The sequence below is a fragment of the Poecilia reticulata genome, chromosome 2 (genome assembly GCF_904066995.2).
Source record: "Poecilia reticulata chromosome 2, P_reticulata-male-v2, whole genome shotgun sequence".
NCBI classification, from domain to species: Eukaryota; Metazoa; Chordata; class Actinopteri; order Cyprinodontiformes; family Poeciliidae; genus Poecilia; species Poecilia reticulata.
Genome location: NC_088831.1, coordinates 11265224 through 11406977, shown reverse-complemented (window position 1 = coordinate 11406977; position 141754 = coordinate 11265224). Strand labels below are relative to the sequence as shown.

General features: G+C 39.0%; 8 protein-coding genes across 17 annotated transcripts; 3 read left to right on the top strand and 5 right to left on the bottom strand.

The window, feature by feature from the left end:
- The first annotated feature begins 21084 nt into the window (after positions 1–21084).
- Positions 21085–24693, top strand: LOC103476728 (uncharacterized). 2 transcript variants are annotated; one of them, XM_081597463.1, is made up of 5 exons: positions 21085–21186; positions 22234–22496; positions 23460–23726; positions 24033–24185; positions 24257–24693. In XM_081597463.1, the coding sequence occupies exons 2-5, from the start codon at positions 22247–22249 to the stop codon at positions 24418–24420; spliced, it is 834 nt and encodes a 277-aa protein (XP_081453589.1). In that variant the 5' UTR covers positions 21085–21186; positions 22234–22246; the 3' UTR covers positions 24421–24693. The 2 variants fall into 2 exon arrangements, with proteins under 2 accessions (XP_081453589.1, XP_008427481.2); XM_008429259.3 differs by lacking the exon at positions 21085–21186 and adding an exon at positions 21997–22149.
- Positions 24694–26051: 1358 nt separating this feature from the next.
- Positions 26052–32520, top strand: gart (phosphoribosylglycinamide formyltransferase). 2 transcript variants are annotated; one of them, XM_081597461.1, is made up of 23 exons: positions 26052–26252; positions 26362–26410; positions 26840–26908; positions 26977–27126; positions 27316–27411; positions 27485–27659; positions 27740–27851; positions 27936–28004; positions 28083–28208; positions 28287–28374; positions 28502–28756; positions 28834–29065; positions 29347–29441; positions 29509–29618; positions 29700–29898; positions 29975–30226; positions 30309–30461; positions 30547–30750; positions 30821–30961; positions 31026–31156; positions 31221–31362; positions 31440–31555; positions 31632–32520. In XM_081597461.1, exons 4-23 carry the CDS (start codon positions 26982–26984, stop codon positions 31821–31823), a joined length of 3033 nt encoding a protein of 1010 aa, XP_081453587.1. In that variant the 5' UTR covers positions 26052–26252; positions 26362–26410; positions 26840–26908; positions 26977–26981; the 3' UTR covers positions 31824–32520. The 2 variants fall into 2 exon arrangements, with proteins under 2 accessions (XP_081453587.1, XP_008427458.1); XM_008429236.3 differs by having other exon boundaries at positions 26053–26252; positions 26362–26452.
- hemk2 (HemK methyltransferase 2, ETF1 glutamine and histone H4 lysine) lies at positions 30490–34215 on the bottom strand. The gene is made up of 7 exons (XM_008429247.3): positions 33944–34215; positions 33776–33862; positions 32634–32724; positions 32351–32434; positions 32145–32286; positions 31950–32074; positions 30490–30747 (listed from the first exon to the last, which is right to left on the bottom strand). Exons 1-6 carry the CDS (start codon positions 34078–34080, stop codon positions 31959–31961), a joined length of 657 nt encoding a protein of 218 aa, XP_008427469.1. The 5' UTR covers positions 34081–34215; the 3' UTR covers positions 30490–30747; positions 31950–31958.
- Positions 34216–35727: 1512 nt separating this feature from the next.
- LOC103476707 (ATP-binding cassette sub-family C member 4-like) lies at positions 35728–60462 on the bottom strand. Of its 2 annotated transcripts, XM_008429221.3 has the most exons (31): positions 59824–60405; positions 58228–58338; positions 54160–54280; positions 52997–53221; positions 52830–52919; positions 52588–52751; positions 52126–52251; positions 50089–50338; positions 48729–48836; positions 48555–48644; positions 47196–47387; positions 46870–46964; positions 46548–46634; positions 46094–46190; positions 45009–45197; positions 44508–44645; positions 43652–43689; positions 43460–43569; positions 43253–43399; positions 42934–43013; positions 42419–42569; positions 42219–42338; positions 42035–42145; positions 41598–41698; positions 40593–40784; positions 40205–40360; positions 38219–38308; positions 37970–38142; positions 37781–37886; positions 36948–37082; positions 35728–36870 (listed from the first exon to the last, which is right to left on the bottom strand). In XM_008429221.3, the coding sequence occupies exons 1-31, from the start codon at positions 59898–59900 to the stop codon at positions 36793–36795; spliced, it is 3948 nt and encodes a 1315-aa protein (XP_008427443.2). In that variant the 5' UTR covers positions 59901–60405; the 3' UTR covers positions 35728–36792. The 2 variants fall into 2 exon arrangements, with proteins under 2 accessions (XP_008427443.2, XP_081453577.1); XM_081597451.1 differs by lacking the exons at positions 35728–36870; positions 36948–37082; positions 37781–37886; positions 37970–38142 and having other exon boundaries at positions 38219–38331; positions 59824–60462.
- Positions 60463–70827: 10365 nt separating this feature from the next.
- Positions 70828–77848, bottom strand: timmdc1 (translocase of inner mitochondrial membrane domain containing 1). Its single transcript, XM_008429177.2, has 8 exons — positions 77599–77848; positions 75783–76081; positions 74688–74853; positions 74367–74455; positions 73940–74007; positions 73715–73793; positions 71376–71486; positions 70828–71248 (listed from the first exon to the last, which is right to left on the bottom strand). The coding sequence occupies exons 2-8, from the start codon at positions 76028–76030 to the stop codon at positions 71098–71100; spliced, it is 912 nt and encodes a 303-aa protein (XP_008427399.2). The 5' UTR covers positions 76031–76081; positions 77599–77848; the 3' UTR covers positions 70828–71097.
- poglut1 (protein O-glucosyltransferase 1) lies at positions 77706–83000 on the bottom strand. Of its 3 annotated transcripts, XM_008429197.2 has the most exons (12): positions 82856–83000; positions 82050–82140; positions 81808–81951; positions 81580–81715; positions 81386–81507; positions 80463–80522; positions 80180–80279; positions 80043–80101; positions 79795–79962; positions 79647–79703; positions 79361–79563; positions 77706–77948 (listed from the first exon to the last, which is right to left on the bottom strand). In XM_008429197.2, the coding sequence occupies exons 1-11, from the start codon at positions 82917–82919 to the stop codon at positions 79407–79409; spliced, it is 1158 nt and encodes a 385-aa protein (XP_008427419.1). In that variant the 5' UTR covers positions 82920–83000; the 3' UTR covers positions 77706–77948; positions 79361–79406. The 3 variants fall into 3 exon arrangements, with proteins under 3 accessions (XP_008427419.1, XP_008427410.1, XP_008427434.1); XM_008429188.2 differs by lacking the exon at positions 77706–77948 and having other exon boundaries at positions 78583–79563; XM_008429212.2 differs by lacking the exon at positions 77706–77948 and having other exon boundaries at positions 78583–79563; positions 82817–82936.
- Positions 83001–83739: 739 nt separating this feature from the next.
- On the top strand, positions 83740–90345 carry LOC103476675 (calsequestrin-2-like). Its single transcript, XM_008429165.3, has 11 exons — positions 83740–84108; positions 85123–85207; positions 85290–85390; positions 85937–86045; positions 87406–87479; positions 87953–88083; positions 88148–88193; positions 88287–88341; positions 89611–89711; positions 89802–89876; positions 89947–90345. Exons 1-11 carry the CDS (start codon positions 83761–83763, stop codon positions 90154–90156), a joined length of 1335 nt encoding a protein of 444 aa, XP_008427387.2. The 5' UTR covers positions 83740–83760; the 3' UTR covers positions 90157–90345.
- A 5165-nt stretch (positions 90346–95510) lies between these two features.
- LOC103476653 (vang-like protein 1) lies at positions 95511–135312 on the bottom strand. 5 transcript variants are annotated; one of them, XM_008429130.3, is made up of 9 exons: positions 134970–135312; positions 126157–126427; positions 118864–118990; positions 105376–105807; positions 104891–105066; positions 99957–100090; positions 98257–98404; positions 97527–97761; positions 95511–97365 (listed from the first exon to the last, which is right to left on the bottom strand). In XM_008429130.3, exons 2-9 carry the CDS (start codon positions 126225–126227, stop codon positions 97105–97107), a joined length of 1584 nt encoding a protein of 527 aa, XP_008427352.2. In that variant the 5' UTR covers positions 126228–126427; positions 134970–135312; the 3' UTR covers positions 95511–97104. The 5 variants fall into 5 exon arrangements, with proteins under 5 accessions (XP_008427352.2, XP_017163412.2, XP_008427376.2 ...); XM_017307923.2 differs by lacking the exon at positions 134970–135312 and adding an exon at positions 132830–133145; XM_008429154.3 differs by lacking the exons at positions 118864–118990; positions 126157–126427; positions 134970–135312 and adding an exon at positions 118411–118834.
- Positions 135313–141754: the final 6442 nt, after the last annotated feature.

Genomic DNA, 141754 nt, shown 5'->3' with positions numbered 1-141754 from the left:
ACCCCCAGCTGCAGCAGGCAACGCCATCAGAGCAACACTGCAGAAACGCACGACAGGTGTAGCACCCAAAAACTAACCATGATCTCAGCCACGGATAGCAAAACTGCCACTTATGATCGCAGACGAGGTGACCAAACCCACAAGCCAACATGTAGCCGCAGACCGTAGCAACAGTGGGAGAAACGAAGACGCACGCACCCTGCAGCAGCCCGCCCAACTATAAAGCCATTCCCCCTGCCTACCAATCAACGGTGCCCGGTGCACAGAGTGGGGGAGGGTGGAACACCATCCCACCACATTCACAAAACATTTAGATGAGTAAAGTGGGCAGAAAGGAAACATTTCTGACCTTCACTACAGCTGCTACTTATGAAATAAAACATTTCCTATTCACTTTCTCAGCAGAGTTTTGCAGGTTAGTCCTTGATTGTCCTGGTTTTCTAACAAACATAAAAGGAATGAATAGAGTGGAAATATAGGTGGAAACAAATACTTTGTGATTTATTTTAAATCCTTGAAACGTCCTTGAAACCTGTAGAGAATCATGAAAATAAATTCCAAAAACAACCCCAACTGTAAGCTTTAAATCTGTTACTGGTTTTCTTTTGCCAATGGAAAATAACGGTTTAAAAACAGTAGGTGAAAAAAATAATGTATCATTCTCAGTGAGCCACCCACACATCCACGTCCGCAGACTGTGAGCGAAGCCTGGAGATTGATAGTTGACTTAATATAGTGTGCTTTAGACAAAGACGGATGGAGTTCAAATTGGAGACGGATGTTCAGTCTGAGCCAAAATCAATAATAAAGACTTTCATTTTCAAACAAGATGAGGCACCTGCAGTTGATGTACAGACCTGGAGGTGATGTACAGACCTGGACCTCAAACGTCCATCAGAAAGACGGCGAACCTGACCTGCCGACAACACATGATGAATGGCTGGCAAGGCCAATGCTACACTGAGGCCATTCTGCTAATCGGATCACAGCCAAGGGAGAGCAGGAGTAAACAAATAGTCTGCAGCAGACATGGTTTCTGATGGTGTTCTGGATAAATGTTTAACTAACCTTCATTGTGTAATTCCTGCAGGAAAACTTTTCAAATTGCAGACATTGTGCATTAAAAAGTTGATCAATGGTCATTTTAGACACTTTGTCAATTAAAACTTCAGCAACAAGGTAGTTCAATGTGCTTTACATCATGAAAATCTAAAAATAAAAACACAATACAGTCAACAACTATGAAAACCAAAGGTTGATACAACAGATCCTCAAGTTGTTCAGTGATTTATAAACCAACAACATATTTTAAACTCTATTCTCTGAGTGTATGAACTTTGTTCTCTAGCTTCCTGGTTTTAGTCAGGACACCAGCAGCAGCGTACTGGATCTGATTGATTTTTTTTAGGGAGACCTGTTGCAATAATTTATGCAACTCAAGATAAACTCATGAATGAGTTTATCTAGATCTTGCCGAGACAAGATTTAATCCTGGAAATGTTCTTCAGGTGATAGAAGACCAACTTTGTAACTGTCTTTATGTAACTGTGAAGGTTCAGGTCTGATTTTTGGCCTGATTGCTAGTTTCTAGCTGTAATGACTAGATTGTTTAATTTTTTGGTCCAAAGATAATAACTTCAGTTTTGTTTCTGTTTAGCTGGAAAAAGTTTTGACACACACACAGTTGAGTGGTTGGATTCAGGTTCAGCTTAAGGAATTTCAAACTATATAATTAGTGTTGGACATGTTAAATGTTGGAGTCGTAAAGGAATTTATTTGGTGACAAGACATTTCACTGTTGTGCCTCTGGTTGCTTGTATTGTTAGCATCATTAACCAACTCTTGTTGCCTGATTGTTGGAGTCCTGGTTGGTGTTTTTGCATGTTCTCTGTCATATTTGCTCTTTCTTGATAACATGTAGCTCTTTGTCGTTTTTCAGCTGTTGGTGACTTTTGGTTTGTTATTACTGTTCAGCAACTGATCAAAAATACTCACAAATATACGGTGCAATTGTCCATAGAGGTTGGATCTGTTATTTGTACCACTGTGCTCCTCCTTCACTATAACTTAACATTAATTTTCCCCTTTATCTAATTCCAAAAACATTAAAAAGTACTTCTCCTTCATCAGACTGCCCTCCCCTGGGTACTGTCTGAACCGGGATGTTTATGGGAGCAGAAACAATCACGTCTGGCCTCTTCTGTGTGTTGTCTCTTCGTCTCGAGGGAAGCTTTACGCAGAGGAATTACATCCTGGATTGTTCTCCAGAATGAAGCTGTCACTGCCATTAAGGCTTAACCAGACTCAGATGTGAAGGCAGAGATCTGTTCAGTCGAACTTTGACCGTGCAGCCTGGCAGAAAATTGGTGCGATGAACAATATCGACATGTTTACATCTCTAAAATACAAGATGTCTGAATTCCATAATGTAAACATTTCCAATCAATACATTGTTTGCTGGCAGAAAGACTCTGACCATATGCTGTTGTGTTACTTACTCGACCCAGAAGACCGGCGGTCTTTATTAACTACAGCTGTTTGTCTCACTGGTGTTTTTGATTATATTTTTGATCATAAATTGTTGGGTATTCTATTTTCTCCACCGTTTGTTTAATTAATCCACTAATAAATATCAATACATTCAAAAACACGATTAAATGCTGTGACACACAATCATAGTCACACAGTTGCCTAAAAGCAAAGGAATTAATAGCTCTTACCGTCACTTTTATTGTTATCACCATAGAAACACAAAATACCTGGATGAAATTTGAAGTCCATGTCGTCCATCTTCACTTCTAGTTTCAAAAAAATTACATGAAGGGAAAAATATCCCAAACAACACCAGGCCAAATAAAACTCCTTTTTTTGGAGACAAATTTGTCTCCATTTGCAAACGGACCAAGTGGACATATTTGATTGGCAACAGACTAAATTTATTGAACATTGGAAGTGGTGAACTGCCTCAGTAAAGGTCAAAGTTCATAACTCAGCAATAAAAGAGAAACTGAGCCTCCATGTCAGAACTAATCATAATCAGAAAGAAAACAAACTCATGTTTTCAAAAAAGCTGTAATTTCTGGTCTTACCAAAGGTTTGTGAGTGGCCTAATCAAAGTATAGAGCTTAAACAAACCGTTTATGCATGAAAACATTTGAATATGATTGAATTAAAATCCCCCTAGTGTCATCAACTATTTATATCCATTTCATTGCAGTGCTTGATGGCAACCAGTTGTTACGTTTAAGGAGGAATTACTTTCATCCCATTGGACCAGGATGCTTTGGGTGGATTTTTCCTATTAATAATAAAACAAAAAATTTAAAAACATTTTTTTTATTCTGTTATGAAAATGTGTTATCTGAAATATTAAAAGGATCCAACTACTTATTCACAGCTCTGTAAATCTTTGTTAAAAGATGCATGCTGGTGAAACTCAGTATAATTGCAGAGCCACGTTGGGTTTTGTCCACAGTTAAACCAGATTAATGAGATAATGTCTGATTCAGGTCAAATTTAATGAATGTGCAAAGCTCTGACCTCAGGATCTGCAACCTCTACCATCCCTAACCACACTGGGCCCTTGAATTAGATTTTAGAGCCTGCTTTAATTTTCTGTACAGGAAATTGGACTCCAGTTCATGCATACATTCATACAAATTCAGCTGCAACCTGTGACCTTCATTTTTTGCAGGCATTTAGTTTAATAACCTCTTTATTCGTTGTTGTTTTTTTTTTACCGCTGGGGTTTGTTGTTTGAATTTTAACATGCAGAGGTTAAAAGATAAACACAAGTTTTAATATTTATTTTAAAAAAAGGAAAATGTTGTATTAGAGCGTTTACAAATCAGATTATTGAGCTGCACATTTTATTATGTTGTATTCACACCAGCCCAGTTTAGTCCGCTTTAATCAAACTCCAGTTTTCTTTACATTTTGTGAAGCAGAAAGTTGCCGTGGTCTTCTTCAGAGGTTTATGTCGATTCCTTTGGTGCAGCGCCCCCACAGGCGAGGAGGGGAGCAGCTTTTTTCTGTTGGTTTGGATTGTTTGACACAATGCAGTGTGAATGTGAACCACAGCAGCTGAAAATGTAACAAATGTTGCAAGTTTGGTACCAGTCTGAAGTGTGAAAGCACCCTTAAACAGCACAAAGCAGACCCAGCTGTTCAGTTACTGAAGGTCCTCTTCAAAAATAACTAATTATCCACTCTAATTTATAAAATAAATTACTTGAGATCTGTTTTTATGAATCAGATGAGTCATCAAAGACTTGCTTTCACTAAAGAGGCAACCTTCTTGGTCCAAAGATTTTTTATTCATTTAATTCAGTATTTTCTCAACGAGTTCAGCATGTTGGCACCAAGCAACAAAAACTTTATAAAACAATTTTATGTAGAAATGAAGTGTCTGAATCAACTGTCGCAGCTGAAAAACAAAATTTATGCCATTCTTGAATTGTTGTTAGGGTTGTAATAGTCTGAAGGCCGAAGCTGTTTTGTGTCTGATCAAAAAGCGTCTCCATGTTTGTGGTTTGTTCCACCTCCACCCATCGTCCTGAGCACCTGGAGAGACGGAAAATTAGTTAAAATGATGAAAACTGTGTTCCAACATGATCCATTCTGTTGTGGGCTTGAATCCCTGCAGAGAAAATAAAACATCTTTTTATGTTTTGTAAGTCATTTACAATTTTGTGCATTTTGGGAAGCGACTCAGACAATCAGAAGTGGTTCAGTGGCGTCCTGCGGAGCAGAGAAATGGCACCTAGAGGACGTTTCTCTCTAATTGCAAAACGCTTTTTGCCAGCAGGCAGGTTAAGTGCTGCCAGCTGCATTTAACTACCGGCGGTGGCGGCAAATAGCTTCTTGAGGACGTTTCACACTTTTACGTGAATTACATATTTTGTGTTAAAGAGCTTCTCAAATCCAGAAACAGACGTTTGCGATGTGAAAACATCATTTTAGGAGAAATATTTCGGAATGATGACATTTCTAAAAAAGGGTTCATTTCAATTCATCACACACAAATGGATTAATATTTATAATAGTGGTTCACATGAGTGTTCTCTGCACTTGGAATATTATTTTAGGCCAGGTGAAAAAGTATTTGATGCAGTCAGTACTTGGTTTTCTCTCCTTTTGTATAAATTTCTGCATCAATGCAGTGTGTGAGGTTTTCAGGAAGCCCAGGTTGGTTTTGTCTGCTTTGGTTCTGGTGTCTCTCATGTTCTTCTTCTGTGGTGTTCAGTCAGGTTCGTGTGCAACTATGGTCATTAAACCTGGCATTTGCACTTATTTCCTGTTTGAAAATAAAATCAGCTTCTCCAAAAGGTTTGTGAGCAGAAAAGTTCCCTCTTTTTGCCATACTTCTTCCTTCCACTTTACTTTCTCTAGGTCTGTAGGTCATAACTTTCTGTTTTAAATAAAGTATTTCTTATTGCTCTTACATTATGTCCTTAAGGGTTTTCTCACCTGAAAGAGATAATCTGGAGTAAATGTATCTTGGTTTGCAGTAGATCTTTGGTAAAATACTTTATTTTTATATTATTTAAACTATCTGATGAACTCACATTTTTCCTCATGTTTCTTTTTTTTCTTTTTGTCACGTGATTAGGAGTAATCGACTTTAGACGTTGAAAGTCACTGCAGGGTTTTTGCAACCTGATAGTCTTGGTTCAGTTAGGGGGCAAAATTGCAACATTTGTTACATTTTCCACTGTGTCAAAAAAACCAAACCATTGGAAAAACCTTTTCTTCTCCTCGCCTGTGGGGGCGCTGCACCCAGAACTACAGAAGGAAACAACAAATAAAACCTCTGAAGAAGACGCTGAGCACAACTTTCTTTTTCACAAAATCAAAAATGGAGTGGCGTCAGATTGAAAGAGAGTCATTTCTCCTGCTAGCACTACATTAGCACGATTGTTTAGGTTGTATTTACCTAGAATTCCTTGCGCTGTAGTCCACTTCCTGCTTTTGAAGCTGTCTCCAGTCAACTTGCTGTTCACATATGGATTTGAACTGAACCAGAGTTCACTTCAACCGAACCGAGGCCTGTAGGTGAACCATTGTTTGCTTCTGTGGTTGCGTATCCACATCTGTCCAAACGAACTGGATTTTAGAGAAAAATGAACTAGATTGCACCCTAAAGGTTAACCAACACTTTAGATCCGACTAGAACTTTTTTCCATCCAACCTGATATAGCGTATTTTGTTCTTCAGACTGGAATTGGCTAAACTGGTTGTGCTCACAAAATATGCACTTAAACCTTTATTTGTAAAGTATTGAGGGGAAAAAGTGAATTTATTTAAGGTGAATAGTTTCCAGGAAGCCTCCATAATGCAGCCTAACGTGTTGGGCCTCTCATCCCTATACAGAAGCGCCGTCTCTCTCATATCAATCTGACCTCGGTGTAATAGAGTTCACCGTCGGCCTCTCTGGGCCAGCCGTTCCTCCCAACAAATCTCCTTAGCTGCATGTTTCCACGCTGTCCCCTCATGGCGAGTCACGGGCCAACGATGAAACTGTGAGTAAAACACGTTCCTCTCCTCCCTGGACTTCGCTCGTTCTCTGGCGCCCGGCGTTTCTTGGAGCGGTGTGGGGATTGTTGGAGCGCCGCCGAGTCGCCGACCTCCGTCTGCCTCATGCAGGGGTGAGTAACCAGGGCGTCCCGCTCTGATGTGTTTTACTTAGAGGGGACGGCGGTACTTCACCTCCACAGCTTCCTGTAATGACGGAGCTGCTAAACAAAGACCTGCAGGGAAACCATCAAGTCTATAGGGAGAGAAAATCTGATCCAAAGCACAAACCTTCTTTTTATTACAGGAGTACAACAGTTTAAAACAACGAATTCAAAATAAAATACAAAAATACTCAAAAAGTGAAGATTTAAACATTAAAAGCAATTTTAAACAGGTAAAGTTTAAAATTAACCAAAATTAAGTTTATGTTTAATATGGGAGCTGTTACCAAAGCAACTGATGTTGGAGCTGAAATACCATCTATGGAGTTGTTTTTGTTAAAGGATTCTCTGCAGGCTCGAGTTCAAATTGACCTGACTCCTTTCCTTCCATTTGTGTACAAAGTGCACGGATGGACTCGGAAGGAATGTGGTCTCGAGGGATAGCATTAACAAATTTGGCTGTTTGGTAGTTCTGAGAAGGAGCAGATGATTAGGTCTGTTGAAATCATGAGGTCTTATGTCCTTGTTTGGACTCGTATTAAAGGTCGCCCAACAAACACTGGAGGAAAGCAGCTGAGAGTCTGTTGGCAAAAACAACAACCTTTCTCCATTGGTTGAAACCTTCCAATGAACACTCATGGAGACGTGAGAGTATAAAAACTGTTGAATTTGAGACTTCGGGGAGATTTTTGTTGGAGAGATTTTGTTATGGATTTTACGTGTTGAACTGACGAAACTGATTCCGTGGGTGTAATAAATCTCCGGCTCGTCTATGGCCTAGCAGCAAGAACTACGTCTCTGTGTATTATTTCCTTACTTATATTTTTGAGAATAGTCACCCTTCAATTCCTCAATACTGAGTGATAGTGAAATAAAAAAAAAAAAGGACTAACAGATAATTTTACTTTATGTCAAACTTGGTTAATTTTATCTCAAATTGTTCAAGTTCAGAAGGTCTGACGAACTGACTGAAAGATTGCCAGAAAGTTGAGTGGAAGGAAGAACAGGGATGACAAATGTATAATAAAACAACAAATAATGCTGAAAAAAAATGTCCAAATCACTGTTACTCACAACCAGAGGACGGTAAAGTACCCAAACATTGTACTCAAGTATGAGTAGCACTACTATGATGCATTTTTACTCTAGTAAAAATAAAAAGCAGTGAAAATGTATTTGCTAAAAAGTCTACTCAAGCACTAAGTAACTGATTAAATAATCAATCATTTAATATTTAAAAATGCACCATCAGATGAACAAAAAATACAAAGTGAAAATTTTGGCACTTTAAAATGACAATAATTCATATAAGCAGGGTTTTATAAGCCTGGCGGGCCACCAGGCTTTAATTGTGCCCTCGCCAGGCTTAACATGGATTATTTTTGAAATCTTTTTAAAATGTTTGCATTTTTTAAGACTTTATTGTTGGTGTTTAGGTATTAATCTTCCAATCTTTCAACAACACATAATTATCAAGTGATATTTTCAGATTTCCTGTCAATTTTAAACATTTTTTAACTCAAAAACACGACAAACCGCTGGATGAATGACTGCACCCAACCACCAGGCTTAGCAAGTTTTCTAGGGGAAACCTTGCATAAGTAACAAAAAATAACAAAATCAAACAAAATAAATTGTTTTCCTTATAATAAACTGATGAAACTTTAACACAAACTGTCTGGTGAATATTTGGTTAAAATGTGTTTGTTTTTCATTCAGTACGTAAAAATATCTAAAAATTTACTCATAATAAAACTACTAAAGCATCATAAAAAAACTCCTAAAAGTAATTTTTTTCAAAACAGTTACTCAAATAAATATTAAAACCCAAGTCTGTTCATAAGGTTTTTGAAACCAGTTCTTAAAGATGCTACTGTATATAAATATTTACAATTTATTATGTAGGAAATCCCACTTTGTGCAGTAAAAATATTTTTCTAGCAGCATAATTTATTGAAGTAAATGTAACTATTTTCTGCCAAACTGTTTCTGTACAAATCTTGGATTATTTTCCATCAAAGCTAAAAATCACTCATGCTGGATAGAAGTAATAAAACATGTACGACTAAAACTCATCCATTTTTCAGCAGCGAATTGAAGCGTTTCAATTTTCCACAAATAAAAACTTCACATATTTCTTTGATTTGAAGGTTTCTCCAGCAACTAATTGAGGATGTTTTACTAGAAAGGTGAAATTTCATTAATTTTCTGCAGGAAGTTGGCTGCACAGCTCTGTGTTTGGAACAAATCCCTGCCAACACTCTTCCCTGTGTTTCTTTATCTCACTGCTCATGGCAAATAAAGCCTGTTTATCATTCTCTGTCTCACAAAGCCTCTCCTCTTATGAAGTAGCAGTCTCTTGGCAACTAGCACATTATTCTGCTCTATTTGAAGCTCTGGCTTTAATAATTACTGTGTTTAATCTGAAATATGACTAGTGTCCAATCCGGTTGCTGCTACTGTCGTCCTGCAGAGCATTTCAACTGCTGTCATTCCTTCTGTTTTTGTGTTTCACCTAATTGTTTCACGTCAGACAAATTTTAATTGCAGCATAAATACAAAAATCTGCTTTTGTAATATTCTTTTTATGTATTGAATGGGGAAAATGTATCCAAACCAACTTGTTCCTGGGTGAAAAAGTGGCTTTTTATGCCACACTTGGCTCACAAAACTGGCATCGACTTGTTGTGATAACTGGGAACTGGCTTTTTAAATCACTGTAAATGAATTTTTACCTTCTATTCTTTGCAGAATTGCTTTAATTTAGCATCACCGTCGGCCTCCGACAGTTTCCAAAACTGGTTAGTTTTGGAAACTAACAGCCCACTTAAAGTCATGAAATGCGTTTTTTGACTATCATGTTTTACTTTCTGGCTTCATGTGGATCATTGTTCTGGTCAGAAATAGATGGATATTTTCTGCTACAGAGTAAATCCTGATTAAAAAAAATATATATTTTGATATATCATGATATTTTTAAATAATCTCTACTGTTGTTCTAAGCAGCATGACATCATGGCCCCCTATCTCTGTGCTGGAGGGCAAAATCTGTTTGCTAACAATGTTGGCTTTAGCTGTTAAGTTGTCAACATAACACGCTAAATCTTAAATGACCACCTGATATATAAAAGAAACAAAGGGAAGCAACGCTTTGCTACTAATTGTCAACACAAGAACAATTAGATAACAAGGCCAGAAAAAAGTTTTAATTAAGAAAAAGCATAGCGGGAGGGAGAGGGGGAAGTAGCTCAGTTGTGCTAGCTTGACTTTGGCAAATGTAACATGTAGATGTGCTGTGGAATTCTGTTTTTGGTTCAGTTAGAAAATAAAAAAAGGCGACCTACACACCAACTCTGGTAGAATATCAGTAAAGCAGGTGATTAAATTAGCTAATCAGCCACCTCTGTGGTAGCTTAGCTATTAGCAAAATTGTTGTTCTTATTCTAAAGGTTGCAATAGAGCCATTTAAACCACATAAATAGAAAAACTTGGTATACATAGAGTATACTTGATACATCCATCCTGGTCGTTTACAAAACATTTTCCATAAGTTTTAAGAACATTTTTTGGTAAATTTGTTTTCTTTTTTAATCCATTTTGTCTCCTTCTTCCTGTTGAATCATGAACTCTGACCTTAACTGAGGAAACCTGCAGAGGTTTAGATGCTGTTCTGGTTTGGTTGTGACATTCTGGAAATTCTTCTGAATTTTCTCTTCAAACCATATTTTTGACCCAAAAACTGAGTAATTATGAGGTGAATAAAAAATAATCCATCAAATCAAAAGGTTAAGAACTGAACAGAACATCATTTGCAAATAACTTTTGGAAGAACATAAAGCATTTAATGAGCCAAATTAATTTATCAAATTTGGCTCAAAGAGAGAGCGACCTAAATCCTGATTTTATTGATCAAAATGGACTAAATTTGATTCTTTTTCCCAATTGATGGCTAAGAAAATTTATATTAGCAAAATTTGTCATTTTTAAAGTTTTGTATCTAGAATAATTTACGCTTCCCTTTCCAGCAACAAATCTGATTACTTTACTTGTTTAATTAAAACAATAAAAGCTTAGTTTATTGTTAAAGTATATATTTGCCAACTTTTAAATTGCATTAATGGTTTGGATTCTCATATTTAGAGGAATTAAAGTGGAGAAAATAGAGACAGAATGAAGAGATAAACACATTTTGGTGCTAATAAATGTTCAAAGTGCTTTATGTAAAGAAAGAAATTAATAATATATGAGCCCAATTCAGCTCTGTACTGTCCTCTTGTTGATTGAATATCAAAGATGAGGAGAAATTCACCTCCAGCTTTTGTTTTTTATTGATTGGAGCAAAGTCCATGTCAAAGGATTTGAAACATTAAATATGTATTTCATGGCAGCATGAACTGCAGACTCATAAATTAATTTAAAGCTTTAGAGACACAAAAAGAAAACATTCAAATTGAAGTTTCACACTTTTCCTCATGTAATTTATTTCCAGATTTTGATTATTCGTTTCTGTTGTAATTAATTTTTTACTTATATTCTTACTAACTTCCTTTGTGTGCAACTGAGAAGGATTATTTAAAAAACTCATAAAATATACAGTTGAAGCCATTTTTGTCTTTAGTTTTCAGTGCTCATGAGAAATATGAACACATTTTCTAAAATTGTACACCTTTAAAAACCATTTTCAGTAATTAATTTCAACATTTTTATATTAAATTAAATAGATCAATTAATTTTGTGCAAAGTTGTAAATTAGCTGCTAGGTTTCTTCAACACAAATTAAGCCGTGTTAGATGGAAACAATGAGTCAACTTGTGAATTGTTTCATGAATTTATTAATTATCGTCATACAACACAAATATTAATTGACTTTTTGATGTTGTATGCCCTTAAAATGCTAATTTAAGAGATTAAACCTTTTTTTTTCTTCATATATGTGCAAATTCAATTTTGAACATGTCAAAAAATTAACTTCAAGACTGATTATTGTTTTCATTTTTGTATTAAAAATGTTTCTCCCCCCAGATTAAAGATTTTCCCCAGAAAACTTGTTAAGCCACCGGGCTCAAACACCAGTTTGGGCGCTAGGGCAGTCATTCATCCAGCGGCTCGTCGTGTTTTTGAGATTTAAAAAAATCATGTTAAAATTGACAGGAAATTTGAAAATATCACTTCATAATTATATGATATTAAAAGATTGGAAGATTAACACCTGAACACCAACTGTAAAGTCTTAAAAATGCAAACATTTTAAAAAGACTTAAATTAGTAAGCAATGCTTAGCCTGGTGGGGGCACAAGTCAAGCCTGGTGGCCCACCAGGCTTATAATACACTGAGCGAAACTGCAGATTTGAATTGAAAATTGGTAATTTCCTGAAAAATAATTTATAAAACGGCACCAATGTGAAGCTTTGATGAGATTTGAACACAAATGAGTACAGGGTTTCCCTCGGTGTTTTATAAGCCTGGCGGGCCACCAGGCTTTACTTGTGCCTCCACCAGCGATAGCATTGCTTATTTAAAAGTTTTTAAAATGTTTGCATTAATCTTCCAATGACACATGATTATCAAGTGATATTTTCAAATTTCCTGTCAACTTTAAACATTTTTTAAACTCAAAAACACGACTGACCGCTGAATGAATGACTGCCTTAGCATCCAACTTAGCAAGTTTTCTGGGGGAAACCTTGGAACAGAATCTAATAACTAGATAAACACATTCTCACAAAATAATGCAAAATACTCAACTTTGACTATTTCGAGCATTTGCATCAACCCAGCCAATGTTATGCAAACAAAACTTAAAAACTGCAGCTGCCCAGGGACCTTGAGGGTTAAGCCTCTTACGTTTTAATAAGCTCATAATTAAAAGAGGCTGTAAATACTTTGCAGCATGGCAGCGTGTGTCGTTTGTTAAATGTGTCACCAAATCTCCTCTATAATTGTCTGAGAAAATCCAATCTGCCGGTTGAGGGCAGCTCAGGATGTGGGAGTAAAATTTGTGTTTGACGTGTCGCAGCACGTTTCACGCTTTGTTTTAACGCTCTGATGCTTCGTTTGCTAGTTTTTAGAAACAATAAATGAATTTTCTGTTCATCCGGGCACGACGACACTCCGATAATCGACCTTTTCTCCTCGTTAGTTCAGTCGGTTCGGCTGCAGTAAAGGTCAGCAGGATTACAGCTGAAAACCTTTACAGGTTGTCGGTTCAATCCCACGTCTGCCATAAAAAAATAAATTCAATTTTAATTACATGCATTTTCCTTGGAATAATTTAAATATGTTACAAAAAAATCTTTCTTTGTGCCTTAAATCCATTATTTCTTTCTTTCTTCTTGCTTCCTTCCTTCCTAGTGTCCTATCCCCATTCTTTCCTTGTCCTTTTCTTCATTCTTGTATCCTTCCTTCCCTCATGTCTTTTCTTTTTGTCTCCTTCCTCCCTTGTATCCTTGCATCCTTTCTTTTTTCATTCCTTATTTGTATCCTTCTTTCCGTTCTCAGTCGTCTGTCTCTCCTTATGCCTCCTTTAATTGTTTTTGTCATCCTTTGTGTCCTTCCTTGCATCCTTGTCTTCTTTCATTCCCTCATCTCTTCTGGCCTTGCGTAATTTTGTCCTACCTCCTTTCCTTCCTTTCTTCCTCCCGTATATGCTACCACTTTTTTCTGTCCTTTGTTCCTTCCTTGTCTTCTTTCCTTCTTTCCTTCTTTTCGCCCTTCTCTTTCCTTCTTTTCGCCCTTCTCTTTCATTCTTTTCGCCCTTCTCTTTCCTTCCTTCCTTCCTTCCTTCCTTCCTTCCTTCCTTCCTTCCTTCCTTCCTTCCTTCCTTCCTTCCTTCCTTCCTTCCTTCCTTCCTTCCTTCCTTCCTTCCTTCCTTCCTTCCTTCCTTCCTTCCTTCCTTCCTTCCTTCCTTCCTTTACCTTCCTTCTTTCTATTCTGTCTTGTTTTCATTTTTTCCTTCCTCTGATCATTGAAGAAATGCTGAAATCTAAACTTTACTTTATTCTGTAAATATGTTGTTTTAATATTAAACATGTTTTTTAGCTGCAGATTCGTGAGAACGATTTCCTCTGATTGTTTTTCTTCCGTCGTAATGAACCTCCTTTGGTTTCTCCTCTGGGGATCCGAGTTAGCAGGAATCAAATACGTCCTCCCCATTAAACATGTAATGTTAAAACTCTCAGCTTTCCTCACAGTAAATGTGTCCTTGTAAACACTTGAGCAGCCATTTTATTGGAGCAATCATCATTAAGACAGCGGCATTTAAACATCACATTGCAGCAGATTGTGTTGTGGAGCTGCAGTCGAAGTTGCTGGACATTAATAATGAACGGCGGCCCTGGATGGGGTTTCATGTAGGAAAGTGGCTCCAGAGCGCTGATCCGCTCCACGTTTCCCACAAAGCATCATAATTAGCTCCTCTTTGCGTTCAGATAAGCAGCGTTTCTACTGAAGGTGTGGCGGCGCTCAGGCTTTCATCAAGATGCGAGGCGGCTGCTGTTGATGCTGCCTTTGATGCCCGAGTCCTTCCAAGAACACAGGAAGTGAAATTAGGATCACTACGCTGCTTTAAAGTCAGAAACACGGATGAAGGACGCCGCTTACTGGCCAACACTTCATCTCTGTTAACTGTGTTGTTCTGTTATCAATAATTGAGTTTTCTCTTGCATGAAGAGGATCAACTGTCTTCAACTCCTAAAACAATAAATCTTACCAAGTATTTTTGGTCAAGTTTCTAGTGGAAATATTTTAATACACTTAGATTAAGACAAAACTAACTTTCAAGTAACTTCTCAGTAAGAAATAGAGGCTTGTTTTAAGTAAATAATTACTTAATATTGGTGAAATAGTTCTAGTTCTACTGCCGCCGTCACCTAGCAACCCCAGCCAAGGCAAGGCCGTCGACTAGCAACCCCACCCAAGCCCAGACCGTTACTTAGCAACCCAGTTTTAGTTCCACCGGCAGATTATTTCACTTGTAACAAAACATTTTTACATCTTTTAATTTATCTGCCAATAAAACAATTACTTTTTCATCAGTAATAAAGAAATATTTACTTAAAACAAGCCTCTATAACTTGCTAAAAAGTTCCTTTTGTCTTATTTCAAGTGTAGGAAGATATTCGCACTAGAAACTAGACCAAAATTACTTGATGAGATTCTGTTTTTGCAGTGTTTCCGTAACATAAAGGACTGATTTTCAATGCACATGAGAAATATGAACACATTTTCTTCAATTTTACACCTCTAAATACCATTTTCAGTAACTATGTTTAGAAAATGTAAACATTTTCATCTTAATTGGGCTAATTTTCTGGTCCTCTTTAACACAAATTAAGCTGTTAGATGAATTTTTTCATAAAAATCCACATCACAAATATTCATACATTTTCTTAAAGTGCAAATTTAAAATATTACACCTTTTCTTTCTTTTACTTGAGTAAAAATATGCTGAAGTAGTGCTAGTCCTGAGTACATTTTTTTGTGATTATAATTAATTTGAATCTAATCGTAAGTCGATTAATTGTTGATTGATTTCCAGGTGATGTTGTGTCAGTGGATGTCGTTGTCTGCAGCCTGACCGATGCTTCTGGGGTTTGATGCAGAGGCTGAGAAATATGAGCACCCAGCTTCCTGGCCCATCAGGTAAGAGGAACATTTTCCTGCAGCCACGCGATTACTTTTCCGACCCTTAAACCCACGCCGCCGGTGAACGACGGCATCTTGGTCCAAATCAAGTTGTAGGATTTGCATAGAAATTGGTTGGAGATCAGGAGATGCTCCTGTTCCTCTGAGGCCCAATCACTTGAAGACAATGAGTGAGAAGTCTGAGGGAATAAGATCTGAGGCAGTGATCTGGAAAACAGGACAGAAACTCTGCCTCTAATGGAATATGCTGTTACACTAAAACTTTACAATTAGCTCCCCTACGGTGTCTTTATGGGATTTAAATTCAAAAATACCTTATTTAACCCAAAGGGAAACTAAAAGTGTGTTCACAGATTCGTTGCGGACGGTGATGCTGTGTAGCAGTCAGTCTTGCAGCGAATTTGAGTAGGCCTCTGACTGAAGACTGTTGCTAAATGTCAATTGTGTACAAACTCTTTGCCATGAGAGTCAAAATTAAGTTGAAAGCACAAAAAATTCATATATTTTTAGAAAGTCTTTTAAAAAATAACTCTTTGTGCATTTTTTTTTTATTTTAGCTCTTCAATAATAAACTGAACTATTTCTGTTTCATTAAAATGAACAAAAGTCTGAGATTTTTGTAGGAAACTGATGTGTAAATCATTGTAGACATAAAACTTAAAAAGATTGTTGGCCAGCTCTGCTAATCCACCTCATTTCCTTTTGCCACTTTGACTTAATAAATCTCTTATCTGTCTGGATGACAGAAAATATGGCTTCTCTTTTTCCAACTCAGTTTTTTTCAGTTTGAGGGCCTAGAATTACCTAAAAAGTGCATTTTTTTTTCTTCAAAAAGTTAAGTCATGCAAGTGCAGCTCGTTTCTACGAGGATGAAGAGCGGAGTCTGAATTGAAGCCGCTCTGATCATCCGGGTGTCAGAAGCTGCTTTGGAGTCCAGTTTTGTGGAGAAACCTGATAAATGTCAGAGGTTTGGGACCAAAGTGCGGGCAGAGAGGCAACATAAATCAACAAGCTGTATTAGCAGAGGCCGTCTGGTGACAGCCGCCACAGCAGGCGTCATAATCTAATGCCAGGCTGTCTTGTGCGGCAAAAGAGCATCTTTCAGTCAAAGTCTCCTGTGAGAAAAGCCGCTCGCAAACGTCGGCATGCAGGTAAACAGATGGGAAGTTTTCTCGTCGCTCCGTGAATGTCATGTGCATGATTGGGAATGTCAGCGCAGCTATTTAGCGCTGACGGCTTCAGAAAAGTACTCATCACCTTTACAGCGTGATGTACGAGCACGGAGCAGAAATTATCCCCGCGTCGGAGACGCCTGACAAATGTCTCTGAGGGAGGGGAATCAGCAGGCTGCAGCAACTTGACGGAGCATTATCTGCCAAGGACGGGTTGTTTCCTGCCGTTAGCTGCCGATGTAGAGCATTTGTTTTCCTGGATCTGATCCTGCTTAGACTCGATAATAGGCTATAAAGCACCTTTTTCTGCCTAACAGTATCAGGCGCTCACAAAAAGAGCGTCTGCTTTTTTTGTTCGGAGAGACACGGTGTTCTGATGAAACATGTCACATCTGCGTTCGCCAGTTGTTCTCCTGAAGATCTTCTCTTAGATTTAATTGGAAGTGGCACACGCTTTTTGATTTGTATTCATGAACGAGACGTGCAGCTGTTGCGCAGCTCCTGGCAAGCTGTCGCTGTTGTTACTCATTCAAAGTTCATGCTAAGTGTGTGACCGGACAACAAGCGTGTCTGCAGGCAGCATATCTGAGGAGAGAAAGCAGCAGAGATCATCGGCTCCAGTAATAACTAGAGCTGATGAACACATCAGCCATGTTTGCTGACTTTAACCACAAGCTTAGCAGGACTTTATATGTAGTAAAACATAAAGTAGGGTATTCTAACCTTTGAACTTTTCACATTCAGTCCGTCTGTTACAATGTGGCTGAAAACATTTCTGAAACTGTTCTCATGTAGTCGCAGCCTGAGATGGCGCTCTGGTCAGATGAACTTGTTTGGCCTGCATGCAGAAGTCGACATTAATACAGTGAAGTACGGTGGAGGCAGCATCATGGTGTGTAGATCTTGTCTAGATCAGAACTTAAAACTTGATGTTTAGAGATGTTCTCCTGCAATCTGAGCTTCTTGGTAAAGAAGAATGAGTAAATGAATTATAGTGACGTTTAAAGCTGGTATGACAGATTTGAAGGTTTGAATATTTCTCCATGTTGACTCCAGATTCTGACTCTGCCTCCTGTCACTGATTCCTGCATATGTGCTTGTTGGTGTTCAGTCAAGTAAAGCATTAAAGGGGGGAAATATCCCAGGTTTTTGACTTCTCTCCATCATTTTAATTACCTGCAAATCAGGATTTATGTGACTGGGTAAAACCCTGCGGAGCTGCCACTTAAGTGTTTCCTGGAGTGCATAATCCAGCTCATGTCTGACAGAAGACAAAAGCTCTGTCCTCGCACAGACTCAATGTTCTCTCTTATTATTTATGCACCTGCCTTTTGGATTTCAGGAGGCTTTTACTGCGGGAAGAGAGTAAAAGCTGGACAGGTTTTCAGCTTTAATGGCCTATATAAAAGGAAGTGAGGAGTGGGGGGTGTTTTACAGTCGCTTGAAATGGAGAATGCAAGTCGGGCTTTGTGTGGACCTTTAAATTTTACTGCATATGAGGAGTCGTCTTTGGGTGAATCCCCTGCAGAATCCTCTGCAAACGAGCCAGCATCTATTGACGTTAGAGACGCCGCCGCTCACGCCGCTCCCTCCGGCACCATTCGCCGTTTGTCTCCGTGACCCAGAACTTCCTCCTGACAAAGCGCTACCTCATTTCAATGCTAATGCGCCGTTATGGGTGTTTTCTAAAGCGTTGCTGCTGTTTATAATGATTCAGCTTACCTCTGAGGCGCCGGTTAATCCCGCAGATCCCCGAGGAGCCGCCGTGCACCGAGAGGTCACGCAGATAGTGTTTAAATAGAGTCCTGCGTTATCCCGACGGGACGAGCGCGCCGCCTGCAAACAGCTGACAGGTTCATGAATTTCCCTGCCAGGTTGGGATTAACTAAAAATGCAGCTGCTCTGATTGTTGCGTCTTTATGAACCCTTGACCTCGAGGCGCACATCCAGATACGACCTTTTCTAGAAGGAAAAACACAAACCAAGGAGAAACGATCTCAAAGAACCTTCAGGTGTTTGTTTCACCTGCAGTCCAAAAACAAAGGAGCAGAACGGAGCATCGGCTTGAACATTAATGGTTCTTGCGTGCATGATCGACTTTTTTCACTTGCAGTATTTATAGCAATATCTGAGGTTTAGTATCAGCCGATACCGATCTGATACAGAAAGACTTAAAACTGTTATTTTTCAGCAAAATACAAAATATTACCACTTAATTTGATAAATCTGCACCAGTACAGCACACTTATAGCTTCACAAGTTTGGTCAAACATGTAAAAACAACTTTAATCTGTTCAGACAGTGCAATTAGGAGTATAATAGTCAATCTACAATAAATAATAAAGAAACTGAAACAGTCGATTCACCATTTTGCTCAAATATGTAAAAATAAACCAGAGCAAACCAGGGCAGCACTGATTCCTCCAATGACTCGAGTTCCTCGATTATTAAAAATCATTGAGGAAAATGTATCTACCTCGAAGCTTTGTAAGTTATATTTTATTAATTAGCTCACTGTGTTCCTGTCGGATCATTGTTTGCATTGCGCAACGCTCTCACTTCAGCCTCCGAGTTGTTTTCGAAAGCTAACTGTTAGCAGCATAACGTCCAATTTTTAAGTTTGATCACTGGGGATTTTTTTGATTGATGACAATGTCAGGATTTTTGTAGTTTTTCGGGGGATTAATAAGCGTCCTTAAAGTGACGGGAGCCTTTCTCCTCCTGGAGCTGCTGCCTGGTGGCCATTATTCAGAGCGAACGGCGGTGAAGAGCGCGGCGGGTGTCTTTACACAGGTGAGCGGACAAACTCAACGTGCAACGTATTTACGTGCAACTATAACAAACTTATCAGAAGTCCTTGTTAAGATGCTGCTGTACTGAAATGGGCTGAGAGGCCACAGAGTGAGGAAGAAGTCATTAAAAGCAACCTAAGGCCAGATTACTGTTTATTTACAGTAAATTTTCTCAGCCTCAGTCTTATGGGAAGTTATGGGGAAATCAAAAAGAGACAGAGGCTCAATAGCAAGATGTTAACTTACTAAGTTCAATTATTGAAGTCATATTTGATATATATTGCTTTTTTATTACAACTTTTGGTAACATTATGTTCCTGTAAAATACATAATACTGCTCCTTTAGAGGTGATTAAATCAAAAACTGAGGAAATTAGAAAAAAGCAATAATGTTCCCAAGTGACCTAAAGGAGGAAAAGTTTAATCTGATTCATTTCAACCTGAGAAAAAAAAAATATTTATGTCTTTTTTTCAACCTCCTGAAGTGTTTAGTTTAAGCTGCTGTTCCATAATTGAAAGCAACCTGCCGTAACTCTGCGTTTCTCTCTGCTTGATGTATTTCTAGGTGTTCTTTGACTCAGGCAGTTCTTTGTATTACAAATGCATCATTGTTCATCTGGCAACTTAATTACAAGCTCTAGATAATAGTTTCTCTTCAGATTTTCAGCCGGTGTGAATCTACACTGATGGTTTCGGATCAAAGCCGAGCCGATCGTGACTTATCGCATCTCAAGCAGCCATTGAACTCAAATTATTACTAAAAGAAGCACATAATCTGGTTTCTGCTGCTGAACCCTGAAGCTGCAGATGGTGAAAGGTGAAGCTGAGGTGAAGGCTGCTCTGTTTCTGTCTGTCGTCCCAGAGACACGAAGGTTTCCCCTCTTCCTCCTCTTCCTCAAACATCGCTGCAACCGAAGGGGAAACGCAGCAGGAGGTGAGAGGAATATCAACAGTACGAGGGATGAAAGCGTATTTGTGTCCTTTTTGCCAGCAGATTTCATTGAGGAACTCATTCAAGAAGTTTTAGAGACTCACGGATTTTCAGGAAGTTTTTTTGCTCAATTTTCCTCCGAGATAATTAGCACGTAAGAGCTGTCTCAATTTGGTGATTCACAGTTTTTCACTCCAAATTCTGGGTTGTTGTTTTTTTATTGGGAGGGAGATCTGCAAATATTTTTATCCACAGGAAATTGCTGATAAATATTTGGAAAGTAAAATTAGAGAAGAAAATCAGAGCGGAGCTTCAGCTTCTCCTTTCTGGATGGAGCTACAGCGACATCTGCTGGCCATAAAGGAAACTGCATCACTAATCTTCATGGAAAAGTGAAAAAAAAACAACTTTTCCTGAGTTCCTGCTATCAGACATAGTAAAATATGACTTGAAGTCCAAGTGAATTAATATGATTTTGTTCAATCGTTTTATAAAGTGAATTGGTGCTATATAAATAAACTGAAAACTGAACTTTGTAAGAATTTATTTGCAGCCTTGCTGAGCGGTAAGTATGCAAACCAACTCTAAAGAAGCTGCAGGATTTTCTGCTTCATATTGTTGTGATTTAGAAATGACACTATATAATTTTTTCTCCATATTGTTGCTGCAACAAGCATGAAAACATGCAAGTCTGGCTAAAATATCTGAGCATTATGATAGCTCATTTCTAAACAGTTTCTGGTTTTCGCTCAAAATCTTCTAGAGATTTTCCAAATCAACAAAAGGAATGACTTTATGAGAGAAATCAAAATTCCAGTCTGAAATTTCTCAGCAAAATAAATCGGCCAAAACTTGTAGTGTGTTAATGTTTTTACGCTTTCAGCAAGTGGAACGGCATGTCCTGTGTTGAGCATTGAGTAAGGTGAAGGATCCGGGATGCTGGGGGCTTGTTTTTGCTTCAGAGAACCAGGTGAGATTTTATAATATTAATGTGAAAATATGTTTTTAATTGGGTCTTTGAAGATCGTAATGAGGTAAAATGTCACAATATCAACTCAGATTTGATTTAAAATGTTAGTTGGCTCACCTACAACTAAGCATGTAGGTGAGCCAGGGTTTGATATAATTTAAAACAATCTGGATGCAATTAAGTAAATTTGGTAACACTTTATTTGAAGGAGTGTGCATAAAAATGACAAAGGACTATTTATAAATGGTGTCATTAAATGTCATTTTGTAAATATGACATTAAAAGTGTCAAATTTCTATACAAAGTTGACACTTTTAATTGGCTTTTTTTTAAGGTTTTGTTGGCTTTAGTGGCCTTTATTTGAATGTAGTTTGACAGGAAGGAGGGTCATGAAGGAGGGGGAAGACATGCGGCAAATGTCACCAGGATGGGACTCGAGCCTGTGGCCACCGGCATGGGGACTAGGGCCTCAGTGCATGGGTTGTGCTTTGTCCCTGCGCCACCACAGCACCCCTTTAATAGGCTTTTTATATAATGTTTAGTGTAACTGCATTAAAATGTTATATACTACAGAAAATACAAAGTTTACACTTTTAATGCTACTTACGTGTTTCATTAAAAGTGCAACACTTATTGCGTGAAATATTCAGCAAATATTATAAAACTGAATTTAGATCAAATATAACTTGGATTAAATTAATGAATGATGTATAAAATCACTATTGCTGGATTCCTGTAAGGATGCAGTTGTGACCTCTGACCACAAGAGGCGCTAGCGGCCGAGCTGTTTGTCTTCCGTCTTGGAATAGAAGCAGCGAACATGTTGCCGTGTACAGTGCGCATGCTCACTGAGCATTGTTGTTGGAGTCAGCTGGTGGTTGTCAGTCTGGCTGAAAGTGGAGAAAAATATCAAGTGAAACGGAGCAAAAGCCGAACGGATTGAAATATTTTACAGAAGCGACAGTAGGTGTCGCTGTTGTCGCTTTATAACTGATAGTGGCGCTGAATTTGATTTAAAATGAGAGCAAGCTGATCGTTTCTCCGCAGGTGGAGCTCTCGGATGGAGGCAGAGCCGGAGGACCAGGAGGAGGAAGAGGCGGCTGCTGCCATGCTGTGGTCCATCCAGGAGGCTCTGGAGAGGCAGACCCAGCAGATCGGAGCGTCGGCCTGCGGGGCCACAGCGGTGGTGGACGTCCTGAAGGCCCTCGGTGTGGATGTTTCGCCGGAAGAAGCTGACCGCTGCGTCCAGACCCGCCTGAGGAGGAACGAGTCTCCGCTGCCAGACTACCTGCTGTCCCGCAGCGAAGCTGGTGAGGTGCGGCCGTGTTTATATTATGGGATGTTGGTGGGTGAAGAATAGTTTTCCAACATGTTTGACAGCGAAATATGGTGCTGTTCATTTATATTCAGACTAGAACTGACAGCAGTGACGCATATAGGGGCGCTGGCCTAAAGGGGGCGCCAAAGTAAAGACAGAAAATCTATTTCTTGTCATGATTTTCTGTATTTAAAATATGTTAATTGTGTTAGAGTACAGAGAGTTGAATATAAATCTGCAGGTTATAATTTGTTAAGGATTTTAAGGGATCTGGATTAATAAAATTTAAGATTTGTTTCATATGACATCCAATTGTAATTGATTTTCTTGTTTTCTCGTCGGAAAAAGAAATTACAAATGACAGAAGATATTTATCTGGGAGTTGTACGATGAAGTGTTAGAGTCAGGCTACAAGAACTTTTGTTTAATTAATTATTTTTCTAAAAGTCGTGATAATATTATTAGAAAAAATTACAAATTTTACTAGATAAATATCTTAAAATTACGAGTAAAAGTCGTTTTAATGAGAAAAAAGGCTTCTAGTTATTAACATCTTATGTGTCTGTCGTTAAAACAAACTAAATAATTGTTTAGAGTTCTTCTAATGATGGGTTAAAAAAAACTATCTGTAAAACTTATAGCAATGTAAAACTTCACATTCCTCATTTAAACTTTTTAATTTTTATGTTGAAATTCTCTTGAAATTACAAGTTAATTCTTGTAATAGAAAAAAACTCACATCTTGACCCAAATATTTCATTGTAGATCTGAATTCAAAGTAAAAAAAAAAGATGGCCGCCCTGACATCATTCTGAATTTAGTAAACACAAGGAGTGAATTAGTTAAAAATAATCTAGATTTTCCTTGAGTTAAATCTTTCAAAATGGATAAAATCTCTAGTGTGAATCGTTTTTCTTGTTGCCGTTGGCGACCGGTGATGTTTACCTTCGTCCAGGTGCGACTCACGCTCAGCTGATCCGAGGCGCTCAGGAGGCCAGCGGCGGGAAGGCCGTCGGCCGCTTCTTCCACCTTTATCCCCGGCGGCGCGTCAGGTTGGTCCCGTGGCTCGCACGCTGGATCAGGAAGGGCGCCGTTCCCGTGGCGACCATGAACATGCAGCTGGCCGTGCCCGACGGCGAGGAGGTGCCCGACGCTTGGCACCATCAGCTCATATTTGGAGTCGCACCCAGAGCCGTTTTTATGACCAACCCTTTGGATGTAGGTGTGTGAGCCAGAAGATTTATTGTTTATTTGACCAAAGCAGTCAACCTGTCGGTTTTCTCATTGGTCATTTTACTCCTGATTGCACTGAGTGAACAACTTAAAGTTGGGTTTACATGTTGGTGTGTTTAAGTGAGCTGTACTGGTGCAGAGCTGTCAAATAAATGTGGATTTCAGTTCATTTATGTCTGTTTTTTGTTTCTAAATGTTTCAAGTCAATTCAAATTGTTTTTCTTTATCAGAATCTCTGTTTTCTTTTCTACTCTTATCTGAACATAAAGAAGTTTGGTTCTGTTCTGTCCTTCAGTCGGGGAGGTCGAAGTTCACCAGCGACTCTGCAGCCAGTCAGTGCTGCTGGTTCGTCGGGAAGACGTTCTGCAGAGATTGACGCCTGACGGTTCGCCGCCTGACCTCTCTGACATCCAGTCCGACCCGCGCTGGCAGAAGCTGGACGTCGAGGGTGAGGCGGCGACCTTCTCCTGACACCGACCTCTGAGCCGCCATGTTTGATTCTGGTTTTCTTTTCTCCAGGTCAAGTGAGGCAGATGATGTTGGAGGAAGAGCTGGAGGACGGGCCCAGGACGGCTCACGTCAGCATCCCCGCGGCGTACAGTTCAGGGGTCACGCTGTTCGCGCTGACGGGTTCAGATGCGGCTCAGCAGCTCCTCAAGGCTCCTGAACTTCCTCTGCTGTGAGGACGGAAGAGCCGACTGGAGAAACGCTGGACTGGAAGGCAGCTTTCTGATTATTCTCCTCCACTCAGCCACAACGCTGATTTTCTGAGTTCAGTGATTTATTTCAGAAGCAATAAAAGCCTCGAATCCATCTGAGATATGAGACTGAAATATAGAGATGGAGGTGGTGAGCTGCGGTTCATTTTCTGCTCCGCTTCTTCCACTAAAGATGGAAAAACATCTTGTTTCACATGTAATATTGTAATAATAATAATAATACATGTTTTTGTGGAATGTCCTGTGTGTTTTTTAAAAAGTTCAAACTTTAATGTTCAATGTGAAACTCAAATATAAACTCAAATGCTAAATGCATAAATATTCAAGTATACAATTTTATTTATTCTAAATGTAGAAGTTTGGAATCAGTGAGGAATTATCAAGCAAAAAAAGCCAGGATACAGTTTGCAAATAATTACATTTTTTGAGGGAAAATTAAAACAGTTTGAAGTTTATAACCATAATGAACATTTGTAGAAAAAAAGGGAAAGTTAGCAAACTTAGTGCCAACAGATTCTTCTGTGTTATTCTATGAAACTGTTAGTAAGTATTATCTCTGAGTGGCTGATACAAGTTTTAAACTATGTTTCTTAAAGAGCTTTAAGGAAACTTTCCAAAATCGTTCCCTGAAGATCGGCTGCATTTCTTTTTAGGGAACGTTTCTCATCTTCAGGTACTAATCTGAACTTGAGTAGAAATAAAGTTTTCAGTGGAAAGTGAATGAAATGGATTTGATAATGTAGAGAGATTCTAGAATGATGTGCAGGTTCTTCTGAAATAAAAAGGTCAGGTGATTTTTGATTAATGCAGTGAAGCATTTAGGAAATATAACAAATGCAGTGAGGAAGGAAGACATTTTTTTGACCAAGGTAATCCTGGCCGTGAACAAAAACACAAAGTTTGTGAAAGATTAATGAAGAAGATGAGATTGTGATGTTGGAGGAAATTTAACCAATGGGAAAAAAATATTTGAGTATGAAAATACAGCAAATGTAGGTAAATGATTAATAAATGTTAGTTTGTAAAATATTGTTGGATGAAATATCCAGTTCAGTTTGTTTGTCTCTGCAAAAATGTTTTTAAAAAAAGTAAGGGGGGAAACTTGGATTTTCAGTCAGTGGAGGAGTTTAGCTGGTGCAGTTTTATTTTTCTGATAAAAATGTAATGTCAGATGCTACTTACGTGTTTCATTAAAAGGGTAACACTTTTATTGTGTGAAATATTCAACAAATATTATAAAACTGTACTAAGATCAAATATAACTCTGATTAAATTAATGAATGATGTATAAAATCACTATTGCTGGATGTCGAAAATGTTCCTGTAAGAAGGCAGTTGTGACCTCTGACCACAAGGAGTGGTCAGAGGTTTCTTCTGTATGTTTTTTTCTTACTATGATTTAAGGTCGATTTTTTATTTGGGAAAAGTGCTTTAGAGTTTCAAGAGAAACTTTATCAAATATTTATGTAAATGTGTCAAAATTAGCCACAAGGCTACACAAAGTTGTTAGAGTGAAATTACTTAATTTTTTTTATTTTTTGTATCATGATCATTTAAGCTTAATTATTACCTCATTAAATGTTAATGGTAATTTATTGCAAATTGTTAAAAAATAAAAAAGATAACTTTTTTCAGTTTAGCTATCCTCGACAAATTAACTACGTCTCCCATGATGCTTTGCGCGTTCTCTCCCAAAGGAAGTTGTGGAATCCAAAAAGTTTGCCTCCCATCATTTGGTGAAGTTAAGACTCCACACGTGTCGACGGTGTTTGCTAGTCTTTCATCTTTGTTTTTCGGTTTGTTTTTCTCTTTTTGTTTCAAACTTTGCATGTTTTTCTCACCGTGCGTCACTGTGAGTCCACGCAATGTGTGTGTTAATGTGCTGCGTGACATTTGTCCCCGCAGCTTCCACGGAGGGTCAGTCCACCCGCAGAGAGCAGGGAATGCACATCAGGTGAAACGGGCTGCGACTAATTCCTGGTTCATACTAACAGAGGTTAGTTAATTTTGTGCATGTCGACGTATTTTTGTTACTAGATTCGCTTTAAAGTCAAGAATGCGTAGAAAAGAAATGCTTAAAATTGGTGTTGGATGTAAATAACGCATGCATTTTTTTTATTGCAGCATTTTAACACTGTTCCCAGCTTATTATATTAGCTTTTCTATCAGTTTGTGTCTAAAAGCTGTTCAGTGTGATTTGGGTGAGGACGTCACATGAGCCGTGTGACTCCAATCGGAGTTAAAGATGTTCAGCTGGGGTCAAACACTGGACTCTTTGTTGTCCCAGAGATTAGCCTGCTCATCTTTATGCAGTTTCTGCAGAAATCTGGGGCTCCAGATCGATGCAGGTTGTGCTAAAAGTCTTGTTTGGTTTTTGCTCCAGCTGATTTATTATTTACGATTTAATCGGACCTCCATCCCCTGGAAAAGGTCACGGCTCTTCCTGCTAAAGGTCAGCGCTTGCATAATTACACGGTTGAGTGGAAATCCTCCTTTAAATTGAATCTGTTCTGGTTCCAGTCGCGATGGCGGAGCGGGTTCTGGTGGTGGGAGGCGGAGGACGGGAACACGCGCTGGCCTGGAAGCTGGCCCAGTCGCCCCGGGTCCAGCAGGTTCTGGTGGCTCCGGGGAACGCGGGAACCGCCAGCTGCAGCAAGATCAGCAACTCTGGTACCTGGGAAGAATCTCTTCTTAGAAACTGACTTTGTTGCTGCTTGAGCTGTTATCTGAAATGACTCAAAGTGTTTTAGTGGGTCAGACTCCATGCTGCGTTTTTGCTGCAGTGACTTGATGGAAATCTTTAAAAACAGAAGTGAGTCTCTGTTGCTTTCAGCACATTGAGGCTTCTTGTTTCTGCAGAGGTGTCGGTCAGCAACCACAGCATCCTGGCTCAGTTCTGTAAGGACCACCACGTCGGTTTGGTCGTAGTCGGACCTGAAGCTCCACTGGCAGCAGGTGGAGTCGATTCCAGTCGTTTTTCTCCCTTCAATCAAACCTCAGGCGGTTCTGACCCACATCGTCTCTGCAGGTATGGTGGACGACCTGACGGCGGCGGGTGTTCTGTGTTTTGGACCGACGGCCGCGGCGGCTCAGCTGGAGTCCAGTAAGAGTTTCGCTAAGGCGTTCATGGAGCGTCACGGCGTTCCCACGGCTCGCTATGGCTCCTTCAGCGACCCGCAGGAGGCCTGCAGCTTCATCCGCAGGTCCGCTCCGAGCCTCTGCTCGTCTTCTGAAATCCAAGTTAAAAAGTTTGGTTCTGAATCTGTTTGGACTTTCTTCACAGCGCCGACTTTCCAGCTCTGGTGGTGAAGGCCAGCGGGCTGGCGGCAGGGAAGGGAGTCATTGTCGCCGGGGATCGGGACGAAGCCTGCCGGGCCGTCATGGAGATCATGAAGGCAGGAAATACAAAGCACTCCACACCGAACTAATGCAACTTTAAAAAGAGTTGGTTTTATAAAAAAATCCCTGTTCTGTTGTAGGACGGCGCCTTTGGGTCGGCAGGAACAACGGTTGTGGTTGAGGAGCTTCTGGAGGGACAGGAAGTGTCTGTGAGTTTAATGTTAAACTTTCTGCTAAATTGCCTTTACGAAACGTTTTGAACTTAATTTTGTAAAATTGTCTTTAAGTGTTTGTGCTTCAGCGATGGTACCTGGGTGTCTCTGATGCCGCCGGCTCAGGACCACAAGCGACTCCAGGACGGAGACCAGGGGCCCCTCACCGGCGGGATGGGCGCCTACTGCCCCACCCCTCAGGTTGCTAGGAGACAGTTACTAGGGTGGCTTTGATCTGTTATCTTCTCTGGTTTCTAGCTGACGGTTTGTCCCTCACAGGTGAGTCAGGAGCTGCTGCAGCAGATCAGAGAGACGATCCTGCAGAAGACTGTGGATGGGCTGAGGCAGGAAGGAACTCCTTATATGGGTAAAACTGTTTATAACAGATTGAAGGTTTAGAAATAATCCAGCAGGAATGAGATTATTTTATAGTTTAAATGGAAGCCAAAGGATGGTGTAGTAAAAGCACACTTTCTAATTTTTTGTATTTCCAGGCGTTCTGTACGCAGGCCTCATGCTGACCAATCAGGGCCCAAAAGTTCTGGAGTTCAACTGTCGCTTTGGCGACCCAGAATGCCAGGTTCTGCTTCCTCTGCTCCAGAGCGACCTCTATGACGTCATCATGAACACCGTAACCGGGAACCTGGCCTCCAACGCCCCAGTGTGGCAGCAGGGCAGCTCTGCGGTTACCGTGGTGATGGCCAGTGCCGGATACCCGGGTTCCTACCAGAAAGGGGTTGAAATCACAGGTCGGCCTGCTGCAGGGTCCTGGTTCTGGACCAGAAGTTGAGGCGTTGGGTGCGTGACGTGGTGTTTTGTGCCGCAGGTCTGACCCAGCTGCAGGACGCCGGGCTGCAGGCGTTCCACGCCGGCACCACCCTGAAGGACGGCCGCGTGGTGTCGAGCGGTGGCAGAGTGCTGGCCGTGACGGCGGTGAGGTCGAGCCTGGACGCCGCCCTGCAGGCGGCCAATCAGGGCGTGGCCGCTGTTGGGTTCCCGGGCGCCGTGTACCGGCGAGACATTGGCCACCGGGCCATCGCTCACCAGAACCAGAACCGGTTTGTTAACTTTCTGCAGCTCCTGTAATAAAAGGTTTATGGATAAAGTTGATAATAGTTAAAGTTGTTGGGTATAAATAAATCAAAAAGACTGAGATGTATTCAAATAAAGATTTGTTCCAGTTTACTGGCCTACTTTGTTTGTCAGTAATTATTTCCAGTTCTATGCAGTCAGTTTATATTTGTAGTTACAAAAAATAAACTTTTATTAACTGTTCACATTTACCAGCTGACATGCAGTTAACATCTTTAAAGTTTTCAACATTTTCTTTTTGTTCCAGGGGTCTGACCTACAAAGACAGTGGAGTGGACATCAGTGCTGGGAACAAGCTGGTGGAGATCATCAAGCCTCTGGCCAGAACCACGACCCGACCCGGTATCGCTCCTCTGCTCTTTGGTAACTGAGTGTTTTTGGTTCTGCTCCACTGATGTTTCTGTCTCAGGTTGTGATGCAGAGCTGGGAGGTTTTGCTGGACTGTTTGACTTGAAGGCGGCCGGGTTTGTTGACCCGATCCTGGTGTCTGGGACGGACGGTGTTGGAACCAAGCTGAAGGTCAGAGGTCACCTAATTTTTTTTTTTTTTACTAAAAGTAGTAAATTAATTTTGTTCACTGTGTCCCGATTCTGTTCCCAGGTTGCCCAGGCTTGTGGTCGTCATGACGATCTGGGTCAGGACCTGGTCGCCATGTGTGTGAACGATGTTTTGGCTCACGGCGCCGAGCCGCTCTTCTTCCTGGACTATTTCTCCTGTGGCAGTCTGGACCTGCAGGTGGCCTCCTCCATCGTCGGCGGCGTTGCTAAGGCGTGTGAGACGGCCGGCTGCGCCCTGCTGGGTAAAAACCGACCCGAACCGACGCAGCCGGTCTGAAACCCAAACGGACTTCATGATGTTTCTGAACCATCCGACAGGCGGTGAAACGGCGGAGATGCCCGGTGTTTACGCTGCAGGAGAATACGACCTGGCCGGGTTCTGTGTCGGCGCAGTGGAGCGGCGCGCCTTGTTGCCACGGTTACAGGACGTCTCAGCGGGAGACGTGCTGATCGGAGTGGCTTCCTCTGGGATTCACAGCAATGGCTTCAGTCTGGTCCGTAAAGTTCTGGAGAGAAGCAAACTGAGCTTCAGATCTGCTGCTCCGTTTGGGAACCAGGACCAGACTGTCGGTCAGTTTCTAATAAAGTTTGGTCCAAATGTTGTAAGACTTAAAAAACCTTGATTAATTATTTTTCTTTAATTTCTGTTTAGGTGACGTGTTGCTGACTCCTACTAAGATCTACAGCCGCCTGCTGCTGCCCGTCCTGCGCAGCGGGGCGGTTAAAGCCTACGCTCACATCACCGGTGGGGGGCTTCTGGAGAACCTGCCCCGGGTTCTGCCCCAGGGTCTGGCAGCAGAGCTGGGTGAGAGGAAAGCAGACAGACTCTGATCTTCATTTAGTAAAGTTTAATGGAAGGAAGAAACACTGATGTTGGTGGTTTGTTGCAGATGCGTCCCAGTGGAGGATTCCAGCTGTTTTCTCTTGGCTCTATGAGGAAGGACGTCTGAGTGAGGAGGAGATGAGCAGAACCTTTAACTGTGGGCTCGGTGCGGTTCTGGTGGTCGGCCCGGCTGATGCTCAGAAGGTTCTGTCTCAGCTACAGGTCAATGATGAGGCCTGGGTGGTGGGCCGTCTGGTTCCTAAGCAACCTGGTGAGAAAAAAAACAGTTAAAGCAAATGTAGATGTAAATATATTCAGCTCATCTTTTTATTTTTTTCCAGATGTTTCCTCTGTGGTGGTTTGCAACCTGAAGCAGAGCCTGATGAATGCTGGGACTGTGGAAGTAAAGGATGCTGGTTGCCATGGAAATGGTGCGACAACACAGAAGAAGACCAGAGTAGCGGTTCTCATCTCTGGTACAGGTGTGTTGGACGTCTCTAGATGTTTGGTAGTGATGCTCCTGGTGACATGTTGGTTTGTGTTCAGGTACCAACCTGCAGGCCCTGATGGCTCAGGCTAAAACTCCATGCAGCTCAGCTGAGATCGTGTTGGTGATTTCTAACAGACCTGGAGTTCAGGGTCTGAAGAGAGCAGCTCTGGCTGGAATCCAGACCAGGGTAGGTTTGGATCTATCAGATTGAATGGGAAGTTTTACTGATTGGTTTGTTTTCATTCCAACAGGTTGTGGATCATAAGCTGTATGGCAGCAGAGCCGAGTTTGATGCCACCATCGACTCGGTGCTGGAGGAGTTTGGAGTGGAACTGGTCTGTTTGGCTGGTTTCATGAGGATCCTTACTGGGAACTTTGTCAAGAAATGGAATGGTATGAAAGTCTTTATTTGTAAAGTTTATTTTAAACAAAAATACAAACATTTTATTTTAACTAACTTTTTACTCCAGGGAGGCTCCTCAACATCCATCCCTCTCTGCTGCCATCATTCAAAGGGGTCAATGCCCAGAAACAGGCTCTTCAGGCTGGAGTGCAACTAACTGGGTGTACTGTCCACTTTGTAGCAGTAAGTGTTGCCCTGAAAGATAAAGATGCATTTAATAACCTGCATCCACGCAACACAAGCTCTGCTGTGTTTATAGGAAGAGGTGGATGCAGGAGCCATCGTGGTCCAGGAAGCGGTACCGGTGTTGGTTGGAGACACAGAGGAGAGTCTGTCTGCCAGAATCAGAGAGGCTGAGCACAAAGCGTTCCCTAAAGCTCTGGAGCTGGTGGCCAGTGGGGCGGTCAAACTGGGACTAGATGGACATGTAGTCTGGCAGCAACAGAGTTAAAGTGTCTCCACTAATGCATGTCTGACAAATGATCAGAACCCAGTTTACATTAAAGTCAATCACTGACTGTAGCAATAATGTAGATTCTGCATGACATTAAAATAAATGACAATGATTGCGCTTTACCTTTCACCGTCACCTCTGCTGGTTTCTATAGAAACGCAGGACAGACAGCCTCTCGTTCCCAGCTCTGGTTGACAAGCAGGTCTCTCCTTCCAGCCCAAACTGCCTCATTAACCTGATGATCTCCTCTGTGGGGAAACAAAACCTTCAGCTTCTCATTGTTATAACTTGGATTTTGCATCAAACATCCCTACTAGCCTGGCTTGTTCTCGGCGATGGTGACGAGGTAAAACAGGCCTCTACTGGAGAGCAGCTGAGCAACCAGAGGGAGGAACCTGTCAGTAACCTGTCTGCCTCGCTCTCCTCCAGCCCAGGCCGCCTCCACGCCTCTGCTGCCCACCTGGACATTTAAACACCTCATTAGACCATCATGAAAAGATTAATCTAGCTAGTGAGCTACGCACCTCTTCTGATGGCGTCACCACATAGGGAGGATTGAAGAGGAGGACGTCCACCGTCCCACAAAGCCTTGGAAAAAGACTCTGCACCTGGACAACAATACATCATTTAATACAAGGCGTTCATTTTCATACTTCAAACTAAATAAAGTTGGATGACATTTCTTTGAACTTCATCTTACAGTAACACTGAGTCTTTAATAATGCTTTGTTAAAGTCACTAACAGTTTCATTCAGCAACATTTACATAACTTTTGTTCCCATTTAGACGTTTGTCAGTGATCAGTACCAGGTCTGTGATGACGGGCTGCAGGGCGACCCGGTTACAGCAGGCGGTTCTGGCTGTGCACTGAGCTGCAGCTGGATTCACATCAGTGCAGCTGCAAGTCAAAAACAATATCAAACATTTCTGATGGGCTCCTGCTTTAAATGAATCTTTGTTTTTGTTCATGTACCAGTGATTTGACTTTCCACTGATAATGATCGTCTCTCAGGAGGGAGGAGTTTGTCTGGTAACCAGTGAGTGGGAACCTCATGCTATGTGTTAGTTGTTGCCTCCTTGCCGACCACTTTACTGTCAGTCTGAGGGAAACTGTGGCTACAATAGGCTGGATCACCTGGTCAGCATGCGGTGAGGTCACATGACACCTGGAGTCAAAGACCCCTCTAGTCTTACTGTGTGACAAATTAACTACATATTTATGATTTTCATTTATGGAAAAAAAAAGGCCTCTACTGTAAATGTTTTCTTTAGGATCTATGTTACTGTGATGACACTAAAGTATGATATAATTATGGAAACATGTCCAAGCTCTGGAATGCAGCCTAGTACGGTGCTCAAATTCAAATTACACAGAGAATCTGTGTAATTTATGGTGCAAGTGTTGTGATGTCACTATATAAACTATATTCATATTATGATCTTTCATATTTGGTGAAAAACACCACTCATTATTCTGACCAACTATAAAAAATACTTTTCCTTTTATATTTCTAAATTTTTGGTTATTTTTCAGTGTTCATTATTTCAAATTACAATCAATGACATCTGATTTTAAGATTTGCATGTTTGGGGAAAATTGAGGATTAAATGAATTAAGGTAGCTGATGGATCCTTTGCAAACCACAGGAACGCTAATAATGCATTTTAGGAAATACAATTTGATTTTGTTCTAATTATGATTTTTTTTTAAATATGCACTTTTAAAAAAAACAATTAGCCCCTATGAATGATCCCATGTTTACCTCATGACTTTCTGGATGCTTTACGTTTCCACACGTGTTCAAAGCTTCAAACGTCGCTTTAGAACCTCACTTCCCTTACTTTATCAGACGTTTCTTTACGCTGATTTATGACATAATATCCAAACAATAACGCGTTGATTTTACTATCGTGTCTGCATTTAATAATAAAGTGTCAGAGTAACTCACAGGTAGAGAGCTGAAGGTCCGACCACCGACGCCAGAAAAGCAGAAACCGCTCCGGAGCCGCTGCCCACCTCCACGCACACGCAGGGGCTGCAAACAGCGCGAACGGCTCAGTTACATGATTATCACGGAAACGAACATCATCCACAGGGAGGAAAGGTGCAGCCCTGCCTCATCTGCTGCAACCTCTCGGCATCTTTCTCCAGCGCGTCCATCAGCAGGAACGAGTCCTCCGCCGGCTCGTAAACGTCCTGGAAGCTTCCGCGTCCGGCGTGGGAGTAAACCGGCGTGGGGTAGCTGCTGCTCATGTCCGCTACATCATGTAAAGACGAACCTGAACAACATAAAACGATTTCTTAACTTCAAACGCGTTCGGCTGTTTTCTGCCAAACAAAAACCATGTGTTGGTGTGAAGAGTTTCGTTTGTGTCCAGCGCCACCTGCCGTCCAGGAGGAGAAATTACAAGAGCTGCCGCCTTTCCAAAACTGCTACCGTCATGTGAAAAGCAGCTGGTGTTCATGTTAGAATAATCGTAAGCCATTCTTTAAGAAACTGGTTTGAAGTGGCAGCCTAGCAGTTCTACATAACTTGAGTTTGAATAAACATAGAAATAAAAATAACTTTTTTAAAAAACATCATTACAACTTTTTGTTGCTCTACATTCCTTCAAATTAATTTGTTCAATTCTGATACTTTATTCATTTCAAAGGTACATTATTTCAACATTCTTCAAAGACTTGGATATAAATGTAGGCATTTCTCCTACTTCAGTCAGTGCTGAAGTTTGAATGAACTTCACTTTTAAAGAAACCACTTTTACAAGTTTCATCGTCAAGATTGAAAATATGTCTGGATTTGATGCAACATTCTTCTTTATATCATCACATCCTGAGGTTGTTGAGCCTCTTCTCGTCTCTGGATCTGACACGGCGGCTAAAAGACATAAAACTCTAAATATCAACCTTATTCTAGAACTGCAGTACTTTAACTTTCTATTTAAAAAATCCAAAGTGAAACCAACAACTTTGTTTATATAAATCCATCATTAATCAATTATATAATCATTATCAATGTTAATTATCAGCGTTTGCTCTTCATAAGGATCAATATGGGTCATGCTCTCTAGATAAGCGCCAATTAAATGAAGTAACCTAGCTAACACATGTTGATGCGTACGTTATTTATTCTCAATAGTTTAAAAACAATTCCAAAACAGCATCAGAACTTCTTACCTTTTTTAACATAAATAACTCCTGGTTGGGGTCATAACTATAATACATGCATTTCAAACTATATCAGAAAATGAAAACAACCTTTTAATGGAAGTAACAATAGAGACCTACATACTCTTTAATATAAACAAGTTGTATGGCAGTCTACTTTATATGTGGTAACAACAAATAAATCATATAACGTTGAATAAGAGACACTGAGTGATATTTTTAGAGCTTAGAGACAATAACTTCATCTCCTCCTGTTATAAATGGAGTAACTGCTCAAATAAAAGAATCCTGTGATACGTAACAAACCGGCACCCCGAGAGTCTCCTGGACAAATGTGGTGGAAGAAACAGACGAGCTCTTCGATAGAGAAGCCGACATGTTGCCTTTACTGCAAACTTGTTTGTGTCATCCAGGAGTTTTGAATAAGTGTCCTTTATGTGGTTTGTCAGAACATTTCACATATTTTTATTTATTCATTTAAAACTTAAACATGTTGACAGAAACAGATATACTGTCTTTGGTTACTTTAGAGAAACATCAACTTCTATTTGTTTAGTTGGTTTTTTTAAATATCTACCATGTTGGTTGTTGATTATGTCAGTCGTGTGATGATAGAAATGCTTCAGTTTTTCAGATTTATCTCCTCACCTGAGTCCATAGTTTCTCTCCAAGGTCAAATTTCTCAGCATTTCTTCACAAATTAATTCAGCTACCAAACAAAAACACTAAACATCAAAGTTTTACAAACTCCACTTTATGAAAAATTGAACAGTTTACATTCACAGATAACAGTTTTCTTTCTTTCTTTCTTATAGGAATTAAATTAGCATTTGGCGAAATACACATGAAATCTGAAGACGAGCGACTCGTTTCATATGGGAACCGACAACGATAAACACTGAAAAGACAACAGAGACATTTATACAGGTTATTTCATCATTCTACTCTATCTACATACATTTTGGTTTTACTTTAAAATACATTTATTTAGATAAAACTAGACTGTAAAGTGTCACAAAAAGTTACTTCAATCAGTGAACGATGGGAGCTAATCTGAGCCGCCGCAGGGTTTCTATTGACCGGTCATTACAACTAAAAACTCATCCGTCTTTGGTCTATTTACTATTCTTTTCTCTACACATGCATTTTCATAAAACAGAAAATTTTAAAAAACTAATTTCTAAAAATGATGTAGTTCCTGATGTAGTTCATTTGAATTCGATGCATAATTTGGAAAGTTGAGTGGAAGGACAAACTGGCTCCAAAAATATTCATACCAGGTTCAGTCCTGATATAAAAAACATCAAGTGTCAATGAAAAGCTGTTTTTTTCCCTCTAATATTTTGTGCTCTGTGTAACATTACTTCATTATTTACTATTTATTTTCAATTACTTATCAAACTTTCTGAACTGTTTCTAATGTTTGCCACCGTTTATTTACACGTTTAGCTGAGGTAGTCGACCTTTTGTTTTCATCAGTCTGAGTTTCTTTTATTAAACTAGTGGAGCTACTGGTGTATTTAAATGAGCTGCACTGCTGCAGAGCTATCAGGTACATTTATAATTCTGAACATTTATGCCTGTTTAAAAAAATTAAAACATTTGAAATGAATCCAGACAGACTACACTAAACATCAGATTATCGGTGCATCGCGAGATCAAACCGTCTAAAGTGGCCGTCGTTCCTACGTTAAAAATATAAATATGACATTCATGTCTGTAAAAACTCTGCGTTTTGATTTTCTCCTTTTGAACTGAACAGTTCAGACATTTCTAACACATGCCTGAACGTCCACTTCACGTTTCATTTGGTTCTGGAGTGTTCTGCTCCGTTCTCGGGTCCTGGGAGTCGCTGGGTTGGGTTCGGTGTGCAGACTGTGGAAACATTGGTTCTGTTAACGGGAATGAAGAAGATTTACTCAGAGGTAGAAATAAAAACATTTCCTCCTCACCTGTCTGGCTGATTCCAGCAGGGCGGCCGCCTCGGCCTGGCCCGTCTGCTGGACCAGCTTGTACAGGGCGCCATCTTGGTTCTGAAGCAGAGCGAAGGGTCGGTCTAATTCCTGGATGCTGCCACCGTCAAGAACCTTCGGGCACAACGCAAGTCAAAGTTATTGAGGTATTGACGTATTGAGGCCTTAGTCCTCATGCCGGTGGTCGCAGGCTCGATTCCCAGCCTGGTGACATTTGTTACATGTCTTCCCTCTCTCTCTCATTACCCTCTTTCCTGTCAAACTACTTTAAATAAAGGCCACAAGAGCCAACAAAACCTTAAAAAAAAACAAATGAAACTTCACATTTTGTCGCCATCATCAACCAAATAAACATCAAGTATTTGTATTTGGGTCAATGTTCCACCGAGTCAAAAGCAAATCCAAACTGTGCTTCTTCATCTAGACTTAAAGGAACTCTGTGTTTCTACAAGTTTGTTCCAGATCTGTGGTGCCTAGAAGCTGAATGCTGCTTGTACATACATTTAAATTGTTCAGTGATTTATAAACTAACAACATATTTTAAAGTTTATTCCCTCAGTGGAAGGACTGTAGAACTGGGTGATCCGCTCTAACTTCCTGGTTTTAGTCAGAGCTCCAGCAGCAGCATCTGGATCAGATTCATCATTGCAGCAGACCTGAATTCACTTCAACCAAACTGAACATCAGGTTCACAGGTGAACCAGAGTTGGATTAGCACTTTCCCAGATGAACTGGAGCTGGACTCAAGTGGACCAAACGGGCCAGGTGTGAACAAACAAAGCAGAGAGCGATCAGCCAATCAGAAGCCTCACCAGGATGCGGTCGCTGTCTATGATGGTGTTGAGGCGGTGAGCGATGGTGAGAACGGTGCAGAACCTGAACTTTTCCCGGATGGTTTTCTGGATCAGCTCGTCTGTCCTGCAGCAACAAAAACATGTTTTATGATCTGACCTAACCTCCGTGTGTGTGTGTGTGTGTGTGTGGTTCTCTCCGTAGCGTACCGGGGGTCCACGTTGGCCGTGGCCTCGTCGATGATGAGGATGCGGTTCCTCCTCAGGACAGCCCTGGCCAGACACACCAGCTGCCTCTGACCCACGCTGAAGTTGGAGCCGGACTCGGCCAGAACCGTCTCCAGCTTCCCCGGCAGATCCTCGGCGACGGACTTCAGCTGGACCTGAGGGAAACATGGGCGTCGCTGACGGTCGTTGTGTGTGTGTTGCTAAAGTTGGTGAGTGTCTGTGAAGACTGGCCTCCTCCAGAGCTTTCCACAGCTCCTCGTCAGAGTGCTGGCCGAACGGATCCAGGTTCTTCCTCAGCGTGTCGGTAAACAACACCGGGTCCTTCAGGTGGGAGGGAAAACAAACTAAACTAAACCGTTAATGATCCTTTAAATGTCTGAGCTGAAATACCTGAACTCATGTGCAACACAATATCCATTATATGTCACTCTAAATTATTAATTTTGGTTTGTTTGTGTCCTTACTTTGCATTTATTGACTTTATTTAGTTTTAGATGTGGGCAGTAAAAGCAGCACAACTTCTACATATTTGACTCAAGTAAAAGTTAAAAGTAGACGTCCAAGAAATTATTTTACAGTAAAAAATAATTTGGTAAAAAGTTTACTCAAGTACTGAGTAACTGATCAAATTATCAATCACTTCATATTTAAAAAACACATCATCAGACGGACCAAAATATAAACCCAAGATTTTAAGGAAAAACATGCAAATTTTTCGTACGAGTAACAACAAATAACTAAATTAGGCAAAGTAATTTAATTATTATTTTTTTTTTTCCATTTAAACCTCATGAAGCTTTAACACAAACTGAAGGTGTTTCTCTGAGTCTGGTGAATTATTAGGTTAAAAACGGCTCAGGTACAATTAAAAAGTAAAAATACTCCTAAAAGTTTTTTCTCAATAACTTACTTGAGTAAATGCAACTAAAAAAGTCTGGCTTACAGTTTGATGCTTTTATTTTGAAATTTTGAAGGAAATACTTCTGGTTTAAGTGTTAACAAAAGGCAGATTAATGGCAAAAGACAGAACAGTAAAATATATCTTGTTGCTAGCAGCACTTTATTACAGCCACATGCTACATTAATTAAATAAATAAGTAGAAACTTTAAATATTGTGTAACTTAAACTGTGTATTTATGCTAAATTTAAAGTAACCTTTAGATTGTCACCATTATTTTTAAGCTGCACATGTAACGTTTTTGGTTTACGTCGTGTTTTTCTGTGCACATCCTCAGACTTTAAACCTGAATGTGTAGAGGAATATAATTATATTAATAGTTAAAAATCATGTTGCTGGTTGATTCACATTAAGATGTTTTGACAAAAAAGAAATGTACTGGGTCAAACGAACTGGGTCAATCGGACCTAGAAGTCAGGAAGGAATCAGATTGGAGAGATGTGGAATAAACAATCGCTAAAGAGGGAAAAGTTAAGTTGTTGTGCAAGAAACTTCTGGCAAACGTCTTTCCCTGCTTGCGTGCGAGAAAGTCGGCCAGGAATGGAGAAGAATCTCTGGACAGATAAAGAACCAACAACTTGACTAATTGTCCTTCTGATGAAGTCAAAACCCCAAAATCTCAGAACTTCCAACACATCCAGTGTAAGACGGAGCCAGAATTGCTGCTCAAGCGAGGTCCAGTAACGCCATTGGCCAAAGATTCCCAATACACAACAGAAGACAACTGTATAAAAACCGATGTCAGCAGTAAGAGACGAAACATTTTGGATTCTGAGACAATAAAAATGAGACAATGAAAATGAGATGTGTGAATCCGCAGATGTGCATTAAATGTCTTCCTGTTAATCTGTGAGCAGAGAGAATGGAGTTTGTGTATCATTTCTTTATTTATGTATTTCATGAGTTTAACACCTTTAATTTTCTCCATAAATGTTCTCCAGTTCCACTCAAGTCAAAGAAAATGGCGACAAATAAAAACAGCAACACTGAATTTAAAAAGTCAGATTTTAAATAGACTAAAGCAGCACTGACAATAATTCACAGAGCAACTGAGGACGACGACGCTTGGCGGTAAATCTTTGACCGGCTGAACATACCGTGTGTGTGTGTGTGTGTGTGTTTGGGTCGTGACCTGGAGAGCCTGGCCCAAAGTCCGACTCCAAGCTGCTCCCGGTCAAACTGTGATCTCTGCCTTCAGTACTGGGTTGATCCTGGGTAACAGAACCACTGGACCAGGCCGCGCTCCGTTTCCGCTCACCTGAGGAATGATGGACATCTTCTGGCGCAGGTCGTGCAGGCCGAGGTCAGAGGTCAAAACGCCGTCGATGTAGATTTTTCCCTGGGGTTCTGCCAGGCGGAACAGAGCCGAGATCAGGGAGCTTTTCCCGGCTCCGGTTCTTCCGACGATCCCCAACTGAAATAAAATCATTTGGAAAAACAAACTGGGATTTAAAGTTGATCCCCAAATCAGTGTGAACAGGAAGGAAAGAGTCAAATAAAACCTGAAAGTGTTGGATAAGGTTGTATTTTTCTGAACGGCTTACATGTCAAAAAATAATTAACTATCAACAATTACCAAGAACCGACTGATATGAAACGTTTATGTGATCAATAAGAGGAATGAGGGAGTTTCTGGAAAATAAAACCTTTTCACTCGGTTTAATTGCAGCCCTGATGTCTTTCAGGACCAGCGGACCGTCTGCGGTGTAGGAGAAGCTGACTGTGTCAAAGGTCACAGCCCCATCGCTCGGCCAATCGGGAGGAGGACGCTTCTCCGTTTCCCATGGTGCTTCGCTCTCCAGCTCCGTGTACTCCACCACTCGCTCCACCGAAGTCATCTGGAAATGTGACAAACGTCTTTAAATCAAAGCGCAGCTGAAAGCTGTAAGCGTCCAGTTAATCTGGTAAATGTCAGATTAACTAAGTGAGAAAAGAAATACATTTTCATGCAGGTTTCTGATGTTCACAGTTCCATCACATTTTAATGAATAAAAACAAGTTTTCATTCAACAAGCAGAAGACAAAACCAAACCTGCATCAACGCAGAGATCGTAAAAATATGTTTTTATGACGGATCACAGAAACGTCACAGAGAATCTCAAGGAAAATCTGGAGTCACTTCTCTATATACATGTGATAAATGCAAAACAAGATCCTTGAAAAAGTTTTCAGATTGTTTCCCACCAGAGTCTAGAAGTCAAACGGATGAAAACGTGATGGCAGTGGCAGCATCATGCTCTGGGACTAGTTCTTTCTGTTATTTAGAAACAATTATTCAGGTTTTCTGTTTCCTTTTGAAAACTGAGTCAAATGTAAAACAAAACACAAAAATCTTCATGATGAGCCAAACGACATCCGATAAAATATGCTGAAGGTTTTCGATTTAATTTGACACGATGTGGAAAAGCTGAAGAGACTTGGATTTGCTTTGTGTGTCATAAATATCCAAAGATTTATGATCTTTTGTCGCGGCTGCAGCACAGAGACTCTGCTGCTGAATCCTGAGACACTGGAACAAACCAGCAGGTTTAAATAAACTGGTAAACACTGGGACGCAAACTGGGAAGCTTCAACATTTAGTTTGCTGTCAGATTCTGATATTTCCTTTTGGCCTCAACAGCATTGTGGATCTTTAAAGGCTCATTACGTACCATGTTCTCCACCTCTGCACTTTGTCTCACAGTCCACTGAAAGTTTCCCACCAGGGTCACGGCGTAGGTCAGAACCAGCCCCACCTGCCCGGCCTCCAGGCCTGTGAACCATGACGACGGTTTTCAATTCTCAAAATGATCAAATTAAAAATCATTTCATGTTTAAAAATGTCAAAATATTAAATTGATTGGAGATTTTGATATTTTAAGGACCACAGCAACAAAAAATGTTGTAGATCAGTTTCTTATGAAAGTTTAACAAAAACTCCAACTATGGATATTCTTACGGTTTGAAGCTTTTATTTTGAAGGGAAAACTTCTCGATTAAGTGCTAAAGGGCAGCTTAATGACAAAAGACAGGACAGAAATTTGAACGAAGCTCAACAATTCTGAGGACCTGAACTGGTTTGAACCGGTTTCTGATTCCCAAACCTCACCGTCTCTGAACAGGATGCAGCCAAACGCCGTGAAAGTGATGAATATGGAACAAATGCTGTCGAGCCGCAAAGCGAACCATCTGGAGGTCATCAGGAACAGAAACCAGGCCTCTGGAGCAGAAAAACTAGAATCAAACCTGACTTTCTGACGCAGCTGCAGGTTTACAGGTGAGGCGTTATGGACCTGAATGCAGGTCCTGGTAGGAGTCAAAGGTTTTCCTCAGCCTCTCCTCGGCTCCGAACGCTCGGATCGTCCACAGACCCTGAAGAGACGACGACAGGTGGGAGAAGACGGGACTGCGAGCTGCAGGAATTACATCAACACCACTGGTCAATATTTCACTCATTTCCATTTTTGGCATTTGTTTCGGTTGGTGGCCGTACTTGTCGACTCGAGTCGCTTGATGTCCCGAGACGTGTGCAGGTAGTAGCGCCTCAGGTAAAGGAAGAAGAGGAGCAGAGGGACGACGGGGACGAGGATGAGAGGGATGACGGAGGCGGCCACCGCCACGACGCCGACGTTCTGCAGGAACAGCTGGGAGGAAAACAGACGGTGAGGTTTTAAAAAACAAACACGTCCGACTGCATTTCACTATTTACCTTCATCATCTTGTTTTTATTGAAGCACAATTTAAGAACAGTTAGCAGAGCCAAATGTCTGATTACTATTGGATTTGCACGAGTTTTTGAAAGAAACTTAAATTTGAGGGTTTAATCATAAATTATCATTTAGGGCAAACAGACGTCTACAAATGATAAAAAAAAAAATTATATTTTTTTCTTTTTAAATGTTTTAGTCATGTATCCTTGTAGACTGATTTTAGAAAATTTTATTCATGTCTAATATTTAATATACAACATTAATGACAAGTTTTATTAAGTATTGATTAAGTTTTCACCTGGTAAAAATCCACAAAGGTTATGGGCAGCATGGAGTCCATTTGGCCGATGTCCTTAGAAAACCTGTTGAGAATTCGTCCTAAAGCAAAAGAAAACAATAGATGATGAGTTTTTATCCATGCAGCATATCTATGAAACATCATTACAAAAATACTAAATATTACCAATTAGTTTTTATCTTATTACAGTTTAAATAAGAGAAAATTACCTAACCAGTAACTTTTGAGCAACATATATTATCTTAGCTCAATAGTTCAATAAGTTATTTGCACAAAGGTACTCGGCATTATTGGTTGTGTTTGCGGTGTGACGGCTCACCGATGGGGTTGACGTCGAAGAAGTGAACATGAGAGCGAAGGACGGCGTTGAACATGTTGTTGTGAAGAGTCTGGGCCGATTTCACCAAACCGTGGAAGATGAGTAAACTCCGGACAAAACCAAACACCACGGCGGCCGCGGTGAGACCTGCGGCGAGGTTAGCGTCAGCGCGTTGCCGTGGTTACGCCCGCGGAAGGTGAGGCTCACCTGAGTAAACGCCGAGGTAGAAGGGAAGATGAAGCTCTGTGGGCGTGGCGTTGGCGCCATTTCTGATGCTGACGACGGGAGCCGAGCTGTTGGAGACGTCGGCTCTCGCCCTGGGAGCGACGCAGAAAAAATACAATTAAAATCACGACGTGCTGCGGCGGCTCGCAGCAGAAACGTTACGGCGGCGCTCACCAGTAAACCAGCCACCAGTCCTGCAGGATGTACGCAACCTGTGGGAGGTCAACAAGGTCACCAGGTAATTATTACTATTATTATGTTTTATTAAGTAATATAAATACATTAAAGGATGAAAATGAATAATTCAATTCCTTCCTTGAATGAGCAAAGGATCCATCTGCTGCATGTGAAAAGCTCTGCTTCACTTATCAATAAGGTGTATGGATGATCTATTGATTGTTTTCTGGATTAACCGATTAGTTATAAAGTGTAGAAGAGGATTAGGTCACTGAAAAATGAAGAATTCAAACTTTTTTCCTTCATATTTCTGACATTTTTCTCATAAATCTGATTTTAATCTCATAATTCTGAGGAAAAACTCACTTATTTTATTTTTAAGTGGCCCTAATCCTTTTCTGTAAAAAAGGTGGAGATTTTATTTATTTATTTATTTTCCATACTTTAATCCAGGTGAAGCTAAAACTGCCACTTGACTTCTGGGTAAAACACATTTACAGATAAACGTTTTTATTTTTATGTGAAATACAAAGTGTTTTGTCTTCATTGCAGCTCTGAGTGTTTTTGCTCCTTCAGTGAATTTATCTTTCTGGAGTCTCCAGTTAATGATTAACTGATTACTAAATTAGTTGACGATTATTCCAATAATCAATTCATTATGATTAATCGTTTCAGTACTTGTCTTATTCACAAACTAAACTTGATTTGTCATATAAGACTAACTTACTCCTTCAGTTTTCACTCCAGGTCTCAAGGTTTATCCAGGCTCACATAGATCCATAGAAACTAAACCTCCACAATGAATTTTTCACCAATCAGGAACCAGGTTTAGCATCACTATGACGACACAAACCTCAGCTATGATGCTGATGAGAACGATGAGCAGCAGAACCAGAGAGTTGCAGCCGGCAGTGAAGTACTTCAGGTAAATGTGGCTGTCGACGTTTCCTTCTGCTCGACTCTCTTCTGCGAGCATTGGAGCCGCTTCCACCTGCGCAGCAACAAAAGATGCAACCACCAATTATCAAATTAATCAAACTGCAGCGCTGTGACTAATCACAGTTAATACCAAACTTTGAAAACTTGACGTATAAATATCAAAGCTCCTCCTCCTGCAGCACCCCAACCAATTAAAATGCCAAAAAATATCAGAGTACACTACCACACTATTTAAAAGCATCGACGCTGTTGCCTAGGTAACCCTAGGTCAAATATTAATCTGTGTTAAATCAAATTAATGCAGATTAATCACATGCGTTGAATCATAGACGGTCTTGTTTTAGTAACAAAGTTACATGACAAACTAATTTTCCAGTATAAAAGGATCAAAATATCATTTTTTAAATATACCCACAGGAAGTTGGTCTGAGTCTCCGGTGTCAGCTGGCAGGAGGCTGCTGTGGGAACTGTGGGAGAAGTTGGTCCACTGACTGTGCAGAGACAGTTTATCGGAGTCCTGCTCCTCGTCTTTCCTCAGCAGTGAAACCACGTCCAGGCCGGAGCGCTGCAGCTCCCCGTAGCTCCCCTGACCCATGATGTGGCCCTGCAGGCCACCAAGATGTTTCATATTTTATTTCATATTTCCTCTTGCATGTTATTGTTTCCATCCAGATATTTCACGCATTCTTCTGAAACCAGTGCTATGCGCCACAGCAAAGGGAGAAGTAACAGTAGAAGAACAACTCAAAACCGCTTTTTTTTTATTGATCTCTGTGTCGGCTACACGCAGACTCGTTGCCATAGCAACCGACAACAGCGACTCTATATTTCAGGATTTAACACCAAAAATCACTGAAATATTTCCCACACAAAGAACAGAACATTCAGTCTGTTCAAGTTTTAAGTTTATAGGCTTTATGTGTGATTATTAATAAGTAGCTAATCTGGTAGATTAGCTGCTGCTGCTATTAGCTAATCTAACACAGAGGTAGATTAGCTGCTGCTATTAGCTAATCTAACACAGAGGTAGATTAGTTGCTGCTATTAGCTAATCTAACACAGAGGTAGATTAGCTGCTGCTATTAGCTAATCTAACACAGTGGTGCTCTACTGATGATTTCTCACAGTTGGTGTTTTTATTTTGTGACTAAACCAAAGCACCAAATTCCACACCACATCTACATGCTAAGGTTGTCACAGTCAAGCTAGCATAAATAATCCCTACTTCCCTCTCCTTCCATATTTTTTTCTCTTAGTTAAAACTTTTTCCTGACCTTGTTGTTTAGTTGTCATAGTGTTGACAATTAGCAGCAAAGCACTGCGACCCTTTCTGTTTTATATGCATACATTTGAGATTTAACGTGTTATGTTGACAATGCAACAGCTAAAACCAATGCTAGCCAACGTTAGGCAACAGCTTTCTGCCCTCCAGCAGGAGGTTGGGTGCGTCTCGCTGAAATGGATCCATACAAAAAAGAGCAGCAGTTTCTCCACACTTACTTCCCTGAGGACCAGAATCTTGTCTGCGGCCTTCAGATACTGCAGCTGGTGCGTGACCAGCACACGACATTTGTTCTGCAGCAGCCCGCAGATGCACCTGAACATCGACAGACAACCAATTAAACAGCGATTTAGAGAAATGAGCCAAGGCGTATTTATTTCCCCCTGAAGGGGCGAAGGAGCGTGGCAGCCAGAAACAAACACAGACAAGTAATAATCTGGTCCTCCGGCTTTTTCTGTTCCTCTGTTGTAACAAGTCAACATAAAAAAAGCTGAAACTCAGTTATAAAACCACTAAAAAGGCTTTTAATACAGAAACATCAAACATCTATCAGTGATTTGTTAACAGATCATCTACTGTTCATTTTGAGTTTTAATAACTTATTTCTTACATATGAAACTTGGATGTTATTCTAAAGAATTAATGATTAACAACAGAGAAATTTCCACTCACTGTTCAAAAAGATGCTTTCCAACTTCTGCATCGACGGCACTTAAAGGATCGTCCAGCAGGTAGATGTCTGCTTCCTGGTACACAGCTCTGAAAACACAGCTTGGTTTTAATTACTCAATCATGTCAGCTGACATTTAAATGTATAAAAATACCTACAAATATTTGGGTCAGAATCATTTACAGAGAAATGAGAAGTGAAATGTCCAGACGTCCTAATAGGAAATGAGGCAATTTATGGTTTCTGTGTGAAACTAAATGCAAAATTGTCTGACAGTCTTTATTTCTTCATGAAACTTGATGATGTCGGCGACTGTCTCCACACCTGGCCAGGTTGAGGCGAGCTTTCTGTCCTCCGCTCAGCGTGGCTCCTCTGTCCCCGATCAGAGTCAGATCTCCATCAGGAAAAAGCTCCAGATCCTAAAAAGCAACAAGATTTAAAAAATAAAAAGGTTTGAGCTGCAAGACGGACAAAGATCTTTAATAGAGTTCTGTTCAGTTAGTTTGATATAGAAATAAATGTCTAGAGAAGCAACTTGTTGACTAAACAAAACAGATTCAAAGAATAAATAAATTCCTACACACTTCACATCTACATAGTGTTAACATAAAACCCTGTTACACTCATGAAGACGTGTGAAGGCGTCTCACCTTCTTCAGGGCGCAGGCGCGCAGGACTTCCTCGTACTTCTTCGGGTTCAGCTCTCTCCCAAACAGGATGTTGCTGCGGATGGTTCCGGGGAAAACCCAGGGCTGCTGGGAGGCGTAGGCCAGCTGACCTCTGACCTCCAGCACGCCCGCGTCGCGCGGCAGCTCTCCCAGGATGGCGCTCAGCAACGAAGACTGAGGCAGGAAGAAAACGTTGGCAACAGGAAGGCGGGACAGTTTGACCAAGTAACTCAGGGGCGTTTAAACTTTCTGTCACCTGAGCCAAAAACAGGCAAGTAAAGGAATCCACTTTTTAAATAATATTTGATAGGGATGTTTTGGTATTATCATTTTGTTGTTACTTTAGTTCATATTTCAGTCTAATGTTAGTCAGTTTAAAGTGTTCTCTTCTTTAAACTGTATGTGTGAACTGATCTGGGGGTCACAGCTGCCTGTTATCTTTATGTGAAACAGTTTGACCGAGATTTGAACCGGGCTCAGATCATGGGACAGATGTTAAATTGTTTTACGACCTTTGCTGTGTTTGGGTACAATGTTTTACGACCTCTGCTGTTTCCTCTGCTGTCTATCTTGCCTATCCTCCCTCTTTGAAGTTTGAAAATAAAAGACAAGCTCTACCCAAAGATCTTCAGAATGCTCTGTGAACGGCTCGGAGGAGCAGTTGACAGAGTATTTTCCTTTTGCAAAAGTTTAGTCATAAAATTCATATACGTTGTCTGTGGTTCTTTTATGTAGGTTCTAGGAAAATACCTATCAATATTTATTTATTTTTATATTTATTGTAGATCCAAAACTTAAAATGGATTTTATCAAATGTGGGCCATAATAAATAAAATAAAATGATAAAATGGCAGAGTAAATGTCAATTTCACCAAAAAACTCAGAAATTTAGAGATTAGTCTCAGAAAAATGTTGATGTTTTTGATGTATTTTTGACATTTTCAGAGTGTTTTGCTGTAAATTGACTCCTTTTCTCTCGACAATGGTCTTAATGCACTGTAGTGAATTTTGCATGTTTGCTGTATTAAAGAAATGCATCCAGTTTTCTGTTTCTTTTAGGGTCGATTGAATACATTTATTTTAATTTGAGTCACTTTTGGTAAATTTAGTAAAGTTTAATAAAGAATGAAACCTGATTTTGATGCAGCAAAGTTCACTTTTCAGTAAGTCTCTTGGTTTTACCTTTTGTTGAAGTTTAGCTATAAAAAGACAAATACTTTTGTCAGAAAGTTAGAACTCTCCATCTGCATGTAGGGTCAAATTTGGATCATATTTTAATTGCAGTTGGGGGCCGAACAAAACCAGTCCAATGGTCTCACCTCTGACCTCCCCGTTACTGACCTTTCCAGCCCCTACGGGTCCAATCACAGCTAAAAGCTGATGCGGTTTCACTGAGACAGAAATGTTCTGCAGAGACGGAGAGTCCAGAGTCTGGAAGATCCAACAACAAGAGATGAAATTCTTTCCTCCAAACATTTTCCAAAAGCACTAACTCCCTGTGGACAATAATCCAACCTTGTCCCAGCAGCAGCTCAGCTTCTCCATCGCCACGGCGCTTTCCTTCATTTCCTCCAGGTGCAGTTCAAAGGTTCTTCGCTCCACTTCTTGCAACGTCAGGAAATTCTGGAAGGAAGTTAATAAACAAAAGATTTTCAGAAATAACAAAACGCAGGTGACATTTTGTCCTCCAGTCTTTTATTCCTGCTTCTTAAGGAAATCACTGAAACCAGAAGCTGTGTCTGTTTTTGTTGTGCAGCCATGTTCAGTTTTACCCATATAAATTATACTGGACGATAAATTATCCCAGAAGTTATTACAATAAACGATAATATTGTTGTTTTGAGATCATTTTCAAGTAACATAATGATAATAAAGCAAGAACAGATTGTCAAAGATTAATAAACGTTCAATTCTAATGAACGTTTTAACACTGGAACTGGAAGAGATTTCAAATATGCAAAATAAACAAACAAGACAGCAAATAAAATGAATTATGATAAACAAAGTTTTTCTTCAAGAAACATAGTAAGGTGAGACCAAAAACTTTTATCATCCAGTTTTTGGTAGAAAAAGAGAAAAATATTAAATCATGCAAATGGAAATAACTGAGTTGGTTTTAATTTATTGAGACAGGTTTGATAATATTTCTAACTAAAGAACAAATCAATTCTTTTACTGCTTTAAACATTGTTTTACTGTTATATTAACACAATTTCCTGATGTGTTAATAAGTAAATAAAATGTTTTTTCACCAAACATGATTAAAGGAAGTCTCTATTCAGAAACGCCTCGTTTCTTTGTGCTCATTTATGAAACAAATCTTATGTTCCACTAAATCCAGTCATGTGACTGCAGAGGCCAATGAAATCCAGCCGGGTCATCAGCAGGTTCAAGCTTTGTGTTGGGACCCCAACACCCGAATGTTGAGTCTTAAAAGTATCTTTATTTAAGATATTACAGCACAATATGTCTGGTTTGCAGCTGCTTCCAGTTCTTAGTGGAGATGAAAATTGTGTTCATTAATTTTCACTGTTAAATGCAGAAATGAACTTTTACTGCCTGAATTTATTTCCAAACCCATTAATATCCATTAATGTGGATAGCACAAGCTGCTGCACCCAAAACAGACATAAATGCAAGTACTTAATCTGAAAATATGCTAATTTTAGCATGATTAGGTATAAAATCAGTGTTTCTAATATGTATGTGTAGAATATGCATCAATCATGGGTGACTTTTATATGGGTGATATAAAAGTCACCCATGCTGCTCAGATCCTGAATGGACAGATTTTTGCATGTTTTGATCAACCTACTGCTGTATTTAACCACTAAATTAGATTTTTAATCCAGTTTGTAGTAGAGTTGAACTTCACCTTAATCCTATGAACGCTCACTATGGTCTCTGACATCTTTTCGATGGCGAGAGGGAAGAACAGCGTGACGGTGAGCTTAATGGTGCCATAGAGCGACACGGTGACGAACACGCTGCTGGCCGTGATGGCGTTCCCCAGCAGAGCGAAGGCGGCGAACGTCACGAAAACCGTGATCTTGCTACTGGCGAAGAAGGAAGCCATGTTGAGTCCGCGCAGGTAGGAGCTCTTCAAAACCTGGCAGATTTCTTTCCTGGAAATAAAAAACAGTCTGATGTGATTCTACAGGCTTCAGTTTTCAGCTTCACCCAGGGCTGTTTGTCAGGAATAAGATCAGGACAAACTTCTGTACATTTCAAACCTAAATCTGCTTTAAAGCGCAGATCTAAGGACAGATTTATTCTCCCTCCCTGGAGCCTCCAATCTCAAACAGATCGTATCTGGTCTGTAGAGGAAGAGCTTTGATGAGATAAAACTCACTGAAAGGCTTCCATCAATGCCAAAATGAGCATTTATGACTTTAGTATGAGGGAATGTTTTGCTTTTTTTCTTGGAATGGAAGTTAAGGGAACTTTTAAAAGTTGGCTGTCATCATATTTGTAGTTTGATCAAACATCTAAAAACTGATTTTTTTTCTCCTTTGCTCAGGAGAAAGTCTCTAAATCCAGTTTCCTGAAATAACTTCCAGCTAAAACCTGATAAATGATCAATTAAGTCTGTTTTAATATCCTAATGAAAGAGTTTAAAATGGCAGATTTCTTTTCAGGTTTTCCGCTTGTCAAATCATCCACTGGTTGAGATTCCTGAGGATAAATGGAAACGATTTGTTGCTGCAGAAGCTTCTTTACGATATCGAATCTTAAGCTACGAGAAACAAACTGAAGATTTCCTCAGGCAACGTCTGACGAGATCTAAAGGGTGAAGTGAAACGAAACAAGGAGGAACGTTCAGCATTCCTGACCTACTTTTACCTCCAGTGAACACAAAGTGAAATTCCTCTCAAGTATTAAATTCATTATTTTTGTTTCTGAGTGGCAGCTTCACAGGGGTTTGATGTGTTACTGCAGATGAAATTGCATTCAGACACAATGAAAAAAATAAGAAATTTTAGTTTTGTGCAAGAATTTCACAGGTTCAAAGGTTAAAGGAGAGGTAAAAGGTCAAACGTCAGAAGCAACAATGGAGGATTCCAGATAATCTGAGTTTCATAAAACGAGTTAATCTGTTAATCATTAATTCATGTTAGAGAAAATGAGTTCATGAGGTCAAAGTTGAGGCTCTGCACCGATGAGGTTTTACACGTGAACTGATTTAGGAGACGATTGGAAAAAAACAGAGCAACAAAAATCTGAACTATAGATTAAATAAATTATTCCAACATTGAAACATGGAGCAAAATGAATTAGTTTTTATCGCCTTCCTAAAAAAAGGTATTTTGTAATTTTTTTGAAAAAAGTGAATTAGTCTAAAACTAAAAAATAACTTTTTTTATTGGTGATAATGTTGAATCTTTCATTTAAGATATTTAATTCACGCTGTTTATTACCTCCTTAAACTGAGATTATGGCGTAGCTATACCTTTAAATTCAGATTAAATTCAGAATCAGAACTCCTTTTAATGTCATTGTGCAAGAATAAAGCAACAAAAAATTAAAAAGAAGCTCTTCTTGAAGGAACTGAGACGTTTAATTTAATAAACTAAATTAAATTAATTAATAAATATCTGGTTTTAGATGGATTTGCTGTGAACAACTCTTGAGTAGAAACTGTTTTTTGTCTTTAAACTCCAGTTAAAAACATAAAAATATTTAAATCTTTCAAGACTAAAACATTGTATCATAGCACTAAAGCTCATTTTGTTTGACTATAATCATATTTATATAATCTGTTTTCATTAGAACGTCTAATAACATTTATAAATCCATTTTTATGTGTGAAGAGGCAAAAGGAGGAGATCATTTCTTAATTCCTCACTGACAACAGTTAAACTAATTTCTCCGAAAGCCTCCGTTCACCGTGAGACACGAGGTTAATTTTTACCGTCGGACTTCAGCGATGAGAGCCGACAGCGGTTTCTCCCAGGCGTACATCTTGATGATCCTGATGCCAGACACCACTTCGCTCATGATGCGGATCCGGCTGTCGGTGAGGACGGCCGTTCTGCTCCTGCAGAAACACGAAGCGCTTCAGGTTCCTCAGAAAGAAATGCTTCCATCGCAAATGTGGAAGAAGAAAACTTCTGTTTGCATCTCAAGATGCTTCTTTGTTTCCAGGAATCCACTCCTGTTCAGTGCCAACATGTAAAATAATGACTCGTTATTAAACAGCAAAACAAACCAGATTGACAACATCTGAATGGGAAGAACCTCAAAGCGAGTTTGTCCAGGTTCAATGCCCAGGATTTAACACGGCACATGTCACAACCAAATAAAAGTAAACCAAAGCCCAAACTATTAAAATCACTTTTTATAGACATGAAGAGTGAGTGTTCCTGTTTCTCACCTGAAGATGCCAAACAGTTTTCCGAACCACGTCTGGACCGGCATCATGAGGGCGACGGCGGCCACGCCGGCCAGACAGGAAGGGCCGATTTCAGACCACAGGAAAACGACAATGACCAGCGCCTGAAGCGGTCCGACCCACAGGTAGTGCAGGTTCAGGATGATCTACAGAGACGGCCAAAACCAGTGAGCGTAAACAGAATTCACATTGGACAGCTGAGCTAAGCATTAGCATTAGCTTACCTCGTCAAAGCGGTTTACGTCATTAGAAAGGAGGTTGACGATTTGCCCGGTGGTTGTTCGTCCCATCGACTCGCTGCTGAGACGCAGAGCCTGGAGGGAGAAATGTTCCTGTCATGGAACAATTTAATCCAGTATTTCTGTGCAGACTGTCTAAATATTTCACTGACCTTCTGGTAGATCATGTGACACATGGCCACTCGAATCCTCATGCCAATTCGGAGAACCTGGTAGTAGTAAAGATGTTGGAGGATCGTCAGTGCGAAGGTGGAGACGGACATGGCGGCAGCAAAGCCGTACGCTGCGTAAAGACCAGCAGCATCGTCTGGGTTGTACTTCTCAAAATACTCAATTATTTTCCCCAGAAGAAGAGGCTGGACAACCTTAATGGCTTCCTGGAAGAGAAAGAAAGAAACTGTTAGTTTTAAACATGCAAACATTTGACGATAAAAAGGAAAAACATTTAAATTTTAAGAAAGGAGTTGTGATAATATCACAATTTATTTAAATTGGATTTTAACATCAAACAACCCTTTTTAATACAAAATAAACATGATTTATTTGTTTTAAGGGTGACAAGTTTATCCAAACTAAAGTGGACAAAGTGAAAAAATAACTACAACACCTGCTGAACGCATCAGAGGCGTAGCTGTGAAATGGTTCAAATTTGACGATTAACTCTAGATGCATCTGTTTTCACAGCCTTGTGTCTATAAAACTAGATCCACTTAATGAAATAAACATTTATTTAGAAACATGTTCCACCCAATCAGCAGATTTTTCCATTTCTGATCCACCGAACGTTTGGATTCACCTCCTCTTCATCAAACGGCTGAACTGCCTCCTTCATTTGATTGAGTGTTTTTTATAGTAGCGTCTGTGTTTCTGTTCCTAAGTCAAGTTTTAGAAAAGTCCAGTTTGAGTCCAGTTAAGGTAACTAAAGTACATTTAGTTGCGTCTTATCAAACCAAATGTTTGGCGTATCGACTGAATATGAAAGCGTTAGAAGCCATTTTTTCTTACATATTCTCATCAGAGCGGCGTTTAAAAGCTGCTTTCTGTTTTTACTCAGCTTATCTTAGTCTGACAAAAAAGTTGGTTTTATGATCTAAAACCTGTAAGTGTGACAACATGTTTCTAAAGTTTAGAACCAGACAATAAATGACAATTTAATTTAGCTACTTTATGCAACTAAAATAAATAAATAATCTGTTTCTGATCAAACATTTTAAAGTGAATCTACGATTTAGGACAAAAATATAATTTAAGGTGTAAATATAAATCCAGAAGTGATTTAATTATCAATCAAATATAAATAACTTTCAGAACATACCAGTGAGAAAACATACAGCCCAGCTAAAGCGTAGGATTTCCCATAGGCCTTAATGAGAACCCGGGTCAGTTTTGGGTCCCGGAGCTCCTTTGTTGCACTTCTTACTTCTTGGGTCCAAATTCTAGGAGAAAACAAATGGATTTATTCTTTATTAAAACAAATAAGTCTCCAACGAAAGCATTTCATGTTTATTTATTAGGCTTGAGTGAGTAAATGTGAGTTTATTTGCTGACTCAGTGTCAAACAGTAAACCTGGTAAATCTTTACTCAGAGCAGGTCAAACACTAACATAGCAGCATCTAATCAGACTGGTGAATGATACAACATTTTACTGTTTCAAATAACCTCTTCAAGATGGCAACACAAGATAGAAATACAATTTATTGTCTCACAAATGGGAAATTTAGGAAAACTTTTTTTTTTCATATTTCATATTTCTGATTGGCTGCCAGTTAAATTTATTAATCTGTTTTAATTGTTAAGCCAGAAATGGAAAAGTTTGACCAGAAAACACTGAAGTTGCACACTCTGAATGAGTACATCTCAACTTTATCACTCACACAAGCTAAAGTGGTTGAATATCATATAACCATCTTTATCATGTAAAGCACTTTGAACTTCTTTGTTGCTGAAATGTGCTATACAAATAAACTTGACTGGAGATTCACCTCAAATGCCTTTAAGAACAAACAAACTCCATATCACCAGACTTATGAGATCATGTTTGGTACAGTAACTTCACTCCATCACCACTTCATGATACTGCCTCTCTTGGCTTGTACATATACTGTCAAAAATAAGTTAATTTCTCCAACTATGGTATTTCTATTAATAATAGAGACACTAATACAGATGCTAACCAGTTCTCATATCACCAAGATAAGGCCTGTGGCTTAGGTTAGCTTGTTCTCAGTTATCTCTGGACTTAACCGGGGCTACCCAATGTCGGGTATCCATTTGGGGCTACCCAACGTTGGTGATGTTGTCCATGGTGTCAGGAACTGGATCACAACAATCACAGCCATTGACAGGAACCCTCCTCTCTGTTTGGGAGTCTCAAGGTCTCGATGACTATGTGCTTTTGTTGGTACTCTTTATCCATGATCCTCTCTGTGCCCAGGAGAGGTCGTAGTAAGGCTAAATTGAGGTCAAAGTTGAAGGGCAGCAATTGTCTCATTGGGAAGAATTCAACATCTCCAAATGAAGGTATTGGAGGAGAACCACTTCTCTTCCATTCAAAGTCCCTGGCAACAGGAATCATAGACTTCAGGCAATTGATTACAATGGTTCAAGTCCTAGGAGCCTCTTGATGGAAGTTCTCCAAGAATGTCTCACCTGTATGAAACTTCTGGGTAAACCCAGGACATGCTGGAGGTATGATAAATCTATTCTGGTCTGGCATGTTCAAGTGAGAAGGAATGTCAGGGTTTCTGTCCTGAATTTGTTCCCAACTAAGCAAAAGATAATAGACTGAACTCAAATCCACTGAGGCTTGAACTCCCTTTAACTAAACCAAAGTGTCTACAAGTTACTGCCTACACAGCATATTTCCTATTCAATTGACAAACCACTCTTCATTAATCTACAAGAAAAATTACATCACTCTCAATCATCGGCTGTCAAAATGTAAAAACGCCTGTCAGACATAAAAATGTAAATGTAGGAATGTAAAGGCAAGAACCAACAACTGCCAAGGCTCATTGGTCCCAAAGACAATATTCCAAATATATTGTGGTCTTTCAGACTATATAAACTTGTGTCTTCTCCTATAAACAAATAATTGTTCTGGTTTTCTTTCTTCAAAGTTTTTTGTACGCACTAAATGAAGGTTGAAATGTTTGATGCCATATTAGCTGTTGAGTGTTTGGAGGTTTCTCTGGGCAGTGCAGATTCTCACCTTAGGGTGAACCTGTGGTGTCAGCCAATCCTGACAGCATTGGGTTTTTCTGCTTAATTAGTGCATTAAATAATAGAGCTAATCTTTAGCTCGACTTGCAGTCCAAAGTCTGACAGAACATCAAGCTCCAGAAATTCAGCTCACTGTTGATGCCTACATGGATCCCAAATGTTTTTGTGAGGTACAACTCTTGATCAAACCCAGACAAGAAAACAAGGCAAAGAAGCTGCTGTGCTAATTTCACAGCTCACTAAATTATTAAATCCTTTTGAACTTTCACATTTCCTCAAGTAAAATAAATACACTTCCACACATTTTATTAGGATTTGATGTGACAGATCAACACAAAAATAATTGAGGTACCAGTAACAGGCGATAGACACGTGATCAGTATCAATAGATAATACATAACTCTCACAACGCGCTAAGCTAGGTTGGTGGAGTCAACTAACTCTTTGGTTACCTAGCAACCCATTAATTCTTTGGTTACCTAGCAACAACCTGCTAAGTAACATGTGCAGCAGGAGTTTCAGGTTTTGCTACTGTGCCTAATAACTACGTTGTGGAGTGAAATCTGGACAAAACAGGAAAGGTGATGCCACCAGTATAGCTCCCTTTCAGCTGTTTACAACAAAAAAAACAATCAATATTAACTATTGATCTCTATTGACTCTTAATTGACTATTTGTTCTCTCTTGACCTCCTCAGATAAAGGATTTAACAGAACAAGTTGCTGTTTTATAAGCTAATCCTATTTAAACTTCTTGTTATCTTTCTCCCTGACCCGTCTGATCTGCTCCTTGGTCTCGTGATTCCATTTGTTTTCTCAAAAAATAACTAATGTGTTACCAGAACAGCTCAGCTTTCACACAGGGCGAATTAGAAACAGGCCCTCAATTGGACCCATCAGCTAATCTGCTTGTTCTCTATATTTAGGCCAAATGGACAGATTTAAATAAGCAAAAATATTAGTGCTTTACTTTAAACTGATACAATAAACTGCTTCTTAATTATGTCACATGGGGGATAAATGATTAATCTCACAGGGCATAACAACAGTAGAGTTTAACAGACTCTTATTATAGAAATAGTGCTTCAGGAATCATGACCTTAGAAAAGCACCACAGAGATCAGATCTACTTAAGAAGGAGAAATATCGACTCATCTCTTCCCCTGAACAAGCTGCCGATAAAAATCCTAAAAGTCTGACTGGACATGAGTGCTTTGACTTTCTGTGTTGCAAGAAAACATTTCCAGGGAAAACTTTTGCCGCAATCAAAGTGTGTAATAGTAAGTGGGCAAAACATATTACTAGGTTTTGTTCAGACAAAAGATGAACACAAACAATATTAAAATCCATCAAGAAAAAAGATTTTATGATCCCTAAACAAGCAAACAATCATCTGTTGTACATTGGTAAGAAGTTGGTCATTATTCTGATGCTATAGGTTCAGTTATTATATTGTTATTATTATTAAGTGTCTGTAGATTTTCTTGTCTTGTTATGAAAGTCAGCTTGTTTATATAATATAAATTCTTTATTGGTTCTTTTGAAAAGGCACATAAATATTACAACACATCTTAATTACACATTTTTGATAATTAGTGCATCGGTAAGTAACAAATTTCATTAAATTGAGATAAGAGATAGGATTAAATAAGTGTTCACTTCTTCCTTCTGCTTTTCATACAGAAAAATAAGATATGCACATGTTTTCTTGTTTTTAAAAATTAAGTAAATAAATCAAAAAACAACATTAATAAGTATACGAATAAGTAGAGTGATGATAGACAATCATTTTAATCCAAATGAAACATTCAAGACTTTAATTGAGATGAAATTTTAGGTCACTTTTAACTGAAAGTTGTCAAATATTTCCCTTCTTATTTTAACGGTGAGTTAAAACACACACTAGAAGCAACAAATAAAAATTTTAATCAAAATTGACCTGAGCTGCAAATAGTAAAAGATTTCAAAAAACAGACTTTTACCAAATGTGGATCAACTTTCAGAGCCTCAGGACGGTTTGAACGGTGAAACTAATCCAGATTAAACCTGACCGGATCGTCCAGATCAGGTGGAAACTCCCATTCTGCTCCCATTCTGGACCCGTCCAAACATCTCCACTCAGTCGTTTATGTTCATCAGTAAAGTAACCAGGTCTGTTTACCTCTGCAGGTTTTCTCCCAGGTTTTCTGAGCCGTCCTCTGGCAGAACGCCGTACATGTCGCTCTCGTTGAGTCGCTGTTTGTTACCGCGGTGCATCAGCGGCGTCAACCAACTGAAACAGAACCGCAAAGAGTCCAAATCAACCCAGCAGCACCGAAACAACCACAGCTGTTCATACGGCTGCAACTAACCTTTATATTAGCTATCAATTATTCTATTAGTCTTAATTCTGAAGATTTTTCATTTAACCTGTTAAGTTTTTGTTATACAGTATTAGAAATAAACAAACAAATTCCTCTTTTTAAATAAAAAAATAAAAAATGTTATTGCCTAAAATGTGATAAAAACTTGAACTATGCCACTTTTTTTTACAGTTTCAGATCAATTACAGGTCAAAAAAAATTTTTTTGAGTCATTTTATCCCAGTTAACGATTAATCAATTACTAAATTAGTTGACTGTTATTCCAATAATCTCCAAACATGGAGAAGCAACTTTCAGCTTCTATGCACCACAAATCTGGAACAAAGTTCCAGAAAACTGCAAAACTGCTGAAACACTGAGTTCCTTTAACTCTGGTCAGAACTGCCTTTGATTGACAATAAATGGAATATTGATCAAGATATTTGATGTTTACTGTGGATTTTAATGTTCTTATTTAACAAAATGTTACGTTTGTTATTGGTTTTCACAATTGTTGAGTTATTTTTTATGAAATATGCTCTGCATAAAAATTTGTTTGACTGACTTAATTAATAATTTCATCCCAATTAATCAGATGAATTGTTTCAGATCCAGTTTTTTGTGGATCCTGAGAGGAAAACTCAAGTTATGAGTTTACACCCAGCCTAGGAAACTTATAAGTGTCTAAACTTTCATCAAATTAAAACGATAAGTTTTAGACTTTAAACTCAAGAAAAATTGGGTTATGCGGCAAAACAATAATTGAAAGCAAGATTTAAAAAATATTATGGAACCAAAAGTTTTTCTAAGAAACGAAGCAAAAAATAATAATAATATAGACTAAGTAGCAACTATGAGAACAGTAGAGTAAAATGAAAAAAGCTAAAAAACGAACAAACAAAAGTGGACAAAATATAAGTTTTTCTGCAAGAGTTTGTAAAAATTCCTCTACAGAAAAGCAGAGGAAATTTCTCTTAAATACGTAAATAAAATTTAACCTCATCTTAGCCTGATATTACAATTTACCAGAATATACTCAGAAAAAAAGCACAAAAATTGGTGCCATTTTTTAAATAGATCAAATTAAGTTAAATTAATAAATATTTAAAAGTGCTATGTATGCAATAATGTCTTACAAAGCACGTTTAACCACAACGTGGTTAGGAAACGTCTTATAAATTCGCATATTATGACCCGTCATGTACAGACGGAACATTCAGCGCAGCTGTCAGTCCCACAGTCTTGTTTTCATTTTGAATATTTTTAGCGGCGGGGTGAGAAAAAGTTATTCACAAAGTTTCAAAAGACTTCAGAACTGCAGAACCAAACCTGATCAGCACCGACCCCCGGTTCGTTTGCAGTAATAACAACAACAGTAACAGAAACATTTCCTGGCGCCGCGCCGCTTCTCTTACCAGAGGAACAGCTTTGAGAGCAGGCTGGCGGTGGCCAGCGGGTTCCTCCTCCTGCCTCCCTTCTCCGGGTTCTCCATGCTCGGACTGTCATCGGCTCAGGCGGCTGCGCTCCTGTCAGACCCTGGAGCAAATCGCTGACAGGACACGCAGGCGGAGACTCAGCCTATAGGCTCGCTGCAGCTGCGCCTTTGCAGTCAGCTGGTGCGCAAACGGCGCAGCGCAAACACGAGGAAAGCTGGAAGGGAAAGTGAGATTGTTCACCTCGGATAATCGGCTTCACTTTCGGTTGTTTTTACCGAGGCGAACTACGGAGTCTGGGTTCGTGTTTACATATTTCTGATCATGTGACCCGAGTCCAGCCAATGACTGCGGTCGTGACGATCACATGAGAAACGATTCGCCGCGTTTGAGTTTTTAAAACGCGACTTCAGGCTCAGAATAGGAATATTTTACACAGATAGAGCAGCCAAACAACGTCCTCAAGTAAAACCAGCACCACGTCAACATATTTTTACTCAAGTAAGAAGAAACCATCCAAAAGTATTTGGTAGAAAGTCTACCCAAGAACCCTAACTGATTAAATTATCATTTAAAAATTACGTAATCAGACAGACCGAAATATGAAGCTAAGAGGAAATGTTGGTATTTCAAGGAGAAAAATGACAATAATTCATAGCAGTAATAATAGATGTTATAAATGTTTACGTTTTGCTGAGATAGTTCAATTTGATTGATCGATTGATACTGTATCAATGAAACAAAAATGCTTTATAAAAGCATAAAGCTGCAACTGAAACAACCTAATCAATTTTATCACTTTTGATTTCAGGTTTCCAATATCCAAATGGGATCAAAGCTTCTTTTAGCAGATGTGATTGAAGTCAGTTTAGTTTTAATCTCATTACTCTAACAATCGGTTAAAGAAGCACCTAAACAACCACTCACATTGGATATTCAGTTACAACTCACAAAGATAACCGCAAAAATTATGTGTTGACACTGATAAACTCTTCCTTCCAGCCTCCTGGAGTCGATCAGGTAGATTTTACTCATCAAAGCTGTTTGTCTCTCTTTCCCTTTTAGAACAGTAACTAACAGCCATGCTACAAATCTGGTATTTCAAAACTCGTAGTTTTAATTTACTTCTTATTTTACAATAAAATCAGGAGGTAGAAAACATGTTTACAGTGTAAGGCTGATATATTTAGAACAAGAGTTAACTTTACAACATTGGCAGCAAACGAAAAGCTCTTGTACTAAAACGCAGAGATAATTTATCTTAGGTTTGCATTCATTTTACTAAAACCAGCTGACCAAACGTGCTAGAGCACCACTGGGACAACCTAGCAACCCCAGTTGCAGAGCTAGCAACCCCTAGCTCTGCTGGGGTTGCTAGGTGACAGGCTAGGCTCTGCTGGGGTTGCTAGGAAACGGGCAGTGCCTTCTGATGAGACTAAAACATGAATGCTGACAAAAATCCTTTGTTTTAAGTGCTTCATCCCTGTGTAGCACGTTTTTTAGAGCCACACATTACACTCTTTATTATTCGTGCTAAAATCCTATAGTTGTATGATAATGTAATGTTGCTTGCAGCCAAAAAATAACAAAAAAAAAAAAACATACTTGGACCTTTTCTATTTTCAGCTGAGAAAGCTGATTGTTCTCCACATCTGCAGGGAGACATTACATCCTGTCCCATCATAAACTTCCCTAAATACCTGGCTCACACGCCATCAAAGCTTCAGCTGAACGAATCTCCACTTCTGGACTTTGTAATCTCACCTTGTAAATCTGAGGTCCTGTATAGAATCCCATAGTAAGAGAGTCAGATTGATGATGCTCACAGATGCAATGTGTTAAATATCTGAACCTGAATGAAGGCATTAATAAACTTTACACTAGATATGTGTAATAAACTGAAAAGACACACAGGATCTGAAATGAAATGTATCCACATTACTTTGGTTCTGGTTGCAAAACTGTTCTGCAAAGTCAACTCCTGAGAATAAAATGACAGGACTGCATCAGTCAATTGTTACATCACCACAGGTTGTTCATATCGCCCTGACTGCTTCAGCTGTGCAAATACCTGCAACCCGACATGAGGAAGCCAGGAGTGATTACAGCAGATGTGTTGTGACATCTGGAGCTCTGTGAGGTCTGATGTAACGTGACTTTAAGGCAAGAGGACGTCTTAATGGGCTCAAACTGAAATACCTGCAGTGCAGGTTCTGTCCTAACAAGTTATTAGATATGAGACGATCCCTGGACGCTGCACTCCTCCAGAAAAACGTCTCCTCAAGCTGAAAAACAAAGATTTCAAGAGAACGGTTTAGTTTCTTAATTCCTGTCATTACCAGGTGAATCACACTTACTTTATTTAAAACCACTTCTTACACTTTAATTGAGGGAGTTTATTAAGTTATTCCTTTGTTTTATTTGTATTACATGTCCACCCACTAGGAGCACTGTTATGCCAGGAGCATATGTAATGGGTTTGTGTTCTTCGTTTCTCTGTGCACGTCTGTGCGTAGGATGCACATGGCGGAATAAAGCTGAGTAAAGAAACTAGTTGTTTCTATTATTTAACATTGGTAGCAGAGGATGGTTAGTAACTACAGAGTTCCGCCAACGTTTGAGGAAGGAAAGCCTTATGAAAGCTGGAAGAATGAAGTCAACATTTGGACGAGAGTTACAGATTTGGAGTCGAAAAAGCAAGCGCTGGCTGTCGCCCTGGCCCTGTCTGGAAGAGCGCGGGACACGGCGATGGAAATTCCGGTAGATGATCTAAATAAAGACACTGGAATGACAACGTTGTTCGCTAAACTAGATGACTTGTTCTTAAAAGAGGAAAAGGACAGGATCTATGAAGCATACTCAAATTTTGATCGGATTATAAAAGAAGTTAACATGTCGATGGCGGACTATATTATTGATTTCGAGCAGCGTTACTCACGGATGAAGAAATTCAACATGGAGCTGCCTGACCCAGTTTTGGCTTTTAGACACCGCGTGTTTGGATAGAACGGACAGACAGTTGGCTTTAACGGCATGCCCAGATGTAACATTTGCTTCAATGAAGTCCGCTTTGAAGAGAATATTTGGGGGGGGGGAAAGGTGCGGCAGCAGAAGGCATTAGCCAGGAGTCCGTGTTTGCAACAGAGCAATGGCGGCAAAAAGGAAAGTTCTGGCGGCAGAGTCCCCATAAGAAAACTAAACTTCACAGCTCAACACTCCGCAGCCCTGAGCCCAGCTCCAGCTCTAGAGGGCACCACCAAGAGTGAATGGGTTGCCAAGCACATTTCAGCCTTGCATGCTGCAAGAAAAGCTTTTACAGAAGCAGAATGTTCAGAAAGGATACGGAGAGCACTAAAGAAACAGATGCGGCACATAGACGAGCGATATGAAACTGGAGACAAAGTTTTTTACAAAAGAGTGGATTGTCCAGAATGGAAAGGACCAGGAGTGGTGATTGGTCAAGATGGTGCAGTCGTTTTTGTTAGACACGGAGGCACCTGTGTCAGAGTCCATCAACTCAGATTGAGGAAAGTTACTCATGAGAATGAAGAACCTCAGATTACCTGCGTTGAGAGGAACAATCGAGGACAACACACAGTGGACATCATTGAAGAGGATGTAGAAGGAGACACTATTGCAGTAAATCCTGAGAATCATCATTTGCTTGCTCCTGAAAATACAGAGGCTGAGAGACCGCACTCTGAGAACACCATCATAAAGACAGGTCAAATTGTGACATTCAGAAATGCAGAGGGTGTCCCACAAAAAGCCAAAGTGTTGGGACGTGCCGGCAAAGCAACTGGGAAATACAAGAACTGGTTTAACTTGGAGCTGCTTGAGCCAGCAGAAGTGGCTGGCAACAGTGAGTCAGCTGACCTGTCACAGTTGGAGGATCTTCACATCCAGGCAGATGCTGAGGTTACAGATATGCACGAGGATGTTTTTGTGAATAAGGACATATCGTTTGATGAAGCAAAGGAAAATGAAATAAAAAGCTGGAAACAAAACCAAGTGTTTGAGGAAATTGAGGACAAAGGACAAAAGTGTGTCTCTACTCGTTGGGTGTGCACTCTGAAAGAGACTGAAAATGGAATAATGCCAAAAGCAAGACTTGTTGCACGAGGATTTGAGGAGCTACAAGTTTCTGACCTACAAAAGGACTCTCCAACCTGTGCCTCAGAGTCACTGAGACTCTTGGTTGCAGTTGTATGTCAAAAACAATGGGAACTTCACTCTATGGACATTAAATCTGCCTTTTTACAAGGAATGCAACTGTCCAGAGACATTTTCATCAAGCCTCCTCGAGAGGCTAATAGCACAGGTGTGCTTTGGAAACTGAAAAAATGTGTGTATGGTTTAGCTGATGCTTCACTATTGGTATAACAGGGTAAAAAGCATCATGACTGAAGCAGGAGGCATCATGTCTAAGGTTGATCCTGCAGTTTTCTATTGGCTGGATGAGCACAAAAATGTAACTGGTGTACTTGCTTGTCATGTTGATTTTATATGGGGTGGATCACACATGTTTTCAGAGTCAGTCATACCTCACCTGAGGTCAAAGTTTAATGTCGGTCGTGAAGCACACAATAGCTTTTCCTATGTGGGTGTAGATCTTGTTACTGAAGGTGAGAAAGTAAATACACCAAGAAACATACATTCAGCACCTGCAGTCCATACACCTCTCACCCTCACGAGCAGCAGAGTCCGCTTCACCTCTCACTGAGAAGGAGACAGAGCAGCTTAGATCTAAGATAGGCCAACTTCTGTGGGTGGCAAGACAGAGCAGGCCTGATGTCATGTTTGATGCTAGCAATTTAGCATCCCGTCTCAAACATGCTACAGGACAGACCATTAATGAAGCAAACAGAGTTGTGTGTAAGCTCAAGGCCAAGTCTGTTGAATTGAATTTTCAACACCTTGGGGACGACAGTAACTTAAAGATGGTTACATTCACTGATGCATCTTTTGGAAATCTTTCAGGTGGGCACTTTATTGTTTTGATGGGTGACAACGGGCTGTTCTCTCCCATTGCATGGCAGTCAAAGAGAATTAAGAGAATTGTTAGAAGCACACTGGCAGGTGAAACACTCGCCATGTCTGAGGGGATTGATAATGCCATTTTTCTTTCCGCATTCTTTTCTGAACTCAGTGCTGGTAATACTGCTTGTACTCTACCTATAATCTGTGTGACTGATAATTTCTCTCTTGTTGATGCACTTAAGTCAACTAAGTTTGTTGCAGAGAAGAGGTTACGCCTGGAAATGAGTTCAATTAAAGAACTGATGCAAACTAAGAAGGTTCATCAAGTGGTGTGGTCTCAAACAAAAGACCAACTTGCAGACTGTTTAACAAAGAAGGGAGCATCCGCAACCTCACTCCTTAGGGCTCTTTATGAAGGACTTTGGATTCTTCAGTAAATTCAGTCATAAGATGTTTCACATTCTGTTACTTTGAGACTGTTCTGACAAAAATCTTTAGTGGCTACGCTTTCTCATAAGTTTTTTTTTTTTTAGAAAAGTGGGAGATTGTTACTCCTTTGTTTTATTTGTATTACATGTCCACCCACTAGGAGCACTGTTATGCCAGGAGCATATGTAATGGGTTTGTGTTCTTCGTTTCTCTCTGCATGTCTGTGCGTAGGATGCACATGGCGGAATAAAGCTGAGTAAAGAAACTAGTTGTTTCTATTATTTAACATATTACTAGGGATTTTATTCATGATAGCGTTTGACTTACTCTCTTATTTTCCTGTAAATGAGTCAAAATGTGATGAATGCAGACATCTAAAGGATTCATACAGCTTCAATGTTTTGGTAATACAAAGTTTTTTATTTTGTGTTTTGTGTGACAGAATATAAAAACATTTGTTTACATTTTCCCTGAACTTTTGACTGAGAAGAAAATATTGAGTTCAAAGTAAATTAGCTACAAAACTCCAGCTCAAAACTGTTTTCGTGTATATTTCTCATTTATAGATCAATGCACTTTTTTATCTTCTGATTAAGTCTGTCGCTATAAGCCAAACGTACCAAACATAAGGCCCGGGGGCCAAATTCGGCCCCCAGTAGGTTTTTATGTGGCCCATTAGACTCCAGAGTTATGGTGTTTTCATTTTGGGCAAAATCAAGTCCATAAATGCTCTTAAAGGGCCAGCTGTGATGAAACCTGTTCACAAACTGCTGAAATATGAATTAATTCTTAAAATTAAATATTACTGAACATCTTCTCAGTTCCTCCAGGATCTTTACAATAAAAAAATCAAAGTGTTTGTGGTGCTAATGTCTTATTTATGTTGGTAAATTTGACTTTTTATTCACTGCAGATCCTGGACTATAATCCGACATTTATAAAAATCTTACTTGAACCATTTAGTAGAAGTATGAAATTATGTATAAGTGCAAAAAAGTTCTGGGATTTGTTGATGTTGCATGAATTTACACAATAATTCTCAAGAAACTTTAGGGACTGATTGATATAAAATAAACAAAATAATTTCTATTTGCTCTATTTATTGTTTTTCTCTTTCTACCAAAAACTGGTTCTTTGGTCTCAACTAAACCTTTTTCTGAAGGACAGTTTTGTTTACAGAGACTACATAATGCATTGTATTTATTATTTTATTTATTTATATTTAAAATGTATTCCAATTCTAGTGTTAAATGTTCATAAGAATTTAAAGTTTATTCAGAATGTCTTCTTGCGTTATATTACCATAAAATGATCTCAAAACAACCATATCATTTATCATCATAACTTCTGGGACAAAATGTTATCCTGTGACAGACCTACTTACTGGACAATGTCTTTATTTAAAGTGAAATATTAAGAATTATTTACTTAAACTCTTGTTTATTTCTTAAGTTACTTGTAATTTAATTTTCTCTAAATCCAAGTGCAATAAGACATTTGGAGTGGAAACTAAACCAAAATACTTGGTCAGATGGTGTATTTTTACAGTGTAGCATTTGATTTAGACGTTTGATTTTGTCCTGATTGGAGGAACCACAGAATAATATATAGTGATTCTTACAACTGTGACTTTTCATATTTTCTTCTATATGATCCTACAAAACTTTACTAGTTGAAACTAAACCAAAACATAAATATAACCAGCACACATGCAAAGGTTTTATAGTATTTCTGTAAAGATTTGTGGACCGGGCTTGAAATAGAAACACACCATCTTGTAAATTAAATTTTGAGAACGTTATGTTATAGTTGTGTAACTTTATTTACCCTCATATTTCTGAGTAGAAAACTGTCAGACGTCTGTATTTGCTTCATCCACACTTAGAAGAACGTAAGATTCCCATTAAAAAGAGAACAGAGATTTATGATTCAAAGACTGCTTGGATGAAAATATGATTATGAATTCTGCTTTTGGAGCCAGCAGTTTCAACTGTATATCATAATATTTAATTGTTGCTGAAAACACGATGGTGACAAAAAGTTGGACTCCAAATCCACTCACTGGTTATTTCAATATCTTTGGAAAGTTATTTTCAATCAACAGGTTGATGCAAACTTGAAATCTCAATTCAAATTGTGGGACATTTTAACACAAATGCAGAGTACCTTTATTTCTTGTAGTTTCTGGTCATTATGGTTTACAGAAAATGAAAACCCAAAAATTCATTCTCAGAATGTTACATTACATTAGATTAATAATTAAAAAAGAGAGATTCTAAACAGGAAACAAAGTATTTTAATTTCTATGCAGTATTTTAATTTCTAGTTGGTTACATGAATTACTGCATCAATGCGGCGTAGCATGGAGAAGATCAGACTTTGTGTAATTAAAAGTTCCCACAAGTCTGAACCAGATGTGATGTGCGCCATGCAAACACGTACGTAATGCAGAGATGAACCATGGCTTCCAGACCAACAGAAAGTAAATATTTTAACACTTACCCAATAAGTGAGAGAAACAAAATGGCTGCTGTCGGGATTGACCAGCATGAGAAAGAGAATCAATGCTTAAATGAATGGGGTATGTGCCACGGACCTCCGTTTTAGCACTTGCGCATTTTTTTGCCACATAGAATGGTTCCGGTTCACAGGCAACAGTATGTTAACAGTAGCTCCTCAGTAGCTGCAGGACTATTAATGATGCTTATATAATTATTCAGACGTCCTGAAACGCTCAAACAGCAACAAAGGATTTAAGCTGGATGTGTCAAAACTTCACAATAACTTTGAAGGTAAGTTAATAAATCGTTTATATTCTCCATAATGCCTCATGACGTAGCTAACAGGGACAAGCTTACAAAGGTGCTATGTAAATGTTAAGTGTTTTGATCTGTGCAGTGTGCAATATACATATCTATGCTGTATAGATAGATACAGATATATAATATATAGACCTGTCTATATTGTGCCCAAGCTATCAGTCGAAGCTGAAGTTAGCTTCAGAATGTAGCGTCTAATTCAGAAAATAGCTAAAGGGCAATTACACTTAATTTTTCACTATCTTGAGCTTTTTTAATGTGTTGTACTTTAAAACCAACACCTAGACATTTCAAACCTAACTTGATTATTCTGTACTAATAGCAGAATAAATAAAACATTTGTGAAACCTAATTTGTGAAATTTGTAAAATGTAACTTCATAACCTTATTTTCTAAGCAGAATCTCAGAGGGAAAAAAAGAGAAATTCCATTGTGTAACGCAAGAACAGATTATAGCAGCCAAGTGGAAAAATTCACTCTATCGTAGATTGTAACTATGAAACAGCGAAGGTGGATTCGGGAAATACATGATTTGTACCATTTGTTCTGTAGGTTTTTTATGTGGATCGGTGCCACTTAAACGGCTGTAAAGCAAAGGTTTTGGACCTTAATCTGACTGACCAGTTGTGTGGATCGGGCTGAAGCGTTGCTGCCCTCGGCTGTTCTCAAATTACCGTGCTCTGTATCGGAGGGGCTCGTCGCTGCGACTGCATGTTAAATGTATTTTATATAATTGTCATATAAACAAAAACTAAGGAGTTGCCTAAAAATAATTTCATACTCCGTATAACACAAAGGCATCAACACACACGTATTGACTTAGCTTGTGCCGAATCGCTGCTTCTGTTCCTGTAGCAGTGGATTTCCTCCGGCATTATTGTCCTCCAACAAATTATTCCACTGAACGAAGCTCGTACAGCTCCCTTTTAACCTCCGTCTTCCCATTTCTGACGCTGGATCTTCAATATCCTCAAGCTTTGAATTAGCAGGCAGCTACAAACCGTGTGTTAGCTGTAGTGGCTAAGTTTTGGCTACAGTCCGCTGTCGCCTTGATATCAGCAGGAAAATAAAAAAACTAAGCACTGGATGGTACCGGATAATTACTGGACACAACGGCACACCAAAATACTCGATTGTTGAACCAGTAGCTCACAGATATTTTAAGTTTTGCATCTTTTTCATGGTACAGATCTTGGAGCTTTGGCCAACAATAGGAGGAAGCAGGACACGGAACCAATCTATGTGGCATAAATTCAAACGGAAATACGTCACCACCTCTCGTGGCATATACCCCATTTGTGAAACTCTTCAGGTAAATAACCAGGTTCATGTGACTGGTACATGTAGCAACCTGAAGAGCTCTGGGCTGTCCTGGTAGATGTCCGAGTTGACTGTGGACTTCAGAAAACCCAGTGGACCAGAACCAGTAGATAATCCGGCACCCAGTTTGTGGAAACGTCGCACTTGGCTTCAAAACTCTTGATGCGTCAAAAATAAATGGGTTGAGTCGCCATAACTTATGCCCCAAGTCATCAAGAGCAGAATAAAAACAGGATAAAGTTGGGATAAAATGGGACTTTCTACACTTTTCGTTGCATTAAAAGCATTTTAAGACTTCACAATAATTTTAAACCAAATGTGCAAATTAATTTTTTCTTTAGAAAGCAAATGCATAAACAAGTATACATTAAAGCAATACTGAAGTTCCAGAGAGCCACCACCAGAGGGCGCTCACTGCTAATTTATCAACAACAACTGCTGTTGCTACTTTTTGATATTTTTCCCTCAAAAGTTCTTAAAAATACAAGGTTTAAAATGAAGTAGTGGTGAAAATTATGCAAAGAATCATGTTTTTTAACAATGAATGTTTGTTAACTGTCACTAAAATCATAAAATAGAAAGAAGTGAAAACATTTTCCCATCTATAGGAGATGTAAATACACACCTGCTGTGTGAAGGATTTACGTCAACATCTCTGTCCAGATGAAGCTTTAAACATCACACCGCCGCCACAGACGCATCCGGGGCCACAGCTGCTGACTAGTCACATCTTGTTTACACCAGGGGCTAAAGATTTGTGTGACCTAGTTGCTAAAAAAGCCCAGGAGGCAAAGAAAAGCGAACTGCGAAAACATGAGTTTACAAATGTTTTAAAAAGGAAAGAAGAGACAAAATGAATGTTTCAGGAAAAGCTGTGTATTGTTTACAGACAGTAATATGATGATTGATTAGCTAAATTTAAAAGTATAAGAAATTAATTTGTCCATTTTTTAAATGTAAAAGCTAATACAACATTAAAAAGGCTGAAAAACACATTAAATCTATCATTATTTATCAGTTTTTTTGTTTTAAATATCTAAAATACTGCCAAACTGTTGGTTGATATTTACTATTTTATTCAGTTTTCACTTTGCATCGTTTTAAGCAGTTATGAAGCGAAGTGAAGCTGATCACCAACTACAAGAAGTTATTAAGGAAATTAATTAAAATAAACAAGAAATTCTAAATATATTCCCAAATGCATTCTTGCAAATAAAAAGTCATGGCACATGGTTGTAGGAAAGATCAGTATTGACTTTTACTGATCTAACACGAGTAGAGCAAAGTACTAAAAGGTGATGCTATATTTTCCAAATATATTAAAGGAAAGTTGAGTGGAAGGAAAACATGAAACGACATATGTTTTGTGAAGCAAAGCCAGAGTTTCAAGCACGAACTTTAAGACCATAAACTGTTTTTTAAATAAATAAGATTCTCACAGTATTAAAAATAATTTATTAAGATGGAAAAGTAAATATATTCATTTACTTTTGAATTTTGTTGGACATTTCTTAGTTCCTATGATCAAGTACAGCAGTGGATGTAAATGATTTCTAAACCATAATTTTCTTTTGTATTTTGTTTTTTTTAACACTGTACAGCGAGTTTTCCATGGTGATTCGTCAAATCCAGAGTCCAGGCAACCTTTGACCCCTTCACTGAGAACACGTCCGACATATAGAGTGTAAAATACCAGGAAGTGATTCAGCTACTGTGATTGGCTGCTTGAGTCTTTGTCGTCGTTGCGCGGTAAACTGAGCAGCTCCTCGATCTTCTCCAGGTCCTTATTGGTTTCTTCTGGCCGAACGCTGACGTTCAAACTGTCGATCAGCTCATCGGTCAGCTGCAGACGGGCCGACCTGATCGGATCAACACAGAAAACACAGGATCATGATTTCACACACATGTTAAGTCAACCGACTGGGCCTGAGACAAACACCCAAATATTCACGCATATCCACTCCTGTGTGTGAATATTTTTCTTACCATTCTGCGAGTTTGAGTTCGTAAAGCTCTCGTCGTTCTCGCTGCCTCCGCTCTCTAAAGGTTTCTCCTGTCAGAGACTGCAAGCCGATGATCATGGCGCCCACAGGAATCCTGTGGAGAGATAAATTTTAATATATGGTGAATTATGATATGGTGTGTGTTTGTAGAAAAAAATAAATAAAAGGAAACTCTGTGCTAAAAGGGCAGAATTACGTATGTATTTTCCAGCCACATTGTATCTTTTTATCTGTGTTGCATTCAGTTTTTTATAAAAATGTTATATATATCAAACATACTTAAAATAAATTTTACTTCCTGATTTAACATTCTGAAATTGGGCCTCTGTCTCTTTAAGAACTCCTGCTCTTTCTGAACTCATCACAACATGGTTCCTATATAAACACTGTAATTATTATTATTATTTTTTTTTTACTAGCGTTTCACTGATAAGTAGGTACTGCAACGACCTCAACAAATGTTCCACCAGGTGTTTGCTAATTGCTGCTGGCTAGTCTGAAGGAGCTGGGTGTAGGAGGAGCTACGCCTCGGAGGCGGGGCTAAATCCAACCAGGCGTTTTCACAGCTGAATGGTTGCCATGGAGATTAAAGGATTTTTCAAACATGCATAAAAGAATCAAAGCTACATTCTAGGAAATAACATTGAAACATGATGTAAAGTTAAAAAACAAAGAATATTTTTACACATTACTGCCCCTTTAAGAGACGTGTTTTATTGTTTTCTTTCCGTTTAAACCAAAACAATGTAAAATCACATTTTAAAACAATGAATTTGAAATGAACATTTCATGATAAGAGTAAAATAACACCCAGGCTTCTCATTTCAACTCTCCTCCTTCTCCACCATTAATGTTGGGAGCTTTAAGCGGAGCCCTGGAGCATCATGATGCGATGCAGTCGGCTACCTCCCATCACTACTCAGCCCCGTTTCCACCTCACCTACTTCACATCCAACGCTCCAGGTGGCTGCCCGCTCAGGCACAGAGAGCCCAGGACGCAGCAGTCCAGACCCAACACAACAATAACTACAAACAATCCATCCTCCGGTTAAACCTTTAAATCACAACCTGCTTCAACCTGAGTGAAGTCAGCAACAAAAATGTAAATCAGAAGATGGGAGTGAAGGAGGAAACGGTAATGGTGTCCATGTTGAGGGGGCAGCTGATCCTTTGGCTGGCGTTTTTTACTCTGGTATCCAAAAAAATATGGCCAACTGCGGTGCAGATGAGTCCCTCTGGCAGCGGGAGCAGACATGGAGGCAGAGCTGCAGCTGGGCGGCAGAGGGCTGCCGAGGGGCGCAGCTGGCTGCCAGAGCGCCGTCTGCTCTCAAGCAAAAACTGTTCACAAGCATGAGTGGAAATACGACAAGCAAGCACAGGGATAAAAACACTCGTCTCCGTTATGAGTATTTGTCTGAGAGCAACACAGTTTTGCAGTTGAAGTGTAAATAAAAAAATGAAATTAAATTTGATAAGTTATTAAAAATAATGGCAGCGTTGGATATAAATTGTTATATCAGATTTTCAGTGGAAACATTGAGGCGCTGGAGCGACAAGCCCCGCCTACTTTTGGGGTTTTGGTGAAATTATAGTCAGCCATTTTACAGAAGAGCGTTGGATTCAACTCAACTTTTTATAAACTGAGACATAAACCATCATAATCCAACCATTTTCTGTTGTCTTCTTTGTTGTTTCTGCCAGTAGTAACATCCTGATGTTGATCACATGACTTGTGGGATGCAAAAAAAGAGTTGACTACTATGATACGGCTAAATTCTCAAAAGCTGTTTAGAATAAAATAGAACATAACATATTTAATTGATCTCAAGCGGAAATTGCTTAACAGTGCAGAGAAGATTTAAGTTGTAAATTTTTGTTTTTGTGTTTTTTTATCAGCAATTAGTGCACACAGAATAAATATTATGTTCCAACAAATGAGTGCAAATAATCAGACAAGAAAACGAATAACAGCAACAGAAATAACATAAAATAAAAAAGGAACAAATACAAAACAGAACATAATGAAATTGTGTCTCAACAAAAACTATTAAATTGCTTTGTTAAAGAAGAATAAATAATTAACAGTCTTATGGTTTCCTGTGGTGCATTTTAATAAAATGAGTCTAAAATTTGGTGAGTTTCCTTTAAGCAAATTCATTTTTTTACGGTGTATAGAAACACAGCTACAGTTTTTTCTTGCTGGTCGTTTGAGGAACCACATTTTGAACATCTACAGACTGAATTATTTGTCCTTTCTTCTTCTTTGTGTCGCGTTAAAAACACTGAATCCTTCATCGATGTGAAACGAGAAGCAGCTCTTACCCCAACACGGCTCCGATGACGCTCCCAGCCACCAGGCCTCTCAGGCCCAGGTTCAGCCTGAAGAGGCCGACCGTGACAGCTGCACACAGAGAGAGAGAGTTTCGTCATCAGTCACCGCTGAATTCACTTAAACACTCAGTGATGTAAAAACTGATTTTAGTATCACGTCATGTAACAGTAGAAGGTTTTATTTTGACGTTAGGCCAGATAAACGAAGCAACTCACCTCCAGCTGCAACGTAATTACTGACAGCATCTTTGTTCCTGTACACAGCCAGGCTGGTGCTGACGGAGCTACAGCAGAGAGGAGTGAACAGAGTCACAAACTGAACACAAAAAGCAACAAATGTGTAATATAAACTCTCAATTTGTTAGTTTTCCTCATTATTCATCACACAGCATATTAGTAAAGCATTTACAACTCTTGAATTTTTCAATATTCAAAATCAAATAGATTTCTTTTATTTCAACCAGCAACCATTTGTTATCTACATAATTAACATAATTGATTGTTTTCTCAATAAAATACACTAAAGGCAGATTTTAATAAACACTTCCAGAGCTGAATCAGGGAAGAATTTAATTAAAAATCGATTTTCTTCCTTGTGAATTAACCCTCAGATGTCATGAAATGATCCACTTATTCTGCTCACCTGAACAAAGTGACTATGACAGAGACTCTCCAGCTCCATCTCCAGCCGTACCGTAGGAAACCTCGGATCGCTGCGTTGTGAGCGGAGCGCTAAGAGGAAACACAACAACGATGCTTTTATGTTTTACTCCTGTCACTGCAAAAATCAGAGATTATAACATCTTAAAAATACACTTTCTTATTAATCTTACAGCAATTTCCAGGCAAAATCATGTGGGAAAGGTGAGAAATTCATAAAATCTCCCCGAAGGCGTGTTTAGATGTTCAGACGATCAAAACCGATTAGTGAGGACGGTTCACACTCCGATGACGATTCACTTACGACTGCTTCCACGCGACTCGTATACATCTCCGCCTGGCTGATCTGGATGTACCGCTGCCTGGCGAGGCGCGCGGCTGGCAGGCCGCCGTACAGGAAGCCGGTGAACGCTCCCAGAATGCCGTACTTCATCACGGTGACCACCTCCTCTGAGGGTCTCTGTTTCTCACTACGATAAGAAAAAACAAGAAAAAAAGTCGTTCAGAACTGAATCGATTAATCGCGATTAATCGATTTTTGAAATAATCAACTAGTTATTAATCGATTAATTGCTAAATAGAGTATAGAGAGTTAAAAATGCATTTTGCTCAAAAATACAACACATTCAGAATAAAAAACTTTAAAAAGTAACTATATATACATTTTGCATTAAAGACAAAAACATATTTGTCTGTAAATCCATTTTACCCAAAACTACTTGGTTCAAATTTACCAAAGAAATGTGGGCAATACTTAAAAAGAGATGACATGTTTGTTTATTTACATATTTAATGCATTTCTAACATTTTTGAAAAGGATTTATGAAAAATCTGCATATTACAATTTTTGTTCTCTGATTAATCATCAGAATAATCGATAAACTTCCACCAGATTTTCCCAGAATCTTTTAAACTCAGAAAGTCAAATTTCTCCTCCATTTAAAAGAAAAAAGAGTTGAAGGAAGGATACAAGAATCAAATAAGGAAGGAAAGGCAACATGAAGGATGCAAAAAATCAGAAGGGAAGTTTGAAAGAAAGATAGAGGGATGTAGGAAAGAATGAAAAGAATAAAAGATACTTGAAAGAAAAGGAGGACAAGAGAGGAAGCAGGAAGAACATGAGAAACGAAGGAAGGAAGAAAGGAAAACTATGACTTGTTCAGCATAGAAAAGATGGTGGCAGCATCATGTTAAGTGATTTTTAACAGCAGTTATAATCCTGAACAAGTGTCTGTGTTTTTCTGCATAACCCACAAATATGTTCGGTATGTTTCTTTGAAAACCCTGATATCATTAATTTATGATTATGAATTCACAAAAAGAGTCCTGTCCATTTAAATAAAGCTAAAGAGACGATAAAACCACAAAATAATCAAACTGAGGGTGAAAACAGACTGACTCTCGATCAAAGACGTCCTTGATGCGCTGCCATCCTGTGTCTGGAAATTCTGGCTTGCCGATGTTCTTTGGCAGAGAGCCGGCTGCAGGACTAGTCGAGGAAGAGGAAGAGGAAGAGGAGGAGGAGGAGGAGGAGGAGGAGGGCATCTGCCCAGCAGCCACATCAGCTGCATCCACCCTGGGGAGCAGAAAGCAGAAGAAGCGAGGCATGGCGGTCTGGACGAGGCCCTGGAACGGGCCTGTGCTCATCAGGCCCCGGAGGCTGGAGTCTGTCTGAGCAGGACGAGGCTCGTTCTCTGGCTGCAGCAGAGAAAGAAACACTCAGTTACGCAACGAGAACAAGTTTAAATGAGAGCAGAGAACATGAAAAATCTTAAATGTGTCCAAGCCTAGTGGCGGAAGTGAAGAGCAAATGGATATTTTACACATTAGCGCTTATTAATGTACCTTTAATATTCTGTGGTTCAATATTATTTGCTACTTTCTGTAGGGTTACGTCAAGAATAATATTACTCAGCTGCACATTTCTCATAAAATATTGTATTTTATATTTGTCTATCATATAAAATCCCAGAAAAATGCATTAAAGTTTGTGATTGTGACTTGAAAAAATAAGGAAAAACAAAATAAAGTTTAAACAACTTAACAAAAAACTATTTTATTGCTTAAAATTTTAGATAAGCTAATCAGAAGGCCAGATCTGCCAAAAATATTATAAATAAATAAATTGAGTTAATTTAAGTTTTAAAAAAATCTAAACTTTTTAGATCTGAAAACTTTTCTAAAAAAAACAATTTAATTTCTTCAAAATGTTCAACTTTTGGAACTCAGAAATTGTGAATTTTTTCTTGAAATTTTCAGAAATTAATCTAGAAATTTCTTAATTTTTTTCTATCAAATGTTCAACTTTAAAACTAATACATTTTCACTTTTACGAAAAAATTCTGATCTCAAAATTTGTGCTTTTTTCAAGCAAATTTTCAAGTTTTTTCTAAAAAGATTTTTAAGATTTTCTAGCAAATTTTGGACTTTTCAAACTCAGACATGTTTAAATTTTTCACCTCAAAATGTCTGCGATTAACTTCAAACTTTTAATTTTTCTCAAGCTAATTTTGATTGTCAAAATTTCTGAGTTTTTTTCTAGTAAATTTTCCACTTTTCAAATTCAGAAATGTTGCAATTTTTTCAAGAAACTTTTCTTATTCCCAGCAGCTGTTAATCTGTAACCATTACTGCTTCTAACAAACTCAAAAAGTCTTTACATTCCATGGTTATTCCTTAATTTTCCCAATTTCTTGTACTCTTATTTATGGAAAAATAGTTTGCATACTTCTTAAAATGACTCGTCTCAGTTGCACATTTCCCTTACAATATAGTATTTTATCAACTGTACAGTAATATTTTCCACAAGTGGTACGTTTCCCCATATTGTACAGTTTTTTATTAATTTATTTGACCTTAGTTTGAATATGCATCCTTCTAATTAGCTTCATTTCACTACTGGTACGCCTGAATTTTCCTAATGTTGGGCAATAAATGATATTTTTATTCTACCACTACATAAAAATGAATCGCTACAGTTAAGAAAATAAATCCACTTTTAGTCTAAGTAAATTCTAAATCTCATTTTGTACTTCAGTATATTTACCTTATTTCTCTTGTCTAGCTAGCTACAGTAGCTTCTAATACCTGCGTCAGGTAAAGCTGCTACATGAGAAAAACGTTACATTATCCCGTATAGCAAAGTCACAGCACCATTTGTCTTTACAAACAAAAATATAAATGTTTTAATTCATAACTTTTTACAAGTCACTTACATGGTATAGCCAATTGCTCTGCTAAGCTATCGGTGTGGGGTGCTAGCTTCCCATTAGCTTCATATATGAAGGTTAAGATGCGGCCGCGGAGGGATTCAGCAGCAGGAAATTGTGGGTCTTATTTACTGGAGACGTCCGGAAAACACGAACATCAATGACAGTATTTCTCTTTTCACATGTGTCCTTCTGACGGTCATCCCACATTGACTTTCTGAAAGCACACCTACTGCTGCAGCCGCAGCAACACAACCTCTGACTCTGGCTCAAGAAAAATGAAGAGCGGAGACAGTGACCGGAGAGAAGCGCCCCCTGGTGGCCGGAGTGGTAAACGAATCCCTACCGCGGTAACGCTGCAAAAATAAAAAATATTAGAATATTTTGGTCTAGTTTTTAATTAACATTTCTTACTAAACTTACAATTAAACAAAACTAACTTTTAAGCAAGATATAGGAACTTGCGTTATGTAAATTATCACTTTATATTAATGAAAAAGTACCAGTTTCATTCCTTTATTTCACATTTTTCCCATATAAGTGCAATAATTTGACAGTACTGATTATGTCACAAATATTAAAGAATTATTGACTTAAAACAATCTCCTATATCGTTCTGAAAAGCTACTTTAAAGTTAGTTTTTTATTTCAAGTGTATTAAGATATCTAGATAAAAAGTCTAAGATAGTGTTTTTTTAGTGCAAGTAGCATAGATACACAGCAATTATGTTTACAATATCCTCTTTAAATAATGTTAATTGATTTTATTCATTAAAACAAATCATGAGAAAAAATATTGGCCATTTGACTAATTTTAAAATATTAATAAAGCACTGGACATCACTTAAAAATGTTTGTTTGCAGTAAACAGTTTTGCTGGGTAAACAGTTACCCAGCAAAACACGCTTATTATACATACACACTCTCTCTATATATATATATATATATATATATATATATATATTAAGAGAAGCAAAGTTGGTTTGAAAGTTGCTTTTCAAATTTTATTGTAATAAAAGAAACTTTGAGACCAACCATGATTATGCTCAGACAATGATCAGAGCATGTTTGGTCAATTCTGATCACAAATTAGCCATAATGTGCAACAGTACGAATACTACAACATATTCAGTAAAATCCTGGTAAACACCAACCCTGATATTGTTTATTATATAAAAAAAAACATGAAATGTGTAAAAAAAAAAAGCCAAAATGGAAACTATTGCTATTGTTTGGCACTTTGTGTGAAAGGAAACACTATTCAAGTTCTAAAAACCTGCCAAAAATAGCAGCTAGATTCATATTAAAAAATGATTAACAGTCTTCTTGAAACCTTCCATTTTTCCACCTTGAAGTATTTTTGATTACAAGAAAGAAACACAACACTGAAGATCACGTCAATATGAATCCTGGTGGTGGCAGCACCTCAAAACAGTATTCATGTTTTGAGATGAATACTGATAGAAACCTCGTTGAGATCAAGTACTTCCTGTTTACAGTTTGTTTTCGTCTCTAAACTGTGTTTTTATTTAAGAAACTTTGAGCTGTTGTTGCAGAAATGTATGCTGCACAAATAAACTTGATTTAAAAATCTAGAAAGTGATTTTTTTTTTACAGAAAATTATCTCAAAGATACTGTAGATGTGCAAGCCCTCTAGTGGCCGATTAGGGAACTGTCTAAAAAAATTACATGAAAGATCTGGACCAAGTTTTGAAACCATGATTTTGAACCCAAAATTGAGAATCAATAAAAATAAAAAACTCGTACCACAGAAAATACATTCATAATAGTTGATTCTCCTTCGTATCAGAGTTTAAAGCTCAGTTTTGATGGGTTTCTGGACAATCTGTTTGTAGTTGCTCCTGCGTTTGGGCTTGTAGGTGAGCAGCTGGCTGAACTCGGTCAGGAGTTTCTCCCAGTAACACGTGATTTCTCCCATTTGAAGGTGGTTCAGGATGAACTCCTGACCTCTGTGAGGAGAAAAGTTGCTGATATCTTTGGATTTCATTTATTTAATTAGACCCACATGTAATTATCAAACGTTTTCAGTTACCTGGAGGCGATCTCTTGTGCGACAGAATCATTTTCTTTGACAAACTGAAGCAGCTCTCTGCAAACACAGGATGTGACATCACCATCAAAGGGAGTTTTACTGTATTTGTGTCTCTTTTCCCATTAATATGCATAAAATAACAAACTACCTGACGTCAGATAAGTCCTGTTTGACCGGGACGTAGTGGACCCAGGGTTTGAGTTGAGGGTAGAAAAACTCCTGCCACTCGTCGCCCACATGAAACACCAATGAGCCGCAGAGGAAGAGATGCTTGAGGCGAAAACTCGCCGCCACACCCCGGAAGTTAAATAAATATCTAACAGGACACACCAAACAGTCCATTCAGACAATTAATTCAATAATTATAATATTTATACGCTTAAAAAAGATGCTTACTTGTATTTACAGTGATCTACCAGAGGGATTTCTTTAGCTGGAGGTCTGCCCAGTGTGTCCTACAAGACAGAAAATGAAAGGATAAACAGTAGATCTTAACGCAGAGGCGTTGGGTTCGGTGTGGCTGTGTGTCGGACCTTTTCGGACCTCCAGGCCTGGTTCTTGGTGTACTCAGCATCCACCAGATCTGGAGCTTCTCTGGACAGAAGGATGAGTGGGTCGCGCTCAGCGCTGGTTCTACAAAAAGGAAAAAGAAAAAAAACACAAGATGACTTAGACATCTTTCCATGTTAAAATCACAAACTTCACTGGATTTTATTTTATAAAGACAAACATATATCTTTACTGGATTCATTCAAACACATTTTAAATTTAAGCTCCTGCAGAAACCATGAAGCATCCTGGTTGTAGTAACATTACCTGGAGCCTCTGAAGAATCCTCTGGCCTCTTTCTTCTTCCAGGGCCACTGAGCTGCAGACCTAAACATCAGAATCACTTTTTACGTCGCCTCTCAGAAAAATGAACAAAAAACACAGTTTGCTTCCAAAAAGACCAGAATTATTCTGCAGCTGCTCTCATTTCTCTGAGTTTTAAATAAGAACATTACTGACACCTAGTGGCCAATATGAGGCACAATCAATATACAGGAACCTAAAATAAATTAAAATATAATTTATATTTAAAGTATTTTAAGTAGATGAGGTTAAAAATGAACAATACACCTGACATCATAAAAATTTTTTTGCTTGTGATAAATTGTCCCAGAATTTATTTCAATTGTTGTTTTGAGACCATTTTTAGGTAAGATAGTGTCATAACAATGAAAGAATGCAGTCAAAGATCAGTAAACTTTAAATTCTAATCAACATTTAACTCTGGAACTGGAAAACATTTTAAATATCCAAAATAAATAAACAAAACAACAAATAAAATGAATTATGAAGTCTCTGTAAACAAAACTCTGCTTTAAAGAAAAAGAAAAACAACAAATCATACAAATAGAAATTATTGACCCCTTTTAAACTTATTATAAAAAAATGAGTGAATGTTGTGTGAATCGCTTAATAAACTCAATAAAATTCAGGATATTTACCTTTTATCATTTCATGCGTTTAATTAATTTATTGTTTATTGCTACAGGTCTAAAATTCAACAATACTACAAATACATTTTGCTCGTTTTTTGCACAAAATAGTTTGTTTTATGTACATTTACAACCTTGAAAAGGTTTAAGAGTAAAACTGCATTTGCAAGGTTGTTTTGTGTAATTTCAACAGACTCAGGCTAAAACAATAACTTTATAAAAAGTTTAATATTCAAAATAAAAAGTGTTTGATCGTACTTTTTCAGCTCGTCCCTCATCAGATCCCATCTGCCCAGTCCGGTGGGATATATGGGCCACACAGCGGGCCCGCCTTCCCAAAACGTCCACGCCGGGTACATGATGTCCTGGTAGTCTGGCGTCTAAAAACAAAACATGTTTAATTCACAAACTCTTCGGCGTCTTCAAACGACAAACACTGGCCAGATGCTGACCTTACTGAACGAGAAGACGGGCAGAATTGGTTGGACCCAGTTGGGCACCTGAGGGTAATCTCTCACATTCACCACCATCTCCACGTCAGGGAGCCTGTCCACAACCTCCAGGATGAAATGCTCCACTCCACTGCACCTAAAAAACACAAGAAACCAGATTTAGTTTTCACATTTAATAAAACCCTAAAACACAGTATTTATCTGAATAAACAGACACTTTTCATGCACCTTGCAGGGAACATGCAGTTGTGCTCCCGGTACAGTTTGTGCCCGATGACCTGGTAGTGGGTGCCCACACCTTTCTGAACCGTGGTTGCCATGACATCCTGAGAGATTCCCCTCTCAAACGGCTTCAGGTCATGATGGAGGACGCTGAGATACAAGTTAGGATTAAAAAAAAGAAGAAAACACATCAAATATTTTATACATTTCCTTTATTTATAAATCTATATTCAGTTGATTTTACTCACCCAAGATGGCAGCTGCAGTTAACAGGGTTACATGTTTTGTATCCTTTAACAGCTTCTGACACCTTTTCTTGTATTTCCTTCCATGTGTTATCTAAAAAAAAATTTTTTTTAAATAAATTTGAGGCCAATGTTGTCAGTTTCCACTTTAAACTTTTATTGTCTTGATTTTTTTGTGATTTCCCAGATGCACGTTTGCCATGTTACATTAACTGAGTCAACTACAGGAAAAATACATCAACCAGCCACCACATACTATAAAACTTTAGAATATTCAAAGATATGTTTTCATACTGCTAATATTTTTCATTCCTACACTTTGAACTCATCACATGAGTACAAACCAGATCAGTTAGAGGGAAGTTATGAAAAGCACAAATAATATATACTAACAAGTTAAAACTCCAATTATTCTACATGTAAAAACGGAACCTTACAACATTTTTCCTCATTTAAAGATACGGATTTTGAGGAGACTCTTACATTTTCTCTTTTTCTAGACTAAAATAAATCCAGTTTCAATGAAAAGTAAACTAAAATCGACAGGCATCGATGTATCAACTCTATTCAGAACCTTAACACACCTTAAGTAAGTATTACAACGCAATAAGGATACATTTATAGTGGAAATACTGGCTGTAAACTTGGCAACAAAGTTGCTCGAACAGCTAGCTTCCAGCCAGCTAGCTTCCTATGCTAATTGATCGATGACTCAGTCATCAAAACTTATCGCGAGGCGCCGCAACGAGATTAAATGAGACAGTCCAAACCTTTTGTCTGTCTTTACGGTAACTTTAAATCCGTCTTACCAGCCGAACAGAAGCCACAAACTTGAAGCAGCAACAGAAAGCCACAAAGAAACCAGCGCTCCATTTCCCGCTATCCTCCAGCTCTGCCTGAGAACAAAGCAGCAATCTGCGCTCTGCTAGTTCTGCCTGGTCACGGTTCAGAAATGACAAAATAAAACAAAGACATTTCTTTCAAGCTAAATTTTTGGTTTATTTTCATTTTGGTTTTAATCTCTTTCATTCATTTATTTTTAATTCATTGTGATTCCTTGTTTTGTTTTTGCCCTTTAAGATGTAAAGATATACATAAAATCATAATCACCTAATCATTAAATAAACAAATGTTATAATTTATTTTTTCTAGACAGCGTATATTAATTTAGTCCCTTTTAAGCCTCCATAGATTTTAATTGGCTCCTTAAAGAGAATTGCTGTGTATCCTTTTCACCAGTTCAGGTCAGATTGATTCAAGTCCTGAATGTTGGTTTCCCAAATTAAGAGAAACTAAAAAAAAAAAAAAAGTTAACAGAATAACGTGTGCAAAAAAAAAGACAGATCTAAATTGAATCATAGGAAGAGTACAGCAGTTATATAATTAGTCTACAGTTATGTATGGAACAAATAAATATGGAAAGCAGTCTTCCCATTTATTCTAATAATAAAAAAATACATTTTCTCTTCTTTATTTTTACCATTCTTCCATAAAATAGTTTTGTGGACTTCAGGCATTCTTTGTGCTAAAAATTCTGAAAAATTATGTATAAATGTTTTCTTTATGTTAAATGTATAAGAACATCACTGCCCTAATGGCTGACAAATTATTAATACAATATGTATGTCAGGTGAATCTTCTGCAAATGAGTTCAGTCCAATCAGCTTTCTAGTGAGGATGGGGAAAAGGAAATCCTCCTGAGAGCTGGACTGGAATGAGGCGAGGAAGAGGAGGAGACAGAGGACAAAAAGAGAAGAAGAGCTGGAACCACAGAGAAAATATTAACTGTTTTTATTTAACTAAACGTCATTCAGCGATGAAGCACGTCCTGCTGGCCGTTCTTTGGTCTGGCCTCAGCCTCCGACTGGTTCTGCACAGCAGAGCCGAGGAAGGTCTGGAGTTCCCAAACTTTGACGGCAAGGACCGGGTTCTGGACATTAATGAGCGCAACTACAAGAAGGCCCTGAAGAGGTACGACCTGCTGTGCCTGTTCTTCCACGAGCCGGTGCCGAACAACAAGGGCCTGCAGAAGCGCTTCCAGATGACGGAGCTGGTGCTTGAGGTGAAGCAGAGGCCAGAAACCTTACACTGATTATACAAATAAAATCAACTAAATGCATGATGAATCATCTGCAGGATTTATTGTTTTTCTTTTTCTACCAAAACGTGGATGAAAAAAGTCTCCAGTCTGATGCTTAGTCTCAACTAATTTTGCTTTTAAAGGCTTCACAATTGATTTTATTTATTGTTTCTTTATTTATTTTGGATGTCTAAAATGTCTTTCAGTTCCAGAGTTAAATGTTAATCAGAATTTAAAGTTTATTGATTTTTGAGAATGTGTTTTTGCATTATTAGCTTTATATTACTTAAAAATATCATTATTGTGACAAGACTAGATGTGATTTCTTTACTGCATATAAAGAATAATTTTGACTTTATCCTCCTGTTTGTCTGCTTTAGTATAACCTGAAGAAGTTGTTTTAATAACGTCAACTTGATTAATTCACTCCATTTATTTTTTACTTAAACCCATTATGTGATCTCTGGTGGATTGAATGCATGCAGTTGTTTCTGGGTCATTTCATTAATAATAACCGTTCTCAAAACCATTTAGAAACTCACAAATGATAATTTTTTAAATGAAAAATTAAGAGAAAGGATCAAGTTTTTACAGCTTGGGTTTGTAATTTTTTAGTTTTCTTTCTTAGTTCCAAAGGCAGAAGGCAATCCTGTAGCAGTCTGTCATCCAGTGGTTCTGAAGAAGCCTCTGACTGAAGACATTCTGATTTTGGAGGGGAATTGATGTCCAAAACGTCCCTGATTTTATAAAGAATCCTTCTTTGTGAAATTATCTCCAGATGTTGCAGAGAAAAAACAGAACCAGCATTCTTCATCAGGCTGGTTCTGATGAAGAATGGCGGCCATTTTAGATTTTTGGGAAGATGGAAACTTTTGACTACAAACCAGCTAATCTTAACAAGTGAGACAGACCAACCAAATCCCAGTGGATGGCAGTAAAATTGAGTGTGCTATAATTGAGACTAAAATAGTTTTTCTTTTTGCTCCGACTCTTCAGCTCACAGCTCAAGTCCTGGAGAATAAAGATATTGGTTTTGGAATGGTGGACTCCCAGAAAGACGCCAAAGTAGCAAACAAACTGGGTACAGCTTAGCATCTAACACTAATGATAATGATTGATTATCATTGATTATGTGTCTAAGTAATCCCTCTGGTCCCCATCAGGTCTGCAGGAAGTCGGAAGTGTTTATGTGTTTAAGGACGACCGCGTCATTGAGTTCGACGGGGAGCTTTCAGCAGACACCTTAGTGGAATTTCTATTGGATGTAAGTGGGAAAATACGGCATTTATCTCACAATTAGCCCCAAGTTTCATCTTCCTTAGACATGAAAACACAACTATTGTGCTTCCTAATATAAAATAACGACTCTAAGTAGTTTAATTTACACTGACTTACATTGAAAGGCTTGTGAAACCGGACTACATAACTTTTAAACAATTCATCCCTCACTTAAAGGACGCTAACGTTAGAGAAAATGTTACTGTCCAAATCGGCAAAATGCAAAATGACATTTTAATGTGTTATATTGGGATATTATAAACATAAATATGTAAATAACTGTTGGATTTTCAAGAATTGCTGCAGATTTTGGGTTTCTGAATTGGCCTCCAGAAAAGAATCTCGCACCATGATGCTGCCACCACCATGTTTCATAATTGCTGTTAGTATTCAGACCATATTTAGTTCAACATTTAGGACTCAAATAATTTGTAAAAGTCCCCAAAGTGTTTAAATATTGACCAACCACACAGGGTAAATAAAAAAACAAATGATTTCTGGAGTTGGACTGAAAATGATATTTTGCTTCCAGGTTCTGGAGGATCCGGTGGAGATCATCAACAACGCCATGGAGCTGCGGGCCTTTGAGAGGATGGAGGAGGACATCCGCCTCATCGGCTACTTCAGAGGAGAGGACTCACGTCAGTCCGTCCAAACGACAATTCACGTTTTAAATTATGTATTTAAAGCTGCAGCTCGTAACTTTTACTTGTTCAAACTGGCCCCATGATCTTATGAAAAGATCAATCTCTTCCATCTCCTCCCTGAACTGCACCACCCCTGATCAAAAACAACCAATCAGAGCCAGGAGGCGGGGCTTAATGCTCTCAAGCAACCTTGTGCTAAATGTGCTAATGGTGGAGAAACAACAGGAAAACTGTTAATCCACCATCATCTGTGGCTATGCTAACTAGCCTTAGCATTCACAACAGGTTTTGTTGACTGGCATGCACACGAGCCTGATTGACAGCACTAAGTCCCGCCTCCTAGCTCTGATTGGTTGTTTCTAGTTAGCACTGGGAGAAAGCAGAGAAGCTCAAATTGTTCACTACCATAACCACAGTTGGGCAGCAACAAGTTCCATTTACTTGAGCAACTTTTATGGTACAAATTACTTTTAGTAGTATTTTTACTATGTTGTATTTTTTACTTCTATTTGAGTAATTTTATTAAGTATTTCTACTCTTACTTGAGTGAAATTTCTGGATTTTTTTACTCACTTAATGAAAAACAAACATGTTTTAACCAAAAATTCACCAGAGACAGACACACACCTGCAGTTTTTGATAAAGTTTAACAAGTTTTTTATTGAGTTGGAAACATTTCTTTTGCCTGATTTTATGATTTTGAACTATTGTCATTTTTGGTCCTTAAAATACCAAAATTTCCATTTTACTTTATATTTTGGTCCATCTGAGTATGTAATTTTTAAATATTAAATAGTTTTTTAATCTTGAGTAATTTCTTGGACAGCTTCTGACTTTTTCTTTATTAAAATCATGTTGAAGTAGTGTTACTTTTACTTAGGTGCAATATCTGGGTACTTTAACCATCTCTGGTCACAACATGATAGATTTAACCAATATTGAAACTTTTTTTTAAATAAAAGTAACAACCTGCAGCTTTAATGGTTTAAAAAAGTAGCCGCTGTCTCATTGGTGTCCCAATGAGACACTGAGATGCTAATGGGATCCAGAGGCTAATGATGCTACATCACCATGAAGCCTGTTAAAGAGAAACCTGATTCCAGACACTCTCACTTCGTCTCAGGAGACGCTTTAAATAGCACCCAGCTTTTCATGTAGTAGGTCAAACTGCAATTATAGTCAAGAAAAAAAAAGAGACAAATGATGAGAGACAGATTTTTATTAAACTCCAAAATTTAGAAAACTGACCAAAGATGAAGCAGTTTGCTACTTTCTTCCCACATCAAAGCTTCTTTTAATTATGCTTCTCTTATTTATTCTTAACTAAATAACTTTTCTCTACTTGTTTTGTCAGATTACAAAGCTTTCCAGGAAGCCTCTGAGAGATTTCAACCGTACATCAAGTTTTTTGCAACATTTGATAAATCTGTAAGTAATAATAGTTCCTTTTCATCCATCTGTGGATTTTTAATATTAATTCTTTGATCAGATTTTTTTTTTGTTGCACTGAAATGTTTCAGATTAACAAATTTAAACTCAGACAAGATTGCAAGAGTAAACATAAAATTTAGCAGAACAGAGTAAATATTGTTTTTCTAGTACCATGCAAGCTGCTAGCTGGGTAAGTTTCCAGTTTTTACTAGCAAGGTAAGTTACCCATTTTTGCTAGCTGGGTAAGGTACTAGTTTTTGCTAGTTTGGTAAGACACCCTTTTATGCCAGTTCCTTTAATTGTTTATTGGAGAATTAAGATGTAAGTGTGGGTTCAAATGTCTCAGAAAAAATATTTATGGGGTTTTAGTACTGTAGAATAAAACCATATTTTAATTAACTGGTATTTAAAGCATTAGAAGAACTTCTAGTCGAATTACATTGACAGCTGGTTGCATTGCGTTGCTCTAGGTTGCCAAACATCTCTCCCTAAAGATGAATGAAGTGAATTTCTACGAGCCGTTCATGGAGGAGCCGGCCATCTTGCCTGGGAGACCTCTGTCTGAGCTGGACATCGTTGAGTTTGTCCACCAACACAGGAGGTACGTTCTGTAGAGGTCAGAGTTCAGACGAAGTAAAGCGTGACTTACAGTGTTATCGCTACAGGGCTACTCTGAGGAAGCTGCGGGCAGAAAACATGTTTGAGATTTGGGTGAGCAATGAAATCTTTGGAACTTAAATTAACTTTCTTTTCAATTATAGCAACCTCAGTTGATGTAAGACGTTTTTTTCTTCTGTTCTTTAGGAGGATGATATGGATGGGATACATATTGTTGCCTTCGCTGAGGAAGAAGATCCAGGTCTGTATTAATCTATTCAGATTTGAACTGTTTCAAATTGCACAGGAATGTGGGAAAAAGCATTTTTCACCTCACTTTGTAAAATCGCAAAATTTGGCTTGTAAATGTTGATCAGGTACAAAAAACCCCCAAAAATAACAGGACCCGTCTGACAACACGAAGTAGGATAAAAGAGCTTAAAAAGCAACACATTTTGCTCCAATCTCTAGCAGCTGCGTTTCCTTTGACCATATAATTTTGTCAATTTTAAATCACGATAATAAATTTGCTCAATGGAAACACACCAACTGATAAAAAGGTAGTTTATTTCACTGTTGAAATTTGTGTATTTTGGAAAACTGCAATGGAAACACTTTCTTTGCGTCATGTGATCATCAACCGGATGTTACTACTGGCAGAAATGATGAAGGCAACAGAAAGTGGTTATATAATCATGTCTTATGTTTTCAATGACTTATGTGAACGAACTTAATCATCTATTATTTTAATTACCATATGTTTTGTATTTAATTGAAACACTACAATTGTGAAATTATATATTTTTTAATGTTTGTGGAATGGCAAGAAAGTTATGCACACATTTATAATGAAAACTATCTGACTATCAGTTTAGAAATGTCATGATTTGGTGAGGTTGGGGTGGTGAGAGAGAATGCAAATACCCAGATGAGGTGATGAAGACAAGTTTAATGAGCAAGTAGCTCAGAACAGTCCAGTTCAGGCAGCATGACAGAAAACTAGCAACAGCTAAATACCAGTAGCAACTAAAAAGATAAAGACTGTAGAAGAGATTTGAGTAGACGTAGAACTTCACAGTACGACTGTGTGCAACAAAACGACAAGGATCTGACAAGGACAAAGGCAACAGGTGGGCTTAAGTACACAGAGGGTAATCAGGGAACTAGACACAGCTGGGAACAATCAACAGGGAAGACGGGACAGAGAATCACAGGGAAACAGGGCTAAACACAGAAAATCTCAAAATATCTACACAGAAAAACACGGACCACAGCAAGAAATGGTTACAAAGGAATTTTAAAACTTCAACACTCCAGAAAATACAAAAATCTTAACCAAGCCATTTACTTTTAAGAATCACCTAATATGGCCGAATTAAAAAAAAATCTGCATTGAAGAACAAAACTAAATTCCTCCACAGCAAGACAAAGTTTGTTTTTTCCCCTTAAATATTTTTGTAAATGTTTTTAGCAGTTTGAAATCTTTAGTTGTGTATCTTTTTTTCTTGTAAAACGAGGTTCATCTCTTCAGATGGCTACGAGTTCCTGGAGATCCTGAAAGACGTGGCGAGAGACAACACCAACAACCCGGAGCTGAGTATTGTCTGGATCGACCCCGATGACTTCCCTCTGGTTCTGCCTCACCCTCACATTTCCTCCCCTCCACAAAAACCCGAAAGTACCTGAAATAAAACATGAACCTGACGTGTGTTGTCCCTACAGCTGACCACTTACTGGGAAAAAACCTTCAAGTTGGATCTGTTCAGGCCCCAGATCGGCGTGGTCAACGTCACAGACGTAAGCAACGCCCAGATTAGAACTACTGAAAATGTTGGCGTTTAGTAAGACTGCGTGGACTTTGCTGCAGGCGGACAGCGTTTGGTTGGACATGTCCAACGATGAGGACCTGCCCACGGCAGAGGAGCTGGAGGACTGGATCGAGGACGTCCTGTCCGGCAGGGTGAACACCGAAGACGACGACGAATTCGCCGATGAGCGGGAAGACGAGTTCTACGTCTCAGAAGAAGGCGACGTAAATCCAGACGACGAGAACGACGGAGATGATGGAGACTATTAGCCTGCAAAAGTTAAAGTTTGGGTCCAGTCGTTAAAGAAACATTTAAGGTAGTGGCTTTATTAAATATGTAGATGGTAGATGCCTGAAGCTGTAGTTCTTCTTCTGATTAATTCCTCTTTGAATCTTAAAGGAAAAAATGGTGCAACAAATGAAAACGAGTTTTAGAAGAATAAAAGAAATGACGATACATACCGAGCCTGTGTATTTTTTTTAATCTCTAACCAATAACCTCTGAAAAGACATTTAATAAAAGAAAATCTCCTTTTTTCCTTATGTGCTGACCGATTGTTCGGTTAGCTTTAAAACCACAAATGAACATTTAGTTGACTCTCATGCCACTCCTGAGCTATCTATTAGCTTTGAAACTCTGATCAGGAACTTCTGATTTATTTCTGTTAAAATAGATTTAGATCAATTAAGAACCTGCGACAAGATTATGCTGAAAAAAATGAGGAAAAAAATTGTTTTATTCAATGTTTGCTAAGAAGGACTAAATTTAAGTGCATGCCAGACTTTTCAGATTTTTTCCCTCCTTGTACTTTACATTTATTTGCACATTAAAAAATTTCTGAAGCTAAATGTGTGTTTGTTTTTTCAAACACACACAGATTAGTCCTACTTTAAGCAAAATAAATCTCTTCCTCTTTCAGTGAACATTTTCATGCTAAATTATTCAAACATCCATTTGTAAATAATTCAGCCCCATAATGGTAGTGGACACCTGGACTTTGAGGCCCCTGGGGGCCCGGAAAACTTCATAATGAGAGCCACAGATAAAAAAAAAAAATACAAAACTCCACATGAATAAAAGATGCAAAGCTACACAAGAATCATTACGCGGGATAAACAGGATGTTAGTTCAGACAAGGTAAGTAAACATGTCACACTCTCTCTAGAGGAAATGAAGTCAGAGGTCAGAGGTCATAAAATCTAAATCTGACGTTTGTGTGGATTAAAAAAAACGAGGTGTGTGAAATACGTTAAGGCGTCGCTTTTCGCTCCAAACCAAACGCCGGCGGGTTTTCCTGTTTCGATTCAATCGCCACATAACCAGGTCATCACGGAGACGGAAACGAGGGGAAGGCAGCTTTCCATTTAGATGCAAATTCTCCAATCAGAGCCGACATTCGTTTAGCCGCGCGGCTCTGACGGGCCGGCGGCGAGCCAGTTACATCTGAGCTCCATGACGACAAGAAAACCATGAAATAAAAGAAAAGAAGAGGATGTTTGGTCCAGACGTGTCACCCAGCAGAGCGGGACGCTTAACGAACGACGACAGGCGGAGAGGGTTGGCGAGCCAGACCGGAAGTAAACCCTTATGGAGACGATAATTAGCTAAACAACGGCCTGTTTCAGAGTGACGGACTGCACGTGATGTCACGCTCTCCAGAACTCCGGCTGTCTGAAAACAGATAAAAATTGCTTTTATTCAGTTGATTTAACTTTAAAAATAGTCACAGGTGCTCAGTTTTCTGTTCTCAGCTGACAGGAGGGGCAGCCGGTCTGGTCTTCTGCTGCTGTAGCCCTTCCCTCCCTGAACGTCTGAACGTTATCTGCTGACTTCAAGAGTGGAAGAACGGGTCGCTTCGTTGGGAAAACGCTCTGATGCAATAATGAAGAGAAGAGTCATAATATTAGCAGAATAAAGACCAAATCTTACCTGAAGAAAGTCTTAAAATTCTGATAAAAAGTTATTTAAATTTTTGTTGTTGGAGTTCTCCTATTATTATGACTTTAGTCTCGCAATATTTAGCCTTTACTGTCATCTGACTTTATTCTCCTCCTACCATAATAACACATCGTTATTACAGTAGAATAACGATGTGTTATGCTACACATCGTTATTCTACGATAATGTAGAATAACGATTCTAACAGACCATATTTGTTCAAATAAGTATCTATGCGATACACTGATCAATATAGGCATGTCTACATTTTATTACGTTATGCACAAAAATAGGAGAAAAAAAAATATATATGGTAAATATGTTTTACTAACTCTCTAACTCTTACTTAATTAAAAGAAAAGTTTGAAACTGGAGGGAGCGGCTGAGCATTACCACTAGCCGACAGCTCAGTGTGGCTACTGCAGCTGGCAGCAAAAATAAAGTACGCCTTTATTTCTTACCATCTTCAGCGTAGAGCCTTTAAAACCACAAAATAAAATCTGAATATTTTCCTAGAAAACTCTGGTGTTTCTAGAAACACCTCTGACGTATCATAACTCATATCTAAGCAACATTTGAATCTTAGTTTGACTTCTACTATGGGTCTCAGCAGGTTGTTTACTGAGAAAAACACAGGTTATTCATTGCTACTTACTAGTCATTTTTGATGGTGCAGCTTGAACACACGCACACACACGCACACGCACACACACACACACACACACACACACACACACACACACACACACACACACACACACAGAATTAAACCACATTTTACTATAACGTTCTAATAGTTAATATAGTGAAAACAAACCTACGGACAGAGTTGTTCGGGTTCTCCAGAGCCGAGCACCGTCACCGTCATGTAAAAGAATTAGCACTTCGCTCAGTTCACTTTCAAACTACTTTGGTTGTTGTTTGTGAAAAATAGAGTAAAATAAAATAAAAAAATACTTGGGTTGTTGGTAAAGAAACTAACAGACTGGTCCCGACAGGAAGGTGAAACCCGTAATAGCATAGTAATCAGCTTACCTGATTTTCCACCGTGATTTCCTCTTCATGGCAGACCCCTCTTCTTTCCCTCAGCAGGTTTTCACCTCAGCTTCAATTAAAAAATGTGCTTAATTTCCCAAAATGGCCTTATATTGTTTGATCTTAAATTTAGGGGGGAGTTTTTATCGTTATAAAACTCCCTGTGTGGCTTCTTCGGGTCATTTTCTCCTATAGGAGGCGCCAATCATAATACTCCAGGCTGCACCTGCAGCTGTCCAGATGGTGCGTTTGCTGCTTCAGGACATTCGAGCACCGCTCTGCCACACATCGTCTCCCAGTCAAAAACAGCCCAACATACACTGGAAATTTTTTATTAAAAGAATAAAACGCAGCTGCATAAAATAAAACTGGCTGAAGCGAAGCTGCAATCCTAAATAACAAGCAGCATCACAGCAGTTTTACAAATGCTCATAAAAAGTGTTTTATTATCATCAATATTTCTTCTGCTTCTTTGACTTTTTTAAAGATTTTTTGCAAATATTAATGTTGTGCAACTGAAAAGGACCTGAAAATTCATAGTCAGAAGCCTGACCGTGGACAGAGAGGGCCGTAGCCAGGCAACAGTGGGACAGATGGGGACGAAAAAGGCAGGACACACACACACACACACACACACACACACACACACACACACACACACACACACACACACACACACAGATGTGCATGTTTACATAAATGCAGTGTAAAAACAGGAGGCAACGCCATGTTACGATCAGAAGGTAAACCATACATATTTTGTTTTGTTTTTGATCAGCTTTATACACCTGTGCCAATCCTAGTATGACCACCAGGGGGCAGTAGAGGCTACAATGATTCCTGACCTCTGTGATTTGTGTCACTTTGCAAAGTGCAGCAGGCACAGAAAGACAAACAGGAGGGATTTCTTAGCTCACATTGGAGTATTTTTGTTGTTATCAGGCAAAAAAAGCATGAATCCGTCTGAGTCCTCCTTAAAGGGACTGACCTCGAAGGATTGGATGTTTATAAGACGCCAGGCGGTAGAAGGAAAAACCAGATGATCCAGTTGGGACGGCGGTTCCACCCTGCTGATCCGCCTCCGCCGATTCTTGTTCCGATACAACGAAGCGATAAGAAGCGCTTCGTTGTATCGAAGCGCTTCTTAAAACCTTTTGAGCTCGGGAGAAAACGTTTTACACTACTCTGCAAATGTATTTACCTCTTAGTCAAAAATAAAAAAATAAAATAAAATCTGGAAAGTGCGGCGGGTAGTTTTCGTTACTCTGATAGATATAAAACCCTGAATTTTCCTTCATTAGATTTTTTTTATAATCAGAAAAAAAAACGAATTCGGACTTTAATCTTCTAAAATTAAAGTCACAAAAAATAGGTAGTACTGCTGAGATAAAAATCAAAACTCTGAGGGTAAACTCAGAATTTGCACAAAAAAAAAAATCTGGGATTAAAGTCATAATTTTGAGAAAAAAATATGTAACTCTGAAATTAGTCAAAACTTTGAGAAACAATTATAATTGAGATTAAAGTAACAATTTTGAGAACAAAACTTGTAATTCTGAGATTAAAGTCATAATTTTGTTGTAGCTGAATATATTTCCCCTTACACATTATGTCCTCCATCGTATGGAAAGATATATATATATATATATATATATATATATATATATATATATATATATATATATATATATATATATATATATATATATATATGACCCTCCGAACCTTCGCATGAAGACTAAAACCTCTCAACTCTGGGTCTTTCTGGATCCATAAATGTTTTTGCATGGGTCTATGTGATGTTTGGTTTGTGTTGGCTGCGTGTTTATATTAAAAGTTATAATTATTAAGTTATAATTTTGGCAGATGACATCACCGTCCTCCATCTTGCTCCAAAACAAACCAAAGTGGGCTACTTCATTTAAATTCTTCAGATTTTCAGCTGTTGTACAATGTGTAGCTTCTTTTGTTTTGAACTTCAATAAAGATTTGGAATAAGAAGAAATTTGTCTCATTTCAAGAAATGTTTAAAGATAGCAATGCTTTCTCACTAACACAGCTTTCTCTCTCCACAATAATTGAATTCTGCCAATACAGGGTATGCAGCCGTGACCGTTACGTGTATAACATGACTGTTCAACTGTGCTTTGGTTTCGGAGGTTGTCTGAACAATTATATTCACATTGTTGACTTACTTTCTGCTGATTATGCAGCAAACGGGTAAAAAAATGGAAAAAAAATCCATAGCTAAAATGCTAGTTTTTTCAAAAACAAAAGTTGCACAAATGAACATTTTAACGGCACAAACCTGCACTAACCACTCAGACTATTTACTGGATTTTTTGATGTGGGTGGGGTGTCATCTTCACACAGCTGTTGGAATGGCCCAGTCAAAGTCCAGAATAAGTCAAACTGCAGCTCTCCATTGAAAATCGAGCTAATATCCAAATTAGAATGTGCAAAATTTTCAGTTTGTAGAGGGATAACGGTCAGGGGGTGGAAATAAGTGCATGCCACACTTTTCAGATTTTCCTCTATCACATCAAATACCAATAAAATGTTCTGGTTTGTAGTTTTAACTGGACAAAATGTTACAAGAGCAAGAAGACTGCTACATTTTGCCCCCATTTTCATTCACAATAGAAACCAGTTCTTTATAAAAACGCTTTTAATGTGTAAAAAAACATTAAGATCTGTCATTTAAAGTCTGGAAACGTTTGCTTGAAAAGGGTAAAGCAGATGTAGAACTGACAGGATGTGCTGCTACGTGGTGCAGAGTCGCTCTGCAGAAATCAGTAGTTATTTTTTTATTTCAAAACTCGCAGCTCTGTCTCGTCATGTCAGGCAGATGCGGCAGACACAAACGCCCTGAGAGGATTACTGAACCTTTGTGGAAGAGTTCACGACTTTGGGTGCGAGTTCGTTTTGACTTTCTGGTTATCCAACCCGCCGTCGCTGATGATGATGATGATGTTGATGCACCCGGAGAACTGCAGATTAAATCCAAAACTGTTTCTTTTACATCTGTCTTCCAGTTCCAAACAAAGACATCAGTTCTGAGTCTCTGTTGGGAACTTTAGAGTGAATTTTTCCAGACATGTTTGGCTTCGGGTTCTCAAAAAAAAAAAAAAAATCCATCAAACATGACAAACGGCGCCCTACAAGAGCTTAAACACCGCAAACTTTTACATTAACTAGGATTTTATGTGTTAAACCAACATAAGGAGGACATAACTGTGCAGAGAAAGGAAAATATTTTAACAGATAAAAATCTGAAAAGTGTGGTGTGCTTTTATTTTCAGCCGCTTTCACTCATCCCCCTATTTAGGAGTATATTTTTCAGAATTAAATATTTTGTATGATTTTCCTTCAGTGCCCTATTTATGTTGGTTCATCAAATAAAATCCCAAGTTTGCAGCTGAAAATGTGGAAAAGTTAAAGTGGCAGTATTATGTAAAATACATTTTCTTTTAGCTTTACATCATGTTTTGATGTTATTTCCTCATAACAATTTCATGCATGTTTGAGAAATCCTTTGATCTCCAAGGTTACCATTCAGCTGTGCAAACGTCTGGTTCGACCTTGCTCTGCCTTCAATACGAAGCTCCTCCCCCGATCAGCTCCTTCAGACTAGCCAGCAGCAATTAGCAAACACCTGGTGGAGCTGCTGAGCTCATTACAGGAGCCACTTCTCAGTGAAAACGCTGATGAAAACGTTACTAAAGGGTTAATAAAGGAGAAATGTTGTGGTCACTTCCTGAAGGCGGAGTTTCAGAAACATTAGGAGTTTCTTAAAGATACAGAGGCCCAATTTCAGAGTTAAATTACAAAGTCCAATTTCTCTTACATCATATTTGATATGTAAAGCATTTTTACAACAACTGAAGGTGGCATAATTACCTGATTGTGTTATAAAATGGTTCCATGTATCTGGAAATACAATATACTGCCCCTTTAATACTTTTGAAAGGGACTGTATACTCAGACATACAGTATTGTGCACAACCTAATCTCGATCAAACCCGTGAGTGAAATCCTGCAACAATTCTTCTTTTCACCAAGTCAAACATTAAAATAGCAATAATTTTAGACATGATATATAAATTCATTTATATATATATACTAATATATATTAAAAACAAAGAAAAGTACATATAAAAAACTTCAAACCCTAATTAGCAACATTTGAAAGCAACGTGACATGGTGAGGAATAAACAAACACAACAGAAAAATAGCTGGTGTCCTACACCGAGGTTTCAGACTGTAGTCGCAGGACAAACTTGTGAGATTTTGGGTCGATGTATTCCTCCGACATCTGGACGTAAGGGATCTTCCTGGACGTCACCACCAGGCAGAAGTCCACACACTTGAGCAAGAAGACGCTTCCGTCCTTCAGGCCGCTGGTTACCGATGCCTCGCTGATCAGAGTCCAGCGGCGGCCCAGCCAGTGGTCCTTGCCGTACTGCAGGGTGGGTCCCGGCGTCAGGTAGCCCTCCAGGAACGCCTGAACAGAAAACAGCACAAAGCAGGAGGAAGTAACAGACCCAATGCAGCACGCAAGATACCGCTAAAAGCTGTTAGCGACGATGATGAGCTGCTAGCTGTCAAGTTGTCAACATCTAAAATGTCAATCCTGATTGGACCATCAGAAGGTCGGGCGCTGACCTTGGGCGTCAGGTTGTTGGTGATGCAGAAGGCCAGGTGCTGCTGGATGCTCTCCATGCTGTGGCAGTGCTGCTGCTTGGTGGTCCTCAGGTACTTCTGCAGGGCGCGCGCCATGGAGGGAAAGATGGCTTGAGCCGCCTCTCGGGGGTCCATCACGTCCCCTGGGGCCTTCTTCGGCTCCTCCTCCTGCATGCGCTTGATGTGGGTGAAGGCCTCCTCTACTGCCACCACCAGTCTGGGAGGAAGCACAGCAAACAAATGAGGAACAGCTATGGCACACCTGTCCAACTCTGACTTCATTTTAAAGGGTCAGTTTTATCCATCCATCCATTTTCTTTACACCCTGGTCCCTTAGTGGGGTCGGGAGGGTTGCTGGTGCCCATCTCCGGCTAACGTTCCGGGCGAGAGGCGGGATACACCCTGGACAGTTCGCCAGTCTGTTGCATATGTAATATCAATTTACTTTTAGCTTTACATCATGTTATGATGTTATTCCCTGGAGTTGATTCTTTCATTCATGTTTGAGAAATCCTTTAATCTCACGCATGGTTGGACTAACTAACTCTGTCTCTGTAGGTGGAGGGAGAGTTTGTTTTCCCTCCACCAAACTTTCCTCATTTGATTCCTGCCTTCAAATTTCAGATGGCGAGATAAGATGGCTCTCTAATTATGAGAATTTTGTCCTTCGTTTTTGTCGCACAAGTTTAATTTCCGTGGCTTACAAACTCACCGCGCCCTGCGTTTGCGGATACGCCTCTCGTGCTCGGCCTCTTCGTAGTAGAGCTCGTTGTGGCTGGTGTCGCGGCGCCGGGCTGCGGCCGCGATCATGGCTCTGGACTGGGACTGGGCTATTCCCGCTGAGGCGTTGTTCCCCGGACCTGAAATCAGCAGAAATCAACAGACTTGAAGAGAAATCAAAGAAAAAGCTCATCCGTCATTGTAAAAATCACTTAAAGTCGCTCGGGTGCTTAGAAACGACATTTAATCAAGCAGATTATCGTCTCTCTCTCAAAACGCTGCAGAAAGAGAAGCAGAGGAAGCCTCTGAGCAGCTGCTGCAGAATAAAAATGAAGAATAGCGACACTCGAGGGAGGAACGACAACCGTCTACTGACTTAAGGTGGCTAACTCGAGCGGCTAACGTAAGCGCCTGAATGAATCTTGAGTACGCCTCAGGGACGGTGATAATTTAATGGAGGGGTTGTGTTACATTCCTGCCAGCTGACACCAGCGTGAAACTTTTTCCTCAACCTGTGGCATGCAGACTGAAGAGTGCTGTGTGTTTGAGCAGCAGAAACATCTCCGCATACTTACTGTCCCACAGGTAGGTTTTCAGTCTAGCCTCAAAGACGTCTTAAAGGGGTTAGCGTCGGGGCAAATGAGGAGAAATAAAGTTATTATGAAGGAGATCAACTCAGCCTGCTTGCAGTTTTGCACATTAAGTACAAATCATCCAGGCTTCATGCAACTTTCCACAATTATGTTGCATTAAGAGATCAATTTCTGCCTTCCAGCATCCAAATGTCCCGTAAACGAGTTAATACAAGCTGCTGGGTTGAAAAGGCAGATTTTCTGCTTCATTTCGGGGCTCATTAATATATTTTTTCATCAGAAACTGTGAGTTTATCACAGAAGGTGCTGGCAACACTGTTCAGAGTGGGAGTGGTTACTGAGGGAAGAAAACGGCATAAATGTGTTTAAAAATAAAGCACAGAAATGTGTTAAATCAAGATCATAAAAGTTCCTAAAGGGCCAGAATGTATTGATAAAACCCGTTAAAATATAAATAAAGTCTTAAAATTAAATAATACTGAACATATTTACAGTCACTCCAGGATTTTATGATTGTTTTTGTGATTTTTCTTTGCAATAAAAAAGTGTTTGTGGTAGTAATTTAGAAATATTTGCTCCTATGTATGATGGCAAATGTGACTTTTTATCAGTCAACATAAAGTACGCTGTTATCTTGACGGTTCTATTTAGAGTTTAGAGGGAGAATTTTGACTTTTTACTCTCATAATTTTGACTTTTTGTCCCTCATAGTTTTGTCTTTTTTCTCATAATTTTGACTTTTTTTCCCCCAGACCCCCACACCCCAAATTCTGATATTTGATCTTAGAAGATTAAAGTCAGAATAATTCTGGTACATTCTAAGAAAAAAGTCTAAATTCTGAGAAAATAAAAGTCAAAATTTTGTGAAAAAATAATTTAAAAAATGTCTATGGCCCAAATTCTCTTCCGTTAAAAACTGCTTTCATTGAAATGATAAAATATGATTTAAGCGTACAATGGCTAATTTCAAGGTTCTGTTTACTTGTCCTGTGGGCCACATAAGACCTCATGGCGGGCCAAATTAGGCCCACTGGCCTTGGGTTTGACACTGATGTGCAGAAGTGTTATAAAAAGCCCAAATACGCTCCAGACGACTCACCGTCCACGTTGTAGACCTTGAGGCCGGCCAGGTGCTTGGCTGCCCGGGACTTGGATGCAGAAAGCAGAGCCGGGTTGTGGATGGGGAAGTCGCAGTAGTAGTGCTCTATGACGGCCAGGGCGGCCCGCTGAATACTGGAGGAAACAAGAGGAAGCAGAATCAGAGAGGCGTTGAGGCCCAAAGCTGCTCTGGACTGATGGACAAGGAAACAGGAAAACACGCCACAAGACATTTCCCTTTCAGTATAAGGTACTAGAAACCTGCTGCAGGTCTGAAAATGCTCCTGAGGAAGACGAAATAACAGATGGAGGAGATTTTTGGCTCACTTTCAAATATATATGACTCAAAAAGAAGCATTTCTTGAGGATTAAAGCGCCGCCCAGCAGGGAGCATGAAGGAACCATGGAGGAATCATGAAAAACAAATTAGAAAGTATTTACACTCCTTCAGCCTTTCACATTTAATCAGTGAACAACTACAAACAGATTATTTCACTTATTAAAAGGCAAAACTGTCTTGTTATAAATAAAAAAATGAAACTAGAACTTATTTCCTAATTGAAAAGTTACTTGTAAGTTGGTTTTGTCTTATTCCAAGTATTATAAGATATTTACAATAGAAACTAGACAAAAAAATGTTTTCAGTGTAAGTAGTTGGAAAATAATTAGTAATTTTCAATCTTTTCACTAAAAAGTGTAGTTAGTTATGCTCTCCACAAATACGGATTTAAAGGAAGAACTAATTCTGAATATACTTTTATTTATTTTAACATTTTGATGTGTATTGGCTGCATTTAGCTAGACGTAATGTTTGAATTGTTGATTTTTGTGTTTTTATCATGTAAAGCACTTTGAACCGCCTCGTTGGTGAAACAAATAAACTTGGCTGATATTTATCCAACTATTATAAAGTCTGAAATAAAAAGGTGTGTATCAAATATTTAGTTTGTGGTTGTAACATGATAAAACCTGGACGTGTTCACAGTGGATTAATGCTGCAGCAGTAAAATTAATGGCTTTGTGGGGAATTTCCCAAATGTTTTGTCACATTTCAAAGAGAAGGATCAACAGGAAACCACTTCATGTATTTTCTCTAGATTTATTTAATGAAGGTCGCCGTCGCAGCTCTTCCTGACAGGTTGGTGACAGATGAGCTGCAGCTCAAAAAGTCATTCACTTTTCTAAATATTAAGCTCTTCTTCTTAGATTTGATTGCAATCAGCTGTGAATCTGCCCAGATGACAGGATGACCCTCCATGTTTTCAAACGTGAAACTTGATGTCATGAGAGACGAGTCGGCAGCTGCAGCTTGGATCGGCATCGCTGCGTGCCGGGTCTTGTCTTCCACAGCCCAGGACTATTAAACCGACTGTACACAGGCAGGCTGTTTTCACATGTTATACTCCATAAATCATCTGCTCTTATAATATAATAAGCTGCCTCGCGTTCCAGGAAGCGCTATTAATCACCTCAAACTGGTAACGCCAGCAGTTTATAATTAGTAGCTAAACTTAGACAACTGTAAATAGTATTAACGTTGTTAGTTTAAATGTTATAGTTTTTGTTATTGTAGTATTTAAAACAGTAACCTAAAAGTTAGCTGCACTAAACCTAAAGCACAAATAATAGACATAAGTTATGCTAACGCTAAAATGCTAACTTTAATTAAGATTATTAGATTTATGTTTATTTTATGTTTTTTGCTTTATTTGGTTCCTTTAAGTTTGAAATAAACAGGAAACAGAACTGCAGCGTAAAAACACACTTCAAAATAAAAGCTTGAAAATAAACAAAGAATTCCTAAAATTTGGTAACCAAAATTTCAACTGATATGTAAATATAAATAAATTAGCTCTTCACAATTGATACGTAAAAATGAACGCAAGTGCGCTGAATATTTTCAAAGTTAGCAAAAGCGCTAAACGATGAGCCGCTATTAATGCATTAGCTGTCCACTGCAAAACAGGTTTATAAAAACGTTTGAGCACCAAACAGTTCCTCTATAAACGCTCCACATTTTGCTGCTCTTTCCCATCAGACGAGGTACTTTCGATCTTTTCTTGCCCCCTTTAAGTACAGGAAACCCTGGTCCACCCTTTCCAAACGGAAATGAGATAATCCTGCTCTTTTGCTTTGTGGGCTGGTGTGGAAACTTTAAACACGACACGACACGACGGTGCATTTGTGAAGCGGTGGTAATCGGCTCTGGATGAGGAATTTCCATCCAAGTTAACTGCTTAGCGCCTTTATTCTGTTCCAGATATTAAACACGCTCTCCATGCAGAGGTTTGTGTCCAGCCTTTTGTCTGCTAACTTAATATCACCAGCCTACAGCATGCGCTTCCTATTATCCCAGACGAGGATAACAGCGTGACCTCTGACCCACTGATGGAGGCTCTTTATCCGCACTCTGTCCTCCTTCTGCTTCCACTTTCTGCTTTCAGCGACGGCTCATTTACCGCATCACAAACGTTACAATCTCACTCCTTCTGTCGCGTTCGGTGTCAGATGAGCAGAGGAGCCCAAAAAAATCACTAAAACAAAAGTTTTAAAACAAAAATGTCAGTCTGATTTAATTTCAGAGAGAGAGAAAAAAATCTGAGTAGTTTTGATTTAGTTTTTAGTTCAAATAATTTAGATACAGCTCTGGAAAAAATGAAGAGACCACTAGAAATGATCAGCTTCTCCGATTTTACTTTTCACAGGTTTATGTTTGAGTAAAATGAACATTGTTCTTTTATTCTATGAACTACTGACAACGTGTCTCCGAAATTACAAGCAATAATTTATCTGTATTTATTAGCAGAAAAATAACGAAACAGATGCAGCGCTTTCCTCAAACAAGTTCATATTCATTTAGAAAAAACAATACTAATGTTTTAACTCAGTTCAGAAACCGATATTTGATGGAAAAACCAGGTTTTCAATGGAGAGGTGCATTTTACTAACTTACCAGTAACCTTTTAGCAACATATTGTTTTAATAATAGTCAATAAATCTTTCATATTGATGAAAAAGTTCTAGTTTCAGTGGCAGATTATTTCACTTATAACCATTCATTTTTCCTATATTGTCTGTGAAATAATCTGAAAATTGAACAGGTTCTTTTTCATCAATATTAAGGATTTATTGGCTCTAAACAATAACTACTTCTAAGCTGTTTATTTAAGATATTCACACTTGAATCTCCAACAGCTATGAATGTTTTTGCAGTAAGCTGTACGCTCATAATGTGACGAAAGCGAATGAGCAACATGAGAAGTGCACCTGCATGTTGGCTTTAAGTTGTAAAGAATTCGGGTCAGATTTCTGGTAGCCGTCATGAAAAGAAGCTTCATCCATAAATCCATCAGGTTTTATCGTAAGCCATGAGCAACAGGCGTGTAAGAAACCGCGACCCAGAGCTGCTGCGTTCAGCTAAAAACGCTGATTTCACGTAGAGCTGACATAAACACGGTTTTGCTTTCCTCCACATCAACAAACACGACTCTGTTGGATTCTTCAACATGACTCCTGCATTAACTATTAAACCTTTTTTTCTATTCCTCCAGTGTTTTCTCCTCTTTCCTCTTCTCTGAAGTCTTCCCCTCCTCATCCTGAACTGAAAAATTCATTTTCATTTTGTCTTTGAGGCTCAACCCGATGAAATCCTTCCTCTCGCTGTGGAATATTCAACCATCTTTGACTTGAGGTGTCCCAGTTTCTGGGTTTCATTCTGCCTTCGTCTCCTTCACATGTTTTTGTTTTTGCCTTCTCGTCGATATTCGTACACTTCTCTTCCTCCGTCTTGTTGTTTCAGGAAGTCCTGAGATTTCCAGGTTTGTCAGTCACTAATTGAGAAAATACATTCTCACATAGAAAGCTATCCAAACCAACCTGCACGTATGTGAACCAGACAAATAGAGTGTTGTTTTTCTATCTGAGCACACGCAGAATGTTAGTAAGTGAACAATGCAACGTTCCTTTAAAAAAGCATGTTTTATTTTCAGATATGGACATAATCTTATTTAAAAATTGTTCAGCTTCAACACTGATTGTTCACAGGAGACCCAAAGTAGCTAATTTGCTACTAGCATAGCTTTTCACTTTGTGCTTTGGCCAACTGCACAGACTTAGCTTCTCCAAAATAACTAAATTAAAGGTTCCAGATAAACTCCAATATAATTTTCTGTTTTGTAAACTTTTATTTGTGTTGAGGTTTTTGTTATTGATTGCTAAAATTTTTTTCAAGCAGTTTATAGTCATGCTTTTATTTTGGCAGTTCTGTTTTCTCTCCTCATTCTCTCTTTAAAAAAAAACACTGTTAAGCAAGTGTTATAAATAAATGAACAAATTAATACAGGAACAAACAACAAAGGGTGTAAATTGCATAATGCTAAAATTTCAAAAAAGTTTTTGAGAGCCATTTCGTTGGTACTCTTATCTACATGGTTGAATTTAGTGCATTGAATATGACTAATGCTAACACTAATTAGCATTATTGCTAGCTAGCATTAGCATGCTAATGAGTGAGAATGCAAGAAAGCATTAGCGTAACTGATGCAAATTAGCACTAAGCATTAGCTACACTTAGCACTTTAGCTTTAGCATAGCTAATGTTCAAGGTTAGCACAACTAGCTTTTTAGCTAGCGGTGCCCAACACTGTAACCTTTCCAAACTAATAAATGTTAATGCTTTCTCATCTCTTCTTGAATTGCTTTAGATCAGAAAACAATGTTTTGTTTTTTAGATCTTTTAGTCGACTTCATATTGTTAGCCAGGTTCTGATTGTACAGGTCTGGAAAAAATCAGTCTGGTGAATAAAACTGAGTCAAATTATAGTAATTTCAGAAGGGTGTAAATTATATTTTCACATAGAGCCACGTTGGTTTGGTCATCGATTTCCCTTAAATGAGAAGAAAAGCAGAGGAAATCGTGGCAGGTGTTCTGCTCACCTGAGCTGTCCGAGGTTGTAGTGCCGCGTCTCGCCGTCCGTGGCGCGCGTGACGCAGACGGAGTAACATGGCTGGAGCTGCCGGAGCTCCAGCAGGACGACGGCCAGGTAGTGGATGAAAAGCAGAGCGTCCACCAGGGACACCGCGTACTGCACAATGTCCTTGTAGTCCGGGTCCTACGGGAACAAACATGGCTCATTTTTAACCAAATAATCATTCTCTGAATATGCAGCACAAGAAGAAGCGGTGTAAAACTAGATGTAGAGCATCTGCAGCCTTTTAAACCTCCACCAAATGGGATTTAAAATTATGACTCACACAGTAAACACATCACTGCAGGGAGCAGAAATCTGTGTTTTGCTTGACATTAAAAATAAATATGTCTGCAGCGTATCAAACCTCTTAAAATGTCTCTGAAGAATACCCTCCATTTCCAGCTCTACTTTTTAGTTTCAGCAGAGAAAGCCGTAGGTCTTTTCACGTACTTGTGAGTGGAGTATCCGGACGCTGTAGAAGAGCCAGTAGGAGGTGACGAAGAGGAGCACCAGCACCGCCAGCAGGATCCTGAAGACGAAGACGCGCGGGAGTCCCGCCCGCGCCGGCCGGAAGAAGAGCGCCCAGACCGCCAGCAGCAGGATGAGCAGCTTGAAGGCCACGGAGATGACGAGCCCCTCGCAGGCCGTCTCGCAGCGCTGCTGCTTGTCCGGCCAGAGGATGTGAGGCAACACGAGGAAGGCGAGCGGCGTGAAGAACACCAGCAGGCCCAGGATCACGGCAATGGAGCGGGTGACATAGCGGCGGCAGTCCAGCCCCACGCTGTCCTCCAGGTCTTTGGTGATGCGGACGATGTCCTCCTGGGACAAGCTGTGCTCCGAGGTGCCGGTGACGGCGGTGGTGGTCTCCCCCCAGTTATCATCCTGAATCAATAAATCAATTAGTCAGTTAACTGGAAACGAAAGTCTGCAGTTTGCTGCGTTAGTCCCAATAACTTCATTGATTTGTTTATTTACATAAACTTCCAGAAAACTGTAAAACAGCCGGAACACTGAGTCCCTTTAAATCCAGACCCGAGTTGCTTTGGAACTGTAATAAATGACACACTAGCCAACATTTTGATGTGTAATGACAGCATTTAGCAAAATGTAATGTTTCAGTTGTTGATTTCTGTGTTTGATTGGTTATTTGTTAAATGTTCATTAGAACTTAAAATTTATTCATCTTTGAGAATCTATTCTTCAATTTTTATGCCATTACCGTTTTATTACTTGAAAATGGTCTCAAAATAACAATATTATATAATTTACCGCAGTAATTTCTGGAACAATTCATCATCAGACATAATGACTGTAAGTAAAAGATACAACATTTTACTGTTTTTAGACATTTTAAGTCAATTTTAGCTAAAGAAAACAATTAACTATTGGAATTGATTGACTTTTAGAGAAGCAATTTTGAATAAAAATGCATTTTCTGCACGTTAAGACGCTTTTTTATCCATTTTAGGCCTACAAGAAAGAAAGAAGTGTGGTTCAAGTGGAAGAAGAAAACAGAAGTGAGGAGCTGCCAAGTGGGCCATGTGGTGACGTCTGAGTCTGACTGCATCCGCTGATAACGACGCATAAAACAACAGAGATAAGGAAGCTTCACACAGCAACCGCAGCGCGGGCGAATGGAGGCTGAGAATAGAACATTACATGAAAGAACAACACTGACATGTGATACAATATGTACCAGAAACATAATTTTATTGAAATATGTGATTTTGTAAAGTGCAGATCTTAATCAAGAGCAGGGAACGAGCTTTTGTGAGATTTCTCATGAAATCACATGAAAAATCTTATTTTCCAAAAAAAATTTTGACAAAAAATTATTACAGATTTTTTTTTTGTAATAAAATTGTTTTGGTTTTAACTCAGAAATTAAAGTTCATGAAGTTGATTTAACAAGAGACAAGTCGTCTAAACATTGTTTTTTTTTAAGTCATTAATCTTGAATTTTAACTTAATACTGAAATTTAAACCAAATAATTATTTCACAACATGCAAGGCAAAAACAGACCAAGATATAAAGTTATGAGGAAATGTTTATATTTTAAGGATAAAATGACAATAATTTCTATAAGTAACAAACAAATAACAAAATTGGGGAAAAGAAAATTTTTCCAAATCAGTTTCTTTCAATAAAAAAACGTATGAAACTTCAACAAAAGCTGCAGGTGTGTGTCTGGTGAATTTCTGGTTTGTAAACACATGTAACAGAGTTTATTCCAGATTAAGGGTAAACTTTCTGGACAATCCTGTGTGTCAAAACACAAACTGTAGGCAAAAGTTAGTTAAGAGCTAAAGAGGAAAAGGAATAAAGAGAAAACAAGAAAAGTCTCCTACACCTGCAGAAAGAGAGAAACAAATCCCCCAAAGTGGACTGTATGAATTAAAAAAAACAAAATTATTTGATTTCTGAGATTTGCGAATACTTTGAGGATTTTATTCCATTTATAGGTGCAGCAGAATATCAGTCAGAGCTGCTGACATGTCGGCTCTTCACCTCAGATTCATCTGGCTTTTCACCTGCGGCTATAAATCTCCGTGTCACTTTCCGCATTTCTCCAGAGAGAGAAATGTCCACCGGCCGACCTCATGAGGGCTGAACTAGGCTCTGGAATGCAGGAGCCGGGTTCACAGGGTCAGAGTTCACATGGGACCACATACCTGACATCGGCCGTTTTAAATCAAACCTCAGCCCAATTAAAACCAAAGTTCATCCTTATTCATAGGATTCAACAAATGGGGAGGAATTGCAGCTGCAAGGCAAAGGGAGAGCTCATTAAGCAACAAATAAATTATTTCTGCTTGAGCCAAATATGGAAGAGAGAGTTTGCAGAAGAGAACAACATGAGAGTAATCAGCCAGATTAATGCAAAATGTTGGCTATTTGTCTCCTAAAAACGGGAAAAACATTTTGGTCAATATTCCACTAATGTTGAAAAACCACTATTTCACAATTGCTGTGTTTTTATCAAATAAGAAACGCGGCATGAATAAGTTTGTTCACATAATAAGTGATTAAAAAACGGCATCCTCCAACAACTTCCTGTTGTTTTCTTCTTCATGGTTAATATTGTGACTCTTGTAAAGTAAAAACAAAAAGTGTTTCTGTTGCAGTTTTGAGAAATAAACCGTTTTCAAACCTCAAAAAAACTCCCATCTAAACCATTTGAAGGTGGCTTAACTTGAAACAGAAAGTCCACCTGCTGCTTTCAAAATGCAATTTAAGTCAAAAAGGAAATAGTTTTGGTTTTAACTCAGAAATTAAAGTTCCTGAAGTTGATTTAGCAACAAGAGACAAGTCGTCTTAACATCGTTTAACTTAACTAAATGCTGCAATTTAAACCAAATAATTGCAGCATTTAGAAAAAAATGGCCAAGACATAAAGTTAAGTGGAAATTTTGGTATTTTAAGGATAAAAATGACAATAATTTATATAAGTAGCAAAAAATATCAGACAAAAGAAAATTTTTGCAAATCAGTTTCTTTCAATAAAAAACTGATTAAAATTTAATAAAAGTGGGTAGAAAAGCCAGAAATATTCATACAAGTTACTCAACTTGGGGCCCAAATGAAAATCTGCCCAGGGCCCCCAAAAAGGCTTTAGCCAGCCCTGCCTCAATGTTCATATTATTCGTTCTTTTGTTGGTTTGGTGTGGATGTTCAATAACCAGACGGCCAATTAAAAACAGAAAAACAATTGATTCAGGGAAGTACAGACATAGAAATCTTCTGCACACTCACACAGCACACGCACGTGTGCACACACACACACACACACACACACACACACACAGTGCACCGTGAAAACACACACCGCTACCCAGAAGCTGTCAGATCTGCTCTTATTCTACAGCTGCAGTGAGGATTTTGGCCCAGCAGCTCATATTATGGAAGGAGCTGAAATTAAATAAAATATTCAACAGGAAAGGAAGAATAAAAAGATTTTTTTAAAAAGAAAGAGAGAGAATGTGCCTCACCGATTTACTCAACATTAATCATACGAAGATTAAGACCTAGATAAATAAGTACAGTTCAAACAGAGGTGAAGATGTTGCTTCAGCCATGAAAAGTCAGTTTTCAGTTTTAAATTCTGGTTTTTAAAGAGTTAATGACACAATCTGACGTCTTAAAAAGCCTTTTTAAGGCTTTTTAACCTTTAAACATAAAAATATATATGTTATATAATCATAATCAGATGATGTTAAAACAAAAATGTATCATTAGAATAAACTTTGCATGCTATAAGATGACAGAATGCCAACTTCGTCTCAACTTTCTTTCTTAAATTCAATAAAAAAGTTCTCAGAGTGAGCGGCTACATACCAGAATATCATTAGTGCTGATTTAGATCTCAGGACTGACAAATTATACAAACTAAAGGCATAAAAAATGGCTCTAATCCAGCAGAGAGGCAAACATCCATAACAAAAACAAGAGTCTATGTTACAAATTCAAAGTAAAAGCACAACAGAAGTCGGCAGATTAGATGCAAAAGGATTTTTGTCTGATAAAAATCCCTAAAAACTGTAAACTAAATGCTTCAACATGGAAAATTTGATGCTGAGCGTCAAACGCTCATTTAAACCAACTTTACGCTACATTAAAATGTCCAAATTAAAAACCATGCCAACGTTTAAAACCTCAGATTTTCGGAAATGTAAGAAAAGCAACGTTTTAAACAACATTTAGGTAAAATGTTCATTTTCTTTGTTTAAAAAAATGGCTTTGTCACTATTTATTTTAGGAATTATGTGATTTTTTTCTGCTCAGTTCTGCAGATTTACAGATTTTAATCTGGGTGAACTTTAAACTGACTCTTTCTATTAACGTAATGAGTTAATAGAGAGACAAGAAAGCAGGTCAGAGGAACCTGCATGAGATCCATAGCTTAGAATGGTCTAGTCAAAGTCAAGATTGAATTGACTTTAAAAAAGAATGCATGTTTCCAGATGCATTGCAACGAATCTGAGTGAAATTGAGGGAAATTTAAGTTTCTAGATGTGCAAAAACTGATAGAAACTCATCCAGAAAATTTCCAAATAGCATTTACATCACATGTGTCAAAGTCAAGGGGCGTGGGCCAAATCCAGCCCACCGTTGCTTCTAATGTGGCCCTCTAGATTCTAGACTAAACACTAATTGTGCTTAAATATTATGTCATAAATCAAATTAATGTAGTTTTCTCTGTTTACTGCTAATTATAACAATCAGTCTTTCCAGTTTCTTGAGAATTATTGAGGAATTTCTTGCAAAATCAAGACAAAATACTGGAAAGCCTGGAAAGATGTTCAATAATATTATATAAGTTTAAGAATTCATTGATATTTTAACAGTTTGTGAACAGGTTTTATCAATACACTTTGGCACAACTGGCCCTTTAAAAGCCTTAATGATGGTGATTCGGTCCAAAACGAAAATGAGTGTGACGCACGTGATTTAACTGAAGTATGAGCCCAATTATTTTGATTTTTTAAAGCGTTTGTGTTTTTATTTCACACAAATCATGAATAACAGTCACCACAAAGTAAGAAAATCTTTTAAAAAATCCAATGAGTATGAAGGGTTAGATGGTTCTTTCTCTGCTGGAGTATAAATAACATCTATTGTCCGTCACAGTAAATGAAGCGTCCACTAAAAGCCTGTTTTCTGTTGTTCAGCTCTAAGTGCAGGAACGCTGTTTACTCCTGGGAGGCTGACAAGGTGCGTGAGTCTGTTTGTGAAAAATACAGCAACATGCATTCCCCAGGAGCTCCTCGCTGCAGCTTCAACACGGTGGATGATGTGTGCGGCTGCCAGGAACTTGTCAGGACAAGGAAGGAAACAAGGAAAAAACATGACAATGGAAAACTGAACCAACTTGGAGAGTTGGGACAAGAAATACTGAAAAATATTCAATAAAAACCTGCTAAATTTTCTGTAAATATGTTTATGGGTCGTGATCAGGAGACACCTGTGTTTTCTTTCCAGTCTGGCTGCTTTCATAAACATCCCGTGTTGCAGCAGCGTTGGATCTAAGAGCGCCACATGTAAACAGAGCCGTTTAAAGTTTACGCCTGAGCGCAAACGCATCCCAGATCATGCAGATGATTTCATTAGGAACTAAAACAACTCTGAAAATTAAAAGTCAACATCTGTTGTTGGCAGCGAATTAAGAGCCAGCGAGTAATCCGGTCGCTACGGCGGTAATCAGATTAGCCCAACCGACGTGTCAATCGTACCTGGCTCGTTTTAGAGTTTAGAGGTGAGCTCCTGCGGATTTCTTCTTCTATGGTGCTGATGATCACCTCCTTTACTTCCTCTACTGCCTCTCCAACCTCCAGCACCTGCAGAACCTCGTCTCCTTCCTCCATCACCGTTGGCGACAGCATCCGAAATAATCCGGTTTCTGAACTTCAGCTTGGCGCTCCAGTCGGTACTGAACCACGGCGATTCATCCCGGAGTGTGACCTCACCGACTGTCCGTCCGCCCCCCTACCCCTCGCTTTATCCGTCTTTATATAGAAACCTCTCCCATCATGCCTCAGGAGGTATTGTATGGGACGGCACGCTCACTTGGCGCATAATGTGAGGGGCTTTGTGAGGGAAGACGCGGAGCGAAGCAGCACAGGGAGATGAAGAGGAGTTGGGAAGGAGGGGGTGAAGAGCCAATCACAGTCTGCGCTCGTCTCTCTCCTCAGCACCACTCTACGATTATTGCTTCTGACCCAGTGAGCACCGCGGCGTCTCCGTGCCGCCACGGGAACCGTCACATGCGTGTTCACGTGTGTTCGTGTGTGTGTGTGCTTCTGGGGAGGTAAAACACAGCCACTCCAAACGCTCGATGTCATCAGAGTCAGGTCGCGGTCTCTTTTGTTTTATGAACTATTTCGATTTCTCAAAGTTTCAACTCTGCTACACCAGAGTTCAGATCAGGTTACAAATACTTTAGAGATGCATCATTTCTGCTTGTTTTGTTTGTCACCTTTCACTAATTTCACATTTTTGTGGCTCATAGCTCTGCTTAATAAATCAATTAAACAAATGATAAATTATAACGAGCTCATCGTTCATCGTTTTTCTTCTTCAGTTTGGTCTCAAGTAGCTCCATTTTTGAAGGATCATTTTGTTAACAGGGACTTCATAATTAATTTTAATTGTTGTTTAGTTTATTTATTTTGGATGTTTCAAATGTCTTCCAGTTCCAATGTTCAATGTTCATTAGAATTTAAAGTTTATTGATATTGAGAATTTGTTCTTACATTATTATTCCATTATATTCCTCTAAAATGGTATCAAAGCAACATTATCATTTGTCGCAATAACTTCTGGGACAATTTATCATCCATTAAAATCCATTATTGTGACCATCCTAATGTTTGGTTTCCTCTGATATGGCATCCCATTCCGACCAAAAACCCTGAGGAGCATATTTCTTTGTGCCTCACTCTAACCGTACAATAATAGGTCGATTAATACTTCAGTACTACTGAAGCTGGCTACAAAATAGAGGAAAACTAAACTTGTGTTTGAGGTAGACTGTAGAACATCACTCACAATGTGCCTAATAGATGATCTCACGTAGATTCAAGATGGATGTAGAAAGTCAAGGTGAGTGGAGAAATTGCCAAGAAGGCAAAGTCATTCAAAGCCACCTTGACTCAATATTCCTTCCAACTCATTGAACCATGCTCAACCAAGACAGGAAAAAGCTTGGAGACCCGATATTACTTGTAGCTACATCCATAAACGCTCTGAAATTAGAGCCAGGTCAGACTCACCAGGAAGAAGGGGTCCCAAACATGAACGCAAGCTCTCTGCCTCTTCCACGTCCTGGACATTTCTGCGTCTGTGTCTGCGCTCTTCCAGTGTACGGAGGTGAACCTACCTGTGCATTCGTCTGCAGAGGAGTGCAGAGCGCTCCGCGTTGCTTGTACCTTATGGTCCATGTGCAACGTTCAGCTCTAGTTGGCAAACAGCTGAGATCACAGAGCAGCTGAGGTTAATTAGCGACAATGAACTGAACCTCAGGGAGGGAGGGAGGAAGGTCAGCGAGGAAGCAGAGTTGGGAATTATGGGACTCAATGGAGATCGCCGAGAAAGAAAGAGAGGATATGATTTGGATTTCATCCTTTGGAGAATGTGAGAAATCCATAAATTCAGTTGGAAGCAATTCAAAGAAAACAGGCAATTCAAGCCAGATTACTCCCAAATGTTATCGCTCTGATCATTGGCACAAACAGCAACAAAGAAAATGAGTAAAATCACACGGCTTCATACAACATCAGGGTTTCCTCCTGTGTTTTATAAGCCTGGCGGGCGATCAGGCTGTACTTGAGTCCCCACCAGACTAAGGATTCTTTGTTTATATATTTCAGTTTTTTTATGTTTGGATTTAAGCCTTTATTGTTAGTGGATATGAATTGCTAGTAATGTCTTCCAATAACACACAATTACCTTGTGATATTTTCAAATTTCCTGTCAATTTGTAAAACAATTTACTCAAAAAACATGACTGTCTGCTACTTCCAGTCCCATTTCTTACTCACATCATGCAACACATCCCTACACTGCAAAAACACTAAATCTTACCAAGTATTTTTGGTCTACTTTCTTGTGAAAATCTCTTAATATGCTTGAAATAAAATAAAACTAACTTATCCGATCTCTAGCTTTTCAACAAGAGATAGGAACTTGTTTTAAGTAAATAGTACTTGTTCCATTAGCAGATTATTTCCCTTTTAACATTCCATTATAATCTGCCAATATTATATTAGTAAATCTTGCTGAAAGGTTGGTTACTTGTAAGTTAGTTTTCTTATTTCAAGTGTACTAAGATACAGCTCTTGAAAAAATGAAGAGACCACTGCCACTGCACTGGACCACATTGGAAAATATTGGTAGAATATTTGGTTATTCTACCAAATATAGATTTCTGAACTCTTCCTGAGTTAAAATATTAGTTTTGTTGTTTCTAAATGAATATGGTTGTTTTCTTTGCATTATTTGAGGTCTGAAATCACTGCATCTTTTATGTTATTTTGACTATTTCTCATTTTCTGCAAATAAAAACTAACATTTTGCTTAGAATTTCAGAGACATGTAGTAAGTAGCTCATAGAATAAAAGAACAACATTCATTTTACTTAAACATAAACTTATAAAAACTACAATCAGAAAAACAAATAAATATAAGTGGTATTTGCAGTAGAAGTTAGACCAAAAATACTTAAGATTTTGTGTTTTTGTAGTGTAAGCTGAGGAACTGCCAGTCCGCCACTTAACGCCAAATCAAATCTCCAGCTAAACACGCAACAACAGGGTGATAGATTGACTACCAACTCATCAATAGCATCCAGCCAGACTGAACGACACGTTCTGCTGCTGAGGAGTCTTTTAGCAAACTCACACACATTAGCATTCAGCTTGGGGCTTTGGAGCGGATCCTGAAAACGGAGGAACCTGTTAGAACAGCTCTGCTCAAGTATATTCATCATCTCTTAACAGTATCAGATGTTTTCCCCTCATGGAGGTCCAGACGAAGGCTGCTGCTTGTTTTTTACACGTGACATGTTTACCGGATCGAACCATTTTAGGAAGCGGAGAGTGTGTGACGAATGGTCAGAAGACGGAAAAGATGAATAGAGAACGAGGATTGTTAAAGAAAGAGTTGAAACTGCTGTACAGGTATACCTTAAGGCATCTAAAAAATATTATTTAGAAGCAAAGGGACTAAAAAAAAATCCTGACCCTGATTTATATCAGAGCATAATGATGGAATAGAGTGGCCTAATTAAAATCTGGACCTACTTCCAGTTGGGAAGACTTGGAAACTGATGTGCATAGATGATCTCTGTCCAATCGGAGGGAAATGGAGCTAATTTCCAAATTAGAACAGGCAAAAAAATTAAAGTCTACACGTAAAAAGCTGATGTAGTTATTCCCCAAAAGACTTCCAGCTTCTGGGAGAGACCAGGAGACAGTGTTTGCTTTTCATGAGGATTCAGAACAAATTAATGAATAAAAAAAAAGCAAAAAAAAAAAAAAAACAGGAAGATATTTTATTAATATGTTAAATGAACCACAGAGGCTACATGCTGCCCTGGAGCTGAAGCTAAAACTGCCACACCTTCATTTTTTATCCATTCTGCAAGTAAAAAATCTGATTTATCAAAAGGAACCAAGTAGTTATGGTTTCTGTGTCAGTGCATGTCGTCTTAACAAATTGATTTAGTATTTTCTCTTGAGTTCTGAACCAGTTCTACTGGGGCATTGGCCCCGGTTGGCCCCCGTCTAGGACCGCCCATGCCTGGAGGAGTTTTCAAGAAAGCTGTAAAGTTTGCAGCAGCTCCTTCCAACAAATGGATGCTTTGTCAGGAAGGGGTTGAATAATCTGGAGCCATTAAAATTAAAGTATATTAGTTGTGTCAACGTATTTTAGTTGAGCATTTTTTCCCAACATTTTCTTTTTAACCAATCTACAAGCAAATCCTCCCAAAACCTAAACACTCCTGGTGTTAAAAAAAACTCACTCCCCAGCCGACACATTCCCATGCAATCCCCTCCCATCTCTGTCTGTTTAATAATTCCTGCGGCGAAACATCACAGACACAGTCATGAGAACGCTCTCTGCAGGATTGTGAGGACATCCCTGCCTTAAGCAATGTGATGCTTTGTCAGCCGAGACCCTGATTAAGTCCCAGCAGCGAGATGCTGAGATCAGACGGACCAAAAGAGAAACATTAGCATTCTGGAGCATATGCGAGCCCCAGACGCTGCGGCGTGAATAAGACATGATGAGCAAAATAATAAACGACGTCTGCGCTGTGTGTTAAAACCTGTTATGTATTCAAATTAGACACACATTCAAAGAATCTACTATCAAGAGGAAGTGAGACAAGTGGGTCAGTTAGCCTCGTGTTTTCTCAACAGTCCATTCATCTCAACACTTGATGCAAGCCTGCTGGGAAAATTTCTAGTTCAGTTAGGAATGCTAACATTGGTGCTAATGGTTAGCATAGGATGCTAAAAACCGATTAAAATGTGAAATGTCTGAATTATTTGTTTAAAACAGTAAAACTATGTTTCAGTTTTACATCATGTCATTATGTTATTCCCTTATCAAAAACACATGTCGAGAGTTTTTTGACTCTTTCATGCATGTTTGAGGAATTACTTAATCGCCATGGCAGCCATTCAGTTGTACAAAACGCCTGGGTGGATCTAGCCCCGCCTTCAAGACGAAGCTCCTCCTCAGAGCGGCAGTTTTCAGGTTTCAAAGCTTCCGGCTCACAGAGCAGCCCTCCTCCACTCAGCTCCTTCAAACTAGCCAGCAGCAATTAGCAAACACCTAGAGGAACTGTTGACCTCATTACAGGAGCTACATCTCAGTGGGAAAAACGTTGCTAAAGAGTTAATAGAGGAGCCCTGTTGGGATGATTTTCTGAAGGTGGAGTTTCACAGTGAGCAGGAGTTTTTAAAGAGACAGAGGCCCAATTTTCCTGAATTTCAGGTCGTAAATCAGGAAGTAAAATATCTTTTTTGAGTCATATTTGACATTTAGACAAAACATTTTTACAACAGGGGAAGGTAATGTAGTTATTTGATTATGCTGGAAAACATAATATTGCCCCACTAAGGAAAAATTTCTCTCACACACAGTTTTACATCACCTCTTCTTCTAAACTATTTCATTAATGATCAGAAGACCAAGGTAAATAATCTAAATGCTTTTAAATCAGACTTAGTTAAATTCTTACTATGAGGTCAAAGATTTACAAAAACTGGATAACAGAAACTGACAAAAGTCTGAATCTTAAATAGTTTTCAAATCACCACCAATAGTCAAATCTGTTTGTGTGAAGTTTGCAATCGTTCTGAATACAAACACAGTTTTTAGTTTATTATGATTTTAAACTAAAGTCTGATGAAAAGGATGGAGCTGTTCCACTTTGTGGAGTTTTATTTGACACACTAAAGCATTTGTTGATTCTGGATTCAAAATTAGCTCCAAAATTAGCACAGATGACGTCATGTCTTATTTAAATGTTGTGTGGGAGTCTGTCTGCTGACGCTGACACGCTGTTACTAATCAGACTGACTCGAAAGCAGATGTTCATCCGAAACACACCGCATGAGTCAACAAATGTTAGACATGAAACAAACACACCCAACGAACCAACAAGGCCTTCAAAAAAATAATGACAACCAATGGTGAGTCTGGAGCAGCTCCAGACTCAACCAAGTCTTTGCTGAAGGACGATCATTTGAAGTTTGGCACAAGATGCTGAGGTTGATGGAACCACAAATTCATATAACTTTGCATATTTTGGCCAACATGCAAAATGCTGTGTGTTGGAAACATAACGCAAAATGAATATCATTCGAAACACAACATTCTTCAATGAAACACAGTGGTGGCAGCATCATGCTTTGAGAAGGAAAAATAATTGACAGAAAAGAGAAAAAACAGAAAGAAAGACAGAAACAAGACAAAAGACAAAGAAAAAGAAAACAGAAAGGAAGAAAGACAAGAAAAAGATAGAAAATAAAGAAGAGAAAAAAGACAGAAAGACAAAAAAGAGAAAGAAAAGGAAGAAAGAACAATAGAAAGAAAAAATGAGCAAGAGAAAAGAAAAAAACAGAAACAAATGAAACAAAAAAACAGAAAAAGGACAGGAAGACAATAAAAACGAAAAGCAGAAATAAAAGACAGAATGAAAGACAAAGGAAAAGAAATGAAGAGAGTGAGAAATGAGCAAAGATAGAGAAAGAAAAGAGAAATGCAAAGAAAGAAAGAGAAAGAAAGGATGACAAAACAGAGAAAGATGAATAAAGACAGAAAGAAATAAAAAAATCCTACCGAGAAAGATATAAAATTAAGATAACTAAATTTCAGACATTTAATCTCAGAAATAATTTAATTTCAATGAACAAAAGGAAGAATTTCTTTCCATGAGGTCATGAAGGCCAAACTGCTTCAGAAACATCCCTGGATCTGAACGTCTGTTTATTTTGGCCAAGTGAGAGGAAAGTTTAGAAAAACCATCCCATCAGGAGCAATTATCACTAAAACATCAGTGTAACTGATTCAGGATTAGAGGATTATTATTCAGCAGCAACAAAACTGGGTCAGCTAAAACTCTGACTGAACTGGAATAGAAACACGATTCTGATTTATAAAAGCTTTTTCCCCCCTGTCTATCACACCTGAATGTGTCTAAGCAGCAGCAGCAGCAGCGTTTGCTTTAAAGGTTGAAAACAGGACAGACTAGCAGCTGAGGTTTGCAGAGCTGCTGTTGTTGGACTGAGGCTGTTTGTAGCCCTGCAGTGAAACCTCTGCAGTCGCGTCTCAACACGCCGACCGAGGCGCTGCTCTCTGATCCACCTGTCAGCTGGCTTTTATCTCAGTCCAAACAACACAATCGGATCCAGATTTTAAGTTTAAACACGAGCAGATAGTTACAATCTGCCAATCCTAAACATTAAGAATCCTACCTTAAACGTGTCCTTTACCAAATAATCCATCACATAATCCATCATTTGCGTCTGCAGACGTCCGAATCCGCATGATTTTAGGGTTTTTCTATTAGACTGATGGTAAAAAGCTGCAGCTTTGGCTTCAGCTTGGCCAGGTCCATTCTACAGGGGTTCTAACGGTCACACTGACCCGGTTCCTGCATCCAAACCCAGAATCTGCTGAGTCCACAAACAGGATCAAGCAGAGCTCTGCTATCAGCTGAGGCGGCGTTCTGCCTCCGGATCCCGTTTGTCTGCTCCAGGCTTCCTGTTGGGTTCACCGGAAAGTGGACCGGCCCGACGCACCAGATGGCCCGTCGCACCACAACTCTCCAGCTCATTTAACCGATAAATCTCCTCAAATCCCCTCCAAATCAGAGCGGCCGGCTCAAGCAGCTTACAGCAGCCGGCGGGTGAACGGCGCCGTCTCACCTGGACCTTTTCGCCCCGTAGCGAGGAGTCACCCAGCAGCGGCTCGGCGGGCAGCGTGTTGATGGTGACGGACTTCTCCGAACGACTGTCTTTGCTGCGCGACTTGTGCCGGTCCCGACTTCGCTCCCTGGAAGAGGAAAAACAAAGGAATCATGTTGGGCCCCATCATTCCTCTGGTTTTACTCCATCTGTGTGACCTGTAATCCTGATGAGGAAGAATAAGAACGTGAGAAGCAAAGTAGATGCTAACAACAATAAGAGAAAATCAGTTCAGGCCATTTTGACCATAACTGGTCAATTGATGCGGTTTGTGTTGGAAAACCCGTGTTGAGCCAGTGCAGTACTGTGCATCACCACTAGGGGTGCTGTTTCACACATGTACTGAATGTTTGTCATATTTAGTCTTTCTGTACAGTGAAAATGCGGCACAAAGTACCGTGCCTCACTGATAGGGGGCAGTGTTGAGCCCCAAACACACAATAAGCAACAAATGCTCTTCTTCTACGCATTTAAAAAGTACAGATGGAATAAAACCGTTCAAGGCTGCTCTCTTTGCCTGCCAGATTTTAGAATCTGGCAAAAAATGAAAGAAAATGACCGTATTAAATATTATTTTATCTTTCTTCCTATTAAAAGCTTTAATTAATTAGAATTAAAATACAGTTTCTGGTGGAGTCTGTGCCTCTCCAGTCATTAATCCAGCGTAGACTGTGAATGGCAGGTAACCTGATCCCCACGTGGCCCGATTCCCCCACTCACTTGTTCCATTAGCGGAGGAAAGCCTCGCTAATCCCTCATCTGTTTCCTCCGCCTGCAGGCTCTAAGGTAAAGCAAGCTGCAGCGCAGAATAAACTCAAACTGTCTGAGAAGGACAGTATATGCTCTAGGTCTCATTAAAACCACAGATCTTAATGGATTTACTGGGATTTTATGTGACTGACCAACTAAACCACCAAATATCAGAAGAGGATTACAGCGAAGCATGGAAGTGGCCGTATGATGCTGGAGAGAAGCTTTTCTTCATCAGATTTAATGAGAAAATGGAGATAAATGCAGGAAAAATTGCTAAAGCTACGTTCACACAGCATGACTGTTTTGGTGACAAATTCTGATCTTTTCACCGAATGAAAATACAAAAAGAAATTTGCGCCACTGTCCCGATGTGGTACGATCTGAACAGGCATGTTGCATTTTATCCGACTTTAACATTACTGACCTGAGACATGCTAGACGCTGTACATTTTAATTTCTGCTAAACACGACACACTGGAAGACATTTTAAATATCTAAAATAAAACACAATCAAAAAACAAAAGATAAAAGCCACAAACTGCCAAAACCATAAATAAAATGGATTATGATCTCTTGCCTACTGTCAAAAAGGAAATTATTGAGCTAGTTTTAATTTATCATACAATTAATTGCTTATAAACAGTGGCTATAAAAACTATACTTATGAAAACTGAAATTATGTCACTGCTGGTTCTGATTTCTCTACAGTAGTTGCAGAAAAATGCAAGTCAAACTTAGCTACTAAAAGAAGTTGAGCTTTCTTTTTTCGTAGCTTCCTCTGTCTTTACTTTAAAACTTTAACATCGATTCATAGACAATTTTGTCAGTCTACTCCTACAACAGAAATTGTAAAAGACGAAGAAGGAAAAAACAATTTTAAATAAAAACAAGTGCATAAATAAAATACTATGACTGTTGGGTAAATCGTAATAAGTATAATCATAAAAGTGATTATGTAAACCAGTGGTCCCCAAACTTTTTCCTCTGAGGGCCACATAACTTTTCCCTTCTCTGGTGGGGGCCGGAGTCAGTTTGTATCAGAAAAAGTGTTACACGTTTATCACCTGCGCTGCCTGAAATTGTTGATGGGGGGGGTGGGACTAGTATATATTCCATTGAGGGAAAGTAACTTTAACATATGAATTCCTCATATGTTAACATAAAGGCTCATTTTGAAGTATAAGCTGCTACTTACAGGCATTGCTTCGACCTGGAATGCGGCGTTCATAACAAACACGTGTGTTCATCTGCTCTACCGCTAGCAAACAACCGTACTGATTAAATAACATAAAAGTCAAGCAGTTCCCTAAAAGTCCAACAGATGGCAGCAATGCGCCATGCAAAACAAAACACCCACAGTTTACAGGACACACTTCCTGCTAAAGAGCCCCCTGGTGGTTGAAGAAAAATCCACACATAACCCGGAAAATACAATATATGAAAAAAAATCAATGCTCTCTGGTATTGTTCAGGGGGCTGGACCAAATGTGGAGGCGGGCCGGATCCGGCCCGCGGGCCGTAGTTTGGGGACCACTGATGTAAACATTGCGCCGCTGTGTGACGTTTATGTTTTTTTTTTCTACGGTGGCCTTGAGGCTCAAACCACTTCAACAAATCAGTAAATCTACAAATTGCAAAAACACAATAACATTTAGCATAGTTAATATTTGTGGAAGTGGTTTGCACCTCAGGGCCACCGTACTTTGGGGTTGTAACACAAGTCTGATTGCGGTCGCATTTAATTATTGTAGTAGTTTGAACAATCAAAAAAAATAAAAGAAGAAAAATGTAATTTGAGCAACAACAAAAAAATCAGAATAGAGCATCAAGTCTGCCTCTGAAAGCCTGTGCAGCCATTACTGTGGTCAAAGTTGAAAAACCCATTAAAATAATCAGATCTGCTGCTTGTAAACAGCAACCATCAATAAAAACCTCTGACGGAGTCTCCAAAGCGCAGAGGATATCCTGGCTGCAGGGGAGAGCGGAGGAAGCAGAGTGATTGACAGCAGTGGAAATACAACAGTTCACTAGAGTCGCTCTGGATGTGACTACAGGGCGTTTCCAGCGTCTCTTCCTGCACTTCCTTTTGAATACGCTCCTGGTTTCCTACAGAAAGTCTCAGCCGCTGTTATTCGTTCACACAGAAAGAAAGAAAGAAAAAGGCAGCAGAGTTTGAATAGCCTGCAGCTGCAGACTGACATGCTCTTATATAAATCCAGCAGATTAGGACGGTGATGGAAGCCTTTAAATACATTACCACCATCATTATTACTTTAAATATTATTACAACTGCCCTAATCACTGTGGTGATGGTTATTCTGGAGGGAGAGATCATCAGTCAAACTCTGGCACTGATTATGCTGATTAATTGGAGCGGAGCGCTGTGGAAGAAGCAGCAGCAGCGCTCGCTGAAGACTTCAAAGTCTTTATGAAAATCAGGAGAAACGCTGGGGAACATCAGGAAGCAGCTACAGAGGAGAAGCAGGGAGGAGGAAGTGACAAAAGACACTTCAAAATACCCGAGTCAGAGGATTCAACTGCATGTAACTGATAGTGGCGCAAAATAAAAGCCGTCACACCTTCAGAATGAAGTTTTTCTTTTATAAAAAACTTCATATATACAGCCTATATTTGCACATTTATAGCTAAACAAACACAAATTAGCTACTGGTGCTTTGGCTAATTTAACACTGCTGTGGTAGGCTAGCTAATTTAAGCGCATGCTCTACTGATGATCTGTCACAGCTGGTGTATTTAAGTCGCCTTTTTTTATTTTGTAACTGAACTGAAATACATCAAATTCCACTTCACATCTACATGTTAAGGTTGTCATAGTCAAGCTAGCATGACTGAGCTACTTCCCTCCCCATCGCTGTTTTTTTCTGAATTAAAACTTTTTCCTGACCTTGTTATTTAGTTGTTGTAGTGTTGACAGTTAGTAGCAAAGCACTGCGTCCCTTTTTTGTTTATATATCAGGCGTACATGATCTATTGACAACAGCTACAACCAATGCTAGTCATTGTTAGCGAGCAGCTTCTTGCCTCCAGCAGGAATATGGAGGCAGGATTTTGTGCATGTGTAACATGACTCTGCAACGGGTCTATAGTTTGACCTTCAAGTTTAACGATTTGAACAGCAGGACACACTTTAACATCAGGTAATTTTTCTGTTGAAAGTAATTTTTGGGTTGCATTTTCAGATGAGTGTATTAAAATGACTCATCTGATAAAAAAGCTCACCACCACGGTTTAAAAATACCCTGTTTTACCTAAACACTCTGCCACACCTTCACCTTCTCCACTGCCCATATTCATCTCTTCTACAAGATCACCTCTCCACCTTTCCCACAGCCTCATCAGCAAGCAGCTGGCTGCTTTGGTTTGCTACCGTGCCGAGCTCCGGTTTGATTAATGGATTCTGACTTTTCGGCGTGGATCCCGGAAATGACTGTGACTTCTTGGAAAGGCTAAAGTGGAAAAATTAGAGAAGGGGCTTTGCGAGAGCTGGAAAAATCTGGCAAACTGGGGAAGAAGCATCACTTCCTCCACAATCCGAGGCCGACTCCTGAAATAGCGCGGCCAACCAGGATGACATGCCAGACTCTCTGTGGACCAAAATGTCCATCTCTTCTTCTCAGGCATTGCAACCGAGACACCTGTGAGCCAGAACCGGAGGGCAATACAATCATCTAAACTCATACATAAACCTGAATGGAAAACTTTGGAAATGATGTCACGTTCTCTCTTCTTTTTTTTTTTTAAAGAAGAGAGAAAACAACATTTAACATGTTTGAGTAAAACAACATTTAATTTTGTCTAATACCATCATCACAATCATCATCAAATATATTGATTGATGTTCCAATTATTATGAATCAAAGTCAGCTCTAAACAGGTGGTTTTTAGCCTTTATTCACATTAACTCAGTGTTTCCTGTTAGTTTGTTCCAGATTTGTGGTGCATAGAAGCTGAATGCTGCTTCACCATGTTTGGTTCTTCAGTGTAAGGATTTTAGAAATGGAATGATGTGCTCTATCGTCCTGGTTTTAGTCAGAACGCCAGCAGCAGCATTCTGGATCTGATTGATTTTTTAGCCAGACCTGTGAAGACACTGCTACAGTAATCAATGTAGCTAAAGATAAATACATGGATGTGGTTTATTGTGCTGAGAAATTAAGTCTTTTAATCCTAGAAATGTTCTTCAGGTGGTAGAAGACCAACTTTGTAACTGTCTTTATGTGTCCCTGAAGGTTCAGGTCAGATTTCAGACCTGGCCTTTAGTTTCCAGCTGTAATAACTAAAACCATGAGGTGATTGTAGATCGTTCCTTCAATTTTTTTTCTCTTCTGATTTGTACTAAGTATCTGTTCGGTGTTTGAATGTAGAGCTGTGTATCATCTGCGTAGTTATGGTAACTAATTTTATTTCTTGCTATAACCAGAGCTTGAAGGAGCATGTAGATATGAAATATAAGGGATGCCAGGATTGAACCATGTGGAACCCCTCATGTGACTTATCTGATCAGATGAAACGTTCCTAGTCCTTTAGTTAGAAGTAAAAGGTTTAAACTTCCAGTGTGATTAATTCAATTTGCTTCCAAACTAAAAATCAACCAACTGAAACATTTAGCTTTTAAAAACCGTGTCTCTTCCGCCTGCATGTGCTTTTACAGCTGCAGATGCATAAATTAGCCCCAGCTTCTCGGCTCCATCTCAGCGCTGAGTGCTGCTCTGTAAATTGGACTAATACCAATGAAATGAACTAATTTTCCACATGAGCAGCTGCTAATATGAGATGTTCGACTAACCAATCATTTAAACATTCACTACTGAAGGAGGGAAGGACTCCAAAAGCAAAAACCTAAATTAGCTTTGTAGCTTTTTTATAAATAAAAGGCTGTGGTTGTAAAAAGACAAACTATGGAAAAACTTTAACATCCAAAGGCACCAAAGAAAAAAAAGAGACAAAGCAGCTCGTATTTGTCAGGATCTGGCATCAGAGTAATTAGACAGCAGTGATCTGGCGTGTAAAGAGATTACCTTCAGAAGAACTATCAAAGGAAACAATCTAGGGTTTTCTTTATGAAATCAGGGGACAGCCGGTAATTTTGGCACAGGGAGGAAGAACAGAGGAGAGCGATGGAGCCTGGATGCAGGGCCCATATGCTGCTTTTCCAATTTTCAGGTGAGATTAATGTCACGTTTGGAGGAAAACTTGTATTTCGGGAGTGACACGCCTGCAACAAAGTTATTACGTTAACTAAAACTAACGCAATAATGAAAACTGAAATTTCATCTTCTATGCACCAAAAATCTGAAAACTGCAAAACAGCCGAAACACTGACTTCCTTTAAATCCAGACTCAAAACCCACCTGTTTAGATTTGCTTTTGAAACATGAATATTTGTATTTTTCTGTGTTTTTATGATTTGATTGACTAGAAAGTGACAACAAAGTAAAACAAAACTATATGAAAAACTCCAAACCACTACAACCCAAGCTGCCCTGCACTCTGTGCTGAACGGGGCGGGAGGAAGAGGAGGAAGAGGAGCTGCAGACGACATGAGAGGCAACAGGTGGCAGCAGGAGAGGGAGAGAAGCAGGGCGGCATGTGACAGACAATCCAGCAGCGCAGTCAGTCAGTGAGGCCTCCTCAGCACCTGTCCTCCCCCCACCAAACCTGTCAACCACGTCCATTTGGGTTCTGACAGACTGATGTCCCCCATGGGATTATGGGTCTGCAGAGACGCGAGAGAGGAGAAGTAGAAACTCTGGCTGATTGATCATCAAGAACTTCTTGGTTTTATTCTTGACTGGTTGGTCCGATTAGTTATTACACTACAAAAACACTAAATCTTACCAAGTATTTTTTTATCTTAGTGCACTTGAAATAAGACAGAACTGACTTACAAATAACTTTCCAGCAAGATATAGGAGTCTGTGATAAGTAAATAACTTCTTAATATTGATGAAAAACTACTAGTTCCTTTTGCAGGTTATTTCTCCAATAACATGGGGAACATGACTTGCTAAAAGTGAAATAATCTGCCAATGGAACAAGTATTTTATTGAGTTAAAAGAAGCTCATATATATTGTAAGTCAGTTTTGCAAAATAGCAACGCTGAGTTTCTGAGAACAAGGAGGGAAGATAGAAAGAACCAAAGGATTATATGAAGAACTGAAATAAAGACAAGGAAAAAAGTGAGGAAAGAACGAAGGAACAATAACATCTGCAAATATAAACATTTTTCTATAAACTGTTTTGTTTTCCATTAACCAGACCTGGAAACTGCAAACCAAATTCCAGACTTTTCCAGGAGGAACCTGGTGGTTGTTTTATGTCCCAAACATCAACATGGCTGAAGAAATGTGGATTTTTTTCCCCCCTCATCAATAATAAATAATCACTTGTCAATGACATCAGTGCCGAATCAAAGCTGGGATTCATCAGTCCCAACTTCTCTGAAGGTTAAATAATTAACCAGCAGGATTTAGTCTTACCCGTGCCTGTGCGATCCCCGGGAGCGCCCGGAGTAATGGGAATAGCCGGAGTAGGTGGACTCCGTATCCATGGCAACGGAGGCCAGCCGGCTCCAGGCAATGCGGAGGCCGCTCCGCTCGACCGCTGGCAGACGCGGCGGAACCCGGCGCGCTTGTCTCGTTAAGCTCTGAGGCGATCGATCGGCCCGCTCAGGGGGCCGGCGGCGGAGAGCTGACAGCGGCGGTCAGGCTGGAAAGCGACCCTGCGGGCGCCCGCTGCGGAAACATCAACCTGCAGAGAGGGAAAACCAGGATGAGGGAAATTTCAATTCACAACGCGAAAAGAATCCGTCAGAGACTAAGGGAGGCGAGGAGGAGGAAACGGCGTCCGACGGGAGTAAAGATGAAATCAAGCATTCGACTCACATCCGTCCACATCACGCCTGTTTATTCCCCCTCATGCAAAACGCTCAGATGTTGCTCTGCAGCTGCATTGTCAATCAGCGTTTCCTGTTCTGACAGAAATGTTACAGCAGCTCTAAACAGGTTCCCCTCCAGCTGAGCACTTCAGATAAAATAAACACTTCAGTCCTGAAGAGAAAAGAAAAGTTCCTCCAATTCATGCAAATGAAGACGATCAGGATAAATGGAGAACTGTACGCAACATCTAAGGCACAACTTCACTGCAGCAACTCTATCAAGTCTATATTCTAGATATGAAGCACACGTTGTTTTCTGCGCTGTTCTTCCCCGTTTGTTTGAAACCACGAGTGGTTGCACACTGCAGCAGCCTGCATTCATTGACTGTCTTGTTGACTAACATCAACCACCATCATCAATCTGCAACGACAGCTGGACAAGGCGACTCCTGTCCAGTTGGCTGAACCAAGAACTACCAACGGAAATGACACAAAAACCTCTGAAGACAAGAGGCGACACAAAATGCTAACAAAAATGCTGTGGTGTCCAAATTTAGCAGTGGTAAGATTTCCCTTTTGTCTTTGGTAAAACACCACGACCCATTTCTCCTGCTAGCGCTGAACTCTCACATTAGTTTAGGTTCTGCTGACCCAGAATGTCCTGCATTGTAATTAACTTCCTGCTTTTGGAGCGGCCTCCGGTCCGCTTCCATTCACATTCGAACTGCACCAGAGTTCACTTTAAACGAACCGAAACCGAGTTTTCACATCAGTTCGATTGTGAATTCATACGTCCACAAACAAACAAGACTTTGTTGACAAACAGACGAGAGTTTGACTGATGTGAAGGCATCCTATGAGTAAAAGCTGAATCAGTGCTAAGAAACCAAACAATTTAAATCAACTTACCCAACACTGGAAAGAAACATTCAGGAAAAATTATGCTAGAGCCTTTGTTGTAGCAACAAAACACGTATCCAAATCATCTAAATCTCTAGCAAGTCAATAACTTGACAGCGGGATCTCCAGAAGCCCCATCCAAGCTTTGAACAACTCAGACTCAAAGCAAAACCTTAAACCTGTTCGACATAGTGTTCAAAACTACGTTAAGGTTGGTACAACAGGTTGGTAATTGAGTGCTCTGGTTTTGGTGCAATCAGAGGAAGTGGGTAAGCATGATTTGTAAATCGCTAAGATCAGCGTGAGAGCTGGGAAGAGCTGTTCGAGTGGCGCGTTTGGCTCAGGGTCAAATTTAACTGCATATTTCTGAGGGATGGCAAAGCGTGAGTCACAGATACCTTGAGGCATGCTTTGATGTAGTGAGGGCGCGGGACGCACATGTACACACATAATCACAGCCTCTCACTGCACTGAGGTAGTTAAAACCCAACCAAAATAAGAACCGAATGCAGTTTCTGCAGAGATACGCCTTCCTTCGCTGCACCCTGGAGTTAGCCCCACGATTAGTCCCAAAAACAAACCTTAATCGGTCAGTAGAGGTAGCATGGGTTAGGATTCTGATATTTGAGTCACTCTGTGAGCGTCGCTCTCATGGTTGTCACAGGGCTTTGAGGGTTGAGTAACTGCATACTGGGATCCTCGAACTTGTAAATCATTTTAACTACCTGATTCATGCTCACATGTTTAAAAATCCATCCCTAACTGGTTCGTAACAGAAAGTCTCACTGGGATCCCAGAGAGTCCTGCTCAGAGCTCCGTGCACTTCAAGATCAGTTTGGGTTCAGGGTGGGAAAAAAGGATAAGTCCAAAGAAAATATCTGGTTGTGATCTTAAGTTACTGGTAATTGGACTGAATTTAGATAGTCTTTCTCCAGTCATGCACTAGGTTTTGTCTAGTTTCAGTGCAAATATCTTAATGCACTTTGAATAAGACAAAACTAACTTACAAGTAACTTTTCAACAAGGTATAGAAACTTGTTTTAAATCAATAAATCTTCAAAAATGTTAAAAAAGTACTAATACTCGTGAAATAATCTGCCAGTAGAACTAGAACTTTAAAAAAAAACAATATTAGGGAATTATTTACTAAAAACAGCTCTTATATCTTGCTGAAAAGTTGCTTCTAAGTCCGTTCTGTCTTTTTTCAAGGGTACTAAGATATTTTCACTAGAGACTAAACAAAAATGTTTCGTAAGATTGTGTATTTGGAGTGTTTAGACCAATCAGGGCACTGTAGACCAGAGCTGCATTCACCCACTCACACTCGAAGATGATTTCTTACACCAACATGCAGATTGGTAGTGCCATGAAATGGAGTTCGTCAAGCTGGAATTAAAACTACAACTTTTTAATTGCCAGATGAAAACTCTTCCCAGAGCCCACGGTTTGGTGTGAAAGTTTAAGGCAATCATCAAAGCAATTTCCAATATAAACACCTGATTTAATCCTTTTAAAAACAAGAACATGCCACTAAATGAAGGATTATTCAGGTTAAATGAGTGTAGGATCGTGTTTCAACAAGAGCAGTTGGCTCAAAAGCTGGTTCTGTATATGATAAATTTCCTGAGCTGACCCTCTCAGATGCTTCAACTCATTCTGCAAAGGCAACACAGAGAGATCTGGCTGTGAGCTTCACACTGAAGTGTAACAGGATACAGCAGAGCTCTCACATGTGGTCTGGTAAGTGGAACCACTTCAAGTTGGTGAATCGGGAGCTGAAAAGGGAATCTCCTTCTCCTGGAACCAACCCAGGCCCCCCGCTGAGCTGCAGGAGAGTAGCGCCAGCAGCGTGTAGCGCAGGGATGTCAAACTCAGTTTTAGTTTGGGACATATTAAAAATCTGAATGTTCTTAAAGGGCCAGTTGAATGTATTGATAAAACCCATTAATTGTTAAAATATTAATAAATAACTGTTTGCTTCAGCATTTGATTAAGTGTTTCTTTTCCCACTGACCAGGATTTTGTGATTTGTTGAAAAAGTGGAGGGAATTATTGATGCCATTTGGAGTCTAGAGGGCCACTTAAAAAGCTCTAATGGGCCAGATTTGGCCCCTGTGCCTTCAGTTTGACAGATGTGGTGTAGAGGAAAAGGAGACCATCAAAATGATTGGCCAGAGATCAAGCTTGAGAGATCCTGCTGGATCTTACTAGTTGATCCAGATATTATTGGGGATAGTATAGGTGGGGGAGTAAAATGGAGCAGATTTTTTGTTATTAAAAATGTTGAAACACACTTAATTACACCCTACTTTAATCACAACGTTAGGCTCAAGACTCTGGGTAAACTTCCTTCGGAGAAAATTTTCTCCCTCACCTTCAGAAAACCTTCCACTAACAGGAGGACAAGGAAATACTTTCATCTTGAGAGGGAAAACAACACCAGAGCCACGGGCTATCTGCTGTCAGCGACCGTTAACCAACAGTCCTGCACGGCTTTACTTTACAAATAAAAGCAGCTGGCAGGCTCCGATTAGAGCGGCTCAAGTGGATTCATGTAACTGCCTTCACCTCACACCTCAACATGCTGGCAAATTGTCATGAAACTTCAATCAAACAGAATTAGTCTGACTACTTTTACTGCTGCAGCGAGAGATAAGGATCTTCTCCGGCTTGTTCAAACCAACTGACCTGAAGATAAGTGGAGCTAGAGACTAATCCGTCTGATACCTGGAGGTAGTGAAACAACGACTTAGTGCACATGTTTCTAATTGTTACTTTTTTTCCTGTCCTGTGTCATATGTGAGATACTGTGGGGAAGTTTGTTAGACCTAATTATTAGAGAAATAACGAATCAGGATGTTTCAAATTGATAATCTGGTGACATTTGTCCCAAAAAAAGACAAAAAAAAAAACAAAACAGCGGAATGTGGAAATTAGGACTGAAACGATTAATCATGATTAATCGATCAATGAATTAATTGTCAATTAGTTTAGCAATCAATTAATCATTAATAGAAGAATAATTAAAGACTTAAAAAATTGCTATTTACAGAGCAGCAATTAAGCCAAAACAGTGCAAAGATAATACAACCATTTGTTTCTTTAGCTGCAGAAGAACCTGTTGCTACAACTGATCAAAGAATGCTGTGTTATTGCATTTTAGGTTATAAAATCTTTATTTACTTATTTAAAAAATGAATTGAATTATTTGTTTATTTGCATCTTTTTATATATTTATAATCTTGCAGAAAAAGTTAGGTGGTTCAATGAAAAATCTGCAGAATTTGTCAATTCTTTTATTCAATTAATCAATTAATCGTCAGAATAATCGATTAATGAAATAATTGTTTGACGCAGCCCTACTGGAGACGTCTATCAAACAAAATGGAGCAGCTTTATGGTGTGTTTGGATTTAAATAAATCTTAAACAGATCTTGAGAAGTGATGCAACAAAGGAGCATTAAAACTGACTTTTAACACAAATCTTTCCAGCATTTTTTCATAATTTTTACATTCAAAAGAAAGTGAAGAGTTTCTAAAGTGATTTTTAGTGTTGGACCAATTTCTTGTTAGGTGATTTTTGGTTGAATTGCTCTTTACGACAGGCTCAAGCTGTAAACTCTCAGGAATGAAGAACCGGTTTGATCTTCCTGTAAAGAAACCTCCAATTATGACTTTTTTATTCTTTCGCAACAAATTACAGCTGAACCTTTAACTCCTGAAGAACGCTGTTTTGTTTCTTCAAATCAAAATCAAATAAGACAAAAGCAGCAATATGAACCAAGAAAATATTCAAACTCAAACATCCTTGTTATTTTAAATGTGTCTGGTGACACTCCAGACTGAGATGATTGGGACTAATTTACGAGGCTGACCTTTCCAAAGTCGTTCCAGGAAAACACCTGGAGGCACATGGCTCGGTCACACCCTGCTGGACTTACTGACCCACACTCCCTAAAAGCAGCGATGAACTTTTACAGGCTGGACGGGAGACGCAGCGCTCACCCTGCAGTGCAGGTCAGATGTTCAGGAGTTACTGAACCATGGAGGTTGACCCGGTCCTAAACCTCTGAAGGCGCACACTCTGAATGTGGAGGAGTCACCGAAAGGACAGGAAGAGCTCCTCCGGTTTTCTGGTGTACAGTGGCAAATTAGGAGTCCAATGAACCAGATGAGAGCCACTCACCCAGTCAAAGAAAAGACACGATGATGGATCATTCTGGACCAGGAAAAGGTTAACAACTGGGAATCTGTGTGATCGACCCACATAAAGTTGTGCAAGATTATGAGGTGCCGCCAACTGAGAGACAAAAAGTGTCAAAGTCTGAGATTACTTAAAACTAAATAGGAAAAATAAAACTAAATTGGCGTTTCACAACAGCATGTCCTTGAACGCCTCAAAGGGAAACATCCAATATGCATCAAGCTAACACAGATCAGACTTTATTCGAATGCGACCCAGACCACTTGGATATCCAATACATATCCGATCTCCTCAAATGTGACCTGAATCTGAACGTCCAGGTCGCATTCATCCGACCTGAAAGTCATTGATATTTGATAAATGTCCCTACTCCAGATGCAGGAAGAAAAACAACCATAACAGACTATAATGAAGATTAAGTTGTTAATATGATGGCTGCAGTTGGACAACAACTTCAAAATCGTAAGCTGTGCTCCACAGTTAGCAACCATGTTTACTTATGCTAACACTGAGCGCTACTTCTTTTTTATGGCGGCTGGCAAAACACTGAGCTCTCTATGTGTGACAATACTGCACATGCATAACACTTTCAGCTCACACTGGAGAACCAAAATCCAAACTAAAAAAATACAATTTGACAAAAAATCGGAAATGGGTCACTTGAGGCTGCAGTGTGAACTTTGCCTTAGTTGATTCCATCAGCCTTGCTTGAGAGGTTGAGCGGCAAAAGCCTTTCCTCTGCCTTCATCTCCCAGAATGCTGTGCGGTTCAGGTTTGGAGTTCAGTGAAATTATTGAAAGTTCCATCGGATGTATGATTTATTAATATTGAGTCTATAAAACAACTCTCAGATCAAATGCAGTTTCTAGTTGTGGGAAGCTGTTAAAATGCCAAAATGATTGAAAAATCTCTCCTGTAGTTATTGACTGGCATAATAATTAGGACCTAATGTGAGAAAAGATTCTACTCTAATCTCCCAGCATGCAGTTCATTTGCCCGCCTCAGTGACAGCTCTCCCTCTCACCTCCTGCCCCCATAACACCCTCATATCGCTGCCTCTATTATCGCACCGATAACACATCTCCTCACGCTGTAACAGGACACAACCAGCACATGCAAAACAACACCTTCAATTGAGCGAATGGGGGCTACGGTGGGGATTGTAACTCACCAACGGCAGCGGTCACAAGACATGCCAGGACGAGTCACTGTGGAAGTCCTGACCCGGTCACATGCTCTACGGGACGCTGAGGTAACGAAGGCCGCCGATTCTGTGGAATTCAATCAACATTCTCCAGTGTCACCGGATTAAAAGCTGGAGACGCCAAGCAGAGTAGGGGCTCACACTGGATACTCCGAATCCACATCTGACCAGTTAGGCCTGTTCTTTATCATGCACCTGTGCTAATGTTAATTACAGATCACTATCAACTCCTGTCTGCGGCGAGTAAAAGCCATGTCACGGCGACTCGATCCAAACCCGATGCTCCATTCACAGTCGGCCTCTACCTGTTGCATTTTTCAGCCGTTACTAGGCAACTAGTGAGTGCTGATCCTTGCTCAGAGGTCGGATGTTGATTACTGCATGAGCAAGTGTTTAAAAGAAAATGGCAAGGAGAATGTATTTACCTCTTTTCATAGCAAATATATTAAATTGCAACCAAAAGAAATTAAAGTCAAGAGCACTGAAAAGGCAGCATTGAATTGTGAAGTGCCAATCAAAATGAAGGGTCATCAGCTGATTTTCCAACTCAGTCCACACATTCATTCACTTTTATCAGATAACAAAAGCGTCTTCAAAGAATTTATTTTTAGCTTAAAAAAATTTGACAAAATCTAAGATTTACATTAATATTGCTAGGTTGACGAGTTATAAACTACACGTATACTTCTTCTGAAGGCCACTGGTTGTTCTGTATGCTACTTGAGGGTTTCAGAGTGAAAAGGGACTGAATATAAATGTCTGCCGCACTTGTAAGTATATGCAGAAATAAAACAGAAAATTCTACGTCACTTCCTTCCAATCATTTAGATCAGAGTAGTGTTTTTCTTTTTGAAATCTTTGAGACTCAAGTTGTATGTGCTTTTATGTGATGGTTTCTTATTCATTAGGTCTGTGTGTGGTTTGTGAGACTAAACTGCAACATTTTGGATAATTTAGGTCAGTTGATGATTCACAAAGGAGAATAACTTCTCTACAGAGCACTAGCCCAGTAGTTAGGTTTGGATATCCTCTTCCCATTTATAAATGATTTAATATTTTAAAAACTACTTTACTTAGATTAAAATTAGATTTAGGAAGGGGTAAATACTTTCACAGATTTTAAGCTATACAAACTAGATGAGGACTCGATTAGTGACTTTTCTGCTACTTAGAAATAACACTTGTTGCATTACGCCTTATATTAACAAAATTATAACTAAATACACTGAGAATTTCACCATGTTGAGTAGTTATAAAGGTTACAAACAAATTATCGGTGAGTTATATGGATATTAGAGAGTTGAACCAACTGACCGGGGCAGGTTAACCCTGCTTTACCCTACCTGTGACCCGGTGGAGGGCGAACCTGTAGGCAGGAAACTCCCCGGTTTCACCGTGGCCTCCGGTACCCCTCCGCCTCCCCCACCGTCACCTCTCTCGTGGTTTCTCTCACCACAAACATGTCTTTTTCTTTATAACACATTTATAACACCAACTACAATTTTAAAAAATATTTTACATCACATTGTCGTGTTCAAATTGCTTTTACAGCTGGTTTTCGGAAACTAGGAGGTCTACATTGCGTTAGTTAGCGTCAACTCCGCCGCCGCAGGTTACAGTTTACAGCAGAGCTGCGGTGCACCAGCCGGGTTATGCGGATCCATTCAACCGTGGGAAGAAGCACTGTTCACTTTTCCTCTACTCTCGCAGTGTCAGTAACACTTTCTTCTCGATTTAAACGCTTGAAACCCGCATATGTGTTAGCAAGACATTCAACAATGTGTCTAAATGTGAATAAATACGGTTAATCGCCGCTGTCTGTGCGCTCTGCTCCAGTTTCAGGCGTTCACTTGAAGTTGAAAGCAATCCCTTTCATACAGGTAGGAAACACACCAAGGGCGTGTTCCTAAGTCTTTCCTTTCAAAACACGCAGAGCCTAAATTCACCCTAATGTTATGTTAGCACAAGCAGCTAGTCGAGCTAACCCACATTTTTTAAACGCGTTGGGAATTAACACAGGACATTTATAACACACAAGGCTGAGCTTCACACACATCTGCAGGAACACGCCTGACAGTAAATCAGCTGCTATAAAAACATAACTCACCCCTTATCGGCGGAGATATCATATCAGTGCCGTAGTTGGAAATTTATCCAGTGATTGTAAAAAATAGTTCGCGGTAAGGTACAGTAGGAAGCAGCCCGTGGTAACCAGGAATCACCCTGGCAGTCAGGAATTTCACAGGGGGCAGAGCTTCTCGGGAAGACAGGGGGTGGTGCAGTAACACAACATGACGGTAGGGGGCGTTTCACGTATACACCAACAGCTAATACCCTGAGATGGTTAATAACCAGTTACTTTTACTTAAGTAACTGTTTGGGAACAAATTACTTTACTTTCACTTGAGTAATTTTATTATGAAGTATCTCTACTCTTACTTGAGTAAAATTTCTGGACTTTCTACCCACTCTGGTGTATTTTTAACCAAAAATACACCAGACACAGAAAAACTTCAGCAGTTTTTGTTAAGATTGTATAAGTTTTATGTTTTATTTGCCTTATTTAGACTTTTTGTAATTATGTCATATAAATGAATTATTTAGACTTTGGTCTTTAAAATACCATAATTTCCACATAACTTTATATTTTGCTCCATCTGATTATGTAATTTTTAAACATTAAATGATTGATGTCTTGATCAGTAACTTCAGTAGCCTTTTTACCAAATACTTTTTATATTTTACTTGAGTAAAAATACGTTGACGTAGTACTACTCTTACATGAGTGTAATATTTGGGTACTTTGTCCACCTCTGATTTTTTTTTCTTACAGGATGATACGTTACAAATACAAAATTTAAAGTGTTTTTGGGTGGATTTTAAGTGATGGATCAACATAAAAGTAGTCAATTATTGTGAAGAGGGAGGAAAATAATGATATGTAACATTTGTTACAAATAAAAAATTAATAGAATGCATATGTTTGTAAAATAGATAAATCCAGTGATGTTTGTGGCAAAATAGTTCAAGACGTATGAATACCAATAATAGTTAACTAAAACTAACAAAAACTGAAATTGAGAAAACATTTTCATCAACTGAAATAAATAAAAAAGGTAATTAATGAGGAAACTATATCAATCATTTATAAAAACTAAAACATACTGAAAACATATATATAATATCCTTCATTTTTGTGTTTATGAATCTATTTATTAGTCTTTCAAATTGATCTCAAATTGGCCGGACAAAAGCAAAAGTTGGGAGAAAACAAAAGTAACTTGGCTGTTCAATACTAACTAAATAATTTTTTTGAAAATGTTATTTACCCTTAAGTATTCATTTTACACAACTGATGTAAACATTGTCACAAAACAGTACTATATTGTAGCATTTTAGGTGAATTCTGCACTTAAAATTTAACCAAAGTATGAAAACCTTAAAACTACTACTATAACTAATAAAAGCTGAACAATATGTAACAAATAATAAGTAATAAAAACTAGCAAACACTCCAAAAACGAAAAAAAAAAAAAAATCACAACAAAATAAAACTAAACTATAATGCAAAGATGAATGCATTCCAAGGAACTGTATCTTAAGTGCAACTATCCACACGTTTCATGTTTTCGTCACAGTCCATGAGGCAGAATAAAGCAAACAGTTGATACTCGCTCCACGGCAGCACAACAAAGAGTTGAGCGATAATAATCTGGCTCAGACTCAGTCCCTGAAAGAGACACAATGAAGCCAGCGAGGCCTTCAGGCAGCCTCTTAAAACAAAGCACTAACAAATTAGTCTTTATTCTCCTCCCCTGATAGTATGAAAACAACAACATTGTGAAATATTCTGCTCTGAATTCATGTTTGTGTCATTCAGATGTTTTGAACATACAGCATTCAGTTAGGTAGGAGTGATAAAATACACGGGTGGGTTTAGAAAGCTTTCTTTTTCTTATCAGCTTCGACTGGATTAACCATTTGGAAGGACTGTGGGGATTCTGACTTGGCAAACATCATGTTTGCTTTGGGACATTACTTCTCTGCTTGACCCAGTTTAGACTGTAAGTTTACTCACTCAGGGTTCTGATCCGTTTGCCCACTGACCATTTTAAATGTGCTCAGTTTTGGTTGTTTCACAAATTACATGAACAAGATTGATAACTGCCTGAGGGAAATGTGGTGGCTATCATTTCGAGCACATGTGTCAAACTTGAGGCTCGGGGGCCAAATCTGGAACACTGTAGCTTCTTATGTGGCCCTCTAGACTCCAAATTACATCAGTAAGTCCCTCCAACTTTTTCAGAAAGCCGCAAAATTCATGCAAAATCTACAGATTCCCACATATTTCAGATTTTACTTCAAAATTTTCTCAGAATTGGCCAAAAACATTTGGTTTAAGTGACTGCTGCTTCAGCCTTACTTTATATCAAGTTGTAGTCCATGACCAATACGGCGATTTACAAAAGACCACATTTAACATCATACTTTAGCGCAAATATCATAAAAAGTCCTTACAAATATTTTTAAATTAGCACCACAAAATCTATGATTTTGATTACAAAAGAAACAAAAAAAATCACAAAATCCTGGATGGATTTATCTATTTAGCGATATTTTCACAATTTCATGGGTTTCATCAATACATTCTGGCACAACCGGCCCTTTAAGAACATTCAGATTTTTGATCTGGCCTTAAATGAAACTGAGTTTGACACTCCTGATTTAGAGTGATACGGTTTTGTTTTTATTTACTGACAATAACTGCTTCTGTTTTGCTGGTAAGTTTTCTTAGCTCCTCACAAAAACTGAAACCATAATCCACCTCTGTTATGTCTTTGCTGAAGGTAGTTGATTATTTTATAAAACATTGCATTGTTTATAATTATCTATTCATAATGAATTTTTATTTTGGGAGAGTGTAGAGTTTCTTTTATGCAGCTATACATTTTTTGAATGAATTTTTCAATTGAATTGAATTGGATTTTTGGTTGACGTCTGATATGCCGATATCCTAAAACTCATTTGGCTGATAATCGATACCAATACCGATATTTATCCAAAGCTTGCACAATGGACTGCTGATGGGTTTTTTCTCTCTACAGTTATTGCCCTTTTGGCCACTGATGTCCAATATTAAACTTAACAGCTAATTTCAGCCGATACCGATGCCAATATGCCAATAATACTGTGCATCCCTTTTTAAAGGATTTAGAATTTCCACTATTTCAGTCGCTGTTTTAGCCATAAATTATTGACTGCCAACAGGAAATCAACTAAAAGATCTAAAAAGTTACACAATTTAAAGATTGTCAGGAATAGATAGAAACAATGTCACTAACATAAAAAAAAAACATCGTGTCTCACCATCAGATAGCTCAGTTTACACAGCAGGAAAATGATCCAAAGCATAAATGCAATTCCTTAAAATGATAATAAAATGAAGATTTTGGAATGGCCTTGTCAAAGTTCAGACTTTGAGACGATGTAGCAATACCTTAATCTGACTATTTGTCAATATTTTTGCTTGATTTTTCCTGCTAGTAAAGATAAACAACATGTTGTACTTCTTGTTAGTATTCCAATATTGTGAAAGTACACTATAAACCTTACGTTTCTTAATTTCTCATATTTCTCTTATTCTGTCACAAAATAAACCAATCTCAGCCTGTTTATAAAACACAAGGCAACAGATGCCTGCAGCATTTACATGCCTGTATAAAAATCAATGTTTTTCTCCTCCTTTGAACTGCCTCTTTACCATTACTCAGAAGCAAACACTTCAATACATCTGATCTGCTGCAGCATAGCGGAGGTCATGACTGAAACATGACCCCTGACCTTCCATGTTTATATTCCCAAGAGGACATCCGTCTTATATGAAGGATGAGAGATTGACTTCCATATTAGAACTAATTTTGTGACTATTACAGTTTAGTCAGTTTTTTCATTGCTAGTCATGGTTCTTCAACCAAAAATCCTTATTTGCGATATAAGCTTAAATGTTAGAATGTTTACTTAGAAAAAATTATTCTGGATTGAGAAATTTTCCTGTTCGGTCCAAACTGTTGATTGTGCTGTTTTGTGCTTCAGTTTGTTTAGTAAAATGTAATAAATTTGTTTAATTCCAACCAATTATTTTAGCATCTTCTAGCTTTTAAACTTGCTCAACTTTCTCTTAAAAAATTGAGTAATCATTAACTTAGTAAAATCATATATTTCTAATTTTATTAGCTCTGAAATGTGTTTCAGTTTCATTATTTTGAAATGTCTTTTAGCTGTTTATTCTGATTTTCTACTTAGACATTGATGATTTATATTAAAGTACATTTAAAAATATGGTTGCAATTTCATGTATTTAAATATTTTTAGCTGTTAAGCATACCAATTTGAAATAATGAAGTAAAATATAAGAAAATGTAAACATATGAGTATTTTCTTCCATAGGTACATTTCAAAAACTGGCTTATATGTCACAAAATCTAATAAATACCTTTAAGTTCCTAAAGTTACACAATTTGAACTCAGAAACAGATTAAAATATACTGTGGAAATTAGGTAAATTGGCCAATTTTATTTGTTAAATTGTTATCTTGTAACAATTACTCAACAATTTAAGTAAATTGTTACTCTGGTAAATTGTTACCAGAGTAACAATTTACGTGATTTGTTACTGTTGTAACAAGTCATTCTTGCTAAATTGTTACTCTTGTAACAATTTAACAATTGCTAAATTGTTACTAACAATTTAGCAATTCTTCCCCATTTTCACAGTAAAGTTCAGCTATATTTGTGGAATATGTTTGCTTAGTTTATTATTTTTTTAAGTGTTTAACTATGGAGATTTGACATGAGAGTTGGCCACTGCTGCTTTACAAATGAATGGCAGAGCATGTTAGTTTAAGATTAGTGTGCCACCATGTGGCAAGAGTCCGCCATTGCATCAGAGGCGGATGACAGATGTACATCAAATTTCGACATCTGTCTTACAGTTGGACGTTCAGCTGATATTTTTTATGGTTTAAATGATCACTTGTGTATTTTATATCAATTTTATTTATTTATTAAAGAAAAAGGAGGATAACAGTGAAGCTCTCTGCCTATGTTTGAATCGATTAGCTGCAGAGAAAGCTTTGAAATCTCGTTAGCAACTGAATGGAAACGCGAGGCTCCGAGGCACGAGCGACGTCCGACCAGCGGCAGCAGAAGCGGGAGCGCGTGCTGTCACTTTTCACGCGGGAAGCGCGCGCAGATGGCTCGTGTTGAGATAGCGAGGCGCTGCCGACCCGCCCGCCCCCTCCGGAGATCAATTCGATTTGGTGTCCGGAAGATGGATGGATCCCCCCTCAACGACGTGGAGTTTATGAGTTTAGCGGGTTTTTTGGGTAAATAGGGGAGAAAAATGGAAGCGTGTAAAAATGAAGACGAAGTAGGAAGAGATGGAGTTTATGAGACCCCACGCATACACGCAGAGGGAGGGGGACCACAGCTGGTTTTCACATCACGATCACGGGCCGAATGTAGGGCCGAAATAAGCCTTTTTAGGGCCCTAAGCAGAATCTTATTTTTGCCCCCCCCCCCCCCCCCTCCCCCACTCCAAGATATCAACAGAAAATACTTTTCTTATGCTACTCTAAGTGTGTAACATTACTTATTCGCTTCAATTACAAATGACACTAATTAATTTTTAAGCCAGTGTTAATTTGGCTATCGATTTTAACCTTACAGAAGTAACTAAAAAAAAAAAAGAAAAAGTATTTTGAGTCTCAGAGTGGTAAGAGTACCATTTTTAAATTAACATCAACTAAACAATAATTTACAATAGTTTGATATCTTAGCAGGAAGCAATTAATCCATTATTTGTGTACTAAATATAAATAAAGAAATAGAAATTGTTTTTCCATGTGTGATACCATGTAGTTTTATTATTAAATGTTATATACATATATTTTATAATTGTTGCTTGGTGCTCTTGGGGCCCTAAGCAGTCGTTTAACTCGCATATACATGTGAATATGTTCAACTTTTTTTTTTTTTTAGATTTTTATCTTCTTCAGATGTTTCTCAAAAAGTTTGACTTTAAAACTTATGTCACACTTTTAAATAAATTCTCTGTTGAAGCAGTTTGGTTAAATTTATATCCTTATTTTTATGTGAAATCATTGTTTTCTTCTTTCAAAATAGTTTCAGAATCAAAAATGTAATAGTGTAACAGGTCACAAACATTCACCTATTATTGAACATCTAAATTACTATGCTATATAAAATGTGAGTAATTTTAATGGTTAGCATAATACCTATCAAACAGCTCTTCCTTTATGACTGACTAACTCTGGATCTACATCCTGGTTGGACGTGTATTGTCCTCTGGGACTGGAAAAAGGGACAGCAGGATGCTGAATAAACTCCCTTTCTGACTCATGGTGACTCGCATCCAGTGGGATTTCCTCAACAAAGCCCCAACAATTGGATTTAAAAAAAAAAAAATTCTTAACCAAATTGAAACCTAATGAATATCTCGGTTTTAACTCTCCAGATTGGGCCGTGCGCCGGGTCCTCATGCGTGCGCACACACCTTATGACAGACCCCTGCGATACAGATGGTCAGAGCGTGAGGCTGAATGAGAGGGGGACCATCCGCGGCTGCTGACGCATTGTGGGGGGACGTCTTCTTCAATGCAGCACTTAATGAGAACAGACTGACTCTTTCTCCCCTCCACCTCCCGATTCCCCCACTTCTTCCCTCCTCTGCCCATTTCCATCTGTTTGGAGACAAAGGGCCACGAGCCAGCTCGAGCCCCGGGACCCTGCTGGTGAAGTAGGCAGGGATAATACGGCCCATCCCGCGGGCTGCATTTCAACACATGGACCTGGCTTTGTACTTCTGCAGCA

Excerpts from the sequence above, each read along its gene's own strand:
- timmdc1 (XM_008429177.2), bottom strand. The coding sequence starts at position 76,030 with ATGAGCACAGGCCCGTTCCAGGGCCTCGTCCAGACCGCCATGCCTCGC. Across the intron at positions 74,008-74,366 it reads GTCATAGTCACTTTGTTCAG|CTCCGTCAGCACCAGCCTGG; the intron begins GTGAGCAGAATA and ends TCTCTGCTGTAG. Across the intron at positions 73,794-73,939 it reads TAATTACGTTGCAGCTGGAG|CTGTCACGGTCGGCCTCTTC; the intron begins GTGAGTTGCTTC and ends CTCTGTGTGCAG.
- gart (XM_081597461.1), top strand. The coding sequence starts at position 26,982 with ATGGCGGAGCGGGTTCTGGTGGTGGGAGGCGGAGGACGGGAACACGCG. Across the intron at positions 28,375-28,501 it reads GGAAGGAACTCCTTATATGG|GCGTTCTGTACGCAGGCCTC; the intron begins GTAAAACTGTTT and ends TTGTATTTCCAG. Across the intron at positions 31,363-31,439 it reads CTTTGTCAAGAAATGGAATG|GGAGGCTCCTCAACATCCAT; the intron begins GTATGAAAGTCT and ends TTTTTACTCCAG.
- LOC103476653 (XM_008429130.3), bottom strand. The coding sequence starts at position 126,227 with ATGGATACGGAGTCCACCTACTCCGGCTATTCCCATTACTCCGGGCGC. Across the intron at positions 105,067-105,375 it reads TCCGGATACTCCACTCACAA|GACCCGGACTACAAGGACAT; the intron begins GTACGTGAAAAG and ends TTGTTCCCGTAG. Across the intron at positions 97,366-97,526 it reads CCAACAACCTGACGCCCAAG|GCGTTCCTGGAGGGCTACCT; the intron begins GTCAGCGCCCGA and ends TTTTCTGTTCAG.
- LOC103476728 (XM_081597463.1), top strand. The coding sequence starts at position 22,247 with ATGGAGGCAGAGCCGGAGGACCAGGAGGAGGAAGAGGCGGCTGCTGCC. Across the intron at positions 22,497-23,459 it reads GCTGTCCCGCAGCGAAGCTG|GTGCGACTCACGCTCAGCTG; the intron begins GTGAGGTGCGGC and ends ACCTTCGTCCAG. Across the intron at positions 23,727-24,032 it reads GACCAACCCTTTGGATGTAG|TCGGGGAGGTCGAAGTTCAC; the intron begins GTGTGTGAGCCA and ends TCTGTCCTTCAG.
- LOC103476675 (XM_008429165.3), top strand. The coding sequence starts at position 83,761 with ATGAGGCGAGGAAGAGGAGGAGACAGAGGACAAAAAGAGAAGAAGAGC. Across the intron at positions 87,480-87,952 it reads TTGCAACATTTGATAAATCT|GTTGCCAAACATCTCTCCCT; the intron begins GTAAGTAATAAT and ends GCGTTGCTCTAG. Across the intron at positions 88,084-88,147 it reads TTTGTCCACCAACACAGGAG|GGCTACTCTGAGGAAGCTGC; the intron begins GTACGTTCTGTA and ends TTATCGCTACAG.
- poglut1 (XM_008429197.2), bottom strand. The coding sequence starts at position 82,919 with ATGGAGCGCTGGTTTCTTTGTGGCTTTCTGTTGCTGCTTCAAGTTTGT. Across the intron at positions 81,952-82,049 it reads AACTGCAGCTGCCATCTTGG|CGTCCTCCATCATGACCTGA; the intron begins GTGAGTAAAATC and ends CTTGTATCTCAG. Across the intron at positions 80,280-80,462 it reads GGATTCTTCAGAGGCTCCAG|AACCAGCGCTGAGCGCGACC; the intron begins GTAATGTTACTA and ends TCCTTTTTGTAG.
- LOC103476707 (XM_008429221.3), bottom strand. The coding sequence starts at position 59,900 with ATGGAGAACCCGGAGAAGGGAGGCAGGAGGAGGAACCCGCTGGCCACC. Across the intron at positions 42,570-42,933 it reads CCTTTGTGGATTTTTACCAG|CTGTTCCTGCAGAACGTCGG; the intron begins GTGAAAACTTAA and ends TTTTCCTCCCAG. Across the intron at positions 42,146-42,218 it reads CTACCAGGACCTGCATTCAG|AGGCCTGGTTTCTGTTCCTG; the intron begins GTCCATAACGCC and ends TTTCTGCTCCAG.
- hemk2 (XM_008429247.3), bottom strand. The coding sequence starts at position 34,080 with ATGAGCAGCAGCTACCCCACGCCGGTTTACTCCCACGCCGGACGCGGA. Across the intron at positions 32,725-33,775 it reads GGACCTTCAGCTCTCTACCT|CTGCACTGATGTGAATCCAG; the intron begins GTGAGTTACTCT and ends TTTGACTTGCAG. Across the intron at positions 32,435-32,633 it reads AGCCCGTCATCACAGACCTG|GTGCAGAGTCTTTTTCCAAG; the intron begins GTACTGATCACT and ends ATTGTTGTCCAG.